Source organism: Heptranchias perlo, unplaced genomic scaffold (genome assembly GCF_035084215.1).
Source record: "Heptranchias perlo isolate sHepPer1 unplaced genomic scaffold, sHepPer1.hap1 HAP1_SCAFFOLD_453, whole genome shotgun sequence".
Taxonomy (NCBI): Eukaryota; Metazoa; Chordata; class Chondrichthyes; order Hexanchiformes; family Hexanchidae; genus Heptranchias; species Heptranchias perlo.
Window position 1 is genome coordinate 810 of NW_027139467.1, and position 144,179 is coordinate 144,988.

Consider the following 144,179-nt stretch of genomic DNA (forward strand, 5'->3'; position numbering starts at 1 on the left):
CAGGCATTTGGAGAGGCAGGGACTAATTAGGAACAGTCAGCATGGTTTTGTGAGAGGAAAATCATGTCTCACGAATTTGATTGAGTTTTTTGAAGGGGTAACCAAGAAGATAGATGAGGGCTGTGCAGTAGACGTGGTCTACATGGACTTCAGCAAAGCATTTGACAAGGTACCGCATGGTAGGTTGTTACATAAGGTTAAATCTCATGGGATCCAAGGTGAGGTAGCCAATTGGATACAAAATTGGCTTGACGACAGAAGACAGAGGGTGGTTGTCGAGGGTTGTTTTTCAAACTGGATGCCTGTGTCCAGCGGTGTGCCTCAGGGATCGGTGCTGGGTCCGCTGTTGTTTGTTATTTATATTAATGATTTGGATGAGAATTTAGGAGGCATGGTTAGTAAGTTTGCAGATGACACCAAGATTGGTGGCATTGTGGACAGTGAAGAAGGTTATCTAGGATTGCAACGGGATCTTGATAAATTGGGCCAGTGGGCCGATGAATGGCAGATGGAGTTTAATTTAGATAAATGTGAGGTGATGCATTTTGGTAGATCGAATCGGGCCAGGACCTACTCCGTTAATGGTAGGGCGTTGGGGAGAGTTATAGAACAAAGAGATCTGGGAGTACAGATTCATAGCTCCTTGAAAGTGGAGTCACAGGTGGATAGGGTGGTGAAGAAGGCATTCAGCATGCTTGGTTTCATTGGTCAGAACATTGAATGCAGGAGTTGGGATGTCTTGTTGAAGTTGTACAGGGCATTGGTGAGGCCACACTTGGAGTACTGTGTACAGTTCTGGTCACCCTATTATAGAAAGGATATTATTAAACTAGAAAGAGTGCAGAAAAGATTTACTAGGATGCTACCGGGACTTGATGGTTTGACTTACAGGGAGAGGTTAGACAGACTGGGACTTTTTTCCCTGGAGAGTAGGAGGTTAAGGGGTGATCTTATAGAAGTCTATAAAATAATGAGGGGCATAGATAAGGTCGATAGTCAAAATCTTTTCCCAAAGGTAGGGGAGTCTATAACGAGGGGGCACAGATTTAAGGTGAGAGGGGAGAGATACAAAAGGGTCCAGAGGGGCAATTTTTTCACTCAAAGGGTGGTGAGTGTCTGGAACGAGCTGCCAGAGGCAGTAGTAGAGGCGGGTACAATTTTGTCTTTTAAAAAGCATTTGGACAGTTACATGGGTAAGATGGGTATAGAGGGATATGGGCCAAGTGCAGGCAATTGGGACTAGCTTAGTGGTATAAACTGGGCGACATGGACATGTTGGGCCGAAGGGCCTGTTTCCATGTTGTAACTTCTATGATTCTATGATATCAGCACAGTTGACCAGAAGCTTCTAAGGAGCTTTTAAAGGAGGAGAGAGAGGCGGCGAGGTTTCGGGAGGGAATTCCAGAGCTTAGGGCCTGGGCAGCTGAAGGCACAGCCGACAATGGTGGGGCGATTTAAAACCAGGGATGTGCAAGAGGCCAGAATTCGAGGAGTTCAGAGATCTCTGAGGGTTGTAGGGCTGGAGGAGGTTACGGAGATAGAGAGGGGTGAGGCCATGGAGGGATTTGAACACAAGGATGAGAATTTTAAAATCAAGGCGTTCCCGGACTGGGAGGCAATGTCGGTCAGCGAGCGCAGGGGTGATGGATGAATGGGACTTGGCGTGAGTTAGGACATGGGCAGCAGAGTTTTGGATGAACTCAAATAGTTTATGGAGGGCGGAAGGTGGGGAGGCCGTCCAGGAGAGAGATGGAATATTCCAGTCTGGACGCAACAAAGGCCTGGATGAGGGTTTCAGCAGCAGATGAGCCGAGGCGGGGCGGAGACGGGCGATGTTATGGAGGTGGAAGTAGGTGGTCTTGGTGATGGAGAGGATATGGGGTCGGAAGGTCATCTCAGGGTCAAATCGGAGGCCAAGGTTGTGAATGGTCTGGTTCAGCCCCAGACAGTGACCAGGGAGAGGGATGGAGTTGGTGCCTCGGGAATGGAGATTGTGCTGGGGACCAAAGACAATGGGTTTGGTCTTCCCAATATTTAGGAGAAGGAAATTTTTTCTCATCCAGTATTGGATGTCAGACAAGCAATGTGACAGATCAGAGACAGTGAAGGGGTCGAGGGAGGTGGTGGTGAGGTAGAGCTGGGTGTCGTCAGCGTACATGTGGAATCTGACGTCATGTTTTTAGATGATGTCGCCGAGGGGCAGAATGAAGATGAGGAACAGGAGGGGGTCAAGGAGAGATCCTTGGGGGACTCCAGGGGTAACGGTGCGGGAGTGGGAAGAGAGACTATTGCAGGTGATTCTCTGACAACGACTGGATAGATAGGAATGGAACCAGGTGAGGGCAGTCCCACCCAGCTGGAGGATGGAGGAGAGGCATTGGAGGAGGATGGTGAGGTCAACGTGTCAAAGGCTGCGGACAGGTCGAGAAGGATGAGGAGGGATAGTTTCCCACGGTCACACAGGATGAGGAGGGATAGTTTCCCACGGTCACACAGGATGAGGAGGGATCGTTTCCCACAGTCACACAGGATGAGGAGGGATAGTTTCCCACAGTCACACAGGATGAGGAGGGATAGTTTCCCACAGTCACACAGGATGAGGAGGGATAGTTTCCCAGTCACACAGGATGAGGAGGGATAGTTTCCCACAGTCACACAGGATGAGGAGGGATAGTTTCCCACGGTCACACAGGATGAGGAGGGATAGTTTCCCACGGTCACACAGGATGAGGAGGGATAGTTTCCCAGTCACACAGGATGAGGAGGGATAGTTTCCCAGTCACACAGGATGAGGAGGGATAGTTTCCCACAGTCACACAGGATGAGGAGGGATAGTTTCCCACAGTCACACAGGATGAGGAGGGATAGTTTCCCACAGTCACACAGGATGAGGAGGGATAGTTTCCCACGGTCACACAGGATGAGGAGGGATAGTTTCCCACAGTCACACAGGATGAGGAGGGATCGTTTCCCACAGTCACACAGGATGAGGAGGGATAGTTTCCCACAGTCACACAGGATGAGGAGGGATAGTTTCCCACAGTCACACAGGATGAGGAGGGATAGTTTCCCACAGTCACACAGGATGAGGAGGGATAGTTTCCCACAGTCACACAGGATGAGGAGGGATCGTTTCCCACAGTCACACAGGATGAGGAGGGATCGTTTCCCAGTCACACAGGATGAGGAGGGATAGTTTCCCACGGTCACACAGGATGAGGAGGGATAGTTTCCCACAGTCACACAGGATGAGGAGGGATAGTTTCCCACAGTCACACAGGATGAGGAGGGATCGTTTCCCACGGTCACACAGGATGAGGAGGGATAGTTTCCCACGGTCACACAGGATGAGGAGGGATAGTTTCCCACAGTCACACAGGATGAGGAGGGATAGTTTCCCACGGTCACACAGGATGAGGAGGGATCGTTTCCCACAGTCACACAGGATGAGGAGGGATAGTTTCCCACAGTCACACAGGATGAGGAGGGATAGTTTCCCACAGTCACACAGGATGAGGAGGGATAGTTTCCCAGTCACACAGGATGAGGAGGGATCGTTTCCCACAGTCACACAGGATGAGGAGGGATAGTTTCCCACAGTCACACAGGATGAGGAGGGATAGTTTCCCAGTCACACAGGATGAGGAGGGATAGTTTCCCAGTCACACAGGATGAGGAGGGATAGTTTCCCACAGTCACACAGGATGAGGAGGGATAGTTTCCCACGGTCACACAGGATGAGGAGGGATAGTTTCCCACAGTCACACAGGATGAGGAGGGATCGTTTCCCAGTCACACAGGATGAGGAGGGATAGTTTCCCACAGTCACACAGGATGAGGAGGGATCGTTTCCCACAGTCACACAGGATGAGGAGGGATAGTTTCCCACAGTCACACAGGATGAGGAGGGATAGTTTCCCAGTCACACAGGATGAGGAGGGATCGTTTCCCACAGTCACACAGGATGAGGAGGGATAGTTTCCCACAGTCACACAGGATGAGGAGGGATAGTTTCCCACAGTCACACAGGATGAGGAGGGATAGTTTCCCACAGTCACACAGGATGAGGAGGGATAGTTTCCCAGTCACACAGGATGAGGAGGGATAGTTTCCCACAGTCACACAGGATGAGGAGGGATCGTTTCCCACAGTCACACAGGATGAGGAGGGATAGTTTCCCACAGTCACACAGGATGAGGAGGGATAGTTTCCCACAGTCACACAGGATGAGGAGGGATCGTTTCCCACAGTCACACAGGATGAGGAGGGATAGTTTCCCACAGTCACACAGGATGAGGAGGGATAGTTTCCCACAGTCACACAGGATGAAGAGGGATAGTTTCCCAGTCACACAGGATGAGGGGGGATAGTTTCCCACAGTCACACAGGATGAGGAGGGATAGTTTCCCAGTCACACAGGATGAGGAGGGATAGTTTCCCACGGTCACACAGGATGAGGAGGGATCGTTTTCCCACGGTCACACAGGATGAGGAGGGATAGTTTCCCAGTCACACAGGATGAGGAGGGATAGTTTCCCAGTCACACAGGATGAGGAGGGATAGTTTCCCACAGTCACACAGGATGAGGAGGGATCGTTTCCCACAGTCACACAGGATGAGGAGGGATAGTTTCCCACAGTCACACGGGATGAGGAGGGATAGTTTCCCACAGTCACACAGGATGAGGAGGGATCGTTTCCCACAGTCACACAGGATGAGGAGGGATCGTTTCCCACAGTCACACAGGATGAGGAGGGATCGTTTCCCACAGTCACACAGGATGAGGAGGGATAGTTTCCCACAGTCACACAGGATGAGGAGGGATCGTTTCCCACAGTCACACAGGATGAGGAGGGATCGTTTCCCACGGTCACACAGGATGAGGAGGGATAGTTTCCCACGGTCACACAGGATGAGGAGGGATCGTTTCCCACAGTCACACAGGATGAGGAGGGATAGTTTCCCACAGTCACACAGGATGAGGAGGGATAGTTTCCCAGTCACACAGGATGAGGAGGGATAGTTTCCCACGGTCACACAGGATGAGAAGGGATAGTTTCCCACAGTCACACAGGATGAGGAGGGATAGTTTCCCACAGTCACACAGGATGAGGAGGGATAGTTTCCCACAGTCACACAGGATGAGGAGGGATAGTTTCCCACAGTCACACAGGATGAGGAGGGATCGTTTCCCACAGTCACACAGGATGAGGAGGGATAGTTTCCCAGTCACACAGGATGAGGAGGGATCGTTTCCCACGGTCACACAGGATGAGGAGGGATAGTTTCCCACAGTCACACAGGATGAGGAGGGATAGTTTCCCACAGTCACACAGGATGAGGAGGGATAGTTTCCCACAGTCACACAGGATGAGGAGGGATAGTTTCCCACAGTCACACAGGATGAGGAGGGATCGTTTCCCACAGTCACACAGGATGAGGAGGGATCGTTTCCCACAGTCACACAGGATGAGGAGGGATAGTTTCCCACAGTCACACAGGATGAGGAGGGATAGTTTCCCACAGTCACACAGGATGAGGAGGGATAGTTTCCCACAGTCACACAGGATGAGGAGGGATAGTTTCCCACAGTCACACAGGATGAGGAGGGATAGTTTCCCACAGTCACACAGGATGAGGAGGGATAGTTTCCCAGTCACACAGGATGAGGAGGGATAGTTTCCCACAGTCACACAGGATGAGGAGGGATAGTTTCCCAGTCACACAGGATGAGGAGGGATAGTTTCCCACAGTCACACAGGATGAGGAGGGATAGTTTCCCAGTCACACAGGATGAGGAGGGATAGTTTCCCACGGTCACACAGGATGAGGAGGGATAGTTTCCCACAGTCACACAGGATGAGGAGGGATCGTTTCCCACAGTCACACAGGATGAGGAGGGATAGTTTCCCACGGTCACACAGGATGAGGAGGGATCGTTTCCCACAGTCACACAGGATGAGGAGGGATCGTTTCCCACAGTCACACAGGATGAGGAGGGATAGTTTCCCACGGTCACACAGGATGAGGAGGGATAGTTTCCCACAGTCACACAGGATGAGGAGGGATAGTTTCCCACAGTCACACAGGATGAGGAGGGATAGTTTCCCACAGTCACAGAGGATGAGGAGGGATCGTTTCCCACAGTCACACAGGATGAGGAGGGATAGTTTCCCACAGTCACACAGGATGAGGAGGGATCGTTTCCCACAGTCACACAGGATGAGGAGGGATAGTTTCCCACAGTCACACAGGATGAGGAGGGATAGTTTCCCACGGTCACACAGGATGAGGAGGGATAGTTTCCCACAGTCACACAGGATGAGGAGGGATAGTTTCCCACAGTCACACAGGATGAGGAGGGATAGTTTCCCACGGTCACACAGGATGAGGAGGGATAGTTTCCCACAGTCACACAGGATGAGGAGGGATCGTTTCCCACAGTCACACAGGATGAGGAGGGATAGTTTCCCACAGTCACACAGGATGAGGAGGGATCGTTTCCCACAGTCACACAGGATGAGGAGGGATAGTTTCCCAGTCACACAGGATGAGGAGGGATCGTTTCCCACAGTCACACAGGATGAGGAGGGATCGTTTCCCACAGTCACACAGGATGAGGAGGGATAGTTTCCCACGGTCACACAGGATGAGGAGGGATAGTTTCCCACGGTCACACAGGATGAGGAGGGATCGTTTCCCACAGTCACACAGGATGAGGAGGGATCGTTTCCCACAGTCACACAGGATGAGGAGGGATCGTTTCCCACAGTCACACAGGATGAGGAGGGATCGTTTCCCAGTCACACAGGATGAGGAGGGATCGTTTCCCACAGTCACACAGGATGAGGAGGGATCGTTTCCCACAGTCACACAGGATGAGGAGGGATCGTTTCCCACAGTCACACAGGATGAGGAGGGATAGTTTCCCAGTCACACAGGATGAGGAGGGATCGTTTCCCACAGTCACACAGGATGAGGAGGGATAGTTTCCCACGGTCACACAGGATGAGGAGGGATAGTTTCCCACAGTCACACAGGATGAGGAGGGATAGTTTCCCACAGTCACACAGGATGAGGAGGGATCGTTTCCCACGGTCACACAGGATGAGGAGGGATAGTTTCCCACAGTCACACAGGATGAGGAGGGATCGTTTCCCACGGTCACACAGGATGAGGAGGGATCGTTTCCCAGTCACACAGGATGAGGAGGGATAGTTTCCCACGGTCACACAGGATGAGGAGGGATAGTTTCCCACAGTCACACAGGATGAGGAGGGATAGTTTCCCACAGTCACACAGGATGAGGAGGGATCGTTTCCCACAGTCACACAGGATGAGGAGGGATAGTTTCCCAGTCACACAGGATGAGGAGGGATAGTTTCCCACAGTCACACAGGATGAGGAGGGATAGTTTCCCACAGTCACACAGGATGAGGAGGGATAGTTTCCCACAGTCACACAGGATGAGGAGGGATAGTTTCCCAGTCACACAGGATGAGGAGGGATAGTTTCCCACAGTCACACAGGATGAGGAGGGATAGTTTCCCACAGTCACACAGGATGAGGAGGGATAGTTTCCCACGGTCACACAGGATGAGGAGGGATAGTTTCCCACAGTCACACAGGATGAGGAGGGATAGTTTCCCACGGTCACACAGGATGAGGAGGGATAGTTTCCCACAGTCACACAGGATGAGGAGGGATAGTTTCCCACAGTCACACAGGATGAGGAGGGATCGTTTCCCACAGTCACACAGGATGAGGAGGGATAGTTTCCCACGGTCACACAGGATGAGGAGGGATCGTTTCCCACAGTCACACAGGATGAGGAGGGATAGTTTCCCACGGTCACACAGGATGAGGAGGGATCGTTTCCCACAGTCACACAGGATGAGGAGGGATCGTTTCCCACAGTCACACAGGATGAGGAGGGATAGTTTCCCACGGTCACACAGGATGAGGAGGGATAGTTTCCCACAGTCACACAGGATGAGGAGGGATCGTTTCCCACACTCACACAGGATGAGGAGGGATAGTTTCCCACAGTCACACGGGATGAGGAGGGATCGTTTCCCACGGTCACACAGGATGAGGAGGGATCGTTTCCCACAGTCACACAGGATGAGGAGGGATCGTTTCCCACGGTCACACAGGATGAGGAGGGATCGTTTCCCACGGTCACACAGGATGAGGAGGGATCGTTTCCCACGGTCACACAGGATGAGGAGGGATAGTTTCCCAGTCACACAGGATGAGGAGGGATCGTTTCCCACAGTCACACAGGATGAGGAGGGATAGTTTCCCAGTCACTCAGGATGAGGAGGAATCGTTTCCCACAGTCACACAGGATGAGGAGGGATAGTTTCCCACAGTCACACAGGATGAGGAGGGATAGTTTCCCAGTCACACAGGATGAGGAGGGATCGTTTCCCACAGTCACACAGGATGAGGAGGGATAGTTTCCCAGTCACACAGGATGAGGAGGGATAGTTTCCCACAGTCACACAGGATGAGGAGGGATAGTTTCCCAGTCACACAGGATGAGGAGGGATAGTTTCCCACAGTCACCCAGGATGAGGAGGGATAGTTTCCCACAGTCACACAGGATGAGGAGGGATAGTTTCCCAGTCACACAGGATGAGGAGGGATAGTTTCCCACAGTCACACAGGATGAGGGGGGATAGTTTCCCACAGTCACACAGGATGAGGAGGGATAGTTTCCCAGTCACTCAGGATGAGGAGGAATCGTTTCCCACGGTCACACAGGATGAGGAGGGATAGTTTCCCACAGTCACACAGGATGAGGAGGGATAGTTTCCCAGTCACACAGGATGAGGAGGGATCGTTTCCCACAGTCACACAGGATGAGGAGGGATAGTTTCCCAGTCACTCAGGATGAGGAGGAATCGTTTCCCACGGTCACACAGGATGAGGAGGGATAGTTTCCCAGTCACTCAGGATGAGGAGGAATCGTTTCCCACGGTCACACAGGATGAGGAGGGATCGTTTCCCACAGTCACACAGGATGAGGAGGGATCGTTTCCCACGGTCACACAGGATGAGGAGGGATAGTTTCCCACAGTCACACAGGATGAGGAGGGAGAGTTTCCCACGGTCACACAGGATGAGGAGGGATAGTTTCCCACAGTCACACAGGATGAGGAGGGATAGTTTCCCACAGTCACACAGGATGAGGAGGGATCGTTTCCCAGTCACACAGGATGAGGAGGGATAGTTTCCCACAGTCACACAGGATGAGGAGGGATAGTTTCCCACAGTCACACAGGATGAGGAGGGATAGTTTCCCACGGTCACACAGGATGAGGAGGGATAGTTTCCCACAGTCACACAGGATGAGGAGGGATAGTTTCCCACAGTCACACAGGATGAGGAGGGATCGTTTCCCACGGTCACACAGGATGAGGAGGGATAGTTTCCCACAGTCACACAGGATGAGGAGGGATAGTTTCCCACAGTCACACAGGATGAGGAGGGATCGTTTCCCACAGTCACACAGGATGAGGAGGGATAGTTTCCCACAGTCACACAGGATGAGGAGGGATAGTTTCCCACAGTCACACAGGATGAGGAGGGATAGTTTCCCACAGTCACACAGGATGAGGAGGGATCGTTTCCCACGGTCACACAGGATGAGGAGGGATCGTTTCCCACAGACACACAGGATGAGGAGGGATCGTTTCCCACAGTCACACAGGATGAGGAGGGATCGTTTCCCACAGTCACACAGGATGAGGAGGGATCGTTTCCCACAGTCACACAGGATGAGGAGGGATAGTTTCCCACGGTCACACAGGATGAGGAGGGATAGTTTCCCACAGTCACACAGGATGAGGAGGGATCGTTTCCCACAGACACACAGGATGAGGAGGAATCGTTTCCCACGGTCACACAGGATGAGGAGGGATAGTTTCCCACGGTCACACAGGATGAGGAGGGATAGTTTCCCACAGTCACACAGGATGAGGAGGGATCGTTTCCCACAGTCACACAGGATGAGGAGGGATAGTTTCCCACGGTCACACAGGATGAGGAGGGATAGTTTCCCAGTCACACAGGATGAGGAGGGATAGTTTCCCACAGTCACACAGGATGAGGAGGGATAGTTTCCCACAGTCACACAGGATGAGGAGGGATCGTTTCCCACAGTCACACAGGATGAGGAGGGATAGTTTCCCACGGTCACACAGGATGAGGAGGGATAGTTTCCCACAGTCACACAGGATGAGGAGGGATCGTTTCCCACTGTCACACAGGATGAGGAGGGATAGTTTCCCACAGTCACACAGGATGAGGAGGGATAGTTTCCCACAGTCACACAGGATGAGGAGGGATAGTTTCCCAGTCACACAGGATGAGGAGGGATAGTTTCCCACAGTCACACAGGATGAGGAGGGATAGTTTCCCAGTCACACAGGATGAGGAGGGATCGTTTCCCACAGTCACACAGGATGAGGAGGGATAGTTTCCCACGGTCACACAGGATGAGGAGGGATCGTTTCCCACGGTCACACAGGATGAGGAGGGATAGTTTCCCACAGTCACACAGGATGAGGAGGGATCGTTTCCCACAGTCACACAGGATGAGGAGGGATCGTTTCCCACAGTCACACAGGATGAGGAGGGATAGTTTCCCACAGTCACACAGGATGAGGAGGGATCGTTTCCCACAGTCACACAGGATGAGGAGGGATAGTTTCCCACGGTCACACAGGATGAGGAGGGATAGTTTCCCACAGTCACACAGGATGAGGAGGGATCGTTTCCCAGTCACACAGGATGAGGAGGGATAGTTTCCCACGGTCACACAGGATGAGGAGGGATAGTTTCCCACAGTCACACAGGATGAGGAGGGATCCTTTCCCAGTCACACAGGATGAGGAGGGATAGTTTCCCAGTCACACAGGATGAGGAGGGATCGTTTCCCACAGTCACACAGGATGAGGAGGGATAGTTTCCCACAGACACACAGGATGAGGAGGAATCGTTTCCCACGGTCACACAGGATGAGGAGGGATAGTTTCCCACGGTCACACAGGATGAGGAGGGATAGTTTCCCACAGTCACACAGGATGAGGAGGGATCGTTTCCCACAGTCACACAGGATGAGGAGGGATCGTTTCCCACAGTCACACAGGATGAGGAGGGATAGTTTCCCACAGTCACACAGGATGAGGAGGGATAGTTTCCCACAGTCACACAGGATGAGGAGGGATAGTTTCCCAGTCACACAGGATGAGGAGGGATAGTTTCCCACAGTCACACAGGATGAGGAGGGATAGTTTCCCACGGTCACACAGGATGAGGAGGGATAGTTTCCCAGTCACACAGGATGAGGAGGGATAGTTTCCCACGGTCACACAGGATGAGGAGGGATCGTTTCCCACAGTCACACAGGATGAGGAGGGATAGTTTCCCAGTCACACAGGATGAGGAGGGATAGTTTCCCACAGTCACACAGGATGAGGAGGGATAGTTTCCCACGGTCACACAGGATGAGGAGGGATAGTTTCCCACGGTCACACAGGATGAGGAGGGATAGTTTCCCACAGTCACACAGGATGAGGAGGGAGAGTTTCCCACGGTCACACAGGATGAGGAGGGATTGTTTCCCAGTCACACAGGATGAGGAGGGATAGTTTCCCAGTCACACAGGATGAGGAGGGATAGTTTCCCACAGTCACACAGGATGAGGAGGGATAGTTTCCCACAGTCACACAGGATGAGGAGGGATCGTTTCCCACAGTCACACAGGATGAGGAGGGATCGTTTCCCACAGTCACACAGGATGAGGAGGGATCGTTTCCCACAGTCACACAGGATGAGGAGGGATCGTTTCCCACAGTCACACAGGATGAGGAGGGATAGTTTCCCACAGTCACACAGGATGAGGAGGGATCGTTTCCCACAGTCACACAGGATGAGGAGGGATCGTTTCCCACAGTCACACAGGATGAGGAGGGATCGTTTCCCACAGTCACACAGGATGAGGAGGGATAGTTTCCCACGGTCACACAGGATGAGGAGGGATAGTTTCCCACAGTCACACAGGATGAGGAGGGATCGTTTCCCACGGTCACACAGGATGAGGAGGGATAGTTTCCCACAGTCACACAGGATGAGGAGGGATCGTTTCCCACAGTCACACAGGATGAGGAGGGATCGTTTCCCACAGTCACACAGGATGAGGAGGGATAGTTTCCCACAGTCACACAGGATGAGAAGGGATCGTTTCCCACAGTCACACATGATGAGGAGGGATAGTTTCCCACAGTCACACAGGATGAGGAGGGATAGTTTCCCACGGTCACACAGGATGAGGAGGGATAGTTTCCCAGTCACACAGGATGAGGAGGGATCGTTTCCCACGGTCACACAGGATGAGGAGGGATAGTTTCCCACAGTCACACAGGATGAGGAGGGATAGTTTCCCACAGTCACACAGGATGAGGAGGGATCGTTTCCCACAGTCACACAGGATGAGGAGGGATAGTTTCCCACGGTCACACAGGATGAGGAGGGATAGTTTCCCACAGTCACACAGGATGAGGAGGGATCGTTTCCCACAGTCACACAGGATGAGGAGGGATCGTTTCCCACAGTCACACAGGATGAGGAGGGATCGTTTCCCACAGTCACACAGGATGAGGAGGGATAGTTTCCCACGGTCACACAGGATGAGGAGGGATAGTTTCCCACAGTCACACAGGATGAGGAGGGATCGTTTCCCACAGTCACACAGGATGAGGAGGGATCGTTTCCCAGTCACACAGGATGAGGAGGGATCGTTTCCCACGGTCACACAGGATGAGGAGGGATAGTTTCCCACAGTCACACAGGATGAGGAGGGATCGTTTCCCACAGTCACACAGGATGAGGAGGGATCGTTTCCCAGTCACACAGGATGAGGAGGGATCGTTTCCCACGGTCACACAGGATGAGGAGGGATCGTTTCCCACAGTCACACAGGATGAGGAGGGATAGTTTCCCACAGTCACACAGGATGAGGAGGGATAGTTTCCCACAGTCACACAGGATGAGGAGGGATAGTTTCCCACAGTCACACAGGATGAGGAGGGATCGTTTCCCACAGTCACACAGGATGAGGAGGGATCGTTTCCCACAGTCACACAGGATGAGGAGGGATCGTTTCCCACAGTCACACAGGATGAGGAGGGATCGTTTCCCACTGTCACACAGGATGAGGAGGGATAGTTTCCCACGGTCACACAGGATGAGGAGGGATAGTTTCCCACGGTCACACAGGATGAGGAGGGATCGTTTCCCAGTCACACAGGATGAGGAGGGATAGTTTCCCACGGTCACACAGGATGAGGAGGGATAGTTTCCCAGTCACACAGGATGAGGAGGGATAGTTTCCCACAGTCACACAGGATGAGGAGGGATAGTTTCCCACAGTCACACAGGATGAGGAGGGATAGTTTCCCACGGTCACACAGGATGAGGAGGGATAGTTTCCCACAGTCACACAGGATGAGGAGGGATCGTTTCCCACAGTCACACAGGATGAGGAGGGATAGTTTCCCACAGTCACACAGGATGAGGAGGGATAGTTTCCCACAGTCACACAGGATGAGGAGGGATAGTTTCCCACAGTCACACAGGATGAGGAGGGATAGTTTCCCAGTCACACAGGATGAGGAGGGATAGTTTCCCACAGTCACACAGGATGAGGAGGGATAGTTTCCCACTGTCACACAGGATGAGGAGGGATAGTTTCCCACGGTCACACAGGATGAGGAGGGATCGTTTCCCACGGTCACACAGGATGAGGAGGGATAGTTTCCCACAGTCACACAGGATGAGGAGGGATAGTTTCCCACAGTCACACAGGATGAGGAGGGATAGTTTCCCACGGTCACACAGGATGAGGAGGGATCGTTTCCCACGGTCACACAGGATGAGGAGGGATCGTTTCCCAGTCACACAGGATGAGGAGGGATAGTTTCCCACGGTCACACAGGATGAGGAGGGATCGTTTCCCAGTCACACAGGATGAGGAGGGATAGTTTCCCAGTCACACAGGATGAGGAGGGATCGTTTCCCACAGTCACACAGGATGAGGAGGGATAGTTTCCCACGGTCACACAGGATGAGGAGGGATCGTTTCCCAGTCACACAGGATGAGGAGGGATAGTTTCCCAGTCACACAGGATGAGGAGGGATCGTTTCCCACAGTCACACAGGATGAGGAGGGATAGTTTCCCACAGTCACACAGGATGAGGAGGGATAGTTTCCCACAGACACACAGGATGAGGAGGGATCGTTTCCCACGGTCACACAGGATGAGGAGGGATCGTTTCCCACGGTCACACAGGATGAGGAGGGATAGTTTCCCACGGTCACACAGGATGAGGAGGGATAGTTTCCCACAGTCACACAGGATGAGGAGGGATCGTTTCCCACAGTCACACAGGATGAGGAGGGATAGTTTCCCACAGTCACACAGGATGAGGAGGGATAATTTCCCAGTCACACAGGATGAGGAGGGATAGTTTCCCACAGTCACACAGGATGAGGAGGGATAGTTTCCCAGTCACACAGGATGAGGAGGGATCGTTTCCCACGGTCACACAGGATGAGGAGGGATCGTTTCCCACAGTCACACAGGATGAGGAGGGATAGTTTCCCACAGTCACACAGGATGAGGAGGGATAGTTTCCCACAGTCACACAGGATGAGGAGGGATCGTTTCCCACGGTCACACAGGATGAGGAGGGATAGTTTCCCAGTCACACAGGATGAGGAGGGATAGTTTCCCACGGTCACACAGGATGAGGAGGGATCGTTTCCCACAGTCACACAGGATGAGGAGGGATAGTTTCCCAGTCACACAGGATGAGGAGGGATAGTTTCCCACGGTCACACAGGATGAGGAGGGATAGTTTCCCACGGTCACACAGGATGAGGAGGGATAGTTTCCCACAGTCACACAGGATGAGGAGGGATAGTTTCCCACAGTCACACAGGATGAGGAGGGATAGTTTCCCACAGTCACACAGGATGAGGAGGGAGAGTTTCCCACGGTCACACAGGATGAGGAGGGATAGTTTCCCAGTCACACAGGATGAGGAGGGATAGTTTCCCACAGTCACACAGGATGAGGAGGGATAGTTTCCCACAGTCACACAGGATGAGGAGGGATCGTTTCCCACAGTCACACAGGATGAGGAGGGATCGTTTCCCACAGTCACACAGGATGAGGAGGGATCGTTTCCCACAGTCACACAGGATGAGGAGGGATCGTTTCCCACAGTCACACAGGATGAGGAGGGATCGTTTCCCACAGTCACACAGGATGAGGAGGGATAGTTTCCCACAGTCACACAGGATGAGGAGGGATAGTTTCCCACAGTCACACAGGATGAGGAGGGATAGTTTCCCACAGTCACACAGGATGAGGAGGGATAGTTTCCCACAGTCACACAGGATGAGGAGGGATCGTTTCCCACAGTCACACAGGATGAGGAGGGATAGTTTCCCACGGTCACACAGGATGAGGAGGGATAGTTTCCCACAGTCACACAGGATGAGGAGGGATCGTTTCCCACAGTCACACAGGATGAGGAGGGATCGTTTCCCACAGTCACACAGGATGAGGAGGGATCGTTTCCCACGGTCACACAGGATGAGGAGGGATAGTTTCCCACGGTCACACAGGATGAGGAGGGATAGTTTCCCACAGTCACACAGGATGAGGAGGGATCGTTTCCCACAGTCACACAGGATGAGGAGGGATCGTTTCCCACAGTCACACAGGATGAGGAGGGATCGTTTCCCACAGTCACACAGGATGAGGAGGGATCGTTTCCCACTGTCACACAGGATGAGGAGGGATAGTTTCCCACGGTCACACAGGATGAGGAGGGATAGTTTCCCACGGTCACACAGGATGAGGAGGGATAGTTTCCCACAGTCACACAGGATGAGGAGGGATAGTTTCCCACAGTCACACAGGATGAGGAGGGATCGTTTCCCACGGTCACACAGGATGAGGAGGGATCGTTTCCCACGGTCACACAGGATGAGGGGGGATAGTTTCCCACAGTCACACAGGATGAGGAGGGATCGTTTCCCACAGTCACACAGGATGAGGAGGGATAGTTTCCCACAGTCACACAGGATGAGGAGGGATAGTTTCCCACAGTCACACAGGATGAGGAGGGATCGTTTCCCACAGTCACACAGGATGAGGAGGGATAGTTTCCCACAGTCACACAGGATGAGGAGGGATAGTTTCCCACAGTCACACAGGATGAGGAGGGATAGTTTCCCACAGTCACACAGGATGAGGAGGGATCGTTTCCCACGGTCACACAGGATGAGGAGGGATCGTTTCCCACAGTCACACAGGATGAGGAGGGATAGTTTCCCACAGTCACACAGGATGAGGAGGGATAGTTTCCCACAGTCACACAGGATGAGGAGGGATAGTTTCCCACAGTCACACAGGATGAGGAGGGATAGTTTCCCACAGTCACACAGGATGAGGAGGGATCGTTTCCCACGGTCACACAGGATGAGGAGGGATAGTTTCCCACGGTCACACAGGATGAGGAGGGATCGTTTCCCACAGTCACACAGGATGAGGAGCGATCGTTTCCCACGGTCACACAGGATGAGGAGGGATCGTTTCCCAGTCACACAGGATGAGGAGGGATAGTTTCCCACGGTCACACAGGATGAGGAGGGATCGTTTCCCACGGTCACACAGGATGAGGAGGGATCGTTTCCCACAGTCACACAGGATGAGGAGCGATCGTTTCCCACGGTCACACAGGATGAGGAGGGATCGTTTCCCACAGTCACACAGGATGAGGAGGGATCGTTTCCCACGGTCACACAGGATGAGGAGGGATCGTTTCCCAGTCACACAGGATGAGGAGGGATCGTTTCCCAGTCACACAGGATGAGGAGGGATAGTTTCCCACAGTCACACAGGATGAGGAGGGATAGTTTCCCACAGTCACACAGGATGAGGAGGGATAGTTTCCCACAGTCACACAGGATGAGGAGGGATAGTTTCCCACAGTCACACAGGATGAGGAGGGATAGTTTCCCAGTCACACAGGATGAGGAGGGATAGTTTCCCAGTCACACAGGATGAGGAGGGATAGTTTCCCACGGTCACACAGGATGAGGAGGGATAGTTTCCCAGTCACACAGGATGAGGAGGGATAGTTTCCCACAGTCACACAGGATGAGGAGGGATAGTTTCCCACGGTCACACAGGATGAGGAGGGATCGTTTCCCACAGTCACACAGGATGAGGAGGGATAGTTTCCCACAGTCACACAGGATGAGGAGGGATCGTTTCCCACAGTCACACAGGATGAGGAGGGATCGTTTCCCACGGTCACACAGGATGAGGAGGGATCGTTTCCCACAGTCACACAGGATGAGGAGGGATCGTTTCCCACAGTCACACAGGATGAGGAGGGATCGTTTCCCAGTCACACAGGATGAGGAGGGATCGTTTCCCACAGTCACACAGGATGAGGAGGGATCGTTTCCCACAGTCACACAGGATGAGGAGGGATCGTTTCCCACAGTCACACAGGATGAGGAGGGATCGTTTCCCACAGTCACACAGGATGAGGAGGGATAGTTTCCCACAGTCACACAGGATGAGGAGGGATAGTTTCCCACAGTCACACAGGATGAGGAGGGATAGTTTCCCAGTCACACAGGATGAGGAGGGATAGTTTCCCACAGTCACACAGGATGAGGAGGGATTGTTTCCCAGTCACACAGGATGAGGAGGGATAGTTTCCCAGTCACACAGGATGAGGAGGGATAGTTTCCCACGGTCACACAGGATGAGGAGGGATAGTTTCCCACGGTCACACAGGATGAGGAGGGATAGTTTCCCACAGTCACACAGGATGAGGAGGGATAGTTTCCCACAGTCACACAGGATGAGGAGGGATAGTTTCCCACAGTCACACAGGATGAGGAGGGATAGTTTCCCACAGTCACACAGGATGAGGAGGGATAGTTTCCCACAGTCACACAGGATGAGGAGGGATAGTTTCCCACAGTCACACAGGATGAGGAGGGATAGTTTCCCACAGTCACACAGGATGAGGAGGGATAGTTTCCCACAGTCACACAGGATGAGGAGGGATAGTTTCCCACAGTCACACAGGATGAGGAGGGATAGTTTCCCACAGTCACACAGGATGAGGAGGGATAGTTTCCCACAGTCACACAGGATGAGGAGGGATCGTTTCCCACGGTCACACAGGATGAGGAGGGATCGTTTCCCACAGTCACACAGGATGAGGAGGGATAGTTTCCCACAGTCACACAGGATGAGGAGGGATAGTTTCCCACAGTCACACAGGATGAGGAGGGATAGTTTCCCACAGTCACACAGGATGAGGAGGGATAGTTTCCCACAGTCACACAGGATGAGGAGGGATCGTTTCCCACGGTCACACAGGATGAGGAGGGATCGTTTCCCACAGTCACACAGGATGAGGAGCGATCGTTTCCCACGGTCACACAGGATGAGGAGGGATCGTTTCCCACAGTCACACAGGATGAGGAGGGATCGTTTCCCACGGTCACACAGGATGAGGAGGGATCGTTTCCCAGTCACACAGGATGAGGAGGGATCGTTTCCCAGTCACACAGGATGAGGAGGGATAGTTTCCCACAGTCACACAGGATGAGGAGGGATAGTTTCCCACAGTCACACAGGATGAGGAGGGATAGTTTCCCACAGTCACACAGGATGAGGAGGGATAGTTTCCCAGTCACACAGGATGAGGAGGGATTGTTTCCCAGTCACACAGGATGAGGAGGGATAGTTTCCCACGGTCACACAGGATGAGGAGGGATAGTTTCCCAGTCACACAGGATGAGGAGGGATAGTTTCCCACGGTCACACAGGATGAGGAGGGATAGTTTCCCACAGTCACACAGGATGAGGAGGGATCGTTTCCCAGTCACACAGGATGAGGAGGGATAGTTTCCCACGGTCACACAGGATGAGGAGGGATCGTTTCCCAGTCACACAGGATGAGGAGGGATAGTTTCCCACAGTCACACAGGATGAGGAGGGATAGTTTCCCACGGTCACACAGGATGAGGAGGGATAGTTTCCCACGGTCACACAGGATGAGGAGGGATAGTTTCCCAGTCACACAGGATGAGGAGGGATAGTTTCCCACGGTCACACAGGATGAGGAGGGATAGTTTCCCAGTCACACAGGATGAGGAGGGATAGTTTCCCACAGTCACACAGGATGAGGAGGGATAGTTTCCCACGGTCACACAGGATGAGGAGGGATCGTTTCCCACAGTCACACAGGATGAGGAGGGATAGTTTCCCACAGTCACACAGGATGAGGAGGGATCGTTTCCCACAGTCACACAGGATGAGGAGGGATCGTTTCCCACAGTCACACAGGATGAGGAGGGATCGTTTCCCAGTCACACAGGATGAGGAGGGATCGTTTCCCACGGTCACACAGGATGAGGAGGGATCGTTTCCCACAGTCACACAGGATGAGGAGGGATCGTTTCCCACAGTCACACAGGATGAGGAGGGATCGTTTCCCAGTCACACAGGATGAGGAGGGATAGTTTCCCACAGTCACACAGGATGAGGAGGGATAGTTTCCCACGGTCACACAGGATGAGGAGGGATAGTTTCCCACAGTCACACAGGATGAGGAGGGATAGTTTCCCAGTCACACAGGATGAGGAGGGATAGTTTCCCACAGTCACACAGGATGAGGAGGGATCGTTTCCCAGTCACACAGGATGAGGAGGGATAGTTTCCCACGGTCACACAGGATGAGGAGGGATAGTTTCCCACAGTCACACAGGATGAGGAGGGATCGTTTCCCACAGTCACACAGGATGAGGAGGGATAGTTTCCCACAGTCACACAGGATGAGGAGGGATAGTTTCCCACAGTCACACAGGATGAGGAGGGATAGTTTCCCAGTCACACAGGATGAGGAGGGATAGTTTCCCACAGTCACACAGGATGAGGAGGGATTGTTTCCCAGTCACACAGGATGAGGAGGGATAGTTTCCCAGTCACACAGGATGAGGAGGGATAGTTTCCCACGGTCACACAGGATGAGGAGGGATAGTTTCCCACAGTCACACAGGATGAGGAGGGATAGTTTCCCACGGTCACACAGGATGAGGAGGGATTGTTTCCCAGTCACTCAGGATGAGGAGGGATCGTTTCCCACGGTCACCCAGGATGAGGAGGGATAGTTTCCCACAGTCACACAGGATGAGGAGGGATAGTTTCCCACAGTCACTCAGGATGAGGAGGGATCGTTTCCCACAGTCACACAGGATGAGGAGGGATCGTTTCCCACGGTCACCCAGGATGAGGAGGGATAGTTTCCCACAGTCACACAGGATGAGGAGGGATAGTTTCCCACAGTCACTCAGGATGAGGAGGGATAGTTTCCCACAGTCACACAGGATGAGGAGGGATCGTTTCCCACAGTCACACAGGATGAGGAGGGATTGTTTCCCAGTCACACAGGATGAGGAGGGATAGTTTCCCACGGTCACACAGGATGAGGAGGGATCGTTTCCCACGGTCACACAGGATGAGGAGGGATCGTTTCCCACAGTCACACAGGATGAGGAGGGATCGTTTCCCAGTCACACAGGATGAGGAGGGATAGTTTCCCACAGTCACACAGGATGAGGAGGGATCGTTTCCCACAGTCACACAGGATGAGGAGGGATCGTTTCCCACAGTCACACAGGATGAGGAGGGATAGTTTCCCACAGTCACACAGGATGAGGAGGGATCGTTTCCCACAGTCACACAGGATGAGGAGGGATAGTTTCCCACAGTCACACAGGATGAGGAGGGATAGTTTCCCACGGTCACACAGGATGAGGAGGGATAGTTTCCCACAGTCACACAGGATGAGGAGGGATAGTTTCCCACGGTCACACAGGATGAGGAGGGATCGTTTCCCACAGTCACACAGGATGAGGAGGGATAGTTTCCCACAGTCACACAGGATGAGGAGGGATCGTTTCCCACAGTCACACAGGATGAGGACGGATAGTTTCCCACAGTCACACAGGATGAGGAGGGATAGTTTCCCACGGTCACACAGGATGAGGAGGGATAGTTTCCCACAGTCACACAGGATGAGGAGGGATCGTTTCCCACAGTCACACAGGATGAGGAGGGATCGTTTCCCACAGTCACACAGGATGAGGAGGGATAGTTTCCCACAGTCACACAGGATGAGGAGGGATCATTTCCCACGGTCACACAGGATGAGGAGGGATAGTTTCCCACAGTCACACAGGATGAGGAGGGATAGTTTCCCAGTCACACAGGATGAGGAGGGATCGTTTCCCACGGTCACACAGGATGAGGAGGGATAGTTTCCCACAGTCACACAGGATGAGGAGGGATCGTTTCCCACAGTCACACAGGATGAGGAGGGATAGTTTCCCACAGTCACACAGGATGAGGAGGGATCGTTTCCCAGTCACACAGGATGAGGAGGGATCGTTTCCCAGTCACACAGGATGAGGAGGGATAGTTTCCCACAGTCACACAGGATGAGGAGGGATAGTTTCCCACAGTCACACAGGATGAGGAGGGATAGTTTCCCACGGTCACACAGGATGAGGAGGGATCGTTTCCCACGGTCACACAGGATGAGGAGGGATAGTTTCCCAGTCACACAGGATGAGGAGGGATAGTTTCCCACAGTCACACAGGATGAGGAGGGATAGTTTCCCAGTCACACAGGATGAGGAGGGATCGTTTCCCACAGTCACACAGGATGAGGAGGGATCGATTCCCACAGTCACACAGGATGAGGAGGGATAGTTTCCCACGGTCACACAGGATGAGGAGGGATCGTTTCCCACAGTCACACAGGATGAGGAGGGATAGTTTCCCACAGTCACACAGGATGAGGAGGGATAGTTTCCCAGTCACACAGGATGAGGAGGGATAGTTTCCCACAGTCACACAGGATGAGGAGGGATCGTTTCCCACAGTCACACAGGATGAGGAGGGATCGTTTCCCACAGTCACACATGATGAGGAGGGATAGTTTCCCACGGTCACACGGGATGAGGAGGGATCGTTTCCCACAGTCACACAGGATGAGGAGGGATCGTTTCCCACGGTCACACAGGATGAGGAGGGATAGTTTCCCAGTCACACAGGATGAGGAGGGATAGTTTCCCAGTCACACAGGATGAGGAGGGATAGTTTCCCAGTCACACAGGATGAGGAGGGATAGTTTCCCACAGTCACACAGGATGAGGAGGGATCGTTTCCCACAGTCACACAGGATGAGGAGGGATAGTTTCCCAGTCACACAGGATGAGGAGGGATAGTTTCCCACAGTCACACAGGATGAGGAGGGATAGTTTCCCACAGTCACACAGGATGAGGAGGGATCGTTTCCCACAGTCACACAGGATGAGGAGAGATAGTTTCCCAGTCACATAGGATGAGGAGGGATAGTTTCCCAGTCACATAGGATGAGGAGGGATAGTTTCCCAGTCACATAGGATGAGGAGGGATAGTTTCCCACAGTCACACGGGATGAGGAGGGATAGTTTCCCACAGTCACACAGGATGAGGAGGGATAGTTTCCCAGTCACACAGGATGAGGAGGGATCGTTTCCCACGGTCACACAGGATGAGGAGGGATAGTTTCCCACAGTCACACAGGATGAGGAGGGATAGTTTCCCACAGTCACACAGGATGAGGAGGGATAGTTTCCCACAGTCACACAGGATGAGGAGGGATAGTTTCCCACAGTCACACAGGATGAGGAGGGATAGTTTCCCACAGACACGGAGGATGAGGAGGGATAGTTTCCCACAGTCACACAGGATGAGGAGGGATAGTTTCCCAGTCACACAGGATGAGGAGGGATCGTTTCCCACAGTCACACAGGATGAGGAGGGATCGTTTCCCACAGTCACCCAGGATGAGGAGGGATAGTTTCCCACAGTCACACAGGATGAGGAGGGATCGTTTCCCACAGACACGGAGGATGAGGAGGGATAGTTTCCCACAGTCACACAGGATGAGGAGGGATAGTTTCCCAGTCACACAGGATGAGGAGGGATCGTTTCCCACAGTCACACAGGATGAGGAGGGATCGTTTCCCAGTCACACAGGATGAGGAGGGATCGTTTCCCACAGTCACACAGGATGAGGAGGGATCGTTTCCCACAGTCACACAGGATGAGGAGGGATAGTTTCCCAGTCACACAGGATGAGGAGGGATAGTTTCCCACGGTCACACAGGATGAGGAGGGATAGTTTCCCACAGTCACACAGGATGAGGAGGGATCGTTTCCCACAGTCACACAGGATGAGGAGGGATAGTTTCCCACGGTCACACAGGATGAGGAGGGATAGTTTACCACAGTCACACAGGATGAGGAGGGATAGTTTCCCACAGTCACACAGGATGAGGAGGGATAGTTTCCCAGTCACACAGGATGAGGAGGGATAGTTTCCCACGGTCACACAGGATGAGGAGGGATAGTTTCCCACGGTCACACAGGATGAGGAGGGATCGTTTCCCACAGTCACACAGGATGAGGAGGGATCGTTTCCCACGGTCACACAGGATGAGGAGGGATAGTTTCCCACAGTCACACAGGATGAGGAGGGATAGTTTCCCACAGTCACACAGGATGAGGAGGGATCGTTTCCCACAGTCACACAGGATGAGGATTGATAGTTTCCCACAGTCACACAGGATGAGGAGGGATAGTTTCCCACGGTCACACAGGATGAGGAGGGATCGTTTCCCACAGTCACACAGGATGAGGAGGGATCGTTTCCCACGGTCACACAGGATGAGGAGGGATAGTTTCCCACAGTCACACAGGATGAGGAGGGATAGTTTCCCAGTCACACAGGATGAGGAGGGATCGTTTCCCACAGTCACACAGGATGAGGAGGGATAGTTTCCCACAGTCACACAGGATGAGGAGGGATAGTTTCCCACAGTCACACAGGATGAGGAGGGATAGTTTCCCAGTCACACAGGATGAGGAGGGATCGTTTCCCAGTCACACAGGATGAGGAGGGATAGTTTCCCACAGTCACACAGGATGAGGAGGGATAGTTTCCCAGTCACACAGGATGAGGAGGGATCGTTTCCCAGTCACACAGGATGAGGAGGGATCGTTTCCCAGTCACACAGGATGAGGAGGGATCGTTTCCCACAGTCACACAGGATGAGGAGGGATAGTTTCCCACAGTCACACAGGATGAGGAGGGATAGTTTCCCACAGTCACACAGGATGAGGAGGGATAGTTTCCCACAGTCACACAGGATGAGGAGGGATAGTTTCCCACGGTCACACAGGATGAGGAGGGATAGTTTCCCACAGTCACACAGGATGAGGAGGGATCGTTTCCCACAGTCACACAGGATGAGGAGGGATAGTTTCCCACAGTCACACAGGATGAGGAGGGATAGTTTCCCACAGTCACACAGGATGAGGAGGGATAGTTTCCCACAGTCACACAGGATGAGGAGGGATAGTTTCCCACAGTCACACAGGATGAGGAGGGATAGTTTCCCACAGTCACACAGGATGAGGAGGGATAGTTTCCCACACTCACACAGGATGAGGGGGGATAGTTTCCCACAGTCACACAGGATGAGGAGGGATCGTTTCCCACAGTCACACAGGATGAGGAGGGATCGTTTCCCAGTCACACAGGATGAGGAGGGATAGTTTCCCACAGTCACACATGATGAGGAGGGATAGTTTCCCACAGTCACACAGGATGAGGAGGGATCGTTTCCCACAGTCACACAGGATGAGGAGGGATAGTTTCCCAGTCACACAGGATGAGGAGGGATAGTTTCCCAGTCACACAGGATGAGGAGGGATAGTTTCCCACAGTCACACAGGATGAGGAGGGATAGTTTCCCACAGTCACACAGGATGAGGAGGGATAGTTTCCCACGGTCACACAGGATGAGGAGGGATAGTTTCCCACAGTCACACAGGATGAGGAGGGATAGTTTCCCACAGTCACACAGGATGAGGAGGGATAGTTTCCCACAGTCACACAGGATGAGGAGGGATAGTTTCCCAGTCACACAGGATGAGGAGGGATAGTTTCCCAGTCACACAGGATGAGGAGGGATAGTTTCCCACAGTCACACAGGATGAGGAGGGATCGTTTCCCAGTCACACAGGATGAGGAGGGATCGTTTCCCACAGTCACACAGGATGAGGAGGGATCGTTTCCCACAGTCACACAGGTTGAGGAGGGATAGTTTCCCAGTCACACAGGATGAGGAGGGATAGTTTCCCACAGTCACACAGGATGAGGAGGGATAGTTTCCCACAGTCACACAGGATGAGGAGGGATAGTTTCCCACAGTCACACAGGATGAGGAGGGATAGTTTCCCACAGTCACACAGGATGAGGAGGGATAGTTTCCCACAGTCACACAGGATGAGGAGGGATAGTTTCCCAGTCACACAGGATGAGGAGGGATAGTTTCCCAGTCACACAGGATGAGGAGGGATAGTTTCCCACAGTCACACAGGATGAGGAGGGATCGTTTCCCAGTCACACAGGATGAGGAGGGATCGTTTCCCACAGTCACACAGGATGAGGAGGGATCGTTTCCCACAGTCACACAGGATGAGGAGGGATCGTTTCCCACAGTCACACAGGATGAGGAGGGATAGTTTCCCACAGTCACACAGGTTGAGGAGGGATCGTTTCCCACAGTCACACAGGATGAGGAGGGATCGTTTCCCACAGTCACACAGGATGAGGAGGGATCGTTTCCCACAGTCACACAGGATGAGGAGGGATAGTTTCCCAGTCACACAGGATGAGGAGGGATAGTTTCCCACAGTCACACAGGATGAGGAGGGATCGTTTCCCACAGTCACACAGGATGAGGAGGGATCGTTTCCCACAGTCACACAGGATGAGGAGGGATAGTTTCCCACAGTCACACAGGATGAGGAGGGATCGTTTCCCACAGTCACACAGGATGAGGAGGGATAGTTTCCCAGTCACACAGGATGAGGAGGGATAGTTTCCCAGTCACACAGGATGAGGAGGGATCGTTTCCCAGTCACACAGGATGAGGAGGGATAGTTTCCCACAGTCACACAGGATGAGGAGGGATAGTTTCCCACGGTCACACAGGATGAGGAGGGATCGTTTCCCAGTCACACAGGATGAGGAGGGATAGTTTCCCAGTCACACAGGATGAGGAGGGATAGTTTCCCAGTCACACAGGATGAGGAGGGATAGTTTCCCAGTCACACAGGATGAGGAGGGATAGTTTCCCACAGTCACACAGGATGAGGAGGGATAGTTTCCCAGTCACACAGGATGAGGAGGGATAGTTTCCCAGTCACACAGGATGAGGAGGGATCGTTTCCCAGTCACACAGGATGAGGAGGGATCGTTTCCCAGTCACACAGGATGAGGAGGGATCGTTTCCCACAGTCACACAGGATGAGGAGGGATCGTTTCCCACAGTCACACAGGATGAGGAGGGATCGTTTCCCACAGTCACACAGGATGAGGAGGGATAGTTTCCCACAGTCACACAGGATGAGGAGGGATAGTTTCCCACAGTCACACAGGATGAGGAGGGATAGTTTCCCACAGTCACACAGGATGAGGAGGGATCGTTTCCCACGGTCACACAGGATGAGGGGGGATCGTTTCCCACGGTCACACGGGATGAGGAGGGATCGTTTCCCACAGTCACACAGGATGAGGAGGGATAGTTTCCCACAGTCACACAGGATGAGGAGGGATCGTTTCCCACGGTCACACAGGATGAGGAGGGATCGTTTCCCACAGTCACACAGGATGAGGAGGGATCGTTTCCCACAGTCACACAGGATGAGGAGGGATAGTTTCCCACGGTCACACAGGATGAGGAGGGATAGTTTCCCACAGTCACACAGGATGAGGAGGGATAGTTTCCCACGGTCACACAGGATGAGGAGGGATAGTTTCCCACAGTCACACAGGATGAGGAGGGATAGTTTCCCACGGTCACACAGGATGAGGAGGGATAGTTTCCCACAGTCACACAGGATGAGGAGGGATCGTTTCCCACAGTCACACAGGATGAGGAGGGATAGTTTCCCACAGTCACACAGGATGAGGAGGGATAGTTTCCCACAGTCACACAGGATGAGGAGGGATCGTTTCCCACAGTCACACAGGATGAGGAGGGATAGTTTCCCAGTCACACAGGATGAGGAGGGATCGTTTCCCACGGTCACACAGGATGAGGAGGGATCGTTTCCCACGGTCACACAGGATGAGGAGGGATAGTTTCCCACGGTCACCCAGGATGAGGAGGGATAGTTTCCCACAGTCACACAGGATGAGGAGGGATCGTTTCCCACAGTCACACAGGATGAGGAGGGATCGTTTCCCACAGTCACACAGGATGAGGAGGGATAGTTTCCCACAGTCACACAGGATGAGGAGGGATAGTTTCCCACGGTCACACAGGATGAGGAGGGATAGTTTCCCACAGTCACACAGGATGAGGAGGGATAGTTTCCCACAGTCACACAGGATGAGGAGGGATAGTTTCCCAGTCACACAGGATGAGGAGGGATCGTTTCCCACAGTCACACAGGATGAGGAGGGATAGTTTCCCACGGTCACACAGGATGAGGAGGGATAGTTTCCCAGTCACACAGGATGAGGAGGGATAGTTTCCCAGTCACACAGGATGAGGAGGGATAGTTTCCCACAGTCACACAGGATGAGGAGGGATAGTTTCCCACAGTCACACAGGATGAGGAGGGATAGTTTCCCACGGTCACACAGGATGAGGAGGGATCGTTTCCCACGGTCACACAGGATGAGGAGGGATAGTTTCCCACAGTCACACAGGATGAGGAGGGATAGTTTCCCACAGTCACACAGGATGAGGAGGGATAGTTTCCCACGGTCACACAGGATGAGGAGGGATAGTTTCCCACAGTCACACAGGATGAGGAGGGATCGTTTCCCACAGTCACACAGGATGAGGAGGGATCGTTTCCCACAGTCACACAGGATGAGGAGGGATCGTTTCCCACAGTCACACAGGATGAGGAGGGATAGTTTCCCACAGTCACACAGGATGAGGAGGGATCGTTTCCCACGGTCACACAGGATGAGGAGGGATAGTTTCCCACGGTCACACAGGATGAGGAGGGATCGTTTCCCACAGTCTCACAGGATGAGGAGGGATCGTTTCCCACAGTCACACAGGATGAGGAGGGATCGTTTCCCACAGTCACACAGGATGAGGAGGGATAGTTTCCCACAGTCACACAGGATGAGGAGGGATCGTTTCCCACAGTCTCACAGGATGAGGAGGGATAGTTTCCCACGGTCACACAGGATGAGGAGGGATAGTTTCCCACAGTCACACAGGATGAGGAGGGATCGTTTCCCAGTCACACAGGATGAGGAGGGATAGTTTCCCAGTCACACAGGATGAGGAGGGATAGTTTCCCACAGTCACACAGGATGAGGAGGGATAGTTTCCCACAGTCACACAGGATGAGGAGGGATAGTTTCCCACAGTCACACAGGATGAGGAGGGATCGTTTCCCACAGTCACACAGGATGAGGAGGGATAGTTTCCCACGGTCACACAGGATGAGGAGGGATAGTTTCCCAGTCACACAGGATGAGGAGGGATAGTTTCCCACAGTCACACAGGATGAGGAGGGATAGTTTCCCACAGTCACACAGGATGAGGAGGGATCGTTTCCCACAGTCTCACAGGATGAGGAGGGATAGTTTCCCACAGTCACACAGGATGAGGAGGGATCGTTTCCCACAGTCACACAGGATGAGGAGGGATAGTTTCCCACAGTCACACAGGATGAGGAGGGATCGTTTCCCACAGTCACACAGGATGAGGAGGGATAGTTTCCCACAGTCACACAGGATGAGGAGGGATAGTTTCCCACGGTCACACAGGATGAGGAGGGATAGTTTCCCACAGTCACACAGGATGAGGAGGGATAGTTTCCCACAGTCACACAGGATGAGGAGGGATCGTTTCCCACGGTCACACAGGATGAGGAGGGATCGTTTCCCACAGTCACACAGGATGAGGAGGGATCGTTTCCCACAGTCACACAGGATGAGGAGGGATAGTTTCCCACAGTCACACAGGATGAGGAGGGATAGTTTCCCACAGTCACACAGGATGAGGAGGGATAGTTTCCCACAGTCACACAGGATGAGGAGGGATCGTTTCCCACAGTCACACAGGATGAGGAGGGATAGTTTCCCACAGTCACACAGGATGAGGAGGGATCGTTTCCCACGGTCACACAGGATGAGGAGGGATAGTTTCCCACGGTCACACAGGATGAGGAGGGATAGTTTCCCACAGTCTCACAGGATGAGGAGGGATCGTTTCCCACAGTCACACAGGATGAGGAGGGATCGTTTCCCACAGTCACACAGGATGAGGAGGGATAGTTTCCCACAGTCACACAGGATGAGGAGGGATCGTTTCCCACAGTCTCACAGGATGAGGAGGGATAGTTTCCCACGGTCACACAGGATGAGGAGGGATAGTTTCCCACAGTCACACAGGATGAGGAGGGATCGTTTCCCAGTCACACAGGATGAGGAGGGATAGTTTCCCAGTCACACAGGATGAGGAGGGATAGTTTCCCACAGTCACACAGGATGAGGAGGGATAGTTTCCCACAGTCACACAGGATGAGGAGGGATAGTTTCCCACAGTCACACAGGATGAGGAGGGATCGTTTCCCACAGTCACACAGGATGAGGAGGGATAGTTTCCCACGGTCACACAGGATGAGGAGGGATAGTTTCCCAGTCACACAGGATGAGGAGGGATAGTTTCCCACAGTCACACAGGATGAGGAGGGATAGTTTCCCACAGTCACACAGGATGAGGAGGGATCGTTTCCCACAGTCTCACAGGATGAGGAGGGATAGTTTCCCACAGTCACACAGGATGAGGAGGGATAGTTTCCCACAGTCACACAGGATGAGGAGGGATAGTTTCCCACAGTCACACAGGATGAGGAGGGATAGTTTCCCACAGTCACACAGGATGAGGAGGGATAGTTTCCCACAGTCACACAGGATGAGGAGGGATCGTTTCCCACAGTCACACAGGATGAGGAGGGATAGTTTCCCACAGTCACACAGGATGAGGAGGGATCGTTTCCCACAGTCACACAGGATGAGGAGGGATAGTTTCCCACAGTCACACAGGATGAGGAGGGATAGTTTCCCACAGTCACACAGGATGAGGAGGGATAGTTTCCCACAGTCACACAGGATGAGGAGGGATAGTTTCCCACAGTCACACAGGATGAGGAGGGATAGTTTCCCACAGTCACACAGGATGAGGAGGGATAGTTTCCCACAGTCACACAGGATGAGGAGGGATAGTTTCCCACAGTCACACAGGATGAGGAGGGATAGTTTCCCACAGTCACACAGGATGAGGAGGGATAGTTTCCCACAGTCACACAGGATGAGGAGGGATAGTTTCCCACAGTCACACAGGATGAGGAGGGATAGTTTCCCACAGTCACACAGGATGAGGAGGGATAGTTTCCCACAGTCACACAGGATGAGGAGGGATAGTTTCCCACAGTCACACAGGATGAGGAGGGATAGTTTCCCACGGTCACACAGGATGAGGAGGGATAGTTTCCCACAGTCACACAGGATGAGGAGGGATAGTTTCCCACGGTTACAGTCACACAGGACGTTATTTGTGCCTTTGATTCGGGCAGTTTCAGTACTGTGGGAGGGGCTGAAACCTGATTGGAGGATTCAAATACGGAGTTGTGGAAAGTTGGGCACGGATTTTGGAGGCGACAACACGGTCATGGACTTTGGAGAGGAGAGGAAGGTTCGAGACGGGGTGGTGGTTTGCAGGGACAGAGGGATGTTCCCGTGCCGTGTATTTCCATTGTGGCCCTCTGGAGCCCGCGCTGTCTGTGTCAGGTATGTATGTTGGGACTGTTTATTGGCAGATTAAATGGCTCGTCCCCTCTGGGCTCACAGGACACACGGTCCTGACACTGCTCCCCGGGGTTCATGGGTTTTCAACTCCCGAATCGTTTGTTACTAAATTCTTATCTGAAAGCAAGTTTCATAAAAACAAGAGTGCGCTCCGAACACAAACTCCATCAGCCCCACTTGCCTTTTTCATCCTAACTTCCTCCTTTTTACTGTCTCCCATGTGATTGGAGGCCTTCACCAAAGGGAACAGTGTCCCCAGATGTGCTGCTTCCCTTCCCTCACTCAGCCTGTGACCTTACTCTGTTTGATTTTTCTCTCTAGTTAAGCAAGTGTTTAAGGACATGGAGTTCCTGGGCTGGTACACCACAGGGGGCCCTCCAGACGAGTCCGATATCCATGTTCACAAGCAGGTCAGTGTACGGCAGTGTGTAATCAGTTGGAGGAGAGCTGCACCTTGTGCTCCCTGACTCCTGTGGCACTCGGTGTAATCCAGTCCATTTAGCGTTTCTATGTGGGGGGCTGATGTGTCGATATATTCCGTGCCCAATTAAACCCTCCCAGGGCAGGTACAGCACGGGTTAGCTGCAGAGTAAAGCTCCCTCTGCACTGTCCCATCAAACACTCCCAGGGCAGGTACAGGGTTAGATACAGAGTAAAGCTCCCTCTACACTGTCCCATCAAACACTCCCAGGGCAGTTACAGGGTTAGATACAGGGTAAAGCTCCCTCCACACTGTCCCATCAAACACTCCCAGGGCAGGTACAGGTTAGATACAGAGTAAAGCTCCCTCCACACTGCCCCGTCAAACACTCCCAGGGCAGGTACTGTGCTGGATAGGGAGGGTGATGGAATCGATGACTAGGGAACAGAGTTTGTGGCAGGGACTGAAGACAATGGCTTTGGTGTTCCCTATATTTAATTTGTCAGCGAGCACGGAGGTGATTCGTGAAAGGGACTTGGGTGTGTATCAAGATATGAGCAGCAGAGTTTTGGATGAGCTCAAGTTTACTGAGGGTGGAAGAGGGGAGGCCGGAGAGCATTGGAATAGTGGAGCCTGGCGATAACAAAGGCATGGATGAGGGTTTCAGCAGCAGATCGGCTGAGACAGGGACAGAGACGGGCGATGTTATGGAGGTGGAAGTAGGCGGTCTTGGTGATGGAGAGGCGATAAGCTTGGAAGATCAGCTCAGGGTCAAATAGGAGGCCAAGGTTACGACCGGTCTGGATCAGCCTCACAGTGGCCGGGGCCGAGTCGGGGGCTGGGAGCGGGGCGGAGTCGGCGGCCAATGATAATGGCTTGGCTCTTCCCAATATTTAATTGGAGGAAATTTCTGCTTATCCAATTCTAGATGTCAGACAAGCAACGTGACAAATCAGAGATGGCGGGGGGGTCGAGGGAGGTGGCGGGGGGGTCGAGCTGGGTGTCGTCAGCGTACACGTGGAATCTGATGTGTCTTTAGATGATGTCACTGAGGGGCAGTGTGTAGATGAGGAATAGGAGGGGGATCAAGGATAGATCCTAGGGGGGCTCCAGAGGCAACGGTGCGGGAGCAGGAAGAGAAACCATTGCAGGAGACTCTGGCTACGATTGGATGGATAGGAATTGAACCAGGTGGGGGCAGTCCCACCCAGCTGGACGCTGGAAGAACAGCGATGGAGGAGGATGGTGCAGGCAATCATGTGAAAGGATGCAGACGGGTCGAGAAAGAATAGTTTCCCATGGCCACATAGGTTGTCAGTTGTGACTTTAAGGGCTGTTTCAATGCTGTGGCACGAGGAGAAACCGACTTGGAGGTTCAAACATGGGCTGTGTACCAGGCCCTTGGCAGGATGGCAGAACGTCAGCAGGCGAGCACTGTTGGTGATCTAATCTCCCCTCGTGCCAGCAGTGTTTTTTCTGCACAGGTTGTGTTGGTGCTGCGGGACACTCCTGCCACTGAGTGCGACAGTGCAGCAAACCTGCTGGGCAGCTGGGAGCTCTGTGGGGGATTTTACATTCCTGTATCGAGTAGCATTCCACTAATCCTTGGCTTTCTTCCCACCATTTCCAGGTGTGTGAGATTATAGAAAGCCCACTCTTCCTGAAGTTAAACCCCATGACGAAGCACACAGATGTAAGTAAGCAAGTTTGTTCATGTTCAATCCAACTGTACCGTTATACTGCCCCTCGTTAAACCTCACTGTACCGTTATACTGCCCCTCGTTAAACCTCACTACCATTACACTGCCCCTCGTTAAACCCCACTGTACCGTTATACTGCCCCTTGTTAAACCCCACTGTACCGTTATACTGCCCCTTGTTAAACCCCACTGTACTGTTATACTGCCCCTCGTTAAACCCCACTGTACCGTTATACTGCCCCTTGTTAAACCTCACTGCACCGTTATACTGCCCCTCATTAAACCTCACTACTGTTATACTGCCCCTCGTTAAACCTCACTACCATTACACTGCCCCTTGTTAAACCTCACTACCATTACACTGCCCCTCGTTAAACTTCACTGTACCGTTACACTGCCCCTCGTTAAACCCCACTGTACCGTTACACTGCCCCTCGTTAAACCCCACTGTACTGTTATACTGCCCCTTGTTAAACCTCACTGTACCGTTATACTGCCCCTCGTTAAACCCCACTGTACTGTTATACTGCCCCTCGTTAAACCCCACTGTACCGTTATACTGCCCCTCGTTAAACCTCACTACCATTACACTGCCCCTCGTTAAACCCCACTGTACCGTTATACTGCCCCTTGTTAAACCTCACTACCATTACACTGCCCCTCGTTAAACTTCACTGTACCGTTATACTGCCCCTCGTTAAACCTCACTGTACTGTTATACTGCCCCTCGTTAAACCTCACTACCATTACACTGCCCCTCGTTAAACCTCACTGTACCGTTACACTGCCCCTCGTTAAACTTCACTGTACCGTTATACTGCCCCTCGTTAAACCTCACTGTACCGTTATACTGCCCCTCGTTAAACTTCACTGTACCGTTATACTGCCCCTTGTTAAACCTCACTGTACCGTTATACTGCCCCTCGTTAAACCCCACTGTACTGTTATACTGCCCCTCGTTAAACCCCACTGTACCGTTATACTGCCCCTCGTTAAACCTCACTACCATTACACTGCCCCTCGTTAAACCCCACTGTACCGTTATACTGCCCCTTGTTAAACCTCACTACCATTACACTGCCCCTCGTTAAACCTCACTGTACCGTTATACTGCCCCTCGTTAAACTTCACTGTACCGTTATACTGCCCCTCGTTAAACCTCACTGTACTGTTACACTGCCCCTCGTTAAACTTCACTGTACCGTTATACTGCCCCTTGTTAAACCTCACTGTACCGTTACACTGCCCCTCGTTAAACTTCACTGTACCGTTATACTGCCCCTCGTTAAACCCCACTGTACCGTTATACTGCCCCTCGTTAAACTTCACTGTACCGTTATACTGCCCCTCGTTAAACCTCACTGTACCATTACACTGCCCCTCGTTAAACCCCACTGTACCGTTATACTGCCCCTCGTTAAACCCCACTGTACCGTTATACTGCCCCTCGTTAAACCTCACTGTACCATTACACTGCCCCTCGTTAAACCCCACTGTACCGTTATACTGCCCCTTGTTAAACCTCACTACCATTACACTGCCCCTCGTTAAACTTCACTGTACCGTTACACTGCCTCTTGTTAAACCTCACTACCATGACACTGCCCCTCGTTAAACTTCACTGTACCATTACACTGCCGCTCGTTAAACCTCACTGTACCGTTATACTGCCCCTCGTTAAACCTCACGACTGTTATACTGCCCCTCGTTAAACCTCACTACCATTACACTGCCCCTCGTTAAACCTCACTGTACCGTTATACTGCCCCTCGTTAAACCTCACTGGACCGTTATACTGCCCCTCGTTAAACCCCACTGTACCGTTATACTGCCCCTCGTTAAACCTCACTGTACCGTTATACTGCCCCTCGTTAAACCTCACTGTACCTTTATACTGCCCCTCGTTAAACCCCACTGTACCGTTATACTGCCCCTCGTTAAACCCAACTGTACCGTTATACTGCCCCTCGTTAAACCTCACTGTACCGTTATACTGCCCCTCGTTAAACCCCACTGTACCGTTATACTGCCCCTCGTTAAACCCCACTGTACCGTTATACTGCCCCTCGCTAAACCCCACTGTACCGTTATACTGCCCCTCGCTAAACCCCACTGTACCGTTATACTGCCCCTCGTTAAACCCCACTGTACCGTTATACTGCCCCTCGTTAAACCCCACTGTACCGTTATACTGCCCCTCGCTAAACCCCACTGTACCGTTATACTGCCCCTCGTTAAACCTCACTGTACCGTTATACTGCCCCTCGTTAAACCTCACTGTACCGTTATACTGCCCCTCGTTAAACCTCACTGTACCTTTATACTGCCCCTCGTTAAACCTCACTGTACCTTTATACTGCCCCTCGTTAAACCCCACTGTACCGTTATACTGCCCCTCGTTAAACCTCACTACTGTTATACTGCCCCTCGTTAAACCCCACTGTACCGTTATACTGCCCCTCGTTAAACCTCACTGTACCGTTACACTGCCCCTCGTTAAACTTCACTGTACCGTTATACTGCCCCTCGTTAAACCTCACTGTACCGTTATACTGCCCCTCGTTAAACTTCACTGTACCGTTATACTGCCCCTTGTTAAACCTCACTGTACCGTTATACTGCCCCTCGTTAAACCCCACTGTACTGTTATACTGCCCCTCGTTAAACCCCACTGTACCGTTATACTGCCCCTCGTTAAACCTCACTACCATTACACTGCCCCTCGTTAAACCCCACTGTACCGTTATACTGCCCCTTGTTAAACCTCACTACCATTACACTGCCCCTCGTTAAACCTCACTGTACCGTTATACTGCCCCTCGTTAAACTTCACTGTACCGTTATACTGCCCCTCGTTAAACCTCACTGTACTGTTACACTGCCCCTCGTTAAACCTCACTACCATTACACTGCCCCTCGTTAAACTTCACTGTACCGTTATACTGCCCCTTGTTAAACCTCACTGTACCGTTACACTGCCCCTCGTTAAACTTCACTGTACCGTTATACTGCCCCTCGTTAAACCCCACTGTACCGTTATACTGCCCCTCGTTAAACTTCACTGTACCGTTATACTGCCCCTCGTTAAACCTCACTGTACCATTACACTGCCCCTCGTTAAACCCCACTGTACCGTTATACTGCCCCTCGTTAAACCCCACTGTACCGTTACACTGCCCCTCGTTAAACTTCACTGTACCGTTATACTGCCCCTCGTTAAACCTCACTGTACCATTACACTGCCCCTCGTTAAACCCCACTGTACCGTTATACTGCCCCTCGTTAAACCCCACTGTACCGTTATACTGCCCCTCGTTAAACCTCACTGTACCATTACACTGCCCCTCGTTAAACCCCACTGTACCGTTATACTGCCCCTTGTTAAACCTCACTACCATTACACTGCCCCTCGTTAAACTTCACTGTACCGTTACACTGCCTCTTGTTAAACCTCACTACCATTACACTGCCCCTCGTTAAACTTCACTGCACCATTACACTGCCCCTCGTTAAACCTCACTGTACCGTTATACTGCCCCTCGTTAAACCTCACGACTGTTATACTGCCCCTCGTTAAACCTCACTACCATTACACTGCCCCTCGTTAAACCTCACTGTACCGTTATACTGCCCCTCGTTAAACCTCACTGGACCGTTATACTGCCCCTCGTTAAACCCCACTGTACCGTTATACTGCCCCTCGTTAAACCTCACTGTACCGTTATACTGCCCCTCGTTAAACCTCACTGTACCTTTATACTGCCCCTCGTTAAACCCCACTGTACCGTTATACTGCCCCTCGTTAAACCCAACTGTACCGTTATACTGCCCCTCGTTAAACCTCACTGTACCGTTATACTGCCCCTCGTTAAACCCCACTGTACCGTTATACTGCCCCTCGTTAAACCCCACTGTACCGTTATACTGCCCCTCGCTAAACCCCACTGTACCGTTATACTGCCCCTCGCTAAACCCCACTGTACCGTTATACTGCCCCTCGTTAAACCCCACTGTACCGTTATACTGCCCCTCGTTAAACCCCACTGTACCGTTATACTGCCCCTCGCTAAACCCCACTGTACCGTTATACTGCCCCTCGTTAAACCTCACTGTACCGTTATACTGCCCCTCGTTAAACCTCACTGTACCGTTATACTGCCCCTCGTTAAACCTCACTGTACCTTTATACTGCCCCTCGTTAAACCTCACTGTACCTTTATACTGCCCCTCGTTAAACCCCACTGTACCGTTATACTGCCCCTCGTTAAACCTCACTACTGTTATACTGCCCCTCGTTAAACCCCACTGTACCGTTATACTGCCCCTCGTTAAACCTCACTGTACTGTTATACTGCCCCTCGTTAAACCCCACTGTACCGTTATACTGCCCCTCGTTAAACCTCACTATACCGTTATACTGCCCCTCGTTAAACCTCACTGTACCGTTTTACTGCCCCTCGTTAAACCTCACTGTACCGTTATACTGCCCCTCGTTAAACCTCACTGTACCGTTACACTGCCCCTCGTTAAACCCCACTGTACTGTTATACTGCCCCTCGGTAAACCTCACTCTACTGTTATACTGCCCCTCGTTAAACCTCACTGTACCATTACACTGCCCCTCGTTAAACCCCACTGTACTGTTATACTGCCCCTCGTTAAACCCCACTGTACCGTTACACTGCCCCTCGTTAAACCCCACTGTACCGTTATACTGCCGCTCGTTAAACCCCACTGTACTGTTATACTGCCCCTCGTTAAACCTCACTGTACCGTTATACTGCCCCTCGTTAAACCTCACTGTACCGTTATACTGCCCCTCGTTAAACCTCACTGTACTGTTATACTGCCCCTCGTTAAACCCCACTGTACCGTTACACTGCCCCTCGTTAAACCCCACTGTACTGTTACACTGCCCCTCGTTAAACCCCACTGTACCGTTATACTGCCCCTCGTTAAACCTCACTGTACCTTTACACTGCCCCTCGTTAAACCTCACTCTACTGTTATACTGCCCCTCGTTAAACCTCACTGTACCGTTATACTGCCCCTCGTTAAACCTCACTGTAGCGTTACACTGCCCCTTGTTAAACCCCACTGTACTGTTACACTGCCCCTCGTTAAACCTCACTGTACCGTTATACTGCCCCTCGTTAAACCCCACTGTACCGTTATACTGCCCCTCGTTAAACCCCACTGTACCGTTATACTGCCCCTCGTTAAACCCCACTGTACCGTTATACTGCCCCTCGTTAAACCCCACTGTACCGTTACACTGCCCCTCGTTAAACCTCACTCTACCGTTACACTGCCCCTCGTTAAACCTCACTGTACCGTTATACTGCCCCTCGTTAAACCTCACTGTACCGTTATACTGCCCCTCGTTAAACCTCACTGTACCGTTATACTGCCCCTCGTTAAACCTCACTGTACCGTTATACTGCCCCTCGTTAAACCTCACTGTACCGTTATACTGCCCCTCGTTAAACCTCACTGTACCGTTATACTGCCCCTCGTTAAACCTCACTGTACCGTTATACTGCCCCTCGTTAAACCCCACTGTACTGTTATACTGCCCCTCGTTAAACCCCACTGTACCGTTACACTGCCCCTCGTTATACCCCACTGTACCGTTATACTGCCCCTCGTTAAACCTCACTGTACCGTTATACTGCCCCTCGTTAAACCTCACTGTACCGTTATACTGCCCCTCGTTAAACCTCACTGTACCGTTATACTGCCCCTCGTTAAACCTCACTGTACCGTTATACTGCCCCTCGTTAAACCTCACTGTACCGTTATACTGCCCCTCGTTAAACCTCACTGTACCGTTATACTGCCCCTCGTTAAACCTCACTGTACCGTTATACTGCCCCTCGTTAAACCCCACTGTACTGTTATACTGCCCCTCGTTAAACCCCACTGTACCGTTACACTGCCCCTCGTTATACCCCACTGTACCGTTATACTGCCCCTCGTTAAACCTCACTACCATTACACTGCCCCTCGTTAAACCTCACTGTACCGTTACACTGCCGCTCGTTAAACCTCACTGTACCGTTATACTGCCCCTCGTTAAACCTCACTGTACCGTTATACTGCCCCTCGCTAAACCCCACTGTACCGTTATACTGCCCCTCGTTAAACCCCACTGTACCGTTATACTGCCCCTCGTTAAACCCCACTGTACCGTTATACTGCCCCTCGCTAAACCCCACTGTACCGTTATACTGCCCCTCGTAAAACCCCACTGTACCGTTACAGTGCCCCTCATTAAACCCCACTGTACCGTTACACTGCCCCTCGTTAAACCCCACTGTACCGTTACACTGCCCCTCGTTAAACCTCACTACCATTACACTGCCCCTCGTTAAACCCCACTGTACTGTTATACTGCCCCTCGTTAAACCCCACTGTACTGTTATACTGCCCCTCGTTAAACCCAACTGTACTGTTATACTGCCCCTCGTTAAACCTCACTGTACCGTTATACTGCCCCTCGTTAAACCCCACTGTACCATTACACTGCCCCTCGTTAAACCCCACTGTACCGTTATACTGCCCCTCGTTAAACCCCACTGTACCGTTATACTGCACCTCATTAAACCTCACTACCATTACACTGCCCCTCGTTAAACCTCACTGTACCGTTATACTGCCCCTCGTTAAACCTCACTACCGTTACACTGCCCCTCGTTAAACCTCACTGTACCGTTACACTGCCCCTCGTTAAACCTCACTACCATTACACTGCCCCTCGTTAAACCTCACTGTACCGTTATACTGCCCCTCGTTAAACCCCACTGTACCGTTATACTGCCCCTCGTTAAACCCCACTGTACCGTTATACTGCCCCTCGTTAAACCTCACTACCATTACACTGCCCCTCGTTAAACCTCACTGTACTGTTATACTGCCCCTCGCTAAACCCCACTGTACCTTTATACTGCCCCTCGTTAAACCTCACTGTACCGTTATACTGCCGCTCATTAAACCTCACTGTACCTTTATACTGCCCCTTGTTAAACCTCACTATACCGTTATACTGCCCCTCGTTAAACCTCACTACCATTACACTGCCCCTCGTTAAACCTCACTGTACTGTTACACTGCCCCTCGTTAAACCTCACTGTACCGTTATACTGCCCCTCGCTAAACCTCACTGTACCGTTATACTGCCGCTCATTAAACCTCACTCTACTGTTATACTGCCCCTCGTTAAACCCCACTGTACCGTTATACTGCCCCTTGTTAAACCCCACTGTACCGTTATACTGCCCCTCGTTAAACCTCACTGTACCGTTATACTGCCCCTCGTTAAACCTCACTGTACCGTTATACTGCCCCTCGTTAAACCCCACTGTACCGTTATACTGCCCCTCGTTAAACCTCACTGTACCGTTATACTGCCCCTCGTTAAACCTCACTACCATTACACTGCCCCTCGTTAAACCTCACTATACCGTTATACTGCCCCTCGCTAAACCCCACTGTACCTTTATACTGCCCCTCGTTAAACCCCACTGTACCGTTACACTGCCCCTCATTAAACCTCACTGTACCTTTATACTGCCCCTCGTTAAACCCCACTGTACTGTTATACTGCCCCTCGTTAAACCTCACTGTACCGTTATACTGCCCCTCGTTAAACCTCACTCTACTGTTACACTGCCCCTCGTTAAACCCCACTGTACCGTTATACTGCCCCTCGTTAAACCCCACTGTACCGTTATACTGCCCCTCGTTAAACCCCACTGTACCGTTATACTGCCCCTCGTTAAACCCCACTGTACCGTTATACTGCCCCTCGTTAAACCCCACTGTACCGTTATACTGCCCCTCGTTAAACCTCACTCTACTGTTACACTGCCCCTCGTTAAACCTCACTACTGTTATACTGCCCCTCGTTAAACCCCACTGTACCGTTATACTGCCCCTCGTTAAACCCCACTGTACCGTTATACTGCCCCTCGTTAAACCCCACTGTACCGTTATACTGCCCCTCGTTAAACCTCACTGTACCGTTATACTGCCGCTCATTAAACCTCACTCTACTGTTATACTGCCCCTCGTTAAACCCCACTGTACCGTTATACTGCCCCTCGTTAAACCCCACTGTACCGTTATACTGCCCCTCGTTAAACCTCACTGTACCGTTATACTGCCCCTCGCTAAACCTCACTGTACCGTTATACTGCCCCTCGTTAAACCCCACTCTACTGTTATACTGCCCCTCATTAAACCTCACTGTACCGTTATACTGCCCCTCGTTAAACCTCACTGTACCGTTATACTGCCCCTCGTTAAACTCCACCGTTTGAATTTTTGAGTTGGCTTCAGAGTTCTTAAGTGAACAGCTTCCCCGGTGTCAAAGCAATGAAAGGAAACATTGTGTGTGTGAAAGGATTGTCCAGAAGAACTGGCTCAGCATTGGTCTGTGGTCTCAGTTTTCCCTTTTGAGGTGCAAGGTAGATTTTTTTTTTTATTCGTTCATGGGATGTGGGCGACACTGGCGAGGCCGGCATTTATTGCCCATCCCTAATTGCCCCTTGAGAAGGTGGTGGTGAGCCGCCTTCTTGAACCACTGCAGTCCGTGTGGTGAAGGTTCTCCCACAGAGCTGTTAGGAAGGGAGTTCCAGGATTTTGACCCAGCGACGATGAAGGAACGGCGATATATTTCCCAGTCGGGATGGTGTGTGACTTGGAGGGGAACGTGCAGGTGGTGTTGTTCCCATGTGCCTGCTGCCCTTGTCCTACTAGGTGGTAGAGGTCGCGGGTTTGGGAGGTGCTGTCGAAGAAGCCTTGGCGAGTTTCTGCAGTGCATCCTGTAGATGGTACACGCTGCAGCCACTGTGCACCGGTGGTGAAGGGAGTGAATGTTTAGGGTGGTGGATGGGGTGCCTATCAAGCGTCTGATTTGTCCTGGATGGTGTCGAGCTTCCTGACTTGTGTCTTGTCGATGGTGGAAAGGCTTTGGGGAGTCAGGAGGTGAGTCACTCACTGCAGAATACCCAGCCTCTGACCTGCTCTCGTAGCCACAGTATTTATGTGGCTGGTCCAGTTAAGTTTCTGGTCAATGGTGACCCCCAGGATGTTGATGGTGGGGGATTCGGCGATGGTAATGCCGTTGAATGTCAAGGGGAGGTGGTTAGACCCTCTCTTGTTGGATTCGCCTCGGTGACATCCGTGTTGTTGAGCCTCGCTGTCTTCTGCCAAAATCACCCACTTCTCTGGGATCGTCCCTGCTTGGTTTTCTCCTGAAACAATCTCCCTGCTTCCTCCACCTTCACCTCCAAGTGCGAGGTGCACTTTGCCCCCTTAAGTCACCGAGATTGAGACCATCCTTTTAGCTGCCTCTTTGACCTTACCCCACCTCCCTCCCCTCCTACCCCAGCCCTAATTTTGAACGTCTCTCTAGTTTCTCTCCTATCTCTCCCAACTCATCTTGTCCACGAGACCTGCCTCCTGCTCCCTTGAGCCCCCATTCCCACTAAACTGCTGATCATCCAACTTGCCTTCCTCGCCCCCATGTTCCTGTCTGAGTGAACCAGACAGTTCGCAAAGTATTTGATCCTGAGCTGAGGTTCCGACACCATATTCTCTCCATCACAAAGACTGCCTAGTTCCACCTCCCTAATATCGCCCCTGCCTCAGATGGGCATCTGCTGCTGAAACCCTCATCTGTGCTTTAGTCACCTCCAGACATGACTAATCCAAAGTGCAGCCAGCTGACTTTCAATCCTCCACCCTCCGCAAACTTCACCTCATCCAAAACTCTCACCAAGTTCCGTTCACCCATCACCCCTGGGCTCGCTGACCTACATTGGCTCCTGGTCTCCAGCACTTCACATTTTAAAGTCTTATCCCCCTGTTTAAATCCCTCCATGTTCTCACCCCCCAATCTCTGTAACCTCCTCCAATTCTGGCCTCTCGTCCATCCTCAAGAAACGAATCAGAAAGGACCCAAAACTTCACCTTCATTTTCCAGCTAGCTTTAAATACTGAAATACTGTTTAACATCTCAGCTCAGAAAAGCAAATCTATTCTTGATGATCCGTCCTTGTTTTTGCTTTCTAAAATGTGAACAAAAGTTCCCACATGTGCTGCTAATCACAGCTGTTGACTGAGCTAAAATTCAGCTGTTTGTAATAGAAAGAGAGGTGTCAAGAAAGAGCCCTCGTTAACATTTAAAATGGGAAGTTTGCCTGAAGTAAAACTGTGGAATTTCCATCTCAAAGCATAGAAATTCTCCCCTCGCGGGGTGAGGGGAGGAGCCACCCCTCCCCGCCCCTCACCACCTCGCGGGGTGAGGGTGGGGAGCCCGCCCCTCGCGGGGTGAGGGTGGGGAGCCCGCCCCTCGCGGGGTGAGGGTGGGGAGCCCGCCCCTCGCGGGGTGAGGGTGGGGAGCCCGCCCCTCGCGGGGTGAGGGTGGGGAGCCCGCCCCTCGCGGGGTGAGGGTGGGGAGCCCGCCCCTCGCGGGGTGAGGGTGGGGAGCCCGCCCCTCGCGGGGTGAGGGTGGGGAGCCCGCCCCCTCCGCTCCTCCTCGCTCTGAAACGTGTGCAGGTGGGTAAATTCTGCACAGTGTCCATGCTGAAACGGTGATTGGTAATTTTGGGGGGGAAATGACCAATTACAGCCCAGGGTCTTGAGACGAGCTTTGAAGTAAAAACTGTAATGACTGCATCAAAAGGCGGTTCACGGGGTCGGTTCACTCACATTATTGTGAAGTGTTTGATTTTGTTTTGTTCGGTCCCTTATTTTGGGTTTTAGAAATTTCAGTTACTTTGAGAAAAAAAATTTTGAAAAAGCATTTTGAGTGATTTGAATGGTTCATTTTTTTTAAAAAGTAGTTATTGGTAGTTTCTGCTGTCTGGTGATTCAGGATTGGTTATTTTTATAAGGCCATTGTAATTTGTGACTGGTGATTCTCCAGCTTTTGATTTGGACTCTGCTCACTTTTCCAGTTCTGTTTTGCTGCTCTTTGACTTGAGCCCATCACCAGAGTGCGATGGCAGAAGTATGAACGGGAAGTGGGTGTTAGATGCACGGCCTTTAATATATTATATATGTTATAGGTCGATAGAATACAACAGATATATCTATTCAGAAATGGTAACACAACCCACTCGCACCATTGAAGACGGAGTAAGACTCGCCTTTGTCTCACCCCTCTTGCCCTCAGAATACCTCGAAGCATTTCACAGACAATGAATTGTTTTTGAAGTGTAGACAAATGCAGCAACGAATTTGTGCAGAGTGAGGTCTCCCAAGCAGTGAAGGAGAGGAATGATCCTAATGGTCTGTTTTCTTGGTGTTGGTCCCATTTTCCTTCAGTGCAATGAAGAGATTGTTCAAGGCACCAATGTTCTGAAGTCACATCACACAACAGCACCAGGGCCTAGCGGCCACTGACAGTGCCAGGCCACTTTGAACAGTCGTTACAAATAGTTACCATTCAATAGGGTTTGACCCCCCCACTCTCAATGCTACCCACAACTTATTGTCTTGGAGCAAGGAACAAGGCAGAAAGAGCAGGACCCAGCACTGAGTGAGAGGGGCTGAGGTACATCAGGAGGTAGTGGTTAGGTTTTAAATGCTTGGATTTTAAAAGCCTGTAACTTGTAGAAGGATTGAAAAACTGTGGATGGGGAGGGGGTCCTGGAAAAACGATTTAACCGAGGAGCGGTGGTTGATTCCAGTGGGCTGGGTATTAACCACAGGAGGACGCTGCCTTTGATGATATAGCAGGTAATTACAGGGAAACATAAAAGGTACCAGATTTGCAAATTGAAAGCATGTTTGTGTTCTAAAGGGTCCACAGCTTGATCCTGCCTCGTAACATACTTAATTGGGAAAGACTTGGCTTCAGAAACAAAGACTAACCACAATAAATGTCTGCTGTCTGACTGTGTGTCTATCTTACAGCTTCCAGTTAGCGTTTACGAGTCAGTCATCGATATCATCGCTGGAGAGGTATGTAATTAATTAACTTCTGTTCTGTCCTGTCGGCCTGTCTCTGTATCCTACATTATGTACAGTCCCTCTCTGTTCCTGTCGGTCTCTCTCTGTACACTGCACTATGTTCACTCCCTCTCTGTTCCTGTCGGTCTCTCTCTGTATCCTACACTATGTACAGTCCCTCTCTGTTCCTGTCGGTCTCTCTCTGTGTCCTACACTATGTACAGTCCCTCTCTGTTCCTGTCGGTCTCTCTCTGTATCCTACACTATGTACAGTCCCTCTCTGTTCCTGTCGGTCTCTCTCTGTATCCTACACTATGTACAGTCCCTCTCTGTTCCTGTCGGTCTCTCTCTGTATCCTACACTATGTACAGTCCCTCTCTGTTCCTGTCGGTCTCTCTCTGTGTCCTACACTATGTACACTCCCTCTCTGTTCCTGTCGGTCTCTCTCTGTACACTGCACTATGTACACTCCCTCTCTGTTCCTGTCGGTCTCTCTCTGTACACTCCACTATGTACACTCCCTCTCTGTTCCTGTCGGTCTCTCTCTGTGTCCTACACTATGTACAGTCCCTCTCTGTTCCTGTCGGGGTCTCTCTGTACACTGCACTATGTACACTCTCTCTCTGTTCCTGTTGGTCTTTCTCTCTGTACACTGCACTATGTACACTCTCTCTCTGTTCCTGTCGGTCTGTCTCTCTGTACACTGCACTATGTACACTCCCTCTCTGTTCCTGTCAGTGCAGTGTACAGAGACACAGACCATGTACAGTCCCTCTCTGTTCCTGTCTGTCGGGCTCTCTCTGTACACTGCACTATGTACACTCCCTCTCTGTTCCTGTCGGTCTCTCTCTGTACACTGCACTATGTACACTCCCTCTCTGTTCCTGTCGGTCTCTCTCTGTACACTGCACTATGTACACTCCCTCTCTGTTCCTGTCGGTCTGTCTCTCTGTACACTGCACTATGTACACTCTCTCTCTGTTCCTGTCGGTCTGTCTCTCTGTACACTGCACTATGTACACTCTCTCTCTGTTCCTGTCGGTCTGTCTCTCTGTACACTGCACTATGTACACTCTCTCTCTGTTCCTGTCGGTCTGTGTCTCTGTACACTGCACTATGTACACCCCCTCTCTGTTCCTGTCGGTCTCTCTCTGTACACTGCACTATGTACACTCCCTCTCTGTTCCTGTCGGTCTGTGTCTCTGCACACTGCACTATGTACACCCCCTCTCTGTTCCTGTCGGTCGGTCTCTCTCTGTACACTGCACTATGTACACTCCCTCTCTGTTCCTGTCGGTCTGTCTCTCTGTACACTGCACTATGTACACTCCCTCTCTGTTCCTGTCGGTCTCTCTCTGTACACTGCACTATGTACACTCCCTCTCTGTTCCTGTCGGTGTCTCTCTGTACGCTGCACTATGTACACTCCCTCTCTGTTCCTGTCGGTGTCTCTCTGTACGCTGCACTATGTACACTCCCTCTCTGTTCCTGTCGGTCTCTCTCTGCACACTGCACTATGTACACTCCGTCTGTGTTCCTGTCGGTCTCTCTCTGTACACTGCACTATGTACACTCCCTCTCTGTTCCTGTCGGTCTCTCTCTGTACACTGCACTATGTACAGTCCCTCTCTGTTCCTGTCGGTCTCTCTCTGTACACTGCACTATGTACACTCCCTCTCTGTTCCTGTCGGTGTCTCTCTGTACGCTGCACTATGTACACTCCCTCTCTGTTCCTGTCGGTGTCTCTCTGTACACTGCACTATGTACACCCCCTCTCTGTTCCTGTCGGTCTGTGTCTCTGTACACTGCACTATGTACACCCCCTCTCTGTTCCTGTCGGTCGGTCTCTCTCTGTACACTGCACTATGTACACTCCCTCTCTGTTCCTGTCTGTCTCTCTCTGTACACTGCACTATGTACACCCCCTCTCTGTTCCTGTCGGTCTGTGTCTCTGTACACTGCACTATGTACACTCCGTCTGTGTTCCTGTCGGTCTGTCTCTCTCTGTACACTGCACTATGTACACTCCCTCTCTGTTCCTGTCAGTCGGTCTCTCTCTGTACACTGCACTATGTACACTCCCTCTCTGTTCCTGTCAGTCTCTCTCTGTACACTGCACTATGGTTGGCCTTTCCCACTGTGGAGACCCTTTAATGTTGTGCATTGTTTAATGTTATTGCTCCGAAATGCATTTTCCTACATTTGCAAAATCCCAGCCAATCTGCACAAATGACTCCTTCTCTAAAGATATCCAATCATTCTTCCATTACCTGCTGACAAAGCTTTCTGTAAATCTATAACTAAGGACAGCCACTGTGTTCCATACCATTCACACATAATGTGAAGAGCAGAGCTCCACTATCTGAGGCAGGGTGCTTTCTGTTCATCCCCACTTCAGTTCGATAATTCTCAATTGATCGGCACAAACTTCACTGAAACAGACATTTGCAGCATTAGAGCTGGCCATTTGGCCTGTCGTGCCTGTGCTGGCTTTTTGCCAGAGAAATCAACAAACTAATCCCACTGCCCCACTCTCTCCCCATAGCCCTGTATCAATCCCAAACTAATCCCACTGTCCCACTCTCACCCCATAGCCCTGTATCAATCCCAAACTAATCCCACTGTCCCACTCTCACCCCATAGCCCTGTAACAATCCCAAACTAATCCCACTGCCCCACTCTCTCCCCATAGCCCTGTATTAGTCCCACTCTCACCCCATAGCCCCTGTATCAATCCCCAAACTAATCCCACTGCCCCACTCTCTCCCCATAGCCCTGTATCAATCCCCAAACTAATCCCACTGCCCCACTCTCTCCCCATAGCCCTGTATCAATCCCAAACTAATCCCACTGTCCCGCTCTCTCCCCATAGCCCTGTATCAATCCCAAACTAATCCCACTGTCCTGCTCTCTCCCCATAGTCCTGTATCAATCCCCAAACTAATCCCACTGCCCCACTCTCTCCCCATAGCCCTGTATCAATCCCAAACTAATCCCACTATCCCGCTCTCTCCCCATAGTCCTGTATCAATCCCAAACTAATCCCACTGTCCCACTCTCACCCCAGAGCCCTGTATTAGTCCCACTCTCACCCAATAGCCCCTGTATCAATCCCCAAACTAATCCCACTGTCCCACTCTCTCCCCATAGCCCTGTATCAATCCCAAACTAATCCCACTGCTCCCACATTACACCCCACAGGTTATAAACGCCCACCCCCAGTTTCACATTAAACTGGTGGGTGGGTGGGTGTCTATAAATCAGTGGGATGTAATGTGAGACTGGGGGTGAGTGTCTATAACCCGTGGGATGTAATGTGAGACTGGGGGTGAGTGTCTATAACCCGTGGGATGTAATGTGAGACTGGGGGTGAGTGTCTATAACCCGTGGGATGTAATGTGAGACTGGGGGTGAGTGTCTATAACCCGTGGGATGTAATGTGAGACTGGGGGTGAGTGTCTATAACCCGTGGGATGTAATGTGAGACTGGGGGTGAGTGTCTATAACCCGTGGGATGTAATGTGAGACTGGGGGTGGGTGTCTGTAACCCGTGTGTTGTAATGTGAGACTGGGAGTGAGTGTCTGTAACCCGTGGGATGTAATGTGAGACTGGGAGTGAGTGTCTGTAACCCGTGGGATGTAATGTGAGACTGGGGTGAGTGTCTATAACCCGTGTGTTGTAATGTGAGACTGGGGGTGAGTGTCTATAACCCGTGTGTTGTAATGTGAGACTGGGGGTGAGTGTCCATAACCTGTGTGTTGTAATGTGAGACTGGGGTGAGTGTCTATAACCCGTGTGTTGTAATGTGAGACTGGGGGTGAGTGTCTATAACCTGTGTGTTGTAATGTGAGACTGGGTGTGAGTGTCTGTAACCCGTGGGATGTAATGTGAGACTGGGGGTGAGTTATAACCCGTGTGTTGTAATGTGAGACTGGGGGTGAGTGTCTATAACCCGTGGGATGTAATGTGAGACTGGGGGTGAGTGTCTATAACCCGTGGGATGTAATGTGAGACTGGGGGTGAGTGTCTATAACCAGTTTGTTGTAATGTGAGACTGGGGGTGAGTGTCTGTAACCCGTGTGTTGTAATGTGAGACTGGGGGTGAGTTATAACCCGTGTGTTGTAATGTGAGACTGGGGGTGAGTGTCTATAACCCGTGTGTTGTAATGTGAGACTGGGAGTGAGTGTCTATAACCCGTGGGATGTAATGTGAGACTGGGGGTGAGTGTCTATAACCCGTGGGATGTAATGTGAGACTGGGGGTGAGTGTCTATAACCCGTGGGATGTAATGTGAGACTGGGGGTGAGTTATAACCCGTGTGTTGTAATGTGAGACTGGGGGTGAGTGTCTATAACCCGTGTGTTGTAATGTGAGACTGGGGGTGAGTGTCTATAACCCGTGGGATGTAATGTGAGACTGGGGGTGAGTGTCTATAACCCGTGTGTTGTAATGTGAGACTGGGGGTGAGTGTCTATAACCCGTGTGTTGTAATGTGAGACTGGGTGTGAGTATCTGTAACCCGTGGGATGTAATGTGAGACTGGGTGTGAGTGTCTATAACCCGTGGGATGTAATGTGAGACTGGGGGTGAGTGTCTATAACCCGTGTGTTGTAATGTGAGACTGGGGGTGAGTGTCTATAACCCGTGGGATGTAATGTGAGACTGGGGTTGAGTGTCTATAACCCGTGGGATGTAATGTGAGACTGGGGGTGAGTGTCTGTTACCCGTTGGATGTAATGTGAGACTGGGGGTGGGTGTCTGTAACCCGTGGGATGTAATGTGAGACGGGGAGTGAGTGTCTATAACCCGTGGGATGTAATGTGAGACTGGGGGTGAGTGTCTGTAACCCGTGGGATGTAATGAGACTGGGGGTGAGTGTCTATAACCCGTGGGATGTAATGAGACTGGGGGTGAGTGTCTATAACCCGTGGGATGTAATGTGAGACTGGGGGTGGGTGTCTGTAACCCGTGGGATGTAATGAGACTGGGGGTGAGTTATAACCCGTGTGTTGTAATGTGAGACTGGGGGTGGGTGTTTGTAACCCGTGGGATGTAATGTGAGACTGGGGGTGAGTGTCTATAACCCGTGTGTTGTAATGTGAGACTGGGGGTGAGTGTCTATAACCCGTGTGTTGTAATGTGAGACTGGGAGTGAGTGTCTATAACCCGTGGGGTGTAATGTGAGACTGGGGGTGAGTTATAACCCGTGTGTTGTAATGTGAGACTGGGGGTGAGTGTCTATAACCCGTGGGATGTAATGAGACTGGGGGTGGGTTATAACCCGTGGGATGTAATGTGAGACTGGGAGTGAGTGTCTGTAACCCGTGGGATGTAATGTGAGACTGGGGGTGAGTGTCTATAACCCGTGTGTTGTAATGTGAGACTGGGGGTGAGTGTCTATAACCCGTGGGATGTAATGTGAGACTGGGAGTGAGTGTCTATAACCCGTGGGATGTAATGTGAGACTGGGGTGAGTGTCTATAACCCGTGGGATGTAATGTGAGACTGGGGGTGAGTGTCTATAACCCGTGGGATGTAATGTGAGACTGGGGGTGAGTGTCTATAACCCGTGTGTTGTAATGTGAGACTGGGGGTGAGTGTCTATAACCCGTGGGATGTAATGTGAGACTGGGGGTGAGTGTCTATAACCCGTGGGATGTAATGTGAGACTGGGAGTGAGTGTCTATAACCCGTGGGATGTAATGTGAGACGGGGAGTGAGTGTCTGTAACCCGTGGGATGTAATGTGAGACGGGGAGTGAGTGTCTGTAACCCGTGGGATGTAATGTGAGACTGGGAGTGAGTGTCTATAACCCGTGGGATGTAATGTGAGACTGGGGGTGAGTGTCTATAACCCATGGGATGTAATGTGAGACTGGGGGTGAGTGTCTATAACCCGTGGGATGTAATGTGAGACTGGGGGTGAGTGTCTATAACCCGTGTGTTGTAATGTGAGACTGGGGGTGAGTGTCTATAACTCGTGGGATGTAATGTGAGACTGGGGGTGAGTGTCTATAACCCGTGGGATGTAATGAGACTTGAGGGTGAGTGTGGGTTGGCTGAGTACCACACTGGGTGGGGTATCACGACCCAGTCCTCAGTGTTTTCCCCAGAGGGAGAGACGGATGTGAACGCGCTGGCAGAGTCTCCCACGTTGATTGTTTTCCTGTCTTATGTCTAGGCCACGGTGCTGTTTGCTGAACTGACCTACACCTTGGCCACAGAGGAGGCCGAACGCATTGGAGTCGATCACGTGGCTCGCATGACTGCTACTGGCACAGGGGAGAATTCCACAGGCAAGGACTCGCCAGCGTTCTGTACAGTGGGGGGACGAGTATTGCCGGGCTTTCGGGGTGGGCGTTAGGGTGCTGGCTGCTCAGTCCCAGCTGGTGGGAGACTGGTGTAATCATGAGTCTCGATCAACAAGGTCAACTTATAGAAAGTAACAAAACTCAATGACCTGGGCCAAGCGTTCAACTTTTCCGGTCGCTCTTTCTCTGACTAACCAGCTCACAATAAGCTGTCCTGCTCGCTCGGGATCCCATCCCGTCCCGGACCTTCCTGAGCCCACCCCACATGGGGTTCTTTTTGTTTCCTAGTTAAACAGAAAGCTACTCAGTTCAACCTCTGACCCTTTCAACAACAACTTGCGTTCACATAGTGTCCCAAGTCACCTCACAGGACCAAGAATCAGACAAGAATTGTCGCTGAGCCAAAGAGAGGTTTTAAGGAACGTCGAAGGAGGGGAGAGGTTTAGGGAGGGAATTCCAGAGCTCAGGGCCTAGGCAGCTGAAGGCACGGCCGCCAATGGTTCAGCAAAGGAAATCGGGGATGTGCAAGATGACAGAATTGGAGGAGAGCAGAGATCTCGAAGGGTTAGAGTCATAGAGTCATTCAGCACGGATAGAGGCCCTTCGGCCCATCGTGTCCGCACCGGCCATCAAGCCCTGTCTACTCTAATCCCATATTCCAGCATTTGGTCCGTAGCCTTGTATGCTATGGCATTTCAAGTGCTCATCCAAATGCTTCTTGAATGTTGTGAGGGTTCCTGCCTCCACAACCCTCTCAGGCAGTGAGTTCCAGACTCCAACCACCCTCTGGGTGAAAAAGTTCTTTCTCAAATCCCCTCTAAACCTCCCGCCTTTTACCTTGAATCTATGCCCCCTTGTTATAGAACCCTTAACGAAGGGAAAAAGCTCCTTAGTATCCATCCTATCTGTGCCCCTCATAATTTTGTACACCTCAATCATGTCCCCCCTCAGCCTCCTCTGCTCCAAGGAAAACAAACCCAATCTTCCCAGTCTCTCTTCATAGCTGAAGCGCTCCAGCCCTGGTAACATCCTGGTGAATCTCCTCTGCACCCTCTCCAAAGCGATCACATCCTTCCTGTAGTGCGGCGACCAGAACTGCACACAGTACTCCAGCTGTGGCCTAACCAGTGTTTTATACAGCTCCATCATAACCTCCTTGCTCTTATATTCTATGCCTCGGCTAATAAAGGCAAGTATCCCATATGCCTTCTTTACCACCTTATCTACCTGTTCCGCCGCCTTCAGGGATCTGTGAACTTGCACACCAAGATCCCTCTGACCCTCTGTCTTGCCTAGGGTCCTCCCATTCATTGTGTAGTCCCTTGCCTTGTTAACCCCTCCAAAGTGCATCACCTCGCACTTTTCCGGGTTAAATTCCATTTGCCACTGTTCCGCCCATCTGACCAACCCATCTATATCGTCCTGCAGACTGAGGCTATCCTCCTCGCTATTTACCACCCTACCAATTTTTGTATCATCAGCGAACTTACTGGTCATACCTTTTACATTCATATCCAAGTCGTTAATGTAAACCACAAACAGCAAGGGCCCCAGCACAGATCCCTGTGGTACCCCACAAAAACAACCTTCGACCATCACCCTCTGCCTTCTGCCACTAAGCCAGTTTTGTATCCAAAGTGCCAAGGCACCCTGGACTCAATGGGCTCGTACCTTCTTGACCAGTCTCCTGTGCGGGACTTTATCGAAGGCCTTACTGAAATCCATGTATACCACATCCACTGCGTTACCCTCATCCACACGCCTAGTCACCCCCTCAAAAAATTCAATCAAATTAGTCAGACATGATCTTCCCTTGACAAAGCCATGTTGACTATCCCTGATTAATCCTTGCTTCTCCAAGTGGAGACTAATTTTGTACTTCAGAATTTTTTCCAATAATTTTCCTACCACTGATGTTAGGCTCACTGGCCTGTAGTTCCCCGGTTTTTCCCTACTCCCCTTCTTGAATAATGGTACTACATTAGCGGTTCTCCAGTCCTCTGGCACATCCCCTGTGGCCAGAGAGGTTCTGAATATATGTGTTAGAGCCCCCGCAATCTCCTCCTTTGCCTCACACAGTAGCCTGGGATACATTCCGTCCGGGCCTGGGGATTTATCCATTTTTAGGCCTGCTAAAACCGCCAATACCTCCTCCCGCTCGATGTTAATATGTTCGAGTATATCACAGTCCCCCTGTCGTATAGGGCTGGAAGAGGTTACAGAGATAGGGAGGGGTGAGGCTACGATGTGATTTGAAAACGGGGATAAGAATTTTAATTTGAAGGTATTGGGAGACTGAGATCCAGTGTAGGTCAGCGAGCACAAGGGTGATGGGTGAACGGAACTTGGTGCAAGTTAAGATGTGGGCAGCAGAGTTTTCAATGAGCTCAAGTTTATGTAGGGTGGAAGAGGGGAGGACAGCCAGGAGAGCATTGGAATAGTCGAGTTAGAGATAACAAAAGCATGGATGAGGGTTTCAGCAGCAGATGGGCTGAGGCAGAAGGTTGTAGCACATGCGGTATGTACAAAGAGTACAAGTTGAACGATGAAAGACGAGAGATTTGCTCTGAATGTTCTGCCAATATCGCACTTGGACCTGATACTCGACCGTTCCCTCAGCAGACTGGTCGAATTAGAACTGATTTTTTTTTGCACTTCCCATCAGCTGCCTAGGCCTTAAGCTGTTTTTTTTTTATTCGTTCATGGGATGTGGGCGTCGCTGGCGAGGCCGGCATTTATTGCCCATCCCTAATTGCCCTCGAGAAGGTGGTGGTGAGCCGCCTTCTTGAACCGCTGCAGTCCGTGTGGTGAAGGTTCTCCCACAGTGCTGTTAGGGAGGGAGTTCCAGGATTTTGACCCAGCGACGATGAAGGAACGGCGATATATTTCCAAGTCGGGATGGTGTGTGACTTGGAGGGGAACGTGCGGGTGGTGTTGTTCCCATGTGCCTGCTGCCCTTGTCCTTCTCGGTGGTAGAGGTCGCGGGTTTGAGAGGTGCTGTCGGAGAAGCCTTGGAGAATTGCTGCAGTGCATCTTGTTGATGGTACACACTGCAGCTACGGTGCGCCGGTGATGAAGGGAGTGAATGTTTGGGGTGGTGGATGGGGTACCAATCAAGCGGGCTGCTTTGTTCTGGATGGTGTCGAGCTTCTTGAGTGTTGTTGGAGCTGCACTCATCCAGGCAAGTGGAGAGTATTCCATCACACTCCTGACTGGTGCCTTGCAGATAGTGGAAAGGCTTTGGGGAGTCAGGAGGTGAGTCACTCGCCACAGAATACCCAGCCTCTGACCTGCTCTCGTAGCCACAGTATTTATGTGGCTGGTCCAGTTAAGTTTCTGATCAATGGTGACCCCCAGGGTGTTGATGGTGGGGGATTCGGCGATGGTAATGCCGTTGAATGTCAAGGGGAGGTGGTCATTGCCTGACATTTGTCTGGCACTAATGTTACTTGCCACTTATCAGCCCAATCCTGGATGTTGTCCAGGTCTTGCTGCATGTGGGCACAGACTGCTTCATTATCTGAGGGGTTGCGAATGGAACTGAACACTGTGCAATCATCAGCGAACATCCCCATTTCTGACCTTAAGATGGAGGGAAGGTCATTGATGAAGCAGCTGAAGATGGTTGGGCCCAGGACACTGTCCTGAGGAACTCCTGCAGCAATGTCCTGGGGCTGAGATGATTGGCCTCCAACAACCACTACCATCTTCCTTTGTGCGAGGTATGACTCCAGCCACTGGAGAGTTTTCCCCCTGATTCCCATTGACTTCAATTTTACTAGGGCTCCTTGGTGCCACACTCGGTCAAATGCTGCCTTGATGTCAAGGGCAGTCACTCTCACCTCACTTCTGGAATTCAAATCTTTTGTCCATCTTTGGACCAAGGCTGTAATGAGGTCTGGAGCCGAGTGGTCCTGGCGGAACCCAAACTGAGCATCGGTGAGTAAGTGCTGCTTGATAGCACTGTCGACGACACCTTCCATCACTTTGCTAATGATTGAGAGTAGACTGATGGGGTGGTAATTGGCCGGATTGGATTTGTCCTGCTTTTTGTGGCCAGGGCATACTTGGGCAATTTTCCACATTGTCGGGTAGATGCCAGTGTTGTAGCTGTACTGGAACAGCTTGGCTCGAGGCATGGCTAGTTCTGGAGCACAAGTCTTCAGCGCTGTAGCCAGGATGTAAGGCCTTCGATAAAGTCCCCCACAGGAGACTGGTCAAGAAGGTACGAGCCCATGGAATCCAGGGTGCCTTGGCACTTTGGATACAAAACTGGCTTAGTGGCAGAAGGCAGAGGGTGATGGTCGAAGGTTGTTTTTGTGACTGGAAGCCTGTGGCCAGTGGGGTACCACAGGGATCGGTGCTGGGTCCCTTGCTGTTTGTGGTCTACATTAATGACTTGGATATGAATGTAAAAGGTATGATCAGTAAGTTCGCTGATGATACAAAAATTGGTAGGGTGGTAAATAGCGAGGAGGATAGCCTCAGTCTGCAGGACGATATAGATGGGTTGGTCAGATGGGTGGAACAGTGGCAAATGGAATTTAACCCGGAAAAGTGCGAGGTGATGCACTTTGGAGGGACTAACAAGGCAAGGGAATACACAATGAATGGGAGGACCCTAGGCAAGACAGAGGGTCAGAGGGATCTTGGTGTGCAAGTTCACAGATCCCTGAAGGCGGCGGAACAGGTAGATAAGGTGGTAAAGAAGGCATATGGGATACTTGCCTTTATTAGCCGAGGCATAGAATATAAGAGCAAGGAGGTTATGATGGAGCTGTATAAAACACTGGTTAGGCCACAGCTGGAGTACTGTGTGCAGTTCTGGTCGCCACACTACAGGAAGGATGTGATCGCTTTGGAGAGGGTGCAGAGGAGATTCACCAGGATGTTACCAGGGCTGGAGCGCTTCAGCTATGAAGAGAGACTGGGAAGATTGGGTTTGTTTTCCTTGGAGCAGAGGAGGCTGAGGGGCGACATGATTGAGGTGTACAAAATTATGAGGGGCACAGATAGGATGGATACTAAGGAGCTTTTTCCCTTCGTTGAGGGTACTATAACAAGGGGACATAGATTCAAGGTAAAAGGCGGGAGGTTTAGAGGGGATTTGAGAAAGAACTTTTTCACCCAGAGGGTGGTTGGAGTCTGGAACTCACTGCCTGAAAGGGTTGTGGAGGCAGGAACCCTCACAACATTCAAGAAGCATTTGGATGAGCACTTGAAATGCCATAGCATACAAGGCTACGGACCAAATGCTGGAATATGGGATTAGAGTAGACAGGGCTGATGGCCGGCGCGGACACGATGGGCCGAAGGGCCTCTATCCGTGCTGTATAACTCTATGACTCTATGTTGTCGGGGCCCATAGCCTTTGCTGTATCCAGTGCACTCAGCCATTTCTTGATATCATGTGGAGTGAATCGAATTGGCTGAAGACTGGCTTCTGTGATGGTGGGGATATCGGGAGGAGGACGCGATGGATCATCCACTCGGCACTTCTGGCTGAAGATGGTTGCAAACGCTTCAGCCTTGTCTTTTGCACTCACGTGCTGGACTCTACCATCATTGAGGATGGGGATGTTCACAGAGCCTCCTCCTCCCGTTAGTTGTTGAATTGTCCACCACCATTCATGACTGGACGTGGCAGGTCTGCAGAGCTTTGATCTGATCCGTTAGTTGTGGAATAGCTTAGCTCTGTCCATAGCATGTTGCTTCTGCTGTTTAGCATGCATGTAGCCCTGAGTTGTAGCTTCACCAGGTTGGCACCTCATTTTTAGGTACGCCTGATGCTGCTCCTGGCATGCTCTTCTACACTCCTCATTGAACCAGGGTTGATCCCGTGGCTTGTTGGTAATGGTAGAGTGAGGAATATGCCGGGCCATGAGATTACAGATTGTGCTGGAATACAATTCTGCTGCTGCTGATGGCCCATAGCGCCTCATGGATGCCCAGTTTTGAGCTGCTAGATCTGTCCTGAATCTATCCCATTTAGCACAGTGGTAGTGCCACACAGCACGTTGGATGGTGTCCTAGGAACATAGGAACAGGAGTAGGCCATTCAGCCCCTCGTGCATGCTCCGCCATTTGATAAGATCATGGCTGATCTGTGATCTAACTCCATATACCTGCCTTTGGCCCATATCTCTTAATACCTTTGGTTGCCAAAAAGCTATCTATCTCAGATTTAAATTTAGCAATTGAGCTAGTATCAATTGCTGTTTGCAGAAGAGAGTTCCAAACTTCTACAACCCTTTGTGTGTAGAAATGTTTTCTAACCTCGCTCCTGAAAGGTCTCGCTCTAATTTTTAGACTGTGCCCCCTACTCCTAAAATCCCCAACCAGCGGAAATAGTTTCTCTCTATCCACCCTATCTGTTCCCCTTAATATCTTATAAACTTCGATCAGATCACCCCTTAACCTTCGAAACTCGAGAATACAACCCCAATTTGTGTAATCTCTCCTCGTAACTTAACCCTTGAAGTCTGGGTATCATTCCAGTAAACTTACGCTGCACTCCCTCCAAGGCCAATATGTCCTTCCGAAGGTGCGGTGCCCAGAACTGCTCACAGTACTCCAGGTGCGGTCTAACCAGGGTTTTGTATAGCTCAGTGTAAAGATGGGACTTCATCTCCACAAGGACTTGTGCAGTGGTCACTCTTACCAGTACTGTCGTGGACAGATGCATCTGTGACAGGTAGATTGATGAGGACAAGGTCAAGTAGGTTTTTCCCTCGTGTTGGTTCGCTCACCACCTGCCGCAGGCCCAGTCTGGCAGCTATGTCCTTTAGGACTCGGCCAGCTCAGTCAGTAGTGGTGCTACCGAGCCACTCTTGGTGATGGACATTGAAGTCCCCCATCCAGAGTGCATTCTGTGCCCTTGCTACCCTCAATGCTTCCTCCAAGTGATGCTCAACATGGAGGAGGACTGATTCATCAGCTGATGGAGGGCGGTAGGTGGTACTCAGCAGGAGCTTTCCTTGCCCATGTTTGACCTGATTGCCATGAGATTTCATGGGGTCCAGAGTCAATGTTGAGGACTCAGGGATAGTCAACATGGTTTTGTCAAGGGAAGATCATGTCTGACTAATTTGATTGAATTTTTTGAGGGGGTGACTAGGCGTGTGGATGAGGGTAACGCAGTGGATGTGGTATACATGGATTTCAGTAAGGCCTTCGATAAAGTCCCCCACAGGAGACTGGTCAAGAAGGTACGAGCCCATGGAATCCAGGGTGCCTTGGCACTTTGGATACAAAACTGGCTTAGTGGCAGAAGGCAGAGGGTGATGGTCGAAGGTTGTTTTTGTGACTGGAAGCCTGTGGCCAGTGGGGTACCACAGGGATCGGTGCTGGGTCCCTTGCTGTTTGTGGTCTACATTAATGACTTGGATATGAATGTAAAAGGTATGATCAGTAAGTTCGCTGATGATACAAAGATTGGTAGGGTGGTAAATAGTGAGGAGGATAGCCTCAGTCTGCAGGACGATATAGATGGGTTGGTCAGATGGGCGGAACAGCGGCAAATGGAATTTAACCCGGAAAAGTGCGAGGTGATGCACTTTGGAGGGACTAACAAGGCAAGGGAATACACAATGAATGGGAGGACCGTAGGCAAGACAGAGGGTCAGAGGGATCTTGGTGTGCAAGTTCACAGATCCCTGAAGGCGGCGGAACAGGTAGATAAGGTGGTAAAGAAGGCATATGGGATACTTGCCTTTATTAGCCGAGGCATAGAATATAAGAGCAAGGAGGTTATGATGGAGCTGTATAAAACACTGGTTAGGCCACAGCTGGAGTACTGTGTGCAGTTCTGGTCGCCACACTACAGGAAGGATGTGATCGCTTTGGAGAGGGTGCAGAGGAGATTCACCAGGATGTTACCAGGGCTGGAGCGCTTCAGCTATGAAGAGAGACTGGGAAGATTGGGTTTGTTTTCCTTGGAGCAGAGGAGGCTGAGGGGGGACATGATTCAGGTGTACAAAATTATGAGGGGCACAGATAGGATGGATACTAAGGAGCTTTTTCCCTTCGTTGAGGGTTCTATAACAAGGGGACATAGATTCAAGGTAAAAGGCGGGAGGTTTAGAGGGGATTTGAGAAAGAACATTTTCACCCAGAGGGTGGTTGGAGTCTGGAACTCACTGCCTGAAAGGGTTGTGGAGGCAGGAACCCTCACAACATTCAAGAAGCATTTGGATGAGCACTTGAAATGCCATAGCATACAAGGCTACGGACCAAATGCTGGAATATGGGATTAGAGTAGACAGGGCTGATGGCCGGCGCGGACACGATGGGCCGAAGGGCCTCTATCCGTGCTGTATGACTCTATGACTCTATGACTCCCAGGGCCACTCCCTCCTGACTGTATATCACTGTACCGCCACCTCTGGTGGGTCTGTACTGCCAGTGGGACAGGTCATAGCCAGGGATGATGATGGAAGAGTCTGGGACGTTGACTGAAAGGTATGATTCTGTGAGTTTGGCTATGTCAGGCTGTTGCTTGACTAGTCTGTGGGACAGCTCTCCCAATTTTGGCACAAGTCCCCAGATGTTAGTGAGGAGGACATTGCAGGGTCGACTGGGCTTGGTTTGCCTTTGCCGTGTCCGGTGCCGGGTGGTCCGTCCGGTTTTATTCTTATTATGACTTTCTGTAGCGAGATTGTACAATTGAGTGGCTTGCTTGGCCATTTCAGAGGGCAATTAAGAATCAACCGCATTGCCGTGGATCTGGAGTCACATATAGGCCAGACCGGGTAAGGACGGCAGGTTTCCTTCCCTAAAGGACATTTATGAACCTGATGGGTTTTTACGACAATCCGGTAGTTTCATGGCCACCATTACTGATACTAGCTTTATTTTATTCCAGATTTAATTTAATAAATTGAATTTAAATTCCCCAGCTGCCGTGGCGGGATTTGAACTCATGACTCTGGATTATTAGTCCAGGCCTCTGGATTACTAGTCCAGTAACATAACCACTATTCTACTGGATCCAAGTTCCCTCCCTCCCTAAACCTCTTCACCTTTCTACCTCTCTCTCCTCCTTTAAGATGCTCCTTAAAACCTAACTCTTTGCCCAATATCTCCTTATGTGGCTCAGTGTCCAATCTAAAATGGAACTTGTGGCGGGGACAAAAAACAATTGCACCCCCACCCGAGGGGTTGCCCAGTGACGTTTGCTGAATTCTCTTGTTTCTGTTCTTGTTACAGTGGCTGAACACCTCATTGCTCAACACAGCGCCATCAAGATGCTGCACAGTCGGGTCCGCGTCATCCTAGAGTACGTCAAAGCTGTGGAATCAGGTAGGAGATCTCCTCTCCTCCCCGGCCTTCGACCTCAACTCCACTTTCCCGTCCAATCCCCATATCTCTTGGTTCCCTTAGAGTCCAAAAATCTATCCATCTCAGCCTTGAATATACTCAATGACTCAGCATCCACAGCCCTCTGGAGTAGAGAATTCCAAAGATTCACCACCCTCTGAGTGTAGAAATTTTTCCTTGTCTCAGTCCTAAATGGCCGACCCCTTATCCTGCAACTATGCCCCCCTAGTTCTAGACCCTCCAGCCAGGGGAAACAATCTCTCAGCATCTACCCTGTCAAGCCCCCTCAGAATTTTATATGTTTCAATGAGATCACCTCTTATTCTTCTAAACTCCAGAGAGTATAGGCCCATTCCACTCAATCTCTCCTCAAAGGACAGTCCTCTCATCCCAGGGATTAATTGAGTGAACCTTCGTTGCACTGCCTCTAAGGCAAGTATATCCTTCCTTCGATAAGGAGACCAAAACTGTACACAGTACTCCAGGCATGGTCTCACCAGAGCCCTGTACAATTGCAGCAACACTTCCTTACTCTTATACTCCAACCCCCTTGCAATAAAGGCCAACATGCCATTTGCTTTCCTGATTGCTTGCTGTACCTGCATGTTAACTTCCTGTGTTTTGTGTACAAGGACACCCAAATCCCTCTGAACACCAACATTTAATAGTTACTCACCATTTAACAAAAGTTATTAATTTAGATTGTAAATAGCTGAGGCCCAAGCACCGATCCTTGTGGCACCCCACTAGTTACAGCCTGCCAACATGAGAATGACCCGTTTATCCCTACTCTGTTTTCTGTCCTTTAACCAATCCTCTATCCATGCTAATATATTACCCCCAACCCCATGAGCCCTTATCTTGTGTAACAACCTTTCATGTGGCACCTTATCGAATGCCTTTTGAAAATCCAAATATACTACATCACTGGTTCCTCTTTATCTACCCTCAAAAAAAACCTCTAATAAATTTGTCAAACACGATTTCCCTTTCATAAAACCATATTGACTCTGCCTAATCATATTATGATTTTCTAAATGTCCTATTACCACTTCCTTAATAGATTCCAGCATTTTCCCGACGATTGATGTCAGGCTAACTGGCCTGTAGTTCCCTGTTTTCTCTCTCCCTCCTTTCTTGAATAGCGGGGTTACATTTGCTACCTTCCAATCTGCTGGGACTGTTCTAGGGGAATTTTGGAAGATCACAACCAATGCATCCACTATCTCTGCACCCTAGGATGTCGGCCATCAGGTCCAGGGGCTTTTAGTCCCATTAGTTTCTCAAGTACTTTTTCTCTACTGATAATTACTTTAAGTTCCTCACTCTCGTTAGACCCTTGGTTCCCCACTATTTCTGGTATTTTTTGTGTTTTCTGCTGTGAAGACAGATACAAAATATTTGTTTAACGTCTCTGCCGTTTCCGTATTCCCCATTATAATTTCTCCTGTCTCAGCCTCTAAGGGACCAACGTTTACTTTCGCTAATCATTCCTTTTTATGTACTTGTAGAAGCTCTTACAATCTGTTTATATTTCTTGCTAGTTTGCTCTCATTCAATTTTCTCCCTCTATCAATTCCTTGGTCATCCTTTGCTGATTTCTAAAACCCTCCAGTCCTTAGGCTTACTATTTTTGGCAAAATTGTAAGCCTCTTCTTTTAATCTAATACTATCCTTAACTTCTAGTTAGCCACGGTTGGATCTCTCTCTTCCTGTGGAATTTTTATTCCTCAAGAGAATGTATATTCGTTGAGAATTATGAATGATTTCTTTAAATGCATATCTGCAGTCGTATATTTTAACCTAATTTCCCAACCTGCCTCAGGCAACTCGCCAGTTTCAGACTTAACCACATCACTCAAACTCAACGTGAAATTCATCATATTACGATCACGCTGCCCCAGAGGATCCTTAACTATAAGATTACTAATTAACCCTGTCTATTACACAATACTAGATCTAAAATAACCTGTTCCCTAATTGGTTCCAACAACAACAACTTGCATTTATATAGCGCCTTTAATGTAGCAAAATGTCCCAAGGTGCTTCACAGGAGCGAATAGCAAACAAAATTTGACACCGAACCATATAAGGAGATATTAGGACAAGTGACCAAAAGCTTGGTCAAAGAGGTAGGTTTTAAGGAACGCCTTAAAGGAGGAGAGAGAGATAGAGAGGTTTACAGAGGGAATTCCAGAGCTTAGGGCCGAGGCAGCTGAAGGCACGACCGCCAACGGTGGAGCGATTAAAATCGGGGCTGTACAAGAGGCCAAAATTGGAGGAGCGCAGAATTCTCTGAGGGTTGTGGGGGTGGACAAGGTCACAGAGATAGGGAGGGGCGAGGCCATGGAGGGATTTGAAAACAAGGATGAGAATTTTTAATTGAGGCTTTGCTGGAGTGGGATCCAATGTAGGTCAGTGAGCGCAGGGGGTGATGGGTGAACAGGACTTGGTGCGAGTTAGGATACGGGCAGCAGAGTTTTGGATGGGCTCAAGTTTATGGAGGGTGGAAGAGGGAGGCCGTCCAGGAGAGCATTGGAACAGTCCAATCTGAAGGTAACAAAGGCCTGCATGAGGGTTTCAGCAGCAGATAAGCCGAGGCGGGGCGGAGATGGGCGATGTTATGGAGGTGGAAGTAGGTGGTCTTGGTGATGGAGAGGATATGGGGTCGGAAGGTCATCTCAGGGTCAAATAGGAGGCCAAGGTTACGAACGGACTGGTTCAGCCCCAGACAGTGACCAGGGAGAGGGATGGAGTCGGTGCCTCGGGAATGGAGATTGTGCTGGGGACTGAAGGCAATGGGTTTGGTCTCCCCAATATTTAGTAGAAGGAAATTTTTTCTCATACAGTATTGGATGTCGGACAAGCAATGTGACAGATCAGAGACAGTGAAGGGGTCGAGGGAGGTGGTGGTGAGGTAGAGCTGGGTGTCGTCAGCGTACATGTGGAATCTGACGTCATGTTTTTAGATGATGTCGCCGAGGGGCAGAATGAAGATGAGGAACAGGAGGGGGTCAAGGAGAGATCCTTGGGGGACTCCAGGGGTAACGGTGCGGGAGTGGGAAGAGAGACCATTGCAGGTGATTCTCTGACAACGACTGGATAGATAGGAATGGAACCAGATGAGGGCAGTCCCACCCAGCTGGAGGATGGAGGAGAGGCATTGGAGGAGGATGGTGAGGTCAACGTGTCAAAGGCTGGGGACAGGTGGAGAAGGATGAGGCGGGATAGTTTCCCACAGTCACACAGGATGAGGAGGGATAGTTTCCCACAGTCACACAGGATGAGGAGGGATAGTTTCCCACAGTCACACAGGATGAGGAGGGATCGTTTCCCACAGTCACACAGGATGAGGAGGGATAGTTTCCCACAGTCACACAGGATGAGGAGGGATAGTTTCCCACAGTCACACAGGATGAGGAGGGATAGTTTCCCACAGTCACACAGGATGAGGAGGGATAGTTTCCCACAGTCACACAGGATGAGGAGGGATAGTTTCCCACGGTCACACAGGATGAGGAGGGATCGTTTCCCAGTCACACAGGATGAGGAGGGATCGTTTCCCAGTCACACAGGATGAGGAGGGATAGTTTCCCACGGTCACACAGGATGAGGAGGGATAGTTTCCCACAGTCACACAGGATGAGGAGGGATAGTTTCCCACGGTCACACAGGATGAGGAGGGATAGTTTCCCACAGTCACACAGGATGAGGAGGGATCGTTTCCCAGTCACACAGGATGAGGAGGGATAGTTTCCCACGGTCACACAGGATGAGGAGGGATAGTTTCCCACAGTCACACAGGATGAGGAGGGATAGTTTCCCAGTCACACAGGATGAGGAGGGATAGTTTCCCACGGTCACACAGGATGAGGAGGGATCGTTTCCCACGGTCACACAGGATGAGGAGGGATAGTTTCCCACAGTCACACAGGATGAGGAGGGATAGTTTCCCACAGTCACACAGGATGAGGAGGGATAGTTTCCCACAGTCACACAGGATGAGGAGGGATAGTTTCCCACGGTCACACAGGATGAGGAGGGATCGTTTCCCACAGTCACACAGGATGAGGAGGGATAGTTTCCCACAGTCACACAGGATGAGGAGGGATAGTTTCCCACGGTCACACAGGATGAGGAGGGATCGTTTCCCACAGTCACACAGGATGAGGAGGGATAGTTTCCCAGTCACACAGGATGAGGAGGGATAGTTTCCCACAGTCACACAGGATGAGGAGGGATAGTTTCCCACAGTCACACAGGATGAGGAGGGATAGTTTCCCACAGTCACACAGGATGAGGAGGGATCGTTTCCCACGGTCACACAGGATGAGGAGGGATAGTTTCCCACAGTCACACAGGATGAGGAGGGATAGTTTCCCACAGTCACACAGGATGAGGAGGGATCGTTTCCCACGGTCACACAGGATGAGGAGGGATCGTTTCCCACAGTCACACAGGATGAGGAGGGATAGTTTCCCACGGTCACACAGGATGAGGAGGGATAGTTTCCCACAGTCACACAGGATGAGGAGGGATAGTTTCCCACAGTCACACAGGATGAGGAGGGATCGTTTCCCACAGTCACACAGGATGAGGAGGGATAGTTTCCCACAGTCACACAGGATGAGGAGGGATAGTTTCCCAGTCACACAGGATGAGGAGGGATCGTTTCCCACAGTCACACAGGATGAGGAGGGATAGTTTCCCAGTCACACAGGATGAGGAGGGATAGTTTCCCACAGTCACACAGGATGAGGAGGGATAGTTTCCCAGTCACACAGGATGAGGAGGGATAGTTTCCCACACTCACACAGGATGAGGAGGGATCGTTTCCCAGTCACACAGGATGAGGAGGGATAGTTTCCCACAGTCACACAGGATGAGGAGGGATCGTTTCCCACAGTCACACAGGATGAGGAGGGATCGTTTCCCACGGTCACACAGGATGAGGAGGGATCGTTTCCCACAGTCACACAGGATGAGGAGGGATCGTTTCCCACAGTCACACAGGATGAGGAGGGATCGTTTCCCACGGTCACACAGGATGAGGAGGGATAGTTTCCCACAGTCACACAGGATGAGGAGGGATAGTTTCCCAGTCACACAGGATGAGGAGGGATAGTTTCCCACGGTCACACAGGATGAGGAGGGATCGTTTCCCACAGTCACACAGGATGAGGAGGGATAGTTTCCCACAGTCACACAGGATGAGGAGGGATAGTTTCCCACGGTCACACAGGATGAGGAGGGATAGTTTCCCACGGTCACACAGGATGAGGAGGGATCGTTTCCCACAGTCACACAGGATGAGGAGGGATCGTTTCCCACAGTCACACAGGATGAGGAGGGATCGTTTCCCACAGTCACACAGGATGAGGAGGGATAGTTTCCCACAGTCACACAGGATGAGGAGGGATAGTTTCCCAGTCACACAGGATGAGGAGGGATCGTTTCCCACAGTCACACAGGATGAGGAGGGATCGTTTCCCACAGTCACACAGGATGAGGAGGGATAGTTTCCCACGGTCACACAGGATGAGGAGGGATAGTTTCCCACAGTCACACAGGATGAGGAGGGATAGTTTCCCACAGTCACACAGGATGAGGAGGGATAGTTTCCCACGGTCACACAGGATGAGGAGGGATAGTTTCCCACAGTCACACAGGATGAGGAGGGATAGTTTCCCACAGTCACACAGGATGAGGAGGGATCGTTTCCCACAGTCACACAGGATGAGGAGGGATAGTTTCCCACAGTCACACAGGATGAGGAGGGATAGTTTCCCACAGTCACACAGGATGAGGAGGGATAGTTTCCCACAGTCACACAGGATGAGGAGGGATAGTTTCCCACAGTCACACAGGATGAGGAGGGATCGTTTCCCACAGTCACACAGGATGAGGAGGGATAGTTTCCCACAGTCACACAGGATGAGGAGGGATAGTTTCCCAGTCACACAGGATGAGGAGGGATAGTTTCCCACAGTCACACAGGATGAGGAGGGATAGTTTCCCAGTCACACAGGATGAGGAGGGATAGTTTCCCACAGTCACACAGGATGAGGAGGGATAGTTTCCCACAGTCACACAGGATGAGGAGGGATAGTTTCCCAGTCACACAGGATGAGGAGGGATAGTTTCCCACAGTCACACAGGATGAGGAGGGATAGTTTCCCACAGTCACACAGGATGAGGAGGGATAGTTTCCCACAGTCACACAGGATGAGGAGGGATAGTTTCCCACAGTCACACAGGATGAGGAGGGATAGTTTCCCACAGTCACACAGGATGAGGAGGGATAGTTTCCCAGTCACACAGGATGAGGAGGGATCGTTTCCCACAGTCACACAGGATGAGGAGGGATCGTTTCCCACAGTCACACAGGATGAGGAGGGATCGTTTCCCACAGTCACACAGGATGAGGAGGGATCGTTTCCCACAGTCACACAGGATGAGGAGGGATAGTTTCCCACGGTCACACAGGATGAGGAGGGATCGTTTCCCACGGTCACACAGGATGAGGAGGGATAGTTTCCCACACTCACACAGGATGAGGAGGGATCGTTTCCCACAGTCACACAGGATGAGGAGGGATAGTTTCCCACAGTCACACAGGATGAGGAGGGATCGTTTCCCACGGTCACACAGGATGAGGAGGGATAGTTTCCCACAGTCACACAGGATGAGGAGGGATAGTTTCCCAGTCACACAGGATGAGGAGGGATCGTTTCCCACAGTCACACAGGATGAGGAGGGATCGTTTCCCACGGTCACACAGGATGAGGAGGGATCGTTTCCCACAGTCACACAGGATGAGGAGGGATCGTTTCCCACGGTCACAGGATGAGGAGGGATCGTTTCCCACGGTCACACAGGATGAGGAGGGATCGTTTCCCACGGTCACAGGATGAGGAGGGATCGTTTCCCACAGTCACACAGGATGAGGAGGGATCGTTTCCCACAGTCACACAGGATGAGGAGGGATAGTTTCCCACAGTCACACAGGATGAGGAGGGATAGTTTCCCACAGTCACACAGGATGAGGAGGGATAGTTTCCCACAGTCACACAGGATGAGGAGGGATCGTTTCCCACGGTCACACAGGATGAGGAGGGATCGTTTCCCACAGTCACACAGGATGAGGAGGGATAGTTTCCCACAGTCACACAGGATGAGGAGGGATCGTTTCCCACGGTCACACAGGATGAGGAGGGATCGTTTCCCACACTCACACAGGATGAGGAGGGATAGTTTCCCAGTCACACAGGATGAGGAGGGATAGTTTCCCACGGTCACACAGGATGAGGAGGGATAGTTTCCCAGTCACACAGGATGAGGAGGGATCGTTTCCCACGGTCACACAGGATGAGGAGGGATCGTTTCCCAGTCACACAGGATGAGGAGGGATCGTTTCCCACGGTCACACAGGATGAGGAGGGATAGTTTCCCACAGTCACACAGGATGAGGAGGGATAGTTTCCCAGTCACACAGGATGAGGAGGGATCGTTTCCCACAGTCACACAGGATGAGGAGGGATAGTTTCCCACAGTCACACAGGATGAGGAGGGATCGTTTCCCACAGTCACACAGGATGAGGAGGGATAGTTTCCCAGTCACACAGGATGAGGAGGGATAGTTTCCCAGTCACACAGGATGAGGAGGGATAGTTTCCCACAGTCACACAGGATGAGGAGGGATCGTTTCCCACGGTCACACAGGATGAGGAGGGATCGTTTCCCACAGTCACACAGGATGAGGAGGGATCGTTTCCCACGGTCACACAGGATGAGGAGGGATAGTTTCCCACGGTCACACAGGATGAGGAGGGATCGTTTCCCACAGTCACACAGGATGAGGAGGGATCGTTTCCCACGGTCACACAGGATGAGGAGGGATAGTTTCCCACAGTCACACAGGATGAGGAGGGAAACTTTCCCACAGTCACACAGGATGAGGAGGGATAGTTTCCCACAGTCACACAGGATGAGGAGGGATAGTTTCCCACAGTCACACAGGATGAGGAGGGATAGTTTCCCACAGTCACACAGGATGAGGAGGGATAGTTTCCCACAGTCACACAGGATGAGGAGGGATCGTTTCCCACAGTCACACAGGATGAGGAGGGATAGTTTCCCACAGTCACACAGGATGAGGAGGGATCGTTTCCCACAGTCACACAGGATGAGGAGGGATAGTTTCCCACAGTCACACAGGATGAGGAGGGATAGTTTCCCAGTCACACAGGATGAGGAGGGATAGTTTCCCACAGTCACACAGGATGAGGAGGGATAGTTTCCCACAGTCACACAGGATGAGGAGGGATAGTTTCCCACAGTCACACGGGATGAGGAGGGATCGTTTCCCACAGTCACACAGGATGAGGAGGGATAGTTTCCCACAGTCACACAGGATGAGGAGGGATCGTTTCCCACGGTCACACAGGATGAGGAGGGATCGTTTCCCACGGTCACACAGGATGAGGAGGGATCGTTTCCCACGGTCACACAGGATGAGGAGGGATCGTTTCCCACAGTCACACAGGATGAGGAGGGATCGTTTCCCACGGTCACACAGGATGAGGAGGGATCGTTTCCCACAGTCACACAGGATGAGGAGGGATCGTTTCCCACAGTCACACAGGATGAGGACGGATAGTTTCCCACAGTCACACAGGATGAGGGGGGATAGTTTCCCACAGTCACACAGGATGAGGAGGGATCGTTTCCCACGGTCACACAGGATGAGGAGGGATAGTTTCCCAGTCACACAGGATGAGGAGGGATAGTTTCCCAGTCACACAGGATGAGGAGGGATAGTTTCCCAGTCACACAGGATGAGGAGGGATAGTTTCCCACAGTCACACAGGATGAGGAGGGATAGTTTCCCACAGTCACACAGGATGAGGAGGGATAGTTTCCCACAGTCACACAGGATGAGGAGGGATAGTTTCCCACAGTCACACAGGATGAGGAGGGATCGTTTCCCACGGTCACACAGGATGAGGAGGGATAGTTTCCCACAGTCACACAGGATGAGGAGGGATAGTTTCCCACGGTCACACAGGATGAGGAGGGATCGTTTCCCACGGTCACACAGGATGAGGAGGGATCGTTTCCCACAGTCACACAGGATGAGGAGGGATCGTTTCCCACAGTCACACAGGATGAGGAGGGATAGTTTCCCACAGTCACACAGGATGAGGAGGGATCGTTTCCCACGGTCACACAGGATGAGGAGGGATAGTTTCCCACAGTCACACAGGATGAGGAGGGATAGTTTCCCACAGTCACACAGGATGAGGAGGGATAGTTTCCCAGTCACACAGGATGAGGAGGGATAGTTTCCCACAGTCACACAGGATGAGGAGGGATAGTTTCCCACAGTCACACAGGATGAGGAGGGATAGTTTCCCACAGTCACACAGGATGAGGAGGGATCGTTTCCCACGGTCACACAGGATGAGGAGGGATAGTTTCCCAGTCACACAGGATGAGGAGGGATCGTTTCCCACAGTCACACAGGATGAGGAGGGATCGTTTCCCACGGTCACACAGGATGAGGAGGGATAGTTTCCCACAGTCACACAGGATGAGGAGGGATCGTTTCCCAGTCACACAGGATGAGGAGGGATCGTTTCCCACAGTCACACAGGATGAGGAGGGATCGTTTCCCACGGTCACACAGGATGAGGAGGGATAGTTTCCCACAGTCACACAGGATGAGGAGGGATAGTTTCCCACAGTCACACAGGATGAGGAGGGATCGTTTCCCACAGTCACACAGGATGAGGAGGGATCGTTTCCCACAGTCACACAGGATGAGGAGGGATAGTTTCCCACAGTCACACAGGATGAGGAGGGATCGTTTCCCACAGTCACACAGGATGAGGAGGGATAGTTTCCCACAGTCACACAGGATGAGGAGGGATCGTTTCCCAGTCACACAGGATGAGGAGGGATCGTTTCCCACGGTCACACAGGATGAGGAGGGATAGTTTCCCAGTCACACAGGATGAGGAGGGATAGTTTCCCACAGTCACACAGGATGAGGAGGGATCGTTTCCCAGTCACACAGGATGAGGAGGGATAGTTTCCCACAGTCACACAGGATGAGGAGGGATAGTTTCCCACAGTCACACAGGATGAGGAGGGATCGTTTCCCACGGTCACACAGGATGAGGAGGGATCGTTTCCCACAGTCACACAGGATGAGGAGGGATCGTTTCCCACGGTCACACAGGATGAGGAGGGATAGTTTCCCAGTCACACAGGATGAGGAGGGATCGATTCCCACAGTCACACAGGATGAGGAGGGATAGTTTCCCACGGTCACACAGGATGAGGAGGGATAGTTTCCCACAGTCACACAGGATGAGGAGGGATCGATTCCCACAGTCACACAGGATGAGGAGGGATAGTTTCCCACGGTCACACAGGATGAGGAGGGATAGTTTCCCACAGTCACACAGGATGAGGAGGGATCGTTTCCCACAGTCACACAGGATGAGGAGGGATAGTTTCCCACAGTCACACAGGATGAGGAGGGATAGTTTCCCACAGTCACACAGGATGAGGAGGGATCGTTTCCCACGGTCACACAGGATGAGGAGGGATAGTTTCCCACGGTCACACAGGATGAGGAGGGATCGTTTCCCACGGTCACACAGGATGAGGAGGGATAGTTTCCCACAGTCACACAGGATGAGGAGGGATAGTTTCCCACAGTCACACAGGATGAGGAGGGATAGTTTCCCACAGTCACACAGGATGAGGAGGGATAGTTTCCCACAGTCACACAGGATGAGGAGGGATCGTTTCCCACGGTCACACAGGATGAGGAGGGATCGTTTCCCACGGTCACACAGGATGAGGAGGGATAGTTTCCCACGGTCACACAGGATGAGGAGGGATAGTTTCCCACGGTCACACAGGATGAGGAGGGATAGTTTCCCACGGTCACACAGGATGAGGAGGGATAGTTTCCCACAGTCACACAGGATGAGGAGGGATCGTTTCCCACGGTCACACAGGATGAGGAGGGATAGTTTCCCACAGTCACACAGGATGAGGAGGGATCGTTTCCCACAGTCACACAGGATGAGGAGGGATCGTTTCCCACGGTCACACAGGATGAGGAGGGATAGTTTCCCACGGTCACACAGGATGAGGAGGGATCGTTTCCCACGGTCACACAGGATGAGGAGGGATCGTTTCCCACAGTCACACAGGATGAGGAGGGATAGTTTACCACGGTCACACAGGATGAGGAGGGATAGTTTCCCACGGTCACACAGGATGAGGAGGGATCGTTTCCCACAGACACGGAGGATGAGGAGGGATAGTTTCCCACAGTCACACAGGATGAGGAGGGATAGTTTCCCACAGTCACACAGGATGAGGAGGGATAGTTTCCCACGGTCACACAGGATGAGGAGGGATAGTTTCCCACAGTCACACAGGATGAGGAGGGATCGTTTCCCAGTCACACAGGATGAGGAGGGATCGTTTCCCAGTCACACAGGATGAGGAGGGATAGTTTCCCACAGTCACACAGGATGAGGAGGGATAGTTTCCCACAGTCACACATGATGAGGAGGGATCGTTTCCCACAGACACGGAGGATGAGGAGGGATAGTTTCCCACAGTCACACAGGATGAGGAGGGATAGTTTCCCACAGTCACACAGGATGAGGAGGGATAGTTTCCCACGGTCACACAGGATGAGGAGGGATAGTTTCCCACAGTCACACAGGATGAGGAGGGATCGTTTCCCAGTCACACAGGATGAGGAGGGATCGTTTCCCAGTCACACAGGATGAGGAGGGATAGTTTCCCACAGTCACACAGGATGAGGAGGGATAGTTTCCCAGTCACACAGGATGAGGAGGGATCGTTTCCCACAGTCACACAGGATGAGGAGGGATAGTTTCCCAGTCACACAGGATGAGGAGGGATCGTTTCCCACAGTCACACAGGATGAGGAGGGATCGTTTCCCACAGTCACACAGGATGAGGAGGGATAGTTTCCCACAGTCACACAGGATGAGGAGGGATCGTTTCCCACAGTCACACAGGATGAGGAGGGATCGTTTCCCACAGTCACACAGGATGAGGAGGGATCGTTTCCCACAGTCACACAGGATGAGGAGGGATAGTTTCCCACGGTCACACAGGATGAGGAGGGATAGTTTCCCACAGTCACACAGGATGAGGAGGGATAGTTTCCCAGTCACACAGGATGAGGAGGGATAGTTTCCCACAGTCACACAGGATGAGGAGGGATCGTTTCCCACGGTCACACAGGATGAGGAGGGATAGTTTCCCACAGTCACACAGGATGAGGAGGGATAGTTTCCCACAGTCACACAGGATGAGGAGGGATCGTTTCCCACAGTCACACAGGATGAGGAGGGATAGTTTCCCACAGTCACACAGGATGAGGAGGGATCGTTTCCCACGGTCACACAGGATGAGGAGGGATCGTTTCCCAGTCACACAGGATGAGGAGGGATAGTTTCCCACGGTCACACAGGATGAGGAGGGATAGTTTCCCACAGTCACACAGGATGAGGAGGGATAGTTTCCCACAGTCACACAGGATGAGGAGGGATAGTTTCCCAGTCACACAGGATGAGGAGGGATAGTTTCCCACAGTCACACAGGATGAGGAGGGATCGTTTCCCAGTCACACAGGATGAGGAGGGATAGTTTCCCACAGTCACACAGGATGAGGAGGGATCGTTTCCCACAGTCACACAGGATGAGGAGGGATAGTTTCCCACAGTCACACAGGATGAGGAGGGATAGTTTCCCACAGTCACACAGGATGAGGAGGGATCGTTTCCAACAGTCACACAGGATGAGGAGGGATCGTTTCCCACAGTCTCACAGGATGAGGAGGGATCGTTTCCCACGGTCACACAGGATGAGGAGGGATCGTTTCCCACAGTCACACAGGATGAGGAGGGATAGTTTCCCACAGTCACACAGGATGAGGAGGGATAGTTTCCCAGTCACACAGGATGAGGAGGGATAGTTTCCCACAGTCACACAGGATGAGGAGGGATAGTTTCCCACAGTCACCCAGGATGAGGAGGGATAGTTTCCCACAGTCACACAGGATGAGGAGGGATAGTTTCCCACAGTCACCCAGGATGAGGAGGGATAGTTTCCCACAGTCACACAGGATGAGGAGGGATAGTTTCCCACAGTCACACAGGATGAGGAGGGATAGTTTCCCACGGTCACACAGGATGAGGAGGGATAGTTTCCCACAGTCACACAGGATGAGGAGGGATAGTTTCCCACAGTCACACAGGATGAGGAGGGATAGTTTCCCACAGTCACACAGGATGAGGAGGGATAGTTTCCCACAGTCACACAGGATGAGGAGGGATAGTTTCCCACAGTCACACAGGATGAGGAGGGATAGTTTCCCAGTCACACAGGATGAGGAGGGATAGTTTCCCACAGTCACACAGGATGAGGAGGGATAGTTTCCCACAGTCACACAGGATGAGGAGGGATCGTTTCCCACAGTCACACAGGATGAGGAGGGATAGTTTCCCACAGTCACACAGGATGAGGAGGGATCGTTTCCCACAGTCACACAGGATGAGGAGGGATCGTTTCCCACAGTCACACAGGATGAGGAGGGATAGTTTCCCAGTCACACAGGATGAGGAGGGATAGTTTCCTACAGTCACACAGGATGAGGAGGGATCGTTTCCCACAGTCACACAGGATGAGGAGGGATAGTTTCCCACAGTCACACAGGATGAGGAGGGATAGTTTCCCACGGTCACACAGGATGAGGAGGGATCGTTTCCCAGTCACACAGGATGAGGAGGGATAGTTTCCCACAGTCACACAGGATGAGGAGGGATAGTTTCCCAGTCACACAGGATGAGGAGGGATAGTTTCCCACAGTCACACAGGATGAGGAGGGATAGTTTCCCACAGTCACACAGGATGAGGAGGGATAGTTTCCCAGTCACACAGGATGAGGAGGGATAGTTTCCCACAGTCACACAGGATGAGGAGGGATAGTTTCCCAGTCACACAGGATGAGGAGGGATAGTTTCCCAGTCACACAGGATGAGGAGGGATCGTTTCCCACAGTCACACAGGATGAGGAGGGATAGTTTCCCACGGTCACACAGGATGAGGAGGGATAGTTTCCCACAGTCACACAGGATGAGGAGGGATAGTTTCCCACAGTCACACAGGATGAGGAGGGATAGTTTCCCAGTCACACAGGATGAGGAGGGATAGTTTCCCACAGTCACACAGGATGAGGAGGGATAGTTTCCCACAGTCACACAGGATGAGGAGGGATAGTTTCCCAGTCACACAGGATGAGGAGGGATAGTTTCCCACGGTCACACAGGATGAGGAGGGATAGTTTCCCGGTCACACAGGATGAGGAGGGATAGTTTCCCAGTCACACAGGATGAGGAGGGATAGTTTCCCAGTCACACAGGATGAGGAGGGATCGTTTCCCACAGTCACACAGGATGAGGAGGGATAGTTTCCCAGTCACACAGGATGAGGAGGGATAGTTTCCCACGGTCACACAGGATGAGGAGGGATCGTTTCCCACAGTCACACAGGATGAGGAGGGATAGTTTCCCACAGTCACACAGGATGAGGAGGGATAGTTTCCCACAGTCACACAGGATGAGGAGGGATAGTTTCCCACAGTCACACAGGATGAGGAGGGATAGTTTCCCACAGTCACACAGGATGAGGAGGGATAGTTTCCCACACTCACACAGGATGAGGAGGGATAGTTTCCCACGGTCACACAGGATGAGGAGGGATAGTTTCCCAGTCACACAGGATGTGGAGGGATCGTTTCCCACAGTCACACAGGATGAGGAGGGATAGTTTCCCAGTCACACAGGATGAGGAGGGATAGTTTCCCAGTCACACAGGATGAGGAGGGATAGTTTCCCACAGTCACACAGGATGAGGAGGGATCGTTTCCCAGTCACACAGGATGAGGAGGGATAGTTTCCCAGTCACACAGGATGTGGAGGGATCGTTTCCCACAGTCACACAGGATGAGGAGGGATAGTTTCCCAGTCACACAGGATGAGGAGGGATAGTTTCCCAGTCACACAGGATGAGGAGGGATAGTTTCCCAGTCACACAGGATGTGGAGGGATCGTTTCCCACAGTCACACAGGATGAGGAGGGATAGTTTCCCAGTCACACAGGATGAGGAGGGATAGTTTCCCAGTCACACAGGATGAGGAGGGATCGTTTCCCACAGTCACACAGGATGAGGAGGGATAGTTTCCCACAGTCACACAGGATGAGGAGGGATAGTTTCCCAGTCACACAGGATGAGGAGGGATAGTTTCCCACGGTCACACAGGATGAGGAGGGATCGTTTCCCACACTCACACAGGATGAGGAGGGATAGTTTCCCACAGTCACACAGGATGAGGAGGGATAGTTTCCCAGTCACACAGGATGAGGAGGGATAGTTTCCCACAGTCACACAGGATGAGGAGGGATAGTTTCCCACAGTCACACAGGATGAGGAGGGATAGTTTCCCAGTCACACAGGATGTGGAGGGATCGTTTCCCACAGTCACACAGGATGAGGAGGGATAGTTTCCCAGTCACACAGGATGAGGAGGGATAGTTTCCCAGTCACACAGGATGAGGAGGGATAGTTTCCCACAGTCACACAGGATGAGGAGGGATAGTTTCCCACGGTCACACAGGATGAGGAGGGATAGTTTCCCACGGTCACACAGGATGAGGAGGGATAGTTTCCCACAGTCACACAGGATGAGGAGGGATAGTTTCCCACAGTCACACAGGATGAGGAGGGATCGTTTCCCAGTCACACAGGATGAGGAGGGATCGTTTCCCACAGTCACAGGATGAGGAGGGATAGTTTCCCACAGTCACACAGGATGAGGAGGGATAGTTTCCCAGTCACACAGGATGAGGAGGGATAGTTTCCCACAGTCACACAGGATGAGGAGGGATAGTTTCCCAGTCACACAGGATGAGGAGGGATAGTTTCCCACGGTCACACAGGATGAGGAGGGATAGTTTCCCACAGTCACACAGGATGAGGAGGGATAGTTTCCCACAGTCACACAGGATGAGGAGGGATAGTTTCCCACAGTCACACAGGATGAGGAGGGATCGTTTCCCACAGTCACACAGGATGAGGAGGGATCGTTTCCCACAGTCACACAGGATGAGGAGGGATAGTTTCCCACAGTCACACAGGATGAGGAGGGATCGTTTCCCACAGTCACAGGATGAGGAGGGATAGTTTCCCACAGTCACACAGGATGAGGAGGGATAGTTTCCCACAGTCACACAGGATGAGGAGGGATAGTTTCCCACAGTCACACAGGATGAGGAGGGATCGTTTCCCAGTCACACAGGATGAGGAGGGATCGTTTCCCACAGTCACAGGATGAGGAGGGATAGTTTCCCACAGTCACACAGGATGAGGAGGGATAGTTTCCCAGTCACACAGGATGAGGAGGGATAGTTTCCCACAGTCACACAGGATGAGGAGGGATAGTTTCCCAGTCACACAGGATGAGGAGGGATAGTTTCCCACGGTCACACAGGATGAGGAGGGATAGTTTCCCACAGTCACACAGGATGAGGAGGGATCGTTTCCCACAGTCACACAGGATGAGGAGGGATAGTTTCCCACAGTCACACAGGATGAGGAGGGATAGTTTCCCACAGTCACACAGGATGAGGAGGGATAGTTTCCCACACTCACACAGGATGAGGAGGGATAGTTTCCCACGGTCACACGGGATGAGGAGGGATAGTTTCCCACGGTCACACAGGATGAGGAGGGATAGTTTCCCACAGTCACACAGGATGAGGAGGGATCGTTTCCCACGGTCACACAGGATGAGGAGGGATAGTTTCCCACAGTCACACAGGATGAGGAGGGATAGTTTCCCACAGTCACACAGGATGAGGAGGGATAGTTTCCCACAGTCACACAGGATGAGGAGGGATAGTTTCCCACAGTCACACAGGATGAGGAGGGATAGTTTCCCACAGTCACACAGGATGAGGAGGGATAGTTTCCCACAGTCACACAGGATGAGGAGGGATCGTTTCCCACAGTCACACAGGATGAGGAGGGATAGTTTCCCAGTCACACAGGATGAGGAGGGATCGTTTCCCACGGTCACACAGGATGAGGAGGGATAGTTTCCCACAGTCACACAGGATGAGGAGGGATAGTTTCCCACAGTCACACAGGATGAGGAGGGATAGTTTCCCAGTCACACAGGATGAGGAGGGATCGTTTCCCACAGTCACACAGGATGAGGAGGGATAGTTTCCCAGTCACACAGGATGAGGAGGGATAGTTTCCCAGTCACACAGGATGAGGAGGGATCGTTTCCCACGGTCACACAGGATGAGGAGGGATCGTTTCCCACAGTCACACAGGATGAGGAGGGATCGTTTCCCAGTCACACAGGATGAGGAGGGATAGTTTCCCAGTCACACAGGATGAGGAGGGATCGTTTCCCACGGTCACACAGGATGAGGAGGGATAGTTTCCCACAGTCACACAGGATGAGGAGGGATCGTTTCCCAGTCACACAGGATGAGGAGGGATCGTTTCCCACAGTCACACAGGATGAGGAGGGATAGTTTCCCACAGTCACACAGGATGAGGAGGGATAGTTTCCCACAGTCACACAGGATGAGGAGGGATAGTTTCCCACGGTCACAGGATGAGGAGGGATCGTTTCCCACAGTCACACAGGATGAGGAGGGATAGTTTCCCACAGTCACACAGGATGAGGAGGGATAGTTTCCCACAGTCACACAGGATGAGGAGGGATAGTTTCCCACGGTCACACAGGATGAGGAGGGATCGTTTCCCACAGTCACACAGGATGAGGAGGGATAGTTTCCCACAGTCACACAGGATGAGGAGGGATAGTTTCCCACGGTCACACAGGATGAGGAGGGATAGTTTCCCACGGTCACACAGGATGAGGAGGGATAGTTTCCCACGGTCACACAGGATGAGGAGGGATAGTTTCCCACGGTCACACAGGATGAGGGGGGATAGTTTCCCACAGTCACACAGGATGAGGAGGGATAGTTTCCCACAGTCACACAGGATGAGGAGGGATCGTTTCCCACAGTCACACAGGATGAGGAGGGATCGTTTCCCACAGTCACACAGGATGAGGAGGGATAGTTTCCCACAGTCACACAGGATGAGGAGGGATAGTTTCCCAGTCACACAGGATGAGGAGGGATAGTTTCCCACAGTCACACAGGATGAGGAGGGATAGTTTCCCACAGTCACACAGGATGAGGAGGGATCGTTTCCCAGTCACACAGGATGAGGAGGGATCGTTTCCCACAGTCACACAGGATGAGGAGGGATAGTTTCCCACAGTCACACAGGATGAGGAGGGATAGTTTCCCACAGTCACACAGGATGAGGAGGGATCGTTTCCCAGTCACACAGGATGAGGAGGGATCGTTTCCCACAGTCACACAGGATGAGGAGGGATCGTTTCCCAGTCACACAGGATGAGGAGGGATCGTTTCCCACAGTCACACAGGATGAGGAGGGATAGTTTCCCACAGTCACACAGGATGAGGAGGGATAGTTTCCCACGGTCACACAGGATGAGGAGGGATCGTTTCCCACAGTCACACAGGATGAGGAGGGATAGTTTCCCACAGTCACACAGGATGAGGAGGGATAGTTTCCCACAGTCACACAGGATGAGGAGGGATCGTTTCCCACAGTCACACAGGATGAGGAGGGATAGTTTCCCACAGTCACACAGGATGAGGAGGGTTCGTTTCCCACAGTCACACAGGATAGAGTCATAGAATTATACAGCACGGATCGAGGCCCTTCGGCCCATCGTGTCCGCGCCGGCCATCAGCCCTGTCTACTCTAATCCCATATTCCAGCATTTGGTCCGTAGCCTTGTATGCTATGGCATTTCAAGTGCTCATCCAAATGCTTCTTGAATGTTGTGAGGGTTCCTGCCTCCACAACCCTTTCAGACAGTGAGTTCCAGACTCCAACCACCCTCTGGGTGAAAAAGTTCTTTCTAAAATCCCCTCTAAACCTCCCGCCTTTTACCTTGAATCTATGTCCCCTTGTTATAGAACCCTCAACGAAGGGAAAAAGCTCCTTAGTATCCATCCTATCTGTGCCCCTCATAATTTTGTACACCTCAATCATGACCCCCCTCAGCCTCCTCTGCTCCAAGGAAAACAAACCCAATCTTCCCAGTCTCTCTTCATAGCTGAAGCGCTCCAGCCCTGGTAACATCCTGGTGAATCTCCTCTGCACCCTCTCCAAAGCGATCACATCCTTCCTGTAGTGTGGCGACCAGAACTGCGCACAGTACTCCAGCTGTGGCCTAACCAGTGTTTTATACAGCTCCATCATAACCTCCTTGCTCTTATATTCTATGCCTCGGCTAATAAAGGCAAGTATCCCATATGCCTTCTTTACCACCTTATCTACCTGTTCCGCCGCCTTCAGGGATCTGTGAACTTGCACACCAAGATCCCTCTGACCCTCTGTCTTGCCTAGGGTCCTCCCATTCATTGTGTATTCCCTTGCCTTGTTAGTCCCTCCAAAGTGCATCACCTCGCACTTTTCCGGGTTAAATTCCATTTGCCACTGTTCCGCCCATCTGACCAACCCATCTATATCGTCCTGCAGACTGAGGCTATCCTCCTCGCTATTTTACCACCCTACCAATTTTTGTATCATCAGCGAACTTACTGATCATACCTTTTACATTCATATCCAAGTCATTAATGTAGACCACAAACAGCAAGGGACCCAGCACCGATCCCTGTGGTACCCCACTGGCCACAGGCTTCCAGTCACAAAAACAACCTTCGACCATCACCCTCTGCCTTCTGCCACTAAGCCAGTTTTGTATCCAAAGTGCCAAGGCACCCTGGATTCCATGGGCTCGTACCTTCTTGACCAGTCTCCTGTGGGGGACTTTATCGAAGGCCTTACTGAAATCCATGTATACCACACCCTCATCCACACGCCTAGTCACCCCCTCAAAAAATTCAATCAAATTAGTCAGACATGATCTTCCCTTGACAAAGCCATGTTGACTATCCCTGATTAATCCTTGCTTCTCCAAGTGGAGACTAATTTTGTCCTTCAGAATTTTTTCCAATAATTTTCCTACCACTGATGTTAGGCTCACTGGCCTGTAGTTCCCCGGTTTTTCCCTACTCCCCTTCTTGAATAATGGTATTACATTAGCGGTTCTCCAGTCCTCTGGCACATCCCCTGTGGCCAGAGAGGTTCTGAATATATGTGTCAGAGCCCCCGCAATCTCCTCCTTTGCCTCACACAGTAGCCTGGGATACATTTTGTCCGGGCCTGGGGATTTATCCATTTTTAGGCCTGCTAAAACCGCCAATACCTCCTCCCGCTCGATGTTAATATGTTCGAGTATATCACAGTCCCCCTGCCGTATTTCTATGTCTACATCGTCCTTCTCCATCGTGAAAACAGATGCATAAAATTCATTTGAAACCCCTCCTACATCTGCCGGCTCCACACACAGATTGCCATTTTTGTCCCAAATGGGCCCTATTTTTTCCCTCGTCATCCTCTTACCCTTAATATACTTATAAAACATCTTAGGATTTTCCTTTATTTTGCTCGCCAGTGTTATTTCATGGCCCCTCCTTGATCTCCTAATTTCTTTTTTAAGTATCCCCCTGCACTTTTTGTACTCCTCTAGGGCTTCCTCCGTCTTTAGCCTTTTGTATCTGCCAAAAGCCCTCCTTTTTTTCCTAATCCATTCTCGTATATCCCCTGACATCCATGGTTCCCTGGAGTTCTTGGAACCACCCTTGACCTTTACGGGAACATGTTGCCATTGTATGGTCTCAATCTCCCTTCTGAAAGACTCCCATTACTCCGATGCGGATTTTCCTACAAGCAGCTGATCCCAGTCCATTTTGGCCAGATCCTGCCTTATCCTATTAAAGTCGGCCTTCCCCCAATTTAGAACCTTTATTTCCGGCCCCTCCCTGTCCTTTTCCATGACCACCTTAAATCTCACCGAATTATGGTCACTGTCACCAAAGTGCTCACCGACTAGCACTTCTTCCACTTGGCCGGCCACATTCCCTAGAATTAGGTCCAGTACCGCCCCCTCTCTTGTCGGACTTTCGACATGCTGGCTCAAAAAGCTCTCCTGGATGCACGTTAAGAATTTTGTACCCTCTAAGCCTTTTACACTCTGAGTATCCCAGTTAATATTGGGGAAGTTGAAATCCCCCACTATTATTACCCTATTATTTGCACAATTTTCTGAGATTTGCCGACATATCTGTTCCTCTATCTCCCCCTGACTGTTTGGGGGCCTATAGTACACTCCCATCAAAGTGCTTGCCCCCTTTTTGTTTTTAAGCTCCACCCATATGGCCTCATTAGAGGAACCTGCTAATATATCATCCCTCCTTATGGCAGTAATTGATTCTTTAATTAATGATTCTTTAAAGGATGAGGAGGGATCGTTTCCCAGTCACACAGGATGAGGAGCGATCGTTTCCCACAGTCACACAGGATGAGGAGGGATAGTTTCCCAGTCACACAGGATGAGGAGGGATCGTTTCCCACGGTCACACAGGATGAGGAGGGATCGTTTCCCACGGTCACACAGGATGAGGAGGGATAGTTTCCCACAGTCACACAGGATGAGGAGGGATAGTTTCCCACAGTCACACAGGATGAGGAGGGATCGTTTCCCACAGTCACACAGGATGAGGAGGGATAGTTTCCCAGTCACACAGGATGAGGAGGGATAGTTTCCCAGTCACACAGGATGAGGAGGGATAGTTTCCCACAGTCACACAGGATGAGGAGGGATCGTTTCCCACGGTCACACAGGATGAGGAGGGATCGTTTCCCACGGTCACACAGGATGAGGAGGGATAGTTTCCCACAGTCACACAGGATGAGGAGGGATAGTTTCCCACAGTCACACAGGATGAGGAGGGATCGTTTCCCACAGTCACACAGGATGAGGAGGGATAGTTTCCCACAGTCACACAGGATGAGGAGGGATCGTTTCCCACAGTCACACAGGATGAGGAGGGATCGTTTCCCACAGTCACACAGGATGAGGAGGGATCGTTTCCCACAGTCACACAGGATGAGGAGGGATAGTTTCCCAGTCACACAGGATGAGGAGGGATAGTTTCCCACAGTCACACAGGATGAGGAGGGATAGTTTCCCAGTCACACAGGATGAGGAGGGATAGTTTCCCACAGTCACACAGGATGAGGAGGGATCGTTTCCCACAGTCACACAGGATGAGGAGGGATAGTTTCCCACAGTCACACAGGATGAGGAGGGATAGTTTCCCACAGTCACACAGGATGAGGAGGGATAGTTTCCCACAGTCACACAGGATGAGGAGGGATAGTTTCCCACAGTCACACAGGATGAGGAGGGATCGTTTCCCACAGTCACACAGGATGAGGAGGGATCGTTTCCCACAGTCACACAGGATGAGGAGGGATAGTTTCCCACAGTCACACAGGATGAGGAGGGATAGTTTCCCACAGTCACACAGGATGAGGAGGGATAGTTTCCCACAGTCACACAGGATGAGGAGGGATCGTTTCCCACGGTCACACAGGATGAGGAGGGATCGTTTCCCACAGTCACACAGGATGAGGAGGGATCGTTTCCCACGGTCACACAGGATGAGGAGGGATCGTTTCCCACGGTCACACAGGATGAGGAGGGATCGTTTCCCACGGTCACACAGGATGAGGAGGGATCGTTTCCCACGGTCACACAGGATGAGGAGGGATCGTTTCCCACGGTCACACAGGATGAGGAGGGATCGTTTCCCACGGTCACACAGGATGAGGAGGGATAGTTTCCCACAGTCACACAGGATGAGGAGGGATAGTTTCCCACAGTCACACAGGATGAGGAGGGATAGTTTCCCACGGTCACACAGGATGAGGAGGGATAGTTTCCCACAGTCACACAGGATGAGGAGGGATAGTTTCCCAGTCACACAGGATGAGGAGGGATAGTTTCCCACAGTCACACAGGATGAGGAGGGATAGTTTCCCACAGTCACACAGGATGAGGAGGGATCGTTTCCCACGGTCACACAGGATGAGGAGGGATCGTTTCCCACAGTCACACAGGATGAGGAGGGATAGTTTCCCACAGTCACACAGGATGAGGAGGGATCGTTTCCCACAGTCACACAGGATGAGGAGGGATCGTTACCCACAGTCACACAGGATGAGGAGGGATAGTTTCCCACAGTCACACAGGATGAGGAGGGATCGTTTCCCACAGTCACACAGGATGAGGAGGGATAGTTTCCCACGGTCACACAGGATGAGGAGGGATAGTTTCCCAGTCACACAGGATGAGGAGGGATAGTTTCCCACAGTCACACAGGATGAGGAGGGATAGTTTCCCACAGTCACACAGGATGAGGAGGGATAGTTTCCCACAGTCACACAGGATGAGGAGGGATAGTTTCCCACGGTCACACAGGATGAGGAGGGATAGTTTCCCACAGTCACACAGGATGAGGAGGGATAGTTTCCCACAGTCACACAGGATGAGGAGGGATAGTTTCCCACAGTCACACAGGATGAGGAGGGATAGTTTCCCACAGTCACACAGGATGAGGAGGGATCGTTTCCCACAGTCACACAGGATGAGGAGGGATCGTTACCCACAGTCACACAGGATGAGGAGGGATAGTTTCCCACAGTCACACAGGATGAGGAGGGATAGTTTCCCACAGTCACACAGGATGAGGAGGGATCGTTTCCCACGGTCACACAGGATGAGGAGGGATCGTTTCCCACAGTCACACAGGATGAGGAGGGATAGTTTCCCAGTCACACAGGATGAGGAGGGATAGTTTCCCACAGTCACACAGGATGAGGAGGGATAGTTTCCCACAGTCACACAGGATGAGGAGGGATAGTTTCCCACAGTCACACAGGATGAGGAGGGATAGTTTCCCACAGTCACACAGGATGAGGAGGGATCGTTTCCCAGTCACACAGGATGAGGAGGGATAGTTTCCCACAGTCACACAGGATGAGGAGGGATAGTTTCCCACGGTCACACAGGATGAGGAGGGATAGTTTCCCACAGTCACACAGGATGAGGAGGGATAGTTTCCCAGTCACACAGGATGAGGAGGGATAGTTTCCCACGGTCACACAGGATGAGGAGGGATAGTTTCCCACAGTCACACAGGATGAGGAGGGATCGTTTCCCACGGTCACACAGGATGAGGAGGGATCGTTTCCCACAGTCACACAGGATGAGGAGGGATAGTTTCCCAGTCACACAGGATGAGGAGGGATAGTTTCCCACGGTCACACAGGATGAGGAGGGATAGTTTCCCACAGTCACACAGGATGAGGAGGGATAGTTTCCCAGTCACACAGGATGAGGAGGGATAGTTTCCCACGGTCACACAGGATGAGGAGGGATCGTTACCCACAGTCACACAGGATGAGGAGGGATAGTTTCCCACAGTCACACAGGATGAGGAGGGATAGTTTCCCACGGTCACACAGGATGAGGAGGGATAGTTTCCCAGTCACACAGGATGAGGAGGGATAGTTTCCCACAGTCACACAGGATGAGGAGGGATAGTTTCCCACGGTCACACAGGATGAGGAGGGATAGTTTCCCACGGTCACACAGGATGAGGAGGGATAGTTTCCCACAGTCACACAGGATGAGGAGGGATAGTTTCCCACAGTCACACAGGATGAGGAGGGATAGTTTCCCACAGTCACACAGGATGAGGAGGGATCGTTTCCCACAGTCACACAGGATGAGGAGGGATAGTTTCCCACAGTCACACAGGATGAGGAGGGATAGTTTCCCACAGTCACACAGGATGAGGAGGGATAGTTTCCCACAGTCACACAGGATGAGGAGGGATCGTTTCCCACAGTCACACAGGATGAGGAGGGATAGTTTCCCACAGTCACACAGGATGAGGAGGGATAGTTTCCCACAGTCACACAGGATGAGGAGGGATAGTTTCCCACAGTCACACAGGATGAGGAGGGATAGTTTCCCACGGTCACACAGGATGAGGAGGGATAGTTTCCCACGGTCACACAGGATGAGGAGGGATAGTTTCCCAGTCACACAGGATGAGGAGGGATAGTTTCCCACGGTCACACAGGATGAGGAGGGATCGTTTCCCACGGTCACACAGGATGAGGAGGGATAGTTTCCCAGTCACACAGGATGAGGAGGGATAGTTTCCCACGGTCACACAGGATGAGGAGGGATCGTTTCCCACGGTCACACAGGATGAGGAGGGATAGTTTCCCACAGTCACACAGGATGAGGAGGGATAGTTTCCCAGTCACACAGGATGAGGAGGGATCGTTTCCCACAGTCACACAGGATGAGGAGGGATCGTTTCCCACGGTCACACAGGATGAGGAGGGATCGTTTCCCACAGTCACACAGGATGAGGAGGGATAGTTTCCCACAGTCACACAGGATGAGGAGGGATCGTTTCCCAGTCACACAGGATGAGGAGGGATCGTTTCCCAGTCACACAGGATGAGGAGGGATAGTTTCCCACAGTCACACAGGATGAGGAGGGATCGTTTCCCAGTCACACAGGATGAGGAGGGATAGTTTCCCACAGTCACACAGGATGAGGAGGGATAGTTTCCCACAGTCACACAGGATGAGGAGGGATCGTTTCCCACGGTCACACAGGATGAGGAGGGATAGTTTCCCACGGTCACACAGGATGAGGAGGGATCGTTTCCCACAGTCACACAGGATGAGGAGGGATCGTTTCCCACAGTCACACAGGATGAGGAGGGATAGTTTCCCACGGTCACACAGGATGAGGAGGGATAGTTTCCCAGTCACACAGGATGAGGAGGGATCGTTTCCCACGGTCACACAGGATGAGGAGGGATAGTTTCCCAGTCACACAGGATGAGGAGGGATAGTTTCCCACAGTCACACAGGATGAGGAGGGATAGTTTCCCACAGTCACACAGGATGAGGAGGGATCGTTTCCCACAGTCACACAGGATGAGGAGGGATAGTTTCCCACAGTCACACAGGATGAGGAGGGATAGTTTCCCACGGTCACACAGGATGAGGAGGGATAGTTTCCCACAGTCACACAGGATGAGGAGGGATAGTTTCCCAGTCACACAGGATGAGGAGGGATAGTTTCCCAGTCACACAGGATGAGGAGGGATAGTTTCCCACGGTCACACAGGATGAGGAGGGATAGTTTCCCAGTCACACAGGATGAGGAGGGATAGTTTCCCACGGTCACACAGGATGAGGAGGGATAGTTTCCCAGTCACACAGGATGAGGAGGGATCGTTTCCCAGTCACACAGGATGAGGAGGGATCGTTTCCCAGTCACACAGGATGAGGAGGGATAGTTTCCCACAGTCACACAGGATGAGGAGGGATAGTTTCCCAGTCACACAGGATGAGGAGGGATAGTTTCCCACAGTCACACAGGATGAGGAGGGATAGTTTCCCAGTCACACAGGATGAGGAGGGATAGTTTCCCAGTCACACAGGATGAGGAGGGATAGTTTCCCACAGTCACACAGGATGAGGAGGGATAGTTTCCCAGTCACACAGGATGAGGAGGGATAGTTTCCCACAGTCACACAGGATGAGGAGGGATAGTTTCCCACAGTCACACAGGATGAGGAGGGATAGTTTCCCACAGTCACACAGGATGAGGAGGGATAGTTTCCCACGGTCACACAGGATGAGGAGGGATAGTTTCCCACAGTCACACAGGATGAGGAGGGATAGTTTCCCACAGTCACACAGGATGAGGAGGGATAGTTTCCCACAGTCACACAGGATGAGGAGGGATCGTTTCCCACGGTCACACAGGATGAGGAGGGATAGTTTCCCACGGTCACCCAGGATGTTATTTGTGCCTTTGATTCGGACCGTTTCAGCACTGTGGGAGGGGCAGAAACCTGATTGGAGGGATTCAAACACGGAGTTGTGGGAAAGTTGGGCACGGATTTTGGAGGCGACAACACGGTCAAGGACTTTGGAGAGGAGAGGAAGGTTCGAGACGGGGTGGTGGTTAGCAGGGACAGAGGGGGTCAAGGGTGGTTTTTTTTGAGGAGGGGGTGATGACGGCAGATTTGATGGTGAGGGGGACAGTTCCTGAGGAGAGGGAACCCTTAACTATATCAGCTGACACGGGGGCCAGGAAGGGAAGTTGGGTGGTCAGCAATTTAGTGGAAATCGGGTCGAGGAAGCAGGTCATCGGTCTCATGGTCAAGGTGAGCTTGGAGAGGGCATGAGGGGAGATAGGAGAGAATCTAGAGAAAGATGTGAGTTCAGGGCTCGGCAGGGGGGAACTGTTGGGGAAGTTTGGCTTGGTGATCTTGGGGAAGGGAGGGAAGTGATAGAAGCAGCTGAGCGATTGGTCTCAATCTTAGTGACAGAGTCCATGAACTCCTTGCACTTTTCAGTGGAGGGGACCAGGGAGAGGGTTTAAGAAGACGGTTTGTGGTGAAGAGAAGCCGGGGGTTATCTTTGCATCCCAGGATGATCCTGGAACAGTGAGCAGTTTTGGCAGAGGAGGTTCCAGACATACTGTTCCAGGAAACTGCCTCGAATGCATTCCAGGAACTCGTCCTCAAAACTATTTTTGCCAATTTGGTTTGCCCAATGTATATAAAGCTTAAAGTCCCCCCACGATTACTGCATTCCCCTTGTTACATGCCTCTCGAATTGCCTGATTTGTACTCTGTCCAACACTCGAACTAGTGTAACCCACTCCCACCAAGGGTTTCTGCCCCTTGTCATTTCTTAGCTCCACCCAGACTGATTCTACGTTCTGATTTTCTGATCCAAGATCCTTTCTCTTGACTGTTCTTATCTCATCCTTTATTATCAGGGCAACCCCCCAACCCCCGCCTTCCTTTTCTATTTTGCCAATCTTTTCTCAAAGTCAAATACCCTGAAATATTTAGTTCCCAACCTTGGTCGCCCTGCAATCACATCTCAGTAATGGCTCCTGGATCGCACCCATTTATCTCGATTTGTGCCTCTAATTCGTCTATCTAGTTCTGAAAATCTCGTGCATTCAGAGTGTGGGGCCCAGGGCTGTTGGGTGTCGAGCTGCTGATTTGCTGTTGCCCCTTTTTATGTTATTTGACAGGTGAAGTGCCATTTAACCATGAGATCTTGCGTGAGGCCTACGCTCTGTGTCACCGGCTGCCTGTTCTCAGCACCGACAAGTTTAAGACAGACTTCTACGATGTAAGTCAGAGCTCGTCGCTTGCCTCTCCCTCTGGGAAACATGTCTGTCCGGTTTCACCAAATAAGACACTTCACTCCAGCAGTCACCCATCACCCCTTCGCCATGCTGCTCCCCCCTCCCCTCGCCTCGCCCGGCCGCTCCCCCCCCGCCTCGCCGCGCCGGCTGCTCCCCTCGCCACGGGTTTTATGGCAGTGTGCTGTTTCCCAGGTATGTATTATGGTATGTCTGTCTCTCTCCCCCTCTCTCAGCAATGTAACGATGTGGGATTAATGGCCTACCTCGGCACCATCACCAAGACCTGCAACACCATGAACCAGTTTGTGAACAAGTTCAACATCCTCTATGATCGACAGGGCATCGGCCGGCGCATGCGAGGCCTTTTCTTCTGATTGCTGCGAGGGAGGGGAGAGTACGCACAATGAAGATGGCACGCTGGACACCAGCTGAAGTACATCAGAGATTCTCAGACCTTCCCCTCTCCACCTCGCCCTTGTCTCGTCGGCTGCCCAGTTTCTCTCACTACCTCAGTTTTGTTGCTTCAGTGAGAGTGACTTGTTGGATCTGAATTTCCGTGGGGAGCAGTGGTGAAGCCGTTTTGCAGCCAGCCCGTGTGCATGAGAAATAAACTTTTTAAAGCAAATGATCCGGTGTCAGTCCTCTGAAAATACTCAGAAAACTTCCAGAGTGCAGACTGGCTGACTCTGGGAGTGCAGCCTGGCATCAGTCTGTGCTGCCTCTTGCCCCTCTCTCGCCCACCTCCTCCTCTTCTCCCCCCACCCTTGAATGGCTGCCTCCTGTGCTGTACCCACTCTGATTCTGTGATCAAAAGGAAAATAATGTGGCAATCTGAAATAAAAACAGAAAATGCTGGAAAAGCTCAGCAAATGAGAGCCAAGGAAAGAACAAAAGGGAAGGTCTGTGATAGGGTGGGGGGCAGGAGTGATTAAATAACAAAAGGGATGATGGTGCAAGGCAAGGTGGGTGAGAATAGGACAGGTAAAGGAACAAAAGATGGGTCTAGAGGAGCTGTCAATGGGAACAACAGAACCATTCCCAGCACCTGCTGTGGTTCTAATCTGAAGCTATTGAAATCAGTGTTGAGTCCGGAAGGTTGTAAATTGCCCAATCGAAAGATGAGGTGCTGTTCCTCGAGCTTTTGTTGAGCTTCAGGGAGGAAATAGCGGAGGCTCTGACCATCATTTTCCAACCCTCGCTGGATACAGGCGAGGTGCCGGAGGATTGGAGGACTGCTAATGTTGTACTGTTGTTTAAAAAGGGAGTAAGGATAGACCGAGTAATTACAGGCCAGTCAGTCTAACCTCGGTGGTAGGCATTTTCAAATTAGAATTAATTCTGAGGGACAGGATAAAGTGTCATTTAGAAAGGCACGGAGTAATCAAGGACAGTCAGCACGGATTCGTTAAGGGAAGGTCATGTCTGACTAACTTGATTGAATTTTTTGAGGATAACAAGGAGGGTCGATGAGGGTAGCGCATTTGATGTCGTCTACATGGATTTTAGCAAGGCTTTTGACAAGATCCCACATGATAGACTGGTCAAAAAAGTACAAGCCCATGGGATCCAGGGGAAAGTGGCTAGTTGGATCCAAAATTGTCTCAGTGGCAGGAAGCAAAGGGTAATGGTCGACGGGTGTTTTTGTGACTGGAAGGCTGTTTCCAGTGGGGTTCCGCAGGGCTCAGTACTGGGTCCCTTGCTTTTTGTGGTATATATTAATGATTTGGATTTAAATGTAGGGGCATGATTAAGAAGTTTGCAGATGATACAAAAATGGGCCTTGTGGTTGATAGTGAGGAGGAAAGCTGTAGACTGCAGGAAGATATCAATGGACTGGTCAGGTGGGCAGAAAAGTGGCAAATGGAATTTAATCCGGAGAAGTGTGAGGTAATGCATTTGGGGAGGGCAAACAAGGCAAGGGAATACACAATAAATGGGAGGATACTGAGAGGTGTGGAGGAAGTGAGGGACCTTGGAGTGCATGTCTACAGATCCCTGAAGGTAGCAGGACAGGTAGATAAGGTGGTTAAAAAGGCAGACGGGATACTTTCCTTTATTAGCCGAGGCACAGAATATAAGAGCAGGGAGGTTATGCTAGAACTGTATAAAACATTGGTTAGGCCACAGCTTGAGTACTGTGTACAGTTCTGGTCACCACATTACAGGAAAGATGTGATTGCTCTAGAGAGGGTACAGAGGAGATTTACGAGGATGTTGCCAGGACTGGAGAATTTTAGCTATGAGGAAAGATTAGATAGGCTGGGGTTGTTATCTTTGGAACAGGGGAGGTTGAGGGGTGATTTAATTGAGGTGTATAAAATTATGAGGGGCCTCGATAGAGGGGATAGGAAGAACCTGTTTCCCTCAGCAGAGAGGTCAATAACCAGGGGGCATAGATTTAAAGTAATTGGTAGAAGGAATAGAGGGGAGCTGAGGAGAAATGTTTTCCCCCAGAGGGTGGTGGGAGTCTGGAACTCACTGCCTGAGAGGGTGGGAGAGGCAGAAACCCTCAACTCATTTAAAAAGTACCTGGATGAGCCGTAACCCACAGGGCTACGGACCAAGTGCTGGAAAGTGGGATTAGGCTGGGGGGCTCATTTTTGGATGGCGTGGACACGATGGGCCGAATGGCCTCCTTCTGTGCCGTAAATTTTCTATGATTCATTGGAACAGTGTGAGAAGCCGAGGACAGTGAGGTCAGAGTGGGAGTGGAAGTGTTCAAGAAAGCATTAACAAACTGATTCTATATACCCCCACTTCCCAACCCCGACTCGTCTTCCCCTGTACCAACCCCCCCATCCCACCCCCGCCCTCAAGGGAACTGGAACTGCTCTGTGATTGGGCTTCTCCCCTCGTCACTCCCCCACCCCAAGGGACTTAGAGCTTATTCATTCATAAATCTGGAGTACTACGTTAAGAGGAGCGGAGAGATTTACTTCAAGTTGACAAATCACTAAAAGCTAGCAGACATTCCTATCTATCCAGTCATACCAGAGAGTCTCCTGCAATAGTCTCTCTTCCCACTCCTGCACCGTTACCCCTGGAGTCCCCCAAGGATCTATCCTTGACCCCCTCCTGTTCCTCATCTTCATACTGCCCCTCGGCGCCATCATCTAAAAACACAGCGTCAGATTCCACATGTACGCTGACGACACCCAGCTCTACCTCACCACCACCTCTCTCGACCCCTTCACTGTCTCTGATCTGTCACAGTGCTTGTCTGACATCTAGTATTGAATGAGCAGAAATTTCCTCCAAATAAATACTGGGAAGACCAAACCCCAGAGTCGATACCTAGCCCCCGACTCCATCCCTCTCCCTGGTCACTCTCTGGGGCTGAACCAGTCCGTTCACAACCTTGGCCTCCTATTTGACCCTGAGATGACCTTCCGACCCCATATCGTCTCCATCACCAAGACCACCTACTTCCACCTCTATAACATCGCCCGTCTCCGCCCCGCCTCAGCTCATCTGCTGCTGAAACCCTCATCCAGGCCTTTGTTATCTCCAGACTGGACTATTCCAATGCTCTCCTGGTTGGCCTCCCACCTTCCACCTTCTGTAAACTTCACCTCATCCCAAACTTTGCTACCTGTACCCTAACTCACACCTGGTCCCTTCAGCGCTCCTGTGAAGCGCTGGGATGTTTCACTACACTAAAGGCACTGTGTAAATGCAAGTTGTTAGTGTTGTTGGCCTTTATTTCAAGGGGCCTGGAATATAAAGGGGAATTCTACAGGACCTTGATCAGACTGCACCTGGAGACTGCGTTCAGCTCCAGGCACCACTCCAGTGCCAGTACTGAGGGAGTGCTGCACTGTCGGAGGTGCGTCTTTCAGATGAGACGTTAAACCTCAGGTGGATGTAAAAATCCCATGGTGCTATTCAAAGAGCAGAGTTGTTCTCTCCGTTGTCCTGATCAATATTATCAACCAACATTATGAAAATAGATTATCTGGTCATTAGCTCATTGTTGTCTGTGGGATCTTGCTGTGTGCAAATTGTCTGCTGCGTTTTCTGGATTACAACGGTGACTTCATTTTAGAAATACTTCATTGGCTGCAAAGCACTTTGGGACGTGCTGCTGTATAAATAGAAGTTCTGTCAGCTCGACCCACCCATTCCATCGATCAGGAGCACAGGCAGGGGAGCTGGTGAACACCAGACTCCTAATAAAAAGCAGACAGATAGCGGCTAGTGTAACAGCAGAATTTATTGATCACAACAACAGCCAAGTACAGTTACAAGCAACAACTGGCAGCAGTGAGACAGACTGCAGCAGCATCGAGTAAATTAACATCTGGATCAAACGGGACGGGGCGATCGAGGTCCGAGGGGGCGATCGGGGTCCGAGGGGGCGATCAGGGTCCGAGGGGGCGGGGCGATCGGGATCCGAGGGGACGATTGGGGTCCGAGGGGGCGGGACGGGACGATCGGGGTCCGGGCGGACGGGACGGGGCGATCGGGGTCCGAGGGAGCGGGACCGGGCGATCGGGGTCGGGACGATCGGGGACGGGGCGATCGGGGACGGGGCGATCGGGGTCTGGGCGGACGGGGCGATTGGAATCCGACGGGACGGTGCGATCGGGGTCCGACGGGGCGATCGGGGTCCGGGCGGTCGGGACGATCGGGGACGGAGCGATCGGGGTCTGGGCGGACGGGGCAATTCGGGTCCGGGCGGGCGAGACTGGGCGATCGGGGTCCGGGCGGGTGAGACTGGGCGATCGGGGTCCGGGCGGGCGAGACTGGGCGATCGGGGTCCGGGTGGGCGGGACGGGGCGATCGGGGTCCGAGTGAAACAGAATGCTCTGTACTTCTCACTCCTCAGAACAGTGAGTGAAATTAACTTTCATGCAACCAGCGAATGCTGTTTTAAAATTTGATTTAAACAATAGATGAAACAAAGTGGACTCGAAGACAGCAGGACATGGAACGATCTCCCCAGGCACTGCCGTATCCAGCAAAGACCCTGGCTCTTTTTTTATACTCTGTACCCCTTTCCTGAGGTAGGGCTCTGTGTGGATGGTGGGAACCAGCTGTTCCATTGACCCTGGAGGGTGGGAACCAGCTGTTGCATTGACCCTGGAGGGTGGGAACCAGCTGTTGCATTGACCCTGGAGGGTGGGAACCAGCTGTTGCACTGACCCTGGAGGGTGGGAACCAGCTGTTGCATTGACCCTGGAGGGTGGGAACCAGCTGTTGCATTGACCCTGGATGGTGGGAACCAGCTGTTGCACTGACCCTGGAGGGTGGGAACCAGCTGTTGCATTGACCCTGGAGGGTGGGAACCAGCTGTTGCATTGACCCTGGAGGGTGGGAACCAGCTGTTGCATTGACCCTGGAGGGTGGGAACCAGCTGTTGCACTGACCCTGGAGGGTGGGAACCAGCTGTTGCATTGACCCTGGAGGGTGGGAACCAGCTGTTGCATTGACCCTGGATGGTGGGAACCAGCTGTTGCACTGACCCTGGAGGGTGGGAACCAGCTGTTGCATTGACCCTGGAGGGTGGGAACCAGCTGTTGCATTGACCCTGGAGGGTGGGAACCAGCTGTTGCATTGACCTTGGTGGAGTGGGAACCAGCTGTTTCATTGACCCTGGAGGGTGGGAACCAGCTGTTCCATTGACCCTGCAGGGCATTGACCTTGATGGGGTGGAACCAGCTGTTTCATTGACCCTAGTGGGTGGGAACCAGTTGATTCATTGACCGTCAGGGAGGGAACCAGCTGTTTCAGAAATCTGCCGTCTGTTTCCTGACTGCCCATTCAAATGGGGCAACATCTGGGGGTAAGTTTTGGTTGAATGGAATATGTGGAAAATGTCAATTACCTGAGACAGGAACTCCATTGACAGTCAGGAACAGTCCATTCAGGAACTGTACATCAGCGTCATTCACCCCATTCAGGAACTAAATCAGCCCCATTCAGGAACTAGATCAGCCCCATTCAGGAACTAGATCAGCCCCATTCAGGAACTAAATCAGCCCCATTCAGGAACTAGATCAGCCCCATTCAGGAACTAGATCAGCCCCATTCAGGAACTAAATCAGCCCCATTCAGGAACTAGATCAGCCCCATTCAGGAACTAAATCAGTCCCATTCACCCCATTCAGGAACTGTAAATCAGCCCCACTCGCCCCATCCCGAACTGCCCCATTCTTATTTATGAGACCTACCTCCTATCCTTATGAAGCCTAAGTCCTTTATCACCCTCCCCTCAACAAGTCTTGTCAGTTTAATTCAATAACCTGTAAGAACGAGCCAGCAATGAATCAGCCTGGCCTGTGATATTCCGGGCAAGCTCCACTGCAGCCCAGTCACATGGGCATTTACTAATCTTTACACAGTACTGAAGAAAATGAGCCGATGGTATTTTCCTGCCTTGTGGCCATGGTTCAAGCTTGTTATGAGTGGAGGGAGAGACCAGGGAGCCTGAGACAGCTGTCTCCATGTGGTGGATTTTATAAAGGGCAGGTGTTGGGCCCAGGCCCCAGGCCTAATTCCTCACAACCTCCCAAAATCCTTTGTAAATCACAACACGAGCCTGTCCCTGATCAGGATACTAAAAATCCCACATCCTAGTGAAGCATAAAGGGGAGGAGCACTGTCATGGTCCCTTGTCCTGCTGTCTTGGAGTACAGTAATATCAACACAGTTAATATTCGTCCTCCTCATCCTCATCTTCATCCTCATCCTCATGTTCGTGACCATAGTGAGGGTCATAAGGAGATGCATATGGGGAGTTATAGGGAGATGCATATGGGGAGTTATAGGGAGATTCATATGGGGAGTTATAGGGAGATTCATATGGGGAGTTATAGGGATTTGCATTTGGGGAGTTATAGGGATTTGCATTTGGGGAGTTATAGGGATTTGCATTTGGGGAGTTATAGGGATTTGCATTTGGGGAGTTATAGGGATTTGCATTTGGGGAGTTATAGGGAGATTCATATGGGGAGTTATAGGGAGATTCATATGGGGAGTTATAGGGAGATTCATATGGGGAGTTATAGGGAGATTCATATGGGGAGTTATAGGGATTTGCATCTGGGGAGTTATAGGGAGATGCATTTGGGGAGCCACGATGTGGATTATAATGATCATAATAGGAACTAGGGTATCCATAGTAACCGGCATAACGTGGATCGTAGGGGTCAAATTCATCATCGTCCTCAGATTCTTCATCATCCTCTGGTACCTCAAAGTGAGTCGGTCCAGTTGCTGGCTGCTGGCCTCCTCTGTTGTCTTGCTCTGGATTACAATCTGGATCATACGTGGGGTTGCAGTCATACTCTGTGGGATTATCCAGTCGTGCTGCCGGATTGGAAGGAGCACAGGCAGAGTCATATTTGGGGTCACAGGGCGGTGTTCGGGCTCCCCGTGAGCATTTAGGATCAGTTTTGGGATCGCAGTCAGGGTTTGTCTGAATGTTCCCCAGGATGTAATAGAAATACTGCAGAAGGCATGCTGGATCATAAGGGTTACAGGACAGCTGCGATGGAATCTGATACTGAGCCTTTGGCGGTGCAGGTGGAGGCTGGACCACAGGTACCTTAGGGGCTGGAGGCTGAGTCTTACAGTTCTGACCTGTCTTGGGGTCACAGGATGGTGGAGATACCCCTTTGGGATCTTTGGCTTTCCCACGTGTTGGTGCGAGGCCGATTGTGTGCTGATAGTATGGAGCATCCTTCCCATAAACTTGCTCCAGATGCCTCATCTGCAGGTAAGTTAACCGAATCTGATCGATTTCATAGAGCTAGAAAAATAAAGAGACGGGGAGAAGGAACAGTTAGAAAACAGATCTGGAGAGTGGCCCCCTCACTGCCTTGGAGCCCCCTCACTGACCTGGGGGCCCCCTCACTGACCTGGGGGCCCCCTCACTGACCTGGGGGCCCCCTCACTGACCTGGGGGCCCCCTCACTGACCTGGGGGCCCCCTCACTGACCTGGGGGCCCCCTCACTGACCTGGGGGCCCCTTCACTGACCTGGGAGCCCCTTCACTGACCTGGGAGCCCCTCACTTGCCCTGGGAGCCCCTCACTTGCCCTGGGAGCCCCTCACTTGCCCTGGGAGCCCCTCACTTGCCCTGGGAGCCCCTCACTTGCCCTGGGAGCCCCTCACTTGCCCTGGGAGCCCCTCACTTGCCCTGGGAGCCCCTCACTTGCCCTGGGAGCCCCTCACTGACCTGGGGGCCCCCTCACTGACCTGGGGGCCCCCTCACTGACCTGGGAGCCCCTTCACTGACCTGGGAGCCCCTTCACTGACCTGGGAGCCCCTTCACTGACCTGGGACCCCTCACTGACCTGGAGCCGCCTCACTTGCCCTGGGTCCCCTCACTGACCTGGAGGCCCCTCACTTGCCCTGGACCCCCTCACTTGCCCTGGGACCCATCATTGCTTTGCACCCATCATACTCATTGCATAAACATTCACTTTGTTCAAAAAGAGCAGTGGTCCTAATACTGACCCCTGGGGAACATCACTGTATACTTCCCTCCAGTCTGAAAAACAACCGTTCACCATTACTCTCTGCTTTCTGTCCCTTAGCCAATTTTGTATCCACGCTGCCACTGTCCCTTCAATCCCATGGGTTTTAATTTTGAGAACAAGTCTATGATGTGGTACTTTATTAAATGCCTTTTGAAAGTCCATATACACATCAACCGCACTCCCCTCATCAACCCTCTCCGTTACTTCATCAAAGAACACAATCAAGTTAGTCAAACATGATTTGCCTTTAACAAATCTGTACTGGCTGTCATTGATTAACCCATGTTTTTTCAAGTACCAATTTATTTTGTCCTGGATTATTGTCTCTAAAAGTTTTCCCACCACCGACGTTAGGCTGACTGGCCTGTAATTGCCGGGTTTATCCCTCTCCCCCTTTTTGAACAGGGGTGTGACATTTTCAATCCTCCAGTCCTCTGGCACCGTCCCCATATCTGAGGAGGATTGGAAGATTGTGGCCAGAGTCTCCACAATTTCCACCCTTACTTCCCTCAGTTAGCTGGGATGCCTCCCACCCGGACCGGGTGACTTTTCTACATTGAATGCTTCCAATCTTTTAAGTACATCCTTTATCTATTTTTATCCTCTCCAATATCACTATTACTTCTTCCTTTTCTGTGACATTGGCAGCATCCTCTTCTTTTATGAAGATAGATGCAAAATACTCCACCCTACCTTTGACTGTTTCTTTTACCATTTATATGTTTATAAATAGTGTTCCCTTTTATGTTCGCCACTCATCTTTTCTCAGACTCTCTCTTTGCTCCTCATTTCCTTTTTTAGATCTCCTGTACTTCCTGTATTCCGCCTGGTTCTCTACTGTATTATGAACCTGACATTTATCATAAGCCTCCTATTTCTGTTTCATTTTAATCTCTATCTTTGGTCATCCAGGGAGCTCTAACTTTGAACGCCCTTCCTTTCCCCCTCGTAGGAATGTGTCAGCTCTGTACCCGAACCATCTCCTCCTTAAAGGCCCCCCATTGTTCAGTTACTGTTTTACTTGCCAATTTTTGATTCCAATCCATCTGGATCAGATTCCTTTTCAACTCACTGAAATTAAACCTCTTCCAGTTGAGTATTTTTACATTTGATTTTTCCCTTGTCCTTTTCCATAACTACTCTAAACCTATGGTGATCACTGTTTCCCAAATACTCCGTCATTGAAACATGTTAAACAACCGTTCACCACTACTCTCTGTTACCTGTCACTGAGCCCATTCTGTATCCATGCTGCCACTGCCCCCTTTATTCCATGGGCTTCAATTTTGCTGACAAGCCTATGATGTGGCACTTTATCAAACGCTTTTTGAAAGCCCGTATACACATAAGAACATAAGAACATAAGAAATTGGAGCAGGAGTAGGCCAATCGGCCCCTCGAGCCTGCTCCGCCATTCAATAAGATCATGGCTGATCTGATCCCAACCACAAATCTAAAGAACACAAGAAGTCGGAGCAGGACCCGGCCACATAGCCCCTGGGCCCTCTCCGCCACCCACAGGGCATTGACCGATCCGAACTCAGCTTCATGTCCAATTTCCTGCCCGCTCCCCATAACCCCTAATTCCCTTTACTTCTAGGAAACTGTCTATTTCTGTTTTAAATTTATCTAATGATGTAGCTTCCACAGCTTCCTGGGGCAGCAAATTCCACAGACCGACCACCCTCTGAGTGAAGAAGTTTCTCCTCATCTCAGTTTTGAAAGAGCAGCCCCTTATTCTAAGATTATGCCCCCTAGTTCTAGTTTCACCCATCTTTGGGAACATCCTTACTGCATCCACCCGATCAAGACCCTTCACAATCTTATATGTTTCAATAAGATCGCCTCTCATTCTTCTGAACTCCAATGAGTAGAGTCCCAATCTACTCAACCTCTCCTCATATGTCCGCCCCCTCATCCCCGGGATTAACCGAGTGAACCTTCTTTGTACTGCCTCGAGAGCAAGTATGTCTTTTCTTAAGTATGGAGACCAAAACTGTATGCAGTATTCCAGGTGCGGTCTCACCAATACCTTATATAACTGCAGCAATACCTCCTTGTTTTTATATTCTATCCCCCTAGCAATAAAAGCCAACATTCCGTTGGCTTTCTTGATCACCTGCTGCACCTGCATACCAACTTTTTGATTTTCTTGCACTAGGACCCCCAGATCCCTTTGTACTGCAGTACTTTCCAGTCTCTCGCCATTAGGAAAATAACTTGCTCTCTGATTTTTCCTGCCAAAGTGCATAACCTCACATTTTCCAATATTATATTGCATCTGCCAAATCTCCGCCCACTCACCCAGCCTGTCTATATCCCCTTGCAGGTTTTTTATGTCCTCCTCACTCTCTACTTTCCCTCCCATCTTTGTATCATCTGCAAATTTTGATATGTTGCACTCGGTCCCCTCCTCCAAATCGTTAATATAGATTGTAAAGAGTTGGGGACCCAGCACCGACCCCTGTGGAACACCACTGGTTACTGGTTGCCAGTCCGAAAATGAACCATTTATCCCAACTCTCTGCTTCCTGTTCGATAACCAATCCTCCACCCATGCCAGAATATTACCCCCAATCCCGTGATTTTTTATCTTAAGTAATAATCTTTTATGTGGCACCTTGTCGAATGCCTTCTGGAAGTCTAAATACACTATGTCCACTGGTTCCCCTTTATCCACCCTATACGTTATATCCTCGAAGAACTCAAGCAAATTTGTCAGACATGACTTCCCCTTCATAAAGCCATGCTGACTTTGTCCTATTAAATTATGCTTATCTAAATGTTCCGTTACTGTCTCCTTAATAATAGACTCCAAAATTTTACCCACCACAGATGTTAAGCTAACTGGCCTATAATTTCCAGCCTTCTGCCTACTACCCTTTTTAAATAACGGTGTTACATTAGCAGTTTTCCAATCTGCCGGGACCTCTCCTGAGTCCAAGGAATTTTGGAAAACTATCACCAAAGCATCCACAATCCCTACTGCCACTTCCCTCAAGACCCTAGGATGGAAGCCATCAGGTCCAATGTGGGGTTTGAAGGGGTAAGTGTCAGTTGGGGTCTGGGACATCAACCACATTGCCCTCATCAGCCCATTATCTCATCAAAAAACTCAAGCAAATTTGCCTGCCGATATTTCCCTCTATCTCCTCCCCACTATTTGGTCGATATTATACACCCAGTAGTGTAATCACTCCTCTATTGTTCCTTAATTCAAACCAAATAGATTCTGTCTTTGACCCTCAACTACATCATCCCTTTCCAGTGTGAAAATAGTTTCTTTGCAGCTTTCACTTACCCCTTCAAACCCCACACTGTCCCAGACCCCAACTGACACTTACCCCTTCAAACCCCACACTGTCCCAGACCCCAACTGACACTTACCCCTTCAAACCCCACATTGTCCCAGACCCCAACTGACACTTACCCCTTCAAACCCCACACTGTCCCAGACCCCAACTGACACCCCTTCAAACCCCACACTGTCCCAGACCCCAACTGACACTTACCCCTTCAAACCCCACACTGTCCCAGACCCCAACTGACACTTACCCCTTCAAACCCCACACTGTCCCAGACCCCAACTGACACTTACCCCTTCAAACCCCACACTGTCCCAGACCCCAACTGACACCCCTTCAAACCCCACACTGTCCCAGACCCCAACTGACACTTACCCCTTCAAACCCCACACTGTCCCAGACCCCAACTGACACTTACCCCTTCAAACCCCACACTGTCCCAGACCCCAACTGACATTTACCCCTTCAAACCCCACACTGTCCCAGACCCCAACTGACACTTACCCTTTCAAACCCCACACTGTCCCAGACCCCAACTGACACTTACCCCTTCAAAACCCACACTGTCCCAGACCCCAACTGACACTTACCCCTTCAAAACCCACACTGACCCAGAGCCCAACTGACACTTACCCTTTCAAACCCCACACTGTCCCAGACCCCAACTGACACTTACCCCTTCAAACCCCACACTGTCCCAGACCCCAACTGACACTTACCCCTTCAAACCCCACATTGTCCCAGACCCCAACTGACACTTACCCCTTCAAACCCCACACTGTCCCAGACCCCAACTGACACTTACCCCTTCAAACCCCACACTGTCCCAGACCCCAACTGACACTTACCCCTTCAAACCCCACACTGTCCCAGAGCCCCAGTAGTGATACTTACCCCTTCAAAACCCATACTGACCCAGAGCCCCAGTAGTGATACTTACCCCTTCAAAACCCACAGTGACCCAGAGCCCCAGTAGTGATACTTACCCCTTCAATCCCCACACTGACCCAGAGCCCCAGTAGTGACACTTACCCCTTCAAAACCCACACTGACCCAGAGCCCCAGTAGTGATACTTACCCCTTCAAACCCCAAACTGACCCAGAGCCCCAGTAGTGATACTTACCCCTTCAAACCCCAAACTGACCCAGAGCCCCAGTAATGATACTTACCCCTAGAAACCCCAAACTGACCCAGAGCCCCAGTAGTGACATTTAACCCATCAATCCCCACAATGGCAGGGGGATGGGAACCTGAGTCTAGATTCAGAAGGGACAGGAGCAGAGCTGGAAATGGAAGGCAGAAAATTAGTAAGCGAGTTTGGAAGGCAGAGGATACAAAGGTTAGAAAAAAGACAACAAAGGAACTTGGCAGTGGTCAATGGTATATCTCAATTCAAGGAGTCGAGTGAATCAGACAGATGAGCTGAGGGTCTCCACAGTGGTAACGGCCAACCTGACTGTCCATAGTGCGGTGTACAGATACACAGACTGACAGGAACAGAGAGGGAGTGTACATAGAGCAGTGCACAGATACACAGACTGACAGGAACAGAGAGGGAGTGTACATAGTGCAGTGTACAGAGAGACAGACCAACAGGAACAGAGAGGGAGTGTACATAGTGCAGTGTACAGATACACAGACTGACAGGAACAGAGAGGGAGTGTACATAGTGCAGTGTACAGATACACAGACTGACAGGAACAGAGAGGGAGTGTACATAGTGCAGTGTACAGAGACACAGACGACAGGAACAGAGAGGGACTGCACACAGTGCAGTGTACAGAGAGACAGACCGACAGGAACAGAGAGGGAGTGTACATAGTGCAGTGTACAGAGAGACAGACCGACAGGAACAGAGAGTGAGTGTACATAATGCAGTGTACAGAGAGATCCCGACAGGAACAGATAGGGAGTGTACATGGTCTGTCTCTCTGTACACTGCACTGACAGGAACAGAGAGGGAGTGAGATCAATCGATTTTTGGACTGTGGGGAATCAAGGTGCTGTACAAGGTCGCTTGCTTTTGATTATATATATCTAAAAAATGATTTGGAGTTAAATGTAGGGGGCATGATTAAGGGATATCAGATCCCTGAAGGCGGCGGAACAGGTAGATAAGGTGGTAAAGAAGGCATATGGGATACTTGCCTTTATTAGCCGAGGCATAGAATATAAGAGCAAGGAGGTTATGATGGAGCTGTATAAAACACTGGTTAGGCCACAGCTGGAGTACTGTTTGCAGTTCTGGTCGCCACACTACAGGAAGGATGTGATCGCTTTGGAGAGGGTGCAGAGGAGATTCACCAGGATGTTACCAGGGCTGGAGCGCTTCAGCTATGAAGAGAGACTGGGAAGATTGGGTTTGTTTTCCTTGGAGCAGAGGAGGCTGAGGGGGGACATGATTGAGGTGTACAAAATTATGAGGGGCACAGATAGGATGGATACTAAGGAGCTTTTTCCCTTCGTTGAGGGTTCTATAACAAGGGGACATAGATTCAAGGTAAAAGGCGGGAGGTTTAGAGGGGATTTTAGAAAGACCTTTTTCACCCAGAGGGTGGTTGGAGTCTGGAACTCACTGTCTGAAAGGGTTGTGGAGGCAGGAACCCTCACAACATTCAAGAAGCATTTGGATGAGCACTTGAAATGCCATAGCATACAAGGCTACGGACCAAATGCTGGAATATGGGATTAGAGTAGACAGGGCTGATGGCCGGCGCGGACACGATGGGCCGAAGGGCCTCTATCCGTGCTGTATAACTCTATGACTCTATGACTCTATGATATGGAGATTGGGTGGGAAAGTGGAGTTGAGGTCGCAGATCAGCCATGATCATTTTGAATGGCGGTGGAGGCCAGAGGGGCCGAGTGGCCCAGTCCTGCTCTTATTTCTTAAATTCTAATGATACCCATTCAAACCCCACACGAACCAAGAACCCCAATTCACCCCAACACCTAAATTCCCACACTGTCCCCTACCCCAGTAATGACGCTTACCCCTCAACTCCAACACAGACACTTCCCCAGTAATGACCCTTACCCCTCAACTCCCACACAGTAATGACACTTACCCCTCATATCCAAAGCTATTCCCTACCCCAGTAATGACCCTTACCCATTACTCCCACACTGTCCCTTACCCAGGAATGACCGTTACCCCTCAACTCCCACACTGTCCCCTACCCCAGTAATGAACCTTACCCCTCAACTCCCACACTGACCCCTAACCCAATAATGACACTTACCTAAAAACTCCCAAAGTGTCCCCGACCCCAGAAATGAAACTTACCCCTCAACTCCAAAAGTGTCCCCGACCCCAGCAATGACTCTTACCCCTAAACTCCCACACTGTCCCCGACCCCAGTAATGACAATTACCCCTCAACTCCCACACTATCCCCGAACCCAGTACCTCAAAATTCCGACACTGTTCCCGACACCAGAAATGACCCTTACCCACAACTCCCACACTGTCCCCTAACCCAGTCATGACCCTTACCCCACAACTCCCACTCTGTCCCCTACACCAGTAATGACCCTTACCCCTCAACTCCCACACTGTCCCCTAACCCAGTCATGACCCTTACCCCTCAACTCCCTTACTGTCCCCATACCCAGTAATGACACTAACCCCTCAACTCCCACACTGTCCCCTAACCAAGTCATGACCTTTACCCCTCATATCCAAAGCTATCCCCTACCTCTGTAATGACCCTTACCCCTCAACTCCCACACTGTCCCCTACCCCAATAATGACCCTCAAATCTCAATTCCCACACTGTCCCCTACCCCAGTGATGAACTTTACCCCTCATCTCCCAAACTGTCCCCGAACGCAGCAGTGACCCGAACCCCTCAACTCACACACTGTCCCCTACCCCAATAATGACCCTTACCCCTCAACTCACACACTGTCCCCTACCCCAATAATGACCCTTAACCCTCAACTCACACACTGTCCCCTACCCCAGTGATGAACTTTACCCCTCAACTCCCACACTGTCCGCTACACCAGTAATGACCCTAACCCCAAAACTCCCACATTCTCCCCTACCCCAGTAATGACCCTTTCCCAATAGTCCCAAACTGTCCCCTACCCACCGAATGACCCTTACCCCCAAAACTCCCACACTGTCCCCTACCCCAGTAATGGACCCTTAACCCTCAACTCCCATAATGACCCCTACCCCAGTAATGACCCTCACCCCTCAACTCCCACAGTGTTCCCGACGCCAGTAATGACCCTTACCCCTCAACTCCCTCACTGTCCCCTACGCCAGAATTGACACTTACCCCTCAAATCCCTCACTGTCCCCGACCCCAGTAATGACCCTTACCCCTCAACTCCCACACTGTCCCCTACCCCAGTAATGAACCTTACCCCTCAACTCGCTCACTGTCCCCTACTCCAGTATTGACACTTACCCCTCAACTCCCTCACTGTCGCCTACCCCAGTAATGACCCTTACCCTTCAACCCCGACACTGTCCCTGACCCCAGTAATGACCCTTACCCCTGAACTGACAAACTTTCCCCTACCCCAGTAGTGACGCTTACCCCTCAACTCCCACACTGTCCCTACCCCAGTAATGACCCTTTCCCCTCAACTCCCACACTGTCCCCTACCCCAGTAATGACCCTTACCCCTCAACTCCCACACTGTCCCCTACCCCAGTAATGAACCTTACCCCTCAACTCGCTCACTGTCCCCTACTCCAGTATTGACACTTACCCCTCAACTCCCTCACGGTCGCCTACCCCAGTAATGACCCTTACCCTTCAACCCCGACACTGTCCCTGACCCCAGTAATGACCCTTACCCCTGAACTGACAAACTTTCCCCTACCCCAGTAGTGACGCTTACCCCTCAACTCCCACACTGTCCCTACCCCAGTAATGACCCTTTCCCCTCAACTCCCACACTGTCCCCTACCCCAGTAATGACCCTTACCCCTCAACTCCCACACTGTCCCCTACCCCAGTAATGAACCTTACCCCTCAACTCGCTCACTGTCCCCTACTCCAGTATTGACACTTACCCCTCAACTCCCTCACTGTCGCCTACCCCAGTAATGACCCTTACCCTTCAACCCCGACACTGTCCCTGACCCCAGTAATGACCCTTACCCCTGAACTGACAAACTTTCCCCTACCCCAGTAGTGACGCTTACCCCTCAACTCCCACACTGTCCCTACCCCAGTAATGATCCTTTCCCCTCAACTCCCACACTGTCCCCTACCCCAGTAATGAACCTTACCCCTCAACTCCCACACTGTCCCCGAACCCAGTTAGGACCCTTAACCCTCAAATCCCACACTGTCCCCTAGCCCAGAATTGGCACTTACCCCTCAAATCCCTCACTGTCCCCTACCCCAGTAATGACCCTTACCCCTCAAGTCCAACACTGTCCCCTACCCCACCAATGACCCTTACCCCTAAACTGACACACTTTCCCCTACCCCAGTAAAGACCCTTACCCCTCAACTCCCACACTGTCCCCTACACCAGTAATGACCCTAACCCCTAAACTCCCACACTGTCCCCTATCCCAAGAATGACCCTTTCCCATTATTCCCAAACTGTCCCCTAAGCCAGTTTGGACCCTTAACCCTCAACTCCCATAATGACCCCTACCCCAGTAATGACCCTTACCCCTCAACTCCCTCACTGTCCCCTACGCCAGAATTGACACTTACCCCTCAAATCCATCACTGTCCCCGACCCCAGTAATGACCCTTACCCCTCAACTCCCTCACTGTCGCCTACCCCAGTAATGACCCTTACCCTTCAACCCCGACACTGTCCCTGACCCCAGTAATGACCCTTACCCCTGAACTGACAAACTTTCCCCTACCCCAGTAGTGACGCTTACCCCTCAACTCCCACACTGTCCCCAACCCCAGTAATGACCCTTACCCCTCAACTCCCACACTGTCCCCGACCCCAGTAATGACCCTTACCCCTCAACTCCCACACTGTCCCCTACCCCAATAATGACCCTCACCTCTCAAATCCCACAGTGTCCCCTACCCCAGTGATGAACCTGACCCCTAAACTCCCACACTGTCCCCTACACCAGTAATGAGCCTAACCCCGAAACTCCCACACTGTCCCCTACACCAGTAATGAGCCTAACCCCGAAACTCCCACACTGTCCCCTACCCCAGTAATGACCCTTACCCATAAATCCCCACACTGTCCCCTACCCCAGTAATGACCCTTACCCATAAATTCCCACACTGTCCCCGACCCCAGTAATGACCCGAAACCCTAAACTTCCAAACTGTCCCCTATCCCAATTATGACCCTTTCCCATTACTCCCAATCTGTCCGCTACGCAAGGAATGACCCTGACCGCTAACCTCCCAAAATGACCCCTACCCCAGTAATGATCTTTTCCCTTAAACTCCCACACAGTCCCCTACCCGAGTAATGACACTTACCCCTCAACTCCCACACTGTCCCCTACCCCAGTAATGACCCTTACCCCTCAACTCCCACACTGTCCCCTACCCCAGTAATGACCCTTACCCCTCAACTCCCACACTGTCCCCTACCCCAGTAATGACCCTTACCCCTCAACTCCCACACTGTCCCCTACCCCAGGCATGACACTTACCCCTCAACTCCCACACTGTCCCTTACCCCAGTAATGACTGTTACCCCTCAACTCCCACACATTGACCCTACTCCAGTCAACTCCCAAACTGTCCTCCACACCACTAATGACCCTTACCCCTCAACTCCCACACAGTCCACAACCCCAGTAATGACCCTTACCCCTCAACTCCCACACTGTCCCCTACCCCAGTAATGACCCTTACCCCTCAACTCCCACACTGTCCCCTACCCCAGGCATGACACTTACCCCTCAACTCCCACACTGTCCCTTACCCCAGTAATGACTGTTACCCCTCAACTCCCACACAGTCCACAACCCCAGTAATGACCCTGACCCCTAAACTCCCACACTGTCCCCGACCCCAGCAACGATCTGGACCCCGAAACTCCGGCACTGTCCCCTTCCCTAGTAATGACCCAGACCCCTAAACTCCCACAAAGATGGCTACCCCAGTAATGACCCTTGACACTCAACTCCCACACTGTCCCCTACCTTAGTAATGAGCGTTGCCCCTCAAATCCCACCCTGTCCCCTACCGCAGTCATGACACTTAGCCCGCAATTCCCACACTGTCCCCAACCCCAGTTATGACACCGACCCCTCAACTACCTCAATGTCCCCTACCCCAGTAATGACCCTTACCCCTCAACTCCCACACTGTCCCCTACCCCAGTAATGACCCTTACCAATCAACTCCCACTATGTCCCCTACCCCGGTAATAACCCTGACCCCTAAACTCCCTTACTGTCCCCTACCCCAGTAATGACCCTTACCCCTAAACTCCCACACTGTCCCCGATCCCAGTAATGACCATGACCCCTAAACTCCCACACTGTCCCCGATCCCAGTAATGACCATTACCCCTCAACTCCCACACTGCCACTGCCCCTAGAATGACCCTTACCCCTCAACTCCAAAACTGTCCCCTCCCCCAGTAATTACACCTAACCCGCAACTCCCACACTGTCCCCTACCCCAGTAATGACCGCTACCCCTCAACTCCCACAATGCCACTGCCCCCAGTAATGACCGCTACCCCTCAACTCCCACACTGCCACTGCCCCTAGAATGACCCTTACCCCTAAACTCCCAAACTCTCCACTACCCTATTAATGACTGTGACCTCTAAACTGCCACACTGTCCCCTACCCCAGTAATGACCCTTACCCCTAAACTCCCAAACTCTCCACTACCCCAGGAATGACACTTACCCCTCAGCTACCACACTGTCCCCTACCCCAGTCATGACCAATACACCTAAACTCCCACACTGTCCCCTTCCCCAGTAATGACCCTTACTCCTAAACTCCCTAACTCTCCACTACCCCAGGAATGACACTTACCGCTCAACTCCCACACTGTCCCCGTCCCCAGGAATGACCTTTACCCCTCAACTCCCACATTGTGCCCTACCCCAGTAATGACCCTTACCCCTCAACAACCACACTGTCCCCGACCCCAGTATTGACCCTTACCCTTAAAGTCCCACACTGTCCCCTACCCCAGTAATGACCCTTACCCCACAACTCCCACACTGTCCCACAACCCCAGTCATGACTCTTACCCTTCAACTCCCACACTGTCCCCTTCCCCAGTAATGACCCTAACCCCTCAACTCCCACACTGACCCCTACCCCAGTCATGACCCTTACCCCTCAACTCCCATACTGTCCCACAACCCCAGTCACGACCCTTACCCTTCAACTCCCACACTGTCCCCTTCCCCAGTAATGACCCTAACCCGTCAACTCCCACACTGACCCCTACCCCAGTCATGACCCTTACCCCTCAACTCCAACACTGTCCCACAACCCCAGTCATGATCCTTACCCCTCAACTCCCACACTGTCCCCAACACCAGGAATGGCCCTTACCCCCAAAACGCCCAAACTCTCCACCACCCCAGCAATGACCCTTACCCCTCAACTCCCACATTGTGCCCTACCCCAGTAATGACCCTTACCCCTCAACAACCACACTGTCCCCGACCCCAGTCTTGACCCTTACCCTTCAACTCCCACACTGTCCCCTTCCCCAGTAATGACGCTAACCCGTCAACTCCCACACTGACCCCTACCCCAGTCATGACCCTTACCCCTCAACTCCAACACTGTCCCACAACCCCAGTCATGACACTTACCCCTCAACTCCCACATTGTCCTCTACACCAGTGACGACTCTTACCCCTCAACTCCCACACTGTCCCCAACACCAGGAATGGCCCTTACCCCCAAAACGCCCAAACTCTCCACCACCCCAGCAATGACCCTTACCCCTCAACTCCCACATTGTGCCCTACCCCAGTAATGACCCTTACCCCTCAACAACCACACTGTCCCCGACCCCAGTCTTGACCCTTACCCTTCAACTCCCACACTGTCCCCTTCCCCAGTAATGACCCTAACCCGTCAACTCCCACACTGACCCCTACCCCAGTCATGACCCTTACCCCTCAACTCCCACACTGTCCCCGACCTCAGTAATGACCCTTACCCCTCAACTCCCACACTGTCCCCTACCACAGTAATGACACTTACCACTCACCTCCCACACTGTCCCCGAAGCCAGTTTGGACCCTGAACCCTCAACTCCCATAATGACCCCTACCCCAGTAATGACCCTCACCCCTCAACTCCCACAGTGTTCCCGACGCCAGTAATGAACCTTACCCCTCAACTCCCTCACTGTCCCCTACCACAGAATTGACACTTACCCCTCAAATCCCTCACTGTCCCCGACCCCAGTAATGACCCTTCCCCCTCAACTCCCACACTGTCCCCTACCCCAGTAATGAACCTTACCCCTCAACTCGCTCACTGTCCCCTACTCCAGTATTCACACTTACCCCTCAACTCCCTCACTGTCGCCTACCCCAGTAGTGACGCTTACCCCTCAACTCCCACACTGTCCCCAACCCCAAGCATGACACTTAACCCTCAACTCCCACACTGTCCCTACCCCAGTAATGACCCTTACCCCGAAACTCCCACACTGTCCCCATCCCCAGTAAAGAGCTTACCCCTCAACTCCCAGACCGTCCCCACACCAATAATGACCCTTACCCCTCAACTCCCACACTGTCCCCTACCCCAATAATGACCCTCACCTCTCAAATCCCACACTGTCACCTACCCCAGTGATGAACCTGACCCCTAAACTCCCACACTGTCCCCTACCCCAGTAATGATCCTTATCCCTCAAGTTCCACACTGTCCCCAACCCCAATAATGACCCTTATATTTAAACTCCCAAAGTGTCCCCTACCCCAGTAATGACCCTTACCCCTAAACTCCCACATTGTCCCCTACCCCAGTATTGACCCTAAACCCTAATCTCCCACAATGTCCCCTACCCCAGTAATGATCCTTACCCCTCAACTCCCACACTGTCCCCTACACCAGTAATGAGCCTAACCCCGAAACTCCCACACTGTCCCCTACCCCAGTAATGACCCTTACCCATAAATCCCCACACTGTCCCCTACCCCAGTAATGACCCTTACCCATAAATTCCCACACTGTCCCCTACCCCAGTAATGACCCTTACCCATAAATCCCCACACTGTCCCCTACCCCAGTAATGACCCTTACCCATAAATCCCCACACTGTCCCCGACCCCAGTAATGACCCGAAACCCTAAACTTCCAAACTGTCCCCTATCCCAATAATGACCCTTTCCCATTACTCCCAATCTGTCCGCTACGCAAGGAATGACCCTGACCGCTAAACTCCCACAATGACCCCTACCCCAGTAATGATCTTTTCCCTTAAACTCCCACACAGTCCCCTACCCGAGTAATGACCCTTACCCCTAAACTCCCACACTGTCCCCTACCCCAGTAATGATCCTTATCCCTCAAGTTCCACACTGTCCCCTACCCCAATAATGACCCTTATATTTAAACTCCCAAAGTGTCCCCTACCCCAGTAATGACCCTTACCCCTAAACTCCCACATTGTCCCCTACCCCAGTATTGACCCGAAACCCTAATCTCCCACAATGTCCCCTACCCCAGTAATGATCCTTACCCCTCAACTCCCACACTGTCCCCTACACCAGTAATGAGCCTAACCCCGAAACTCCCACACTGTCCCCTACCCCAGTAATGACCCTTACCCATAAATCCCCACACTGTCCCCTACCCCAGTAATGACCCTTACCCATAAATTCCCACACTGTCCCCGACCCCAGTAATGACCCTTACCCATAAATCCCCACACTGTCCCCTACCCCAGTAATGACCCTTACCCATAAATCCCCACACTGTCCCCGACCCCAGTAATGACCCGAAACCCTAAACTTCCAAACTGTCCCCTATCCCAATAATGACCCTTTCCCATTACTCCCAATCTGTCCGCTACGCAAGGAATGACCCTGACCGCTAAACTCCCACAATGACCCCTACCCCAGTAATGATCTTTTCCCTTAAACTCCCACACAGTCCCCTACCCGAGTAATGACCCTTACCCCTCAACTCCCACACTGTCCCCTACCCCAGTAATGACCCTTACGCCTCAAATCCCACACTGCCCCTACCCCAGTGATGACACTTACCCCTCAACTCCTACACTGTCCCCTACCCCAGTAATGACCCTTACGCCTCAAATCCCTCACTGTCCCCGACCCCAGTGATGACACTTACCCCTCAACTCCCACACTGTCCCCTACCCCAGTAATGACCCTTGCCAATCAACTCCCACTATGTCCCCTACCCCGGTAATAACCCTGACCCCTAAACTCCCTTACTGTCCCCTACCCCAGTAATGACCATTACCCCTAAACTCCCAGACTGTCCCACAACCCCAGTCATGACCCTTACCCTTCAAATCCCACATTGTCCTCTACACCAGTGACGACTCTTACCCCTCAACTCCCACACTGTCCCCTACCCCAGTAATGACCCTTACCCCTAAACTCCCTAACTCTCCACTACCCCAGGAATGACACTTACCCCTCAACTCCCACACTGTCCCCTACCCCAGGAATGATCCTTACCCCTCAACTCCCACACTGTCCCCAACACCAGGAATGGCCCTTACCCCCAAAACGCCCAAACTCTCCACCACCCCAGGAATGACCTTTACCCCTCAACTCCCACATTGTGCCCTACCCCAGTAATGACCCTTACCCCTCAACAACCACACTGTCCCCGACCCCAGTATTGACCCTTGCCCTTAAAGTCCCACACTGTCCTCTACCCCAGTAATGACCCTTACCCCTCAACTCCCACACTGTCCCACAACCCCAGTCATGACCCTTACCCTTCAACTCCCACACTGTCCCCTTCCCCAGTAATGACGCTAACCCGTCAACTCCCACACTGACCCCTACCCCAGTCATGACCCTTACCCCTCAACTCCAACACTCCTATACTGTCCCCGACCTCAGTAATGACCCTTATCCCACAACTCCCACAATGTCCCCTACCCCAGTAATGACCCTTGCCAATCAACTCCCAATATGTCCCCTACCCCGGTAATGACCCTGACCCCTAAACTCCCAAACTCTCCACTACCCTATTAATGACTGTGACCTCTAAACTCCCACACTGTCCCCCTCCCCAGTAATGACCCTAACCCCTCAACTCCCACATTGTCCTCTACACCAGTGACGACTCTTGCCCCTCAACTCCCACACTGTGCCCTACCCCAGTAATGACCCTAACCCCTAAATTCCCAAAATCTCCACTACCCCAATAATGACTGTGACCTCTAAACTCCCACATTGTCCCCTTCCCCAGTAATGACCCTCACCCCTAAATTCCCAAACTCTCCACTACCCCAGGAATGACACTAACCCTCAAACTCCTATAATATCCCCGACCCCCGTAACGACCCTGACCCCTAAATTCCCACACTGTCCCCTACCCCAGTAATGACCCTTACCCCTAAACTCCCACACTGTCCCCTATCACAGTAATGACCATTACCCCTCAACCACCACACTGCCACTGCCTCGAGAATGACCTTAACCCCTCAACAACCAAACTGTCCCCTCCCCCAGTAATTACACTTAACCCGTAACTCCCACACTGTCCCCTACCCGAGTAATGACCCTTACCCTCAACTCCCAAACTGTCCCCGACCCCAGTAATGACCCTTTCCCCTAAACTCCCACACTGTCCCCTACCCCAGTAATGACCCTTACCCCTCAACTCCCACACTGCCCCGAACCACAGTGATAACCCTTACCCCTAAACTCCCACACTGTCCCCTACCCCAGTAATGACCCTTACCCCTCAACTCCCACACTGCCCCGAACCACAGTGATAACCCTTACCCCTAAACTCCCAAACTGTCCCCGACCCCAGTAATGACCCTTTCCCCTAAATTCCCACACTGCCCCCTAACCCAGAAATGACCCTAACCCCTCAACTCCCACACTCTCCCATACCCAAGTAATGAACATTACTCCTCAATTCCCAAACTGTCCCCTATCCCAGTAATGACCCTTAACCCTCAACTCCAACACTGTCCCCTCCCCCAGTAATGACCCTTTCCTCTCAACTCCCACCCCGTCCCCTCCCCCAGTAATGACCCTTACCCCTCAACTCCCACACTGTCCCCTATCCCAGGAATGATCCTTAACCCTCAACTCCCACATTGTCCCCAACCCCAGTCATGACCAATACCCCTAAACTCCCACACTGTCCCCTTCCCCAGTAATGACCCTAACCCCTCAACTCCCACACTGTCGTCTACATCAGTGATGACCCTTACCCCTCAATTCCCACACTGTCCCCTTCCCCAGTAATGACCCTTACCCCGAAACTTGCAAACTCTCCACTACCGCAGGAATGACACTTACCCCTCAACTCCCAGACCGTCCCCACACCAATAATGACCCTGACCCATCAACTCCCACACTGTCCCCTACCCCAGTAATGACCCTAACCCGTCAACTCCCACACTGACCCATACCCCAGTCATGACCCTTACCCCTCAACTCCCAGACTGTCCCCTACCCCAGGAATGATCCTTACCCTTCAACTCCCACACTGTCCCCTTCCCCAGCAATGACCCTTAACCCACAACTCCCACACTGTCCCCTACCCCAGTAATAATCCTTTCCCCAAAATTCCCACACTGTCCCCTAACCCAGAAATAACCCTTACCCCTCAACTCCCACACTCTCCCATACCCAAGTAATGAACATTACTCCTCAATTCCCAAACTGTCCCCTATCCCAGTAATGACCCTTACCCCTCAACTCCAACACTGTCCCCTTCCCCAGTAATGACCCTTTCCCCTCAACTCCCACACTGACCCATACCCCAGTCATGACCCTTACCCCTCAACTCCCACACTGTCCCCTTCCCCAGGAATGACCCTTACCCCGAAACTCACAAACTCTCCACTACCCCAATAATGACTGTGACCTCTAAACTCCCACACTGTCCCCCTCCCCAGTAATGACCCTTATCCCTCAACTCCCACACTGTCCCCTTCCCCAGTAATGACCCTTACCCCTAAACTCCCAAACTCTCCACGACCCCAATGAGACTTACCCCTCAACTCCCACACTGACCCCTATCCCTGGAATGATCCTCAACCCTCAACTCCCACATTGTCCCCAGCCCCAGTCATGACCAATACCCCTAAACTCCCACACTGTCCCCTTCCCCAGTAATGACCTTTACCCCTCAACTCCCACACTGTGCCCTACCCCAGTAATGACCCTTACCCCTAAACTCCCAAACTCTCCACTACCCCATGAATGACACTTACCCCCAAACTCCTATACTGTCCCCGACCCCCGTAATGACCATTACCCCACAACTCCCACACTATCCCCTACCCCAGGAATGACCCTTAACCCTAAACTCCCACACTGTCCTCTATCCCAGTAATAACCATTACCCCTCAACTCCCACACTGCCACTGCCCCGAGAATGACCTTAACCCCTCAACTACCAAACTGTCCCCTCCCCCAGTAATTGTAAACAATTTTACAACACCAAGTTAGAGTCCAGCAATTTTATTTTAAATTCACAAGCTTTCGGAGGCTACCTTCTTCCTCAGGTGAACGATGTGGATCGTTCACCTGAGGAAGGAGGTAGCCTCCGAAAGCTTGTGAATTTAAAATAAAATTGCTGGACTATAACTTGGTGTTGTAAAATTGTTTACAATTGTCAACCCCAGTCCATCACCGGCATCTCCACATCATGTCCCCCAGTAATGACACTGAACCCGCAACTCCCACACTGTCCCCTACCCGAGTAATGACACTGAACCCTCAACTCCCACAATGTCCCCTACCCCAGTAATGACACTGACCCCTCAACTCCCTCAATGTCCCCTACCCCAGTAATGACAATTACCCCTCAACTCCGACACTTTCCCCTACCCCAGTAATGACCCTTACCCCTCAACTCCCACACTGTCCCCTACCCCAGTAATGACCCTTGCCAATCAACTCCCACTATGTCCCCTACCCCGGTAATAACCCTGACCCCTAAACTCCCTTACTGTCCCCTACCCCAGTAATGACCATTACCCCTAAACTCCCAGACTGTCCCACAACCCCAGTCATGACCCTTACCCTTCAAATCCCACATTGTCCTCTACACCAGTGACGACTCTTACCCCTCAACTCCCACACTGTCCCCTACCCCAGTAATGACCCTTACCCCTAAACTCCCTAACTCTCCACTACCCCAGGAATGACACTTACCCCTCAACTCCCACACTGTCCCCTACCCCAGGAATGATCCTTACCCCTCAACTCCCACACTGTCCCCAACACCAGGAATGGCCCTTACCCCCAAAACGCCCAAACTCTCCACCACCCCAGGAATGACACTTACCTTTACCCCTCAACTCCCACATTGTGCCCTACCCCAGTAATGACCCTTACCCCTCAACAACCACACTGTCCCCGACCCCAGTATTGACCCTTGCCCTTAAAGTCCCACACTGTCCTCTACCCCAGTAATGACCCTTACCCCTCAACTCCCACACTGTCCCACAACCCCAGTCATGACCCTTACCCTTCAACTCCCACACTGTCCCCTTCCCCAGTAATGACGCTAACCCGTCAACTCCCACACTGACCCCTACCCCAGTCATGACCCTTACCCCTCAACTCCAACACTCCTATACTGTCCCCGACCTCAGTAATGACCCTTATCCCACAACTCCCACAATGTCCCCTACCCCAGTAATGACCCTTGCCAATCAACTCCCAATATGTCCCCTACCCCGGTAATGACCCTGACCCCTAAACTCCCAAACTCTCCACTACCCTATTAATGACTGTGACCTCTAAACTCCCACACTGTCCCCCTCCCCAGTAATGACCCTAACCCCTCAACTCCCACATTGTCCTCTACACCAGTGACGACTCTTGCCCCTCAACTCCCACACTGTGCCCTACCCCAGTAATGACCCTAACCCCTAAATTCCCAAAATCTCCACTACCCCAATAATGACTGTGACCTCTAAACTCCCACATTGTCCCCTTCCCCAGTAATGACCCTCACCCCTAAATTCCCAAACTCTCCACTACCCCAGGAATGACACTAACCCTCAAACTCCTATAATATCCCCGACCCCCGTAACGACCCTGACCCCTAAATTCCCACACTGTCCCCTACCCCAGTAATGACCCTTACCCCTAAACTCCCACACTGTCCCCTATCACAGTAATGACCATTACCCCTCAACCACCACACTGCCACTGCCTCGAGAATGACCTTAACCCCTCAACAACTGAGAGGAGCCGAGCCGAGCGGAGGGAGCGTCCGATAAAAGGCGGGATTTCAGAGCGCTGAGAACAGCTGAGAGGAGCCGAGCCGAGCGGAGGGAGCGTCCGATAAAAGGCGGGATTTCAGAGCGCTGAGAACAGCTGAGAGGAGCCGAGCCGAGCGGAGGGAGCGTCCGATAAAAGGCGGGATTTCAGAGCGCTGAGAACAGCTGAGAGGAGCCGAGCCGAGCGGAGGGAGCGTCCGATAAAAGGCGGGATTTCAGAGCGCTGAGAACAGCTGAGAGGAGCCGAGCCGAGCGGAGGGAGCGTCCGATAAAAGGCGGGATTTCAGAGCGCTGAGAGGAGCCGAGCGGAGCTGCGACCGAGTTCGAAGTGACGTCAGGAATCAGATCGGGACGCGACACAGGGGAGGCACCTGATTGGTGAGTAGGTTCAGGTGAGTATTTCTCCTTATCGACAGTAACTGAAGTAAAAGGAAAGGGAAGGTCTGCAGGTCTTATAGGAAGTAGCGTTTATTTTTTAGTGAATCAAGGTCCCTAGTGTAGTTAACATTCTCTAAATTGAGAACAATTTAAAGGAGTAAACTCCTTAAAGGGAGTGGTAAGTAGTTTTTCTTTCCTTTTTTTTTCTCTTGACATTGTAGTTGTTCTTAAGCTAATTTAAGGGTTAAGTCATGGCAGGAGATCCCAGCGCCGTGTCATGTTCCTCTTGTGGGATGTGGGAATTCAGGGCTCCTTCCTGTATCCCTGATTCCTTCACCTGCGGGAAGTGTGTCCAGCTGCAGCTATTGTTTGACCGCTTGACGGCTCTGGAGCTGCGGATGGACTCACTTTGGAGCATCCGCGATGCTGAGAAAGTCGTGGATAGCACGTTCAGTGAGTTGGTCACACCGCAGATAAAAATTACTGAGGGAGATAGTGAATGGGTGACCAACAGACAGAGGAAGAGTAGGAAGGCAGTGCAGGGGTCCCCTGCGGTCATCTCCCTCCAAAACAGGTATACCGTTTTGGATACTGTTGGCGGAGATGGCTCACCAGGGGAAGGTGGCAGTGGCCAGGTTCATGGCACCGTGGCTGGCTCTGCTGCACAGGAGGGCAGGAAAAAGAGTGGCAGAGCTATAGTGATAGGGGACTCGATTGTAAGGGGAATAGACAGGCGTTTCTGCGGACGCAACCGAGACTCCAGGATGGTATGTTGCCTCCCTGGTGCAAGGGTCAAGGATGTCTCGGAGCGGCTGCAGGACATTCTGGAGGGGGAGGGTGAACAGCCAGTTGTCGTGGTGCATATAGGCACCAACGATATAGGTAAAAAACAGGATGAGGTCCTACAAGCTGAATTTAGGGAGTTAGGAGTTAAACTAAAGAGTAGGACCTCAAAGGTAGTAATCTCAGGATTGCTACCAGTGCCACGGGCTAGTCAGAGTAGGAATGACAGGATAGCTAAGATGAATACGTGGCTTGAGAGATGGTGCAAGAGGGAGGGATTCAAATTCCTGGGCCATTGGAACCGGTTCTGGGGGAGGTGGGACCAGTACAAATTGGACGGTCTGCATCTGGGCAGGACTGGAACCAATGTCCTAGGGGGAGTGTTTGCTAGTGCTGTTGGGGAGGGTTTAAACTAATGTGGCAGGGGGATGGGAACCGATGCAGGAAGTCAGTGGGAAATAAAGTGGTGACAGAAACAAAAGGCAGTAAGGGAGAGTGTACAGAACATGACCGGACAGATGGTCTGAGAAAGCAGGGCAAAGACCAAGGGAAGACTAGATTAAACTGCATTTATTTCAATGCAAGAAGTCTGATGGGCAAGGCAGATGAACTCAGGGCATGGATGGGTACATGGGACTGGGATGTTATAGCTATTACTGAAACATGGCTAAGGGAGGGGCAGGACTGGCAGCTCAATGTTCCAGGGTACAGATGCTATAGGAAAGATAGAGCAGGAGGTAAGAGAGGAGGGGGAGTTGCGTTCTTGATTAGGGAGAACATCACGGCAGTAGTGAGAGGGGATATATCCGAGGGTTCGCCCACTGAGTCCATATGGGTAGAACTGAAAAATAAGAAGGGAGAGATCACTTTGATAGGATTGTACTACAGACCCCCAAATAGTCAACGGGAAATTGAGGAGCAAATATGTAAGGAGATTACAGACAGCTGCAAGAAAAATAGGGTGGTAATAGTAGGGGACTTTAACTTTCCCAACATTGACTGGGACAGCCATAGCATTAGGGGCTTGGATGGAGAGAAATTTGTTGAGTGTATTCAGGAGGAATTTCTCATTCAGTATGTGGATGGCCCGACTAGAGAGGGGGCAAAACTTGACCTCCTCTTGGGAAATAAGGAAGGGCAGGTGACAGAAGTGTTAGTGAGGGATCACTTTGGGACCAGTGATCATAATTCCATTAGTTTTAAGATAGCTATGGAGAAGGATAGGTCTGGCCCAAAAGTTAAAATTCTAAATTGGGGAAAGGCCAATTTTGATGGTATTAGACAGGAACTTTCAGAAGTTGATTGGGAGAGTCTGTTGGCAGGCAAAGGGACGTCTGGTAAGTGGGAGGCTTTCAAAAGTGTGTTAACCAGGGTTCAGGGTAAGCACATTCCTTATAAAGTGAAGGGCAAGGCTGGTAGAAGTAGGGAACCTTGGATGACTCGGGAGATTGAGGCACTAGTCAAAAATAAGAAGGAGGCATATGACATGCATAGGCAGCTGGGATCAAGTGGATCCCTTGAAGAGTATAGAGATTGCCGGAGTAGAGTTAAGAGAGAAATCAGGAGGGCAAAAAGGGGATATGAGATTGCTTTGGCAGATCAGGCAAAGGTGAATCCAAAGAGCTTCTACAAATACATAAAGGGCAAAAGGGTAACTAGGGAGAGAGTAGGGCCTCTTAAGGATCAACAAGGTCATCTATGTGCGGAACCACAAGAGATGGGTGAGATCCTGAATGAATATTTCACATCGGTATTTACGGTTGAGAAAGGCATGGATGTTAGGGAACTTGGGGAAATAAATAGTGATGTCTTGAGGAGTGTACATATTACAGAGAGGGAGGTGCTGGAAGTCTTAACGCGCATCAAGGTAGATAAATCTCCGGGACCTGATGAAATGTATCCCAGGACGTTATGGGAGGTTAGGGAGGAAATTGCGGGTCCCCTAGCAGAGATATTTGAATCATCCACCGCTACAGGTGAGGTGCCTGAAGATTGGAGGGTAGCAAATGTTGTGCCTTTGTTTAAGAAGGGCGGCAGGGAAAAGCCTGGGAACTACAGACCAGTGAGCCTGACATCTGTAGTGGGTAAGTTGTTAGAGGGTATTCTGAGGGACAGAATCTACAGGCATTTGGAGAGGCAGGGACTAATTAGGAACAGTCAGCATGGTTTTGTGAGAGGAAAATCATGTCTCACGAATTTGATTGAGTTTTTTGAAGGGGTAACCAAGAAGATAGATGAGGGCTGTGCAGTAGACGTGGTCTACATGGACTTCAGCAAAGCATTTGACAAGGTACCGCATGGTAGGTTGTTACATAAGGTTAAATCTCATGGGATCCAAGGTGAGGTAGCCAATTGGATACAAAATTGGCTTGACGACAGAAGACAGAGGGTGGTTGTCGAGGGTTGTTTTTCAAACTGGATGCCTGTGTCCAGCGGTGTGCCTCAGGGATCGGTGCTGGGTCCGCTGTTATTTGTTATTTATATTAATGATTTGGATGAGAATTTAGGAGGCATGGTTAGTAAGTTTGCAGATGACACCAAGATTGGTGGCATTGTGGACAGTGAAGAAGGTTATCTAGGATTGCAACGGGATCTTGATAAATTGGGCCAGTGGGCCGATGAATGGCAGATGGAGTTTAATTTAGATAAATGTGAGGTGATGCATTTTGGTAGATCGAATCGGGCCAGGACCTACTCCGTTAATGGTAGGGCGTTGGGGAGAGTTATAGAACAAAGAGATCTAGGAGTACAGATTCATAGCTCCTTGAAAGTGGAGTCACAGGTGGATAGGGTGGTGAAGAAGGCATTCAGCATGCTTGGTTTCATTGGTCAGAACATTGAATGCAGGAGTTGGGATGTCTTGTTGAAGTTGTACAGGGCATTGGTGAGGCCACACTTGGAGTACTGTGTACAGTTCTGGTCACCCTATTATAGAAAGGATATTATTAAACTAGAAAGAGTGCAGAAAAGATTTACTAGGATGCTACCGGGACTTGATGGTTTGACTTACAGGGAGAGGTTAGACAGACTGGGACTTTATTCCCTGGAGAGTAGGAGGTTAAGGGGTGATCTTATAGAAGTCTATAAAATAATGAGGGGCATAGATAAGGTCGATAGTCAAAATCTTTTCCCAAAGGTAGGGGAGTCTATAACGAGGGGGCACAGATTTAAGGTGAGAGGGGAGAGATACAAAAGGATCCAGAGGGGCAATTTTTTCACTCAAAGGGTGGTGAGTGTCTGGAACGAGCTGCCAGAGGCAGTAGTAGAGGCGGGTACAATTTTGTCTTTTAAAAAGCATTTGGACAGTTACATGGGGAAGATGGGTATCGAGGGATATGGGCCAAGTGCAGGCAATTGGGACTAGCTTAGTGGTATAAACTGGGCGACATGGACATGTTGGGCCGAAGGGCCTGTTTCCATGTTGTAACTTCTATGATTCTATGATTCTATGATTCTACAACCAAACTGTCCCCTCCCCCAGTAATTACACTTAACCCGTAACTCCCACACTGTCCCCTACCCGAGTAATGACCCTTACCCTCAACTCCCAAACTGTCCCCGACCCCAGTAATGACCCTTTCCCCTAAACTCCCACACTGTCCCCTACCCCAGTAATGACCCTTACCCCTCAACTCCCACACTGCCCCGAACCACAGTGATAACCCTTACCCCTAAACTCCCACACTGTCCCCTACCCCAGTAATGACCCTTACCCCTCAACTCCCACACTGCCCCGAACCACAGTGATAACCTTTACCCCTAAACTCCCAAACTGTCCCCGACCCCAGTAATGACCCTTTCCCCTAAATTCCCACACTGCCCCCTAACCCAGAAATGACCCTAACCCCTCAACTCCCACACTCTCCCATACCCAAGTAATGAACATTACTCCTCAATTCCCAAACTGTCCCCTATCCCAGTAATGACCCTTAACCCTCAACTCCAACACTGTCCCCTCCCCCAGTAATGACCCTTTCCTCTCAACTCCCACCCCGTCCCCTCCCCCAGTAATGACCCTTACCCCTCAACTCCCACACTGTCCCCTATCCCAGGAATGATCCTTAACCCTCAACTCCCACATTGTCCCCAACCCCAGTCATGACCAATACCCCTAAACTCCCACACTGTCCCCTTCCCCAGTAATGACCCTAACCCCTCAACTCCCACACTGTCGTCTACATCAGTGATGACCCTTACCCCTCAATTCCCACACTGTCCCCTTCCCCAGTAATGACCCTTACCCCGAAACTTGCAAACTCTCCACTACCGCAGGAATGACACTTACCCCTCAACTCCCAGACCGTCCCCACACCAATAATGACCCTGACCCCTCAACTCCCACACTGTCCCCTACCCCAGTAATGACCCTAACCCGTCAACTCCCACACTGACCCATACCCCAGTCATGACCCTTACCCCTCAACTCCCAGACTGTCCCCTACCCCAGGAATGATCCTTACCCTTCAACTCCCACACTGTCCCCTTCCCCAGCAATGACCCTTAACCCACAACTCCCACACTGTCCCCTACCCCAGTAATAATCCTTTCCCCAAAATTCCCACACTGTCCCCTAACCCAGAAATAACCCTTACCCCTCAACTCCCACACTCTCCCATACCCAAGTAATGAACATTACTCCTCAATTCCCAAACTGTCCCCTATCCCAGTAATGACCCTTACCCCTCAACTCCAACATTGTCCCCTCCCCCAGTAATGACCCTTACCCCTCAACTCCCACCCCGTCCCCTACCACAGTAATGACCTTTACCCCTCAACTCCCACACTGTGTCCTACCCCAGAAATGAACCTTACCCCTAAACTTCCACACTGTCCCCTAAGCCAGTATTGAACATTACCCCTCAACTCCCACACTGGCCCCTTCCCCAGTAATGACCTTTACCCCTCAACTCCCACATTGTTCCCTTCCCCATGAATGACCCTTACCCCTCAACGCCCACACTGTCCCCTACCCCAGTTATGACTGTGACCTCTAAACTCCCAAACTGTCCCCTACCCCAGTAATGACCAATACCCCAAAACTACCACACTGTCCCCTATCCCATTAATGTCCCTTGCCCCTCAACACCCACACTGTCCCCTACCCCAGTAATGAACCTAACCCATTAACACCCACACTGTCCCCTAACCCAGTAATGACTGTGAACTCTAAACTCCCACACTGTCCCCTACCCCAGTAATGACCAATACCCCTAAACTACCACTGTCCCCTATCCCAGTAATGACACTTACCCCTCAACTCCCACACTGTCCCCTACCCCATTAATGACACTTACCCCTCAACTCCCACACTGTCCCCTACCACAGTAATGACCCTAAGACCTCAACTCCCACACTGTCCCCTACCCCAGTAATTACACTTACCCCTCAACTCCCACACTGTCGCCTAGCCCAGTAATGACCCTTACCCCTCAACAACCACACTGTCCCCTACCCCAGTAATGACCCTAACCCGTCACCTAGCACACTGTCCCCTTCCCCAGTAATGACCCTAACCCCTAAACTCGCAAACTCTCCACTACCCCAGGAATGACACTTACCCACAATCTCCTATACTGTCCCCGACCCCAGTAATGACCCTTTCCCCTCAACTCCCACACTGTCCCGTACCCCAGTAATGACCCTAACCCCTCAACTCCCACACTGTCCCCTACCCAGTAATGGCCCTTAACCCCAAAACTCCCAAACTCTCCACTACCCCATGAATGACACTTACCCCCAAACTCCTATACTGTCCCCGACCCCCGTAATGACCATTACCCCACAACTCCCACACTGTCCCCTACCCCAGTAATGACCCTGACCTCTAAACTCCCACACTATCCCCTACCCCAGGAATGACCCTTAACCCTAAACTCCCACACTGTCCTCTATCCCAGTAATAACCATTACCCCTCAACTCCCACACTGCCACTGCCCCTAGAATGACCTTAACCCCTCAACTACCAAACTGTCCCCTCCCCCAGTAATGACACTTAACCCGCAACTTCCAAACTGTCCCCTACCCGAGTAATGACCCTTACCCCTCAACTCCCAAACTGCCACTGCCCCTAGAATTACCTTAACCCCGCAACTCCCACACTGTCCCCTACCCCATTAATGTCCCTTGCCCCTCAACACCCACACTGTCCCCTACCCCAGTAATGAACCTAACCCATTAACACCCACACTGTCCCCTAACCCAGTAATGACTGTGAACTCTCAACTCCCACACTGTCCCCTACCCCATTAATGACAATTACCCCTCAACTCCCACACTGTCCCCTGCCACAGTAATGACCCTTACCCCTCAACACCCACACTGACCCCTACCCCAGTAATGACCCTTGTCCCTCACCTCCCTCACTGTCCCCTAACCCAGCAATGACCCTTAACCCTCAACTCCCACACTGTTCCCTACCCCAGTAATGACCCTTACCCCTCAACTCCCACACTGTCCCCTTCCCCAGGAATGACCCTTACTCATAAACTCCCACACTGTGCCCTACCCCAGTAATGGCCCTTACCCCCAAAACTCCCAAACTCTCCACTACCCCAGGAATGACCCTTACTCATAAACTCCCACACTGTCCCCTACCCCAGTAATGACCCTTACCCCTCAACTCCCACACTGTCCCCTTCCCCAGGAATGACCCTTACTCATAAACTCCCACACTGTCCCCTATCCCAGTAATGGCCCTTACCCCCAAAACTCCCAAACTCTCCACTACCCCAGGAATGACACTTACCCCCAAACTCCTATACTGTCCCCGACTCCAGTAAAGACCCTTTCTCCTCAACTCCCACACTGACCCATACCCCAGTCATGACCCTTACCCCTCAAATCCCACACTGTCCCCTTCCCCAGGAATGACCCTTACCCCGAAACTCACAAACTCTCCACTACCCCAATAATGACTGTGACCTCTAAACTCCCACACTGTCCCCCTCCCCAGTAATGACCCTTATCCCTCAACTCCCACACTGTCCCCTACCCCAGTAATGACCCTTACCCCTAAACTCCCACACTGTCCCCTTCCCCAGTAATGACCCTTTCCCCTCAACTCCCACAATGTCCCATACCCCAGTAATGACCCTTATCCCTCAACTCCCACACTGTCCCCTACCCCAGTAATGACCCTTACCCCTAAACTCCCACACTGTCCCCTTCCCCAGTAATGACCCTTTCCCCTCAACTCCCACACTGACCCATACCCCAGTCATGACCCTTACCCCTCAACTCCCACACTGTCCCCTTCCCCAGGAATGACCCTTACCCCGAAACTCACAAACTCTCCACTACCCCAATAATGACTGTGACCTCTAAACTCCCACACTGTCCCCCTCCCCAGTAATGACCCTTATCCCTCAACTCCCACACTTTCCCCTTCCCCAGTAATGACCCTTACCCCTAAACTCCCAAACTCTCCACGACCCCAATGAGACTTACCCCTCAACTCCCACACTGACCCCTATCCCTGGAATGATCCTCAACCCTCAACTCCCACATTGTCCCCAACCCCAGTCATGACCAATACCCCTAAACTCCCACACTGTCCCCTTCCCCAGTAATGACCTTTACCCCTCAACTCCCACACTGTGCCCTACCCCAGTAATGACCCTTACCCCTAAACTCCCAAACTCTCCACTACCCCATGAATGACACTTACCCCCAAACTCCTATACTGTCCCCGACCCCCGTAATGACCATTACCCCACAACTCCCACACTATCCCCTACCCCAGGAATGACCCTTAACCCTAAACTCCCACACTGTCCTCTATCCCAGTAATAACCATTACCCCTCAACTCCCACACTGCCACTGCCCCGAGAATGACCTTAACCCCTCAACTACCAAACTGTCCCCTCCCCCAGTAATTGTAAACAATTTTACAACACCAAGTTAGAGTCCAGCAATTTTATTTTAAATTCACAAGCTTTCGGAGGCTACCTTCTTCCTCAGGTGAACGATGTGGATCGTTCACCTGAGGAAGGAGGTAGCCTCCGAAAGCTTGTGAATTTAAAATAAAATTGCTGGACTATAACTTGGTGTTGTAAAATTGTTTACAATTGTCAACCCCAGTCCATCACCGGCATCTCCACATCATGTCCCCCAGTAATGACACTGAACCCGCAACTCCCACACTGTCCCCTACCCGAGTAATGACACTGAACCCTCAACTCCCACAATGTCCCCTACCCCAGTAATGACACTGACCCCTCAACTCCCTCAATGTCCCCTACCCCAGTAATGACAATTACCCCTCAACTCCGACACTTTCCCCTACCCCAGTAATGACCCTTACCCCTCAACTCCCACACTGTCCCCTACCCCAGGCATGACACTTACCCCTCAACTCCCACATTGTGCCCGACCCCAGTAATGGCCCTTACCCCCAAACTCCCAAACTCTCCACTACCCTAAAACTCCTATACTGTTCCCGACCCCAGTAATTACCCTTCCCCTCAACTCCCACACTGTCCCATACCCCAGTAATGACCCTTACCCCTAAACTACCAAACTCTCCACTACGCCAATAATGACTGTGACCTCTAAACTCCCACACTGTTCCCCTCACCAGTAATGACACTTACCCCTCAACTCCCACACTGTCCTCTACATCAGTGACGATCCTTTCCCCTCAACTCCCACACTGTCCCCTTCTCCAGTAATGACCTTTACCCCTCAACTCCCACACTGTCCCCTTCTCCAGTAATGACCTTTACCCCTCAACTCCCACACTGTCCCCTTCTCCAGTAATGACCTTTACCCGTCAACTCCCACACTGTCCCCTACCCCAGAAAAGACCCCAACCCATAAAGTCCCACATGGTCCCCCAGCCCAGTAATGACACTTACCCCGCAACTCCCACACTGTGCTCTACCTCAGTAATGACCCTTACCCCTCAACTCCCACACTGTCCCCTACCCCAGAAATGACCCTTACCCCTCAACTCCCACACTATGCCCTACCCCAGTAATAACCTTTACCCCTCAACTCCCACACTGTCCTCAACCCCTGAAATGACCCTTACCCCTCAACTCCAACACTGTCCCCTACCCCAGTAGTGACCCTTATGCCTAAACACCCACACTGTCCCGAACCCAGTAATGACCCTTACCCCTCAACTCCCACACTGTCCCCTAACCCAGTAATGACCCAAAGCCCTCAACTCCCACACTGTCCTCTACATTAGTGATGATCTTTACCCATAAACTCCAACACTGTCCCCTATCCCATGAATGAAACTTACCCCTCAATTCCCACACTGTCCGCTACCCCAGAAATGACCCTTACCCCTCAACTCCCACACTGTCCTCAACCCCTGAAATGACCCTTACCCCTCAATTCCAACATTGTCCCCTACCCCAGTAATGACCCTTACCACTCAACTCCAACACTGTCCCCTACCCCAGTAATGACCCTTACGCCTAAACTCCCACACTGTCCCCTAACCCAGTAATGACCCTTACCCCTCAACTCCCACATTGTCCCCTTCCCCATTAATGACCCTTACCCCTCAACTCCCACATTGTCCCCTACCCCAGTAATGTCTGTGACCTCTAAACTCCCACACTGTCCCCCTCCCCATTAATGACCCTTACCCTTCAACTCCCACACTGTCCCATACCCCAGTAATGACCCTTACCCCTCAACTCCCACACTGTCCCCTACGCCAGTCATGACCAATACCCCTTCAACTCCCACACTGTCCCCTTCCCCAGTAATGACCCTAACCCGTCAACTCCCACACTGTGCCCTACCCCAGTAATGACCCTTACCCCTAAACTCCCAAACTCTCCACGACTCCAGGAATGACACTTACCCCCAAACTCCTATACTGACCCCGACCCCCGGAATGACCTTTACCCCACAACCTCCCACAGTGTCCCCTACCCCAGTAATGACCATTAACCCACAACTCCCACACTGCCACTGCCCCGAGAATGACCTTAACCCCTCAACTACCAAATTGTCCCCTCCAACAGTAATTACACTTAACCCGTAACTCCCACACTGTCCCCTACCCGAGTCGTGACACTGACCCCTCAACTCGCTCACGGTCCACTACCCCAGTAATAACCCTTACCCCTCAACAACCAAACTGTTCCCCACCCCAGTAATGACTCTTACCCCTCAACTCCCTCACTGTCGCCGACCCCAGTAATGACCCTTACCCTTCAACTCCCACACTGTCCCCAACCCCAGTAATGACCCTAATCCCTCAACTCCCACACTGACCCCTACCCCAGTAAAGACCCTTACCCCTCAACTCCCATACTCTCCCCTACCCCAGTAATGACACTAACCCCTCAACTCCCACACGTCCCCTTCCCCAGTGATGACCCTTACCCCTCAATTCCCACACTGTCCCCCACCCCAGTAAGGACCCTTACCCCTAAACTCCCACACTGTCGCCGACCGCAATAATGTCCCTTACCCCTCAACTCCCACACTGTCCCCTACCTCAGTAATGATCCGATCCCCTCAACTCCCTCACTGTCCCCTCTCCCAGGAATGACCCTCACCCCTCAACTCCCACACTGTTTACTACCCCAGTAATGAACAATACCCCGAAACTCCCACACTGTCCCTGATCCCAGTAATGATCCTTACCCCTCGACTCCCACACTGCCCCGACCCTAGTAATGACCCTTACCCCGAAACTCCCACACTGTCCATGACCCCAGTAATGACCCTTACCCCGAATCGCCCACACTGTCCCCTACCCCAGCAATGACTCTTAACCCCGAAACTCCCACACTGTCCCTTACCCCAGTAATGACCCTTACCCCTAAACTCCCACCCTGTCCCCGACCCAAGTAATGACCCGTATCCCACAACTCCTACACTGTCCCCTGCCCCAGTAATGACCCTTTCCCCTAAATTCCCACACTGTCCCCTAACCCAGAAATGACCCTTACCCCTCAACTCCAACACTGTCCCCTACCCCAGTAATAACCCTTTCCCCTCAACTCCCACCCCGTCCACGACCACAGTAATGATCCTTACCGCTCAACTCCCACACTGTCCACTGCCCCAATAATGACTGTGACCTCTAAACTCCCACACTGTCCCCCTCCCCAGTAATGACCCTTACCCCTCAACTCCCACACTCCCCTACCCCAGTCATAACCAATGCCTCTAAACTCCCACACTGTCCCCTTCCCCAGTAATGACCCTAACCCCTCAACTCCCACGCTGTCCCCTACATCAGTGATGACCTTTACCCCTCAACTCCCACACTGTCCCCTACCCCAGTAATGACCCGTACCCCTCAACTCCCACACTGTCCCCTACCCCAGGAATGATCCTTACACCTAAACTCCCACACTGTCCCCTACCCCAGGAATGATCCTTACACCTAAACTCCCACAATGTCCCCTACCCCTGTAATGACCAATACCCCTCGACTCACACACTCTGCCTTACCCCAGTAAGGATCCTTACCTATAAACTACCACACTGTCCCCAACCCCAGAAATGACCCTTACCCATCAACTCCAACACTGTCTCCGACCCCAGTAATGATACTTACCCCTCAACTCCCACAGTGTCCCCTACCCCAGTAATGACCCTGATCCCTCAACTCCCACACTGTCCCCTACACTTGTAATGACCAATGCCCCTCAACTCCCAAACTGTGCCCTACCACAGTAATGACCCTCACCTATAAACTGCCACAATGTCCTCTACACCAGTAATGACCCTTACCCCTAAACTCCCAAACTCTTCACTACCCCAATAATGACTGTGACCTCCAAACTCACACACTGTCGCCCTCCCCAGTAATGACCCTTACCCCTCAACTCCCACACTGTCCCCGACCCCAGTCATGACCAATACCACTAAACTCCCACACTGTCCCCTACCCCAGTCATGACCAATACCCCTCAATTCACACACTGTCCCCCACCCCAGTAATAATCCTTACCCCTCAACTCCCACACTGCCCCTCCATTATTAATGACCCTTAACCCAAAATCCCACACTGTCCCTTACCCCGAAACTCCCACACTGTCCCCTTCCCCAGTAATGACCCTTACCCCTAAACTCCCACACTGTCCCCGACCCCAGTAATGACCCTTACCCCTCAACTCCCACACTGCCCCGAACCACAGTGATGACCCTTAACCCACAACTCCCATACTGTTCCCTACCGCAGTAATGACCCTTTCCCCTAAATTCCCACACTGTCCCCTAACCCAGGAAAGATCCTTACCCCTCAACTCCCACACTGTGCCCTTCCCCACTAATAACCCTTACCCCTCAACTCCCACACTGTCCCCTACCCCAGTAATGACCCTTACCCCTAAACTCCCAAACTCTCCACTATCCCAGGAATGACACTTACCCCCAAACTCCTATACTGTCCCCGACCCCAGTAATGAGCCTTACCCCTCAACTCCAACACTGTCCCCTACCCCAGTAATGACTGTGACCTCTAAACTCCCACACTGTCCCCTACCCCAGTAATGAACCTAACCCATCAACTCCCACACTGTCCCCTACCCCAGTAATGACCCTAAGCCCTCAACTCCCACACTGTCAACTATCCCAGTAATGAACCTAACCCATCAACTCCCACACTGTCCCCTACCACAGTAATGACCCTAAGCCCTCAACTCCCAAACTGTCCTCCACATCAGTGATGATCTTTACCCATAAACTCCAACACTGTCCCCTACCCCATTCATGACACTTACCCCTCAACTCCCACACTGTCCACTACCCCAGTAATGACCCTAACCCATCAACTCCCACACTGTCCCCTACCCAAGTAATGGCCCTGACCCCTCAACTCCCACACTGTCCCCTAACCCAGTAATGACCCATACCCCACAACTCCCACACTATCCCCTACCCTTGTAATGACCAATACCCCTCAACTCCCAAACTGTACCCTACCCCAGTAATGACACTTACCTCTAAACTCCCACACTGTCTCCTTCCCCTGTGATGACCATTACCCCTCAACTGCCACCCTGTCCCCCACCACAGTAATGAACCTTACCCCACACTGGCCCAGAGAAACACTGGTGACATTTACCCCTTCAAACCCCACACTGGCCCAGAGAAACAATTGTGACAGTTACCCCTTCAAACTCCACACTGGCCCAGAGAAACAAAAGTGACATTTACGCCTTCAAACCCCACACTGTCCCAGAGAAACAATAGTGATGGTTATCCCTTCTAACTCCACACTGGCCCAGAGAAACAATACTGACATTTACCCCTTCAAACACCACACTGGCACAGTGCACAATAATGACAGTAACCCCTTCGAACACCACACTCACCCAGAGAATCAAGAGTGACATTGACCCCATCAAACTCCAGACTGTCCCAGAACACCAACAGTGAATTTACCCTTTCAAACCTCAAACTGGCCCAGAGAAACAATAGTGAAATTTACCCCTTCAATCCCCAAACTGGCACAGAAACCCAGTAGCGACTGTTACACCTTCAAACTCCACACTGGCCCAGAGAAACAATAGTGACAGTTCCGCCTTCAAACTCCACACTGGCGCAGAGAAACAGAAGTGACAGTTAGCCCTACAAACCCCACACTGGCCCAGAGAAACAAAAGTGACATTAACCCCTTCAAACACCACACTGGCACAGAGAACAAGAGTGACATTTACCCCTTTAAACTGCACACCGGCCCAGAGACAAAATAGTGACAGTTACACCTTCAAACACCACACTGGCCCAGAGAAACAATAGTGACAGTTACCCCTACAAACCTCATATTGGCCCAGAGAAAAAATAGTGAGAGTTACTCCTTCAAACCCCACACTGGCCCAGAGAAACAATAGTGAAATTTACCCCTTCAAACCCCACACTGGCCCAGAGAAACAATAGTGACTGTAACCCCTTTAGACCCCACACTGGCCCAGAGAATCAAAAGTGACAGTTACCCCTTCAAAACCCACACTAGCCCAGAGAAACAGTAGTGACATTTACCCCTTCAAACCGCACACTGGCCCAGAGACACAATAGTGACATTTACCCCTTCAAACCGCACACTGGCCCAGAGAAACAGTAGTGACATTTACCCCTTCAAACCCCACACTGGCCCAGAGACACAATAGTGACATTTACCCCTTCAAAACCCACACTGGCCCAGAGAAACAATAGTGACATTTACCCCTTCAAACCGCACACTGGCCCAGAGACACAATAGTGAGAGTTACCCTTTCAAACCCCACACTGGCCCATAGAAAAATAGTGACATTTACCCCTTCAAAACCCACACTGGCCCAGAGACACAATAGTGACATTTACCCCTTCAAACACCACACTGGCCCAGAGAAACAATAGTGACATTTACCCCTTCAAACCCCACACTGGCCCAGAGACACAATAGTGACATTTACCACTTCAAACCCCACACTGGCCCAGAGAAACAATAGTGACATTTACCCCTTCAAACACCACACTGGCCCAGAGACACAATAGTGACAGTTACCCCTTCAAACCCCGCACTGGCGCAGAGAAAATATAGTGACATTTACGCCTTCAAACCCAACACTGGCCCAGAGAATCAATAGTGATAGTTACCTCTTGAAACCCCACACTAGCTCAGAGAAAAAGGAGTGAGATTTAACCCTTCAAAACCCACACTGGCCCAGAGAAACAATAGTGACATTTACCCCTTCAAACCGCACACTGGCCCAGAGAAACAATAGTGACATTTACCCCTTCAAAACCCACACTGGCCCAGAGAAACAATAGTGACATTTACCCCTTCAAACCGCACACTGGCCCAGAGAAACAGTAGTGACATTTACCCCTTCAAACACCACACTGGCACAGTGCATAAAAGTGACAGTAACCCCTTCGAACACCACACTCACCCAGAGAATCAAGAGTGACATTTACCCCATCAAACCCCAGACTGGCCCAGAACACCAACAGTGGAGTTACCCCTTCAAACCCCAAACTGGCCCAGAGAAACAATAGTGAAACTTATCCCTTCAATCCCCACACTGGCCCAGAAACCCAGTAGCGACGGTTACACCTTCAAACTCCACACTGAACCAGAGAAACAATAGTGACAGTTCCCCCTTCAAACTCCACACTGGCGTAGAGAAACATTAGTGAGAGTTATCCTTTCTAACTCCACACTGGCCCAGAGAAACAACAGTGACATTTACCCATTTAAACCCCACACTGGCCCAGAGAAACAAAAGTGACATTTACCCATTTAAACCCCACACTGGCCCAGAGAAACAAAACTGACATTAACCCCTTCAAACACCACACTGGCATAGTGAACAAAAGTGACATTTACCCCTTCAAACCGCACACTGTCCCAGAGAAACAAAGGTGACAGTTACCCCTACAAACCCCACACGGGCCCAGAGAAACAAAAGTGACATTAACCCCTTCAAACACCACACTGGCACAGAGAACAAGAGTGACATTTACCCCTTCAAACTGCACACTGGCCCAGAGAAACAAAAGTGACATTTACCCATTTAAACCCCACACTGGCCCAGAGAAACAAAAGTGACATATACCCCTTCAAACCCCACACTGGCCCAGAGAATAAAATAGTGACAGTTACCCTTTCAAACCCCACACTGGCCCAGAGAAAAAATAGTGACAGTTACCCATTCAAACCTCACACTGGCCCAGAGAAAAAATAGTGACAGTTAATCCCTTCAAAACACACACTGGCCTAGGGAAACAATAGTGACATTTCCCCTTCAATCCCCACACTCGCCCAGAGAAACAATTGTGAGAGTTACCCCTTCAAACCCAACACTGGCCAAGAGAAACAATAGTGACAGTTACGCCTTCAAACCCCACACTGGCCCAGAGACACAATAGTGATATTTACCCCTTCAAACCCCACACTGGCCCAGAGAAACAGAAGAGACAGTTACCCTTTCAAACCCCACACTGTGACAGAGAAACTATGGTGAAAATTATCCCTTCAAACCCCACACTGGCACTGAGAAACAATAGTGACAGTTACCCTTCAAAACCCACACTGGCCCAGAGAAACAGTAGCGACATTTCCCCTCAATCCCCACACTGGCCCAGAGACCCAGTAGCGACAGTTACCCCTTCAAACTCTACAATGGCCCAGATAAAATGCAGTGACAGTTAACCCTTCAAACCCCACACTGTCCCAGAGAAACAATAGTGACAGTTACCCCTTCGAACCCCACACTGGCCCAGAGACCCAGTAGTGACAGTTACCCCTTCAATCCCCACACTGGCCCAGAGACCCAGTAGCGAGAGTTACCCTTTCAAACCCCACACTGGCCCAGAGAAACTGTAGTCACAGTTACCCCTTCAAACCCCAAACTGGCCCAGATAAACAGTAGTGCCAGTTACCCAAACAAACCCCACAGTGGCCCAGAGAAACAATAGTGAAATGTACCCGTTCAAACAGCACACTGGCCCAGAGAACAGTAGTGACATTTACCACTTCAAACCCCAGACTGGCACAGAGCCCCAGTGGTGACAGTTACCCCTTCAAACCCACACTGGCACAGAGCAAAAGTAGTGAAAACGGCACCTTCAAATTCCACAATGGCCCAGAGAAAGATTTGTGAATCTTACCCTTCAAACAGCACACTGGCCCAGAGAAACAATAGTTACAATTAGCCCTTCTAAAACCACACTGGCCCAGAGAAACAATAGTGACAGTTACCCCTTCAAAGCCCACACTTTCACAGAGAACAATAGTGACAGTTACCCCTTCAAACCCCACACTGGCCCAGAGCAACAATAGTGACAGTTACCCCTTCAAATCCCACACTGACCAAGAGAAACAGAAGAGACAGTTACCCCTTCAAACCCCACACTGTGACAGAGAAACTATGGTGAAAATTATCCCTTCAAACCCCACACTGGCCCAGAGAACCAATAGTGACATTTACCACTTCAAACCCCACACTGGCCCAGAGAAACAAAAGTGACATTAACCCCTTCAAACACCACACTAGCACAGTGAACAAAAGTGACATATACCCCTTCAAACCCCACACTGTCCCAGAGAACAAATAGTGACAGTTACCCCTTCAAAACCCACACTGGCCCAGAGAATAAAATAGTGACAGTTACCCTTTCAAACCCCACACTGGCCCAGAGAAAAAATAGTGACAGTTACCCATTCAAACCTCACACTGGCCCAGAGAAAAAATAGTGACAGTTAATCCCTTCAAAGCACACACTGGCCTAGGGAAACAATAGTGACATTTCCCCTTCAATCCCCACACTCGCCCAGAGAAACAATTGTGAGATTTACCCCTTCAAACCCCACACTGGCCAAGAGAAACAATAGTGACAGTTACGCCTTCAAACCCCACACTGGCCCAGAGACACAATAGTGACATTTACCCCTTCAAACCCCACACTGGCCCAGAGAAACAATAGTGACAGTTACCCCTTCAAATCCCACACTGACCCAGAGAAACAGAAGAAACAGTTACCCCTTCAAACCCCACACTGTGACAGAGAAACTATGGTGAAAATTATCCCTTCAAACCCCACACTGGCACTGAGAAACAATAGTGACAGTTACCCTTCAAAACCACACTGGCCCAGAGAAACAATAGTTACATTCACCCCTTCACACCCTAAACATGCCCAGAGAAACAACAGTGACAGTTACCCCTTCAAAACCCACACTGGCCCAGAGAAACAGTAGCGACAGTTACCCCTTCAAACTCCACAATGGCCCAGATAAAATGCAGTGACAGTTAACCCTTCAAACCCCACACTGGCCCAGAGAAACAATAGTGACATTTACCCCTTCAAACAGCACACTGGCCCAGAGAAACAGAAGAGACAGTTACCCCTTCAAACCCCACACTGGCCCAGAGAACCAATAGAGAAGTTCCCACTTCAAACCCCACACTGCCCCAGAGAAACAATAGTGACAGTTACCGCTTGAACCCCACACTGGCCCAGAGAAACAGTAGTGACAGTTAACCCTTCAAACCCCACAGTGGCCCAGAGAAACAATAGTGACAGTTACCCTTCAAACCACACACTGGCCCAGAGAAACAACAGTGACATTTACCCCTTCCAACCCCACACTGGCCCAGAGAAACAATAGTGAAAGTTCCCACCTCAAACGCCACACTGGCCAGAGAAACAATAGTGACAGTTACCCCTTCATACAGCACTCTGCCCCAGAGAATCAAGAGTGACATTTACCCCTTCAAACGCCACACTGGCCCAGAAAAACAATAGGGACATTTACCCCTTCAAACGCCACACTGGCCAAGAGAAACAATAGTGACATTTACCCCTTCAAACCCAACACTGGCCCACAGAAACAAGAGTGACAGTTACCTCTTCAAACTCCACAATGGCCCAGAGAAACTGCAGTGACAGTTAACCCTTCAAACCCCTCACTGGCCCAGAGAAACAATAGAGTCATAGAGTTATACAGCACGGATAGAGGCCCTTCGGCCCATCGTGTCCGCGCCGGCCATCAGCCCTGTCTACTCTAATCCCATATTCCAGCATTTGGTCCGTAGCCTTGTATGCTATGGCATTTCAAGTGCTCATCCAAATGCTTCTTGAATGTTGTGAGGGTTCCTGCCTCCACAACCCTTTCAGACAGTGAGTTCCAGACTCCAACCACCCTCTGGGTGAAAAAGTTCTTTCTCAAATCCCCTCTAAACCTCCCGCCTTTTACCTTGAATCGATGTCCCCTTGTTATAGAACCCTCAACGAAGGGAAAAAGCTCCTTAGTATCCATCCTATCTGTGCCCCTCATAATTTTGTACACCTCAATCATGTCCCCCCTCAGCCTCCTCTGCTCCAAGGAAAACAAACCCAATCTTCCCAGTCTCTCTTCATAGCTGAAGCGCTCCAGCCCTGGTAACATCCTGGTGAATCTCCTCTGCACCCTCTCCAAAGCGATCACATCCTTCCTGTAGTGTGGCGACCAGAACTGCACACAGTACTCCAGCTGTGGCCTAACCAGTGTTTTATACAGCTCCATCATAACCTCCTTGCTCTTATATTCTATGCCTCGGCTAATAAAGGCAAGTATCCCATATGCCTTCTTTACCACCTTATCTACCTGTTCCGCCGCCTTCAGGGATCTGTGAACTTGCACACCAAGATCCCTCTGACCCTCTGTCTTGCCTAGGTTCCTCCCATTCATTGTGTATTCCCCTGCCTTGTTAGTCCCTCCAAAGTGCATCACCTCGCACTTTTCCGGGTTAAATTCCATTTGCCACTGTTCCGCCCATCTGACCAACCCATCTATATCGTCCAGCAGACTGAGGCTATCCTCCTCGCTATTTACCACCCTACCAATCTTTGTATCAAACAATAGTGACAGTTACCCCTTCGAACCACACACTGGCACAGAAAAACAATAGTGACAGTTGCCCCTTCAAACTCCACACTGGCCCAGAGAAACTATAATGACAGTTAACCCTTCAAACCCCACACTGGCCCAGAGAACAGTAGTGATTTTTACCCCTTCAAAGCCCACACTGGCAAAGAGAAACCAGAGTGACAATTACCGCTTCAAACCGCACACTGGTGCAGAGCCCCAGTGGTGACAGTTACCCCTTCCAACCAAACTGCCCCAGAGCAACAGTAGTGACAACTGCACCTTCAAACTCCACACTGGCCCAGAGAAAATATAGTGACAGTAACCCCTTCAAATTCCACACTGGCCCACATAAACTATAGTGACTCTGACCCCTACAAACCCTACACTGGCCCAGAGAAACAACAATGACAGTTACGCCATCAAACTCCAAACTGGCCCAGAGAAACAACAGTGACAGTTACCCCTTCAAACCCCACACTGGCCCAGAGAAACAATAGTGAGAGTTACTCTTCAAATCCCACACTGGACCAGAGAAACTGTACTGGCATTTACCCCTTCAAACCCCACACTGGCCCAGAGAAACAATAGTGAAAGTTAGCCCTTCAAACTCCACACTGGCCCAGAGAAACAACAGTGACAGTTACCCCTTCTAACTCCACACTGGCCCAGAGAAACAAAAGTGACATTTACCCCTTCAAATCCCACACTGGCCCAGAGAAACAGAAGAGACAGTTACCCCTTCAAACCCCACACTGGGAAGAGAAACTATGGTGAAAATTACCCCTTCAAACCCCACACTGGCACAGAGAAACAATAGTTATATTCACCCCTTCAAACCCCAGACATGCCCAGAGAAACAATAGTGACAGTTACCCCTTCAAACCCCACACTGGGCCAGAGAAACAAGAGCGACAGATACCCCTTCAAACCCCACACTGGCACAGAGAAACAATAGCGACATTTCCCCTTCAAACCCGACACTGGCCCAGAGAAAAAAAGTGAGAGTTTCCCCTTCAAAACCCACACTGGCCCAGAGAAACAGTAGTGACATTTCCCCTTCAATCCCCACACTGGCCGAGAGACCCAGTAGCGACAGTTACCCCTTCAAACTCCATAATGGCCCAGATAAAATGCAGTGACAGTTAACCCTTCAAACCCCACACTTCCGCTTGGAACATTAGTGACAGTTACCCCTTCAATCCCCACACTGGCCCAGAGACCCAGTAGCGACAGTTACCCTTTCAGACCCCACACTGTCCCAGAGAAACAGTAGTGACAGTTACCCAAACAAACCCCACACTGGCCCAGAGAAACAATAGTGAAATGTACCCGTTCAAACAGCACACTGGCCAAGAGAACAGTAGTGACATTTACCCCTTCAAACCCCAGACTGGCACAGAGCCCCAGTGGTGACAGTTACCCCTTCAAACCCACACTGGCACAGAGCAAAAGTAGTGAAAACGGCACCTTCAAATTCCACAATGGCCCAGAGAAAGATTTGTGAATCTTACCCTTCAAACAGCACACTGGCCCAGAGAAACAATAGTGACAATTAGCCCTTCAAAAACGACACTGGCCCAGAGAAACAATAGTGACAGTTACCCCTTCAAAGCCCCCACTTTCACAGAGAACAATAGTGACAATTACCCCTTAAAACACAAGCTGGAACACAGAAACAGTCGCGGCATTTACCCCTTCAAACCCCACACTGGCACAGTGAAACAACAGTGACATTTACCCCTTCAAACCCCACACTGGCCCAGAGAAACAAAAGTGACAGTTACCACTTCAAATCCCACCCTGGCGCAGAGAAACACTAGTGGCATTTACCCCTTCAAACCCCACACTGGCCCAGAGCAACAATAGTGACTGTTTCCCCTTCACACTCCACACTGGCCCAGAGAAACAATAGTGACAGGTACCCCTTCAAACCTCACACTGGCCCAGAGAAACAATAATGAAAGTTAGCCCTTCAAACTCCACACTGGCCCAGAGACACAACAGTGACAGTTACCCCTTCTAACTCCACACTGGCCCAGAGAAACAAAAGTTACATTTACCCCTTCAAATCACACACTGACCCAGAGAAACAGAAGAGACAGTTACCCCTTCAAACCCCACACGGGCACAGAAAAACTATGGTGAAAATTACCCCTTCAAACCCCACACTGGCACAGAGAAACAATAGTGACATTTACCCCTTCAAACCCCACACTTTCACAGAGAAGCACAGTGACATTTTCCCCTTCAAACGCGACACTGGCTCAGAGAAACAATAGTGACAGTTACCCTTCAAACCCCACAATGGCCCAGAGAAACAATAGTGACAGAAACCCCTTCAAACCCCACACTTGCCCAGAGAAACAATAGTGACAGTTACCGCTTGAACCCCACACTGGACCACAGAAACAGTAGTGACAGTTACCCTTCAAACCCCACCCTGGCCCAGAGCAACAAAAGTGACATTTACCCCTTCAAACCCCATACTGGCCCAGAGAAACAATAGTGACAGTTACCCTTCAAACCCCACCCTGGCCCAGAGAAACAACAGTGATATTTACACCTTCCAACTCCACACTGGCCCAGAGAAACAATAGTGAAAGTTACCCCTTCAAACAGCACACTGCCCCAAAGAAACAATGGTGACATTTCCGCTTCAAACCCCACACTGGCCCAGAGAACAGTAGTGACATTTACCGCTTCAATCCCCACACTGGCCCAGAGATCCAGTAGCGATTGATACCCCTTCAAACTCCACACTCGCCCAGAGAAACAGCAGTGACAGTTAACCCTTCAAACTCCACAATGGCCCAGAGAAACTGCAGTGACAGTTAACCCTTCAAACCCCACACTGGCACAGAGAAACAATGGTGAAAATTACCCCTTCCAACCCCACACTGGCCCAGAGAAAGAAAAGTGACATTTACCCCTTCAAACCCCACACTGGCCCAGAGAAACAACAGTGAAAGTTACCCTTTTAAACCCCACACTGGCCCAGAGAAACAAAAGTGACAGTATACCCGTTCAAAGCGCACACTGGCCCAGAGAAACAAAAGTGACAGTTACGCCTTCAAACCCCACACTTGCCCAGAGAAACAAAAGTGACAGTTACCCCTTCAAACGCCACACTGGCCCAGAGAAACAATAGTGACATTTACCCCTTCAAATCCCACACTGTCACAGAGAAACAATAATGACATTTACCCCTTCAAACGCCACACTGGCCCAGACAACCAGTAGGGAAGTTACCCCTTCAAACCCCACACTGACCAAGAGAAACAATAGTGACAGTTACCCCATCAAACAGCACACTGGCCCAGAGAAACATTAGTGACATTTCCCCTTCAAACCCCACACTGGCCCAGAGAAACAGTAGTGATAGTTAAACCTTCAAACCCCAAACATGCCCAGAGAAACAATAGTGACAGGTACCCCTTCAAACCCCACACTGGCACAGAGAAACAATAGCGACAGATACCCCTTCAAACCCCACACGGACCAAGAGAAACAATAGTGACAGTTACTCCTTCATACCCGACACTGGCCCAGAGAAACAATAGTGACAGATACCCCTCCAAACCCCACACTGGCACAGAGAAACAATAGTGACAGTTACTCCTTCATACCCGACACTGGCCCAGAGAAACAATAGCGACAGAAACCCCTTCAAATCCCACACTGGCACAGAGAAACAATAGTGACAGATACCCCTTCAAACCCCACACTGGCGCAGAGAAACAATAGCGACAGATACCCCTTCAAACCCCACACTGACCCAGAGAACAGTAGTGACAGTTACTCCTTCAAACCCCACACTGGCCCAGAGAAACAGTAGTGACATTTCCCCTTCTTTCCCCACACTGGCCCAGAGACCCAGTAGCGACAGTTACCCATTCAAACTCCACAATGGCACAGATAAAATGCAGTGACAGTTAACCTTTCAAACCCCACACTGGCCCAGAGAAACAATAGTGACAGTTACCCCTTCGAACCCCACACTGGCACAGAGAAACAATAATGAAAGTTAGCCCTTCAAACTCCACACTGGCCCAGAGACACAACAGTGACAGTTACCCCTTCTAACTCCACACTGGCCCAGAGAAACAAAAGTTACATTTACCCCTTCAAATCACACACTGACCCAGAGAAACAGAAGAGACAGTTACCCCTTCAAACCCCACACGGGCACAGAAAAACTATGGTGAAAATTACCCCTTCAAACCCCACACTGGCACAGAGAAACAATAGTGACATTTACCCCTTCAAACCCCACACTTTCACAGAGAAGCACAGTGACATTTTCCCCTTCAAACGCGACACTGGCTCAGAGAAACAATAGTGACAGTTACCCTTCAAACCCCACAATGGCCCAGAGAAACAATAGTGACAGAAACCCCTTCAAACCCCACACTTGCCCAGAGAAACAATAGTGACAGTTACCGCTTGAACCCCACACTGGACCACAGAAACAGTAGTGACAGTTACCCTTCAAACCCCACCCTGGCCCAGAGCAACAAAAGTGACATTTACCCCTTCAAACCCCACACTGGCCCAGAGAAACAATAGTGACAGTTACCCTTCAAACCCCACCCTGGCCCAGAGAAACAACAGTGATATTTACACCTTCCAACTCCACACTGGCCCAGAGAAACAATAGTGAAAGTTACCCCTTCAAACAGCACACTGCCCCAAAGAAACAATGGTGACATTTCCGCTTCAAACCCCACACTGGCCCAGAGAACAGTAGTGACATTTACCGCTTCAATCCCCACACTGGCCCAGAGATCCAGTAGCGATTGATACCCCTTCAAACTCCACACTCGCCCAGAGAAACAGCAGTGACAGTTAACCCTTCAAACTCCACAATGGCCCAGAGAAACTGCAGTGACAGTTAACCCTTCAAACCCCACACTGGCACAGAGAAACAAAAGTGACATTTACCCCTTCAAACCCCACACTGGCCCAGAGAAACAACAGTGAAAGTTACCCTTTTAAACCCCACACTGGCCCAGAGAAACAAAAGTGACAGTATACCCGTTCAAAGCGCACACTGGCCCAGAGAAACAAAAGTGACAGTTACGCCTTCAAACCCCACACTTGCCCAGAGAAACAAAAGTGACAGTTACCCCTTCAAACGCCACACTGGCCCAGAGAAACAATAGTGACATTTACCCCTTCAAATCCCACACTGTCACAGAGAAACAATAATGACATTTACCCCTTCAAACGCCACACTGGCCCAGACAACCAGTAGGGAAGTTACCCCTTCAAACCCCACACTGACCAAGAGAAACAATAGTGACAGTTACCCCATCAAACAGCACACTGGCCCAGAGAAACATTAGTGACATTTCCCCTTCAAACCCCACACTGGCCCAGAGAAACAGTAGTGATAGTTAAACCTTCAAACCCCAAACATGCCCAGAGAAACAATAGTGACAGGTACCCCTTCAAACCCCACACTGGCACAGAGAAACAATAGCGACAGATACCCCTTCAAACCCCACACGGACCAAGAGAAACAATAGTGACAGTTACTCCTTCATACCCGACACTGGCCCAGAGAAACAATAGTGACAGATACCCCTTCAAACCCCACACTGGCACAGAGAAACAATAGTGACAGTTACTCCTTCATACCCGACACTGGCCCAGAGAAACAATAGTGACAGATACCCCTTCAAACCCCACACTGGCACAGAGAAACAATAGCGACAGAAACCCCTTCAAATCCCACACTGGCACAGAGAAACAATAGTGACAGTTACCCCTTCGAACCCCACACTGGCACAGAGAAACAATAGTGTCATTTACCCCTTCAAACCGCACACTGGCCCAGAGAAACAATAGTCCGAGTTACCCCTTCAAACCCCACACTGGCCCAGAGTAACAGTAGTGACAGTTACCCCTTCAAATCCCACACTGGCACTGGGAAACACGAGTGACATTTACCCCTTCAAACTCCACACAGGCGTAGAGAAACAATGGTGAAAATTACCCCTTCAAAGCCCACACTTGCCCAGAGAAACTATAGTGACAGTTAGCCCATCAAATCGCACACTGGCCCAGAGAAACAATTGTGATAGTTACCCCTTCAAAACCCACACTGGCCCAGAGAAGCAACAGTGATAGTTACCCCTTCAAATCCCACACTGGCCCAGAGAAACAGAAGTGACAGTTACCCCTTCAAACCCCACACTGGCCCAGAGAAACAATAGTGACATTTACCCCTTCAAACCCCACACTGGCCCAGAGAAACCATAGTGAAATATACCCCTTCAAACCCAAGACTGGCCCAGAGAACAGTAGTGACAGTTACTCCTTCAAACCCGACACTGGCCCAGAGAAACAACAGTGATAGTTACCCCTACAAATCGC

At 51.1% G+C, this 144,179-nt stretch overlaps 1 protein-coding gene across 1 annotated transcript; it reads left to right on the plus strand.

Moving 5' to 3' along the window:
* Positions 1-31,379: 31,379 nt before the first annotated feature.
* cops6 (COP9 signalosome subunit 6) lies at positions 31,380-89,782 on the plus strand. The gene is made up of 7 exons (XM_067979394.1): positions 31,380-31,487; positions 33,129-33,191; positions 45,124-45,171; positions 51,342-51,456; positions 60,679-60,771; positions 89,041-89,141; positions 89,391-89,782. The coding sequence occupies exons 1-7, from the start codon at positions 31,419-31,421 to the stop codon at positions 89,529-89,531; spliced, it is 630 nt and encodes a 209-aa protein (XP_067835495.1). The 5' UTR covers positions 31,380-31,418; the 3' UTR covers positions 89,532-89,782.
* The last annotated feature ends 54,397 nt before the right edge of the window (positions 89,783-144,179 follow it).

Bases quoted from the DNA above. Each gene is read 5' to 3' on its own strand.
- cops6 (XM_067979394.1), top strand. From the start codon at position 31,419: ATGGAGTTCCTGGGCTGGTACACCACAGGGGGCCCTCCAGACGAGTCC. The intron at 45,172-51,341 runs GTATGTAATTAA...TCTTATGTCTAG, and splicing joins TCGATATCATCGCTGGAGAG to GCCACGGTGCTGTTTGCTGA. The intron at 89,142-89,390 runs GTAAGTCAGAGC...CCCCTCTCTCAG, and splicing joins TTAAGACAGACTTCTACGAT to CAATGTAACGATGTGGGATT.